Source organism: Acipenser ruthenus, chromosome 29 (assembly GCF_902713425.1).
Source record: "Acipenser ruthenus chromosome 29, fAciRut3.2 maternal haplotype, whole genome shotgun sequence".
NCBI classification, from domain to species: domain Eukaryota; kingdom Metazoa; phylum Chordata; class Actinopteri; order Acipenseriformes; family Acipenseridae; genus Acipenser; species Acipenser ruthenus.
Window position 1 is genome coordinate 13,132,005 of NC_081217.1, and position 144,179 is coordinate 13,276,183.

The 144,179-nt window shown below is 41.4% G+C and overlaps 1 long non-coding RNA gene, 9 other non-coding genes and 4 pseudogenes across 10 annotated transcripts; 4 read left to right on the forward strand and 10 right to left on the reverse strand.

The window, feature by feature from the left end:
* Positions 1–16,125: 16,125 nt before the first annotated feature.
* trnal-uaa (transfer RNA leucine (anticodon UAA)) lies at positions 16,126–16,210 on the forward strand. The gene has a single exon. It is a non-coding gene; the product is annotated as a tRNA-Leu (tRNA).
* Positions 16,211–17,301: 1,091 nt separating this feature from the next.
* On the forward strand, positions 17,302–17,383 carry trnas-uga (transfer RNA serine (anticodon UGA)). The gene has a single exon. It is a non-coding gene; the product is annotated as a tRNA-Ser (tRNA).
* A 10,355-nt stretch (positions 17,384–27,738) lies between these two features.
* trnaf-aaa (transfer RNA phenylalanine (anticodon AAA)) lies at positions 27,739–27,812 on the reverse strand. Its single transcript has one exon. It is a non-coding gene; the product is annotated as a tRNA-Phe (tRNA).
* Positions 27,813–28,802: 990 nt separating this feature from the next.
* On the reverse strand, positions 28,803–31,338 carry LOC117962781 (uncharacterized). Its single transcript, XR_009309304.1, has 4 exons — positions 31,221–31,338; positions 30,327–31,099; positions 30,010–30,220; positions 28,803–29,749 (listed from the first exon to the last, which is right to left on the reverse strand). It is a non-coding gene; the product is annotated as an uncharacterized LOC117962781 (long non-coding RNA).
* Positions 31,339–38,695: 7,357 nt separating this feature from the next.
* On the reverse strand, positions 38,696–38,894 carry LOC117434638 (small nucleolar RNA U3; annotated as a pseudogene).
* A 5,763-nt stretch (positions 38,895–44,657) lies between these two features.
* Positions 44,658–44,730, forward strand: trnar-ccu (transfer RNA arginine (anticodon CCU)). Its single transcript has one exon. It is a non-coding gene; the product is annotated as a tRNA-Arg (tRNA).
* A 517-nt stretch (positions 44,731–45,247) lies between these two features.
* Positions 45,248–45,329, reverse strand: trnal-cag (transfer RNA leucine (anticodon CAG)). The gene has a single exon. It is a non-coding gene; the product is annotated as a tRNA-Leu (tRNA).
* An 830-nt stretch (positions 45,330–46,159) lies between these two features.
* LOC117964537 (small nucleolar RNA U3) lies at positions 46,160–46,353 on the reverse strand (annotated as a pseudogene).
* Positions 46,354–56,799: 10,446 nt separating this feature from the next.
* Positions 56,800–56,880, forward strand: trnas-uga (transfer RNA serine (anticodon UGA)). The gene has a single exon. It is a non-coding gene; the product is annotated as a tRNA-Ser (tRNA).
* A 9,754-nt stretch (positions 56,881–66,634) lies between these two features.
* On the reverse strand, positions 66,635–66,824 carry LOC131702284 (small nucleolar RNA U3; annotated as a pseudogene).
* Positions 66,825–75,522: 8,698 nt separating this feature from the next.
* Positions 75,523–75,735, reverse strand: LOC131702267 (small nucleolar RNA U3). Its single transcript, XR_009309421.1, has one exon. It is a non-coding gene; the product is annotated as a small nucleolar RNA U3 (small nucleolar RNA).
* An 801-nt stretch (positions 75,736–76,536) lies between these two features.
* Positions 76,537–76,751, reverse strand: LOC117434612 (small nucleolar RNA U3). The gene has a single exon (XR_004549082.3). It is a non-coding gene; the product is annotated as a small nucleolar RNA U3 (small nucleolar RNA).
* Positions 76,752–86,576: 9,825 nt separating this feature from the next.
* trnai-aau (transfer RNA isoleucine (anticodon AAU)) lies at positions 86,577–86,650 on the reverse strand. Its single transcript has one exon. It is a non-coding gene; the product is annotated as a tRNA-Ile (tRNA).
* A 5,258-nt stretch (positions 86,651–91,908) lies between these two features.
* LOC131702286 (small nucleolar RNA U3) lies at positions 91,909–92,103 on the reverse strand (annotated as a pseudogene).
* Positions 92,104–144,179: the final 52,076 nt, after the last annotated feature.

Here is a 144,179-nt window from a genome sequence, read left to right on the forward strand (position 1 = left end):
ATTTATGATCCTTTTGACCTTTTTGTGACCTTATGTGTATGAATTTATGAATATATAATGAGGGGGCATGGAGTTATGAATTTATGAATATATAATGAGGGGGCTGGGGATTTTATGGTTGTTACAAGACATATATGCTTATTGAATATAGGCTTATATATGCCTATAAACTTATTGCACATCTTTTATAAGATATGTACAAAAATCTGTTTTTAATATGTTATTTATGTAATCAGGGGATAGTGGGTACCCAAGTTTTTTAAATGCTTATGTTAACTTATGCTTGGTGCAGACAACATAAAAGTCGTAGTATTTTACATAAGACACAATGAAAAAAGGAGAAAGTTTAAAAGAGGTAATTAAAAGCAAAAAAGAAAACAACTTATTTGCCATTTTTAAAAGCATTTAAACATTACACCCCCACACAGAAATCATAGTAAGAGGTGCTGTGATATTACATTTTGATATGTTTTGCATATACATATTTTTTACTTGGCACCGTTAAAAGCAAAGGATATTTACACATACTAAAACCAATAGTTAAAACTGGAGAAAGTAGCGTATCACAAAAGCAAAAGAAAAATGCAGAAAACAATTTATTACACACATAAATCAAAGTACAACTTATCGTTTTAAAAGTGTTTCACTAAACAAAATAAAACAGATATTAAATTAAATATTTATAAAAGAACAAAAACAAAACAAAATCTACCAGAGTACAATTTCTGAAAAAAGCGCTCTCTCTCTTACCGTTTTAAAAAAAACTCCCCTGGACAAACGCTTAAATACAGCCAGAATTCTCTTCCTCTCAGACATCTGCACTCTTCAAACTTCAGCAGAAGAATGACTGCAAAACTCGCTCTGTGACTTAAATAGGGGGCGGTTCCTTTTGCCCCGAACATGCACGCAAAACACACTCACACAGACACAGAACCACACGCTATGAACAGATTGGAGCCTCGGTGTATTAAAAGTACAGATACCGTTTGTTAGAGGAAGGCACCCCACAGAGGCGGCTTGTGAAATGTGTGAACTTTAGTGAGATTTTTTCTTTAACATATCCGAGTTTGGGGCCACCATGTCTGGGCTCAGCAGGGTAGGTAAGCCTAGTGATATTTCAAACTGAATTTAGTTTCAGTCATAAAGATTAGAAAAAAAATGTTAAAAGATATGTGTTGTATTGCAAAAAAATAATAAAAAAAGAGAAAAATATTGTATGTGCTTTTATCACCTCCAGTTTTGAATAGTCGCCGATCAGGCTATACACCGACAGCTTTGAATAGCTCTCAAACACGGTCAAACTATTCTGACGATGTTGCAAAACATTAATACGTTTTACTGTTTTAGATTTTAAAACTATGGGAGCATAGTACAACGTTATGTTTTTAACATCCTGCTGTAATGACCCCCTTTATAAGTTATATTTTATATATATATATATATATATATATATATATATATATATATATATATATATATATATACACATACATATATATCTAATATATATATATATATATATATATATATATATATATATATATACACATACATATATATCTAATATATATATATATATATATATATAGATAGATAGATAGATATAATAGCGGCGTGTACATTAAATAAAACAGAAGATGTAGATATGGGGGTAAAAAACTGAGAATATTTGTATTTGAATTTACACGCTACGAACAATAGGGATCCCTTAAGGTGGTGACGCTCAGATAACATTTGCGGCAGAGGAAGGCATCCCGCAGAGAAGCATGGTTAGGTGATCATCCTGGTGCCATGTAGTCTGGTAGGGTCGACAAGCCTAGTGATATTTCAAACTGAATTTAGTTTCAGTCATAAAGATTAGAAAATAAATGTTTTTAAAAGATATATAAAATTTGAATATGTGTTATATTGCAAATAAAATAAGAGAAACATATTGTAAGTGTTTTATCACCGCCAGTTTTTGAATAGCCTCCGATCAGGATAAGCACCAGTAGCTTTGAATAGTCTCATACACGGTCAAACTATTCTGACGATGTTGCAAATCATTAATACGTTTTAATGTTTTAGATTTTAAAACTATGGGAGCATAGTACAACGTTATGTTTTTTTTTTTAAATCGGCGAATGTTTGCCCCATCCTGAGGTAATGACCCATTTCCATTTATAAGTTATAATTCTAGATATCGTCTAAGTTATCTCACCATAGCTCAAAGAGCCAGCTGACAACGTTTCGATATGTTGTGGGTGTGTGTGTAATATATATATATATATATATATATATATATATATATATATATATATATATATATATATTAAGGAGATTGCTTACTTTTGTCAAGATTAAAACCTGGAAACAATTCTATAAACAAAAACTGTTTAAGCGTGTTTGGTTGTTTGTGTTTGTTTGTTGTCTGTATTTGTTTCTTTACTCTGTAATACCGCGTAAAGAAAATAGATTTAACTAAGCCTACGTTTAACTATAAACTAACAAACAGGTATATGTATTTGCTTCGGCAAAACGTGTTTATTCTTGTCATGCCAATAAAAAATTTATTCAGTTATATTGAATTGAATATAACTGAATAAAAACAAAATGTTATGATTCTGTAAGAAACAAATGAAGGAAAATTAAACACTGATGTACATAATACAAACAGAGTTTAACATGTTTAAACATGTTAAATATAGAGAATATGGGCTACGGTTTTTGTAATGTATTTAGAGTCCCTGAAAAAAACGAAAATCATTTGTGAGGTGAGATTCGTGGCGCCGCTTAGTCTAGCTGCGTTCTGAATGTGCCATGTTTATCTCAAACCGGTATACGTTTTCCTGATCCTGACCCCTGTGGTTACAACCGCCTTAACCACGGATCTTTAGAGGATATAAACACGCATCCTCAAGTTATGTAATCACTTCTGAAAAAAGGACGACCCAGTCAAGAACGAAATCACGTAAAGCCACACTATCGCCATAAATGGATGGTGAATCGAGCAAGAACAATGATCTTTTACAAGGTACGTACCTATGTTTAATGCTTAAATACTGTCTTAACTCTGTGCGAAAAACGATGTTAATTAAAATGTATGTATTATAAATGTAGCGTTTTGAAAATTGTCTGTATAATGTTAATATGTAAAAATGTTTGAAATGCGTTTTAACTCAGAGCGTAAGTCTCTATGTGTTAGAAATGTTTGCATGGTAATATAGAAAACGGTGTTTTTAGCTTGTGAATGAATACTCTAATGTTTTTATCTGTGACGGGTTTATAACTCAGAGATATAAACTCAAATATAAATACATACTTTAACATTGGGAATTTTTGTTATGTATTATTTTATTTTATGTTATTATTATTATTATTATTATTATTATTATTATTATTATTATTATTATTATTTATTTATTTATTTATTTATTTTAAATTATATATTTTTCATATTTTATAGATATCGAGGAGCTTATAGAAGAACTTAATTTCACACAAAGAGGTCGTGATTGATCAATACAACGATCAGCCTCCCACTATTATTCCTCTTTCCCCCACATGGCTTCTCGAGACTTCGGGGTACACTGGTGAGTAGCAAACTTTTTTTTTTACTGTTGCTAGACCAAAATATCGCAAGCTGTTTTTTTTTTTCCTCTAAGTATTCATACCTCCTTTAAATTACAGAACAGGGCTCCGGAGAGTACATACACCAGGAGTTACCACAAGCTCTGATCGTCCCCGAGGACTTCTTAAATAATCTCTCAGTGACTGCAGATACGCCTGAAAGTGAGTAAATCAGTAACTATATTTATGTCTGTTTTTTGTTTATTAATAGCAAATACAGAGATGTAATTATATATATATATATATATATATATATATATATATATATATATATATATATAGATAGATATATATATATATATATATATAGATAGATAGATAGATATTAAGGTATGTATAATTATTACAGTTTATAGACATTATTTAAAGTTATTATTTTAATATATATTTTTTATTTTATTATTATTTCATTTTAAAAACATATCTGTTTCATTCTGTTTTTAGAATCTGACTACGTTGAAGATACCGTGCAACTGGAAGAATACTTCATGACATCTTTTAGTGACCTACAGTCAGACTCAGAAGTGTCTAAAAGTATGAACAGTATTGTTTTATAGATTAATAAAATATGTTTGATCGTTTATAAGTAATATTAATTATTTTAGGTTAATAAAAAATAATTATTCAACCATTTATATTATTTTAGAAAACCCTGAAAAAACCCCAAGGAAAGACGTGGCCAGTACATCGGAGGGCATAGATGTACAGGCGAGGACACCCTTAGGCCCTCCCAATAAACAACAAAAATCTGAAAAAAAGACCTCTCAAAAGTAAGTAACTATTTAAAAATGAAGCATTTAAAAAAAAAAGTATGTTAAATATTTCATTAAACATCTGTTAATGTATTTTGGTTTGATTGTATATTTTGGTATATTTTCATTTACAACGGCCCACTAGACCTGCTCTTATTGTGGACAGCGAATCTTCCGAGGACGAAACATCATTCATCAGGGACCCAAAGTCTAAAAGGCAGCGTAACTGATCAGTTGTGATGGACATCATTGTGAGGGACACTGTAATGTGTGTTTTTCACCAGCCTGTAACAGCGAGTCCTCTGTAAAGGTAAAATGTAACGATTGCAATCGTTATTGTCGATCACAGCTCTGTTATGATGAACATAAGCTTCTCCGAGATAAAGCCAACAGTGAAAAACAGGTTTCAATGTGTGACATTTTAAAACTTTGTACAAGATGCTATTCTCTCTATAAATGTGACCCTACTAAGCCGCAGACTCATAAATGTCTTAGTCCCTACTGTAAGATATGTAAGGCGGTGTTGTTACCTCACACTGATCATAAATGCTTCATTCCAGTGCTTAAACCTTATGAATCCACAGACAAATATGTGTTTTATGATTTTGAATGTCGGCAGGAAGATGGCGTGCACATTCCAAATTATTTGTACTGCATCCACCTGGGTGGTGAATCATGGTTTTGGGAGGGCGAGGATTGTGTGAAAAAGTTTTTTGAAAGGTATCGCAGACCCTGTTACGCAGGCTATACTTTCTTAGCGCACAACGCGAAATCGTATGACAGTCATTTACTAATGAATTATTTAGTGACCAATGGTGTTAACCCTCATATCATAGCTCAGGGTAGCAAGTTAATGTGTTTTACAGACGAGGCTTTTAAGATGCGTTACATTGCTTCCTTTAACTTTATGCCCATGAAGTTAAGTGCCCTGCCTGCAGCTATGGGGTTTGAAGCCAGAAAAGGATATTTTCCTCATTTTTTCAATACTATTGAAAACCAGAATTACGTAGGCCCCTATCCTGAACCACGTTACTATGGTGTTCAGCAAATGATGTCTAAAGAACGTGATGACTTTTACAAATGGTATGATTCGATTAAGAATGGCGTTTTTAATTTCATAGAAGAAATGGCTTTCTACTGCAAAAATGATGTTGAAATTTTGAGAGAGGCCTGTATCAAATTCCGTACCAAGGTTTATGCTATAGGGCAGATAGACCCCTTCCAATGTACTACCATTGCTTCACTGTGCATGGCTATGTATAGAAGTAAATTCATGCCTAAAGACACAATAGCGATCATTCCTCCCGACAATTACAGTGACCAGCAAAAAAGCTTTTCAAATGCCTCGATACAATGGTTAATGTATGTATCGGAAACTGAAAATGTTTTCATTCAACATGCTTTACACTATGGAGAGCTTACAATAGCCCCTTTTTCTTGGACGGGTATGCTGTGATTAATGGTAAGCGTACGGCTTTTGAATTTGCAAGGTGTTTTTTGCATGGTTGTCCCAAATGCTATGACGATGTAAACCCCCTAAGCAGGGATCAGTATTAGGTCCTCTGCTATTCCTAATCTACATTAATGATTTAGATTCTGGTATAGTAAGCAAACTCGTTAAATTTGCAGACGACACAAAAATGGAGTGGCAAACACTGTTGAAGCAGCAAAGGTCATTCAAAATGATCTAGACAGCATTCAGAATTGGGCAGACACATGGCAAATGAAATTTAATAGATAAAAGTGTAAAGTATTGCATGCGGGCAATAAAAATGTGCATTATAAATATCATATGAGAGACAGTGAAATTGAAGAAGGGAACTATGAAAAAGACCTAGGAGTTTATGTTGACTCAGAAATGTCTTCATCTAGACAATGTGGGGAAGCTATAAAAAAGGCTAACAAGATGCTCAGATATATTGTGAGAAGTGTTGAATTTAAATCAAGGGAAGTAATGTTAAAACTCTACAATGCATTAGTAAGACCTCACCTAGAATATTGTGTTCAGTTCTGGTCACCTCGTTACAAAAAGGATATTGCTGCTCTAGAAAGAGTGCAAAGAAGAGCAACCAGAATTATCCCGGGTTTAAAAGGCATGTCGTATGCAGACAGGCTAAAAGAATTGAATCTATTCAGTCTTGAACAAAGAAGACTACGCGGCGATCTGATTCAAACATTCAAAATCCTAAAAGGTATAGACAATGTCAACCCGGGGGACTTCTTTGACTTGAAAAAAGAAAAAAAGAACTAGGGGTCATAAATGGAGATTAGATAAAGGGGCATTCAGAACAGAAAATAGGAGGCATTTTTTTACACAGAGGGATCCTTCAAGAAGCTGCTTGATGAGATTCTGGGATCAATAAGCTACTAACAACCAAAGGAGCAAGATGGGCTGAATGGCCTCCTCTCGTTTGTAAACTTTCTTATGTTCTTATGTTCTAAGCAAAGTATCCTGCGGTACGATGTATCATCACTTTGATGAAAAGATTGAAACATTGCAAAAGGTTTACGGGTTGGAAGTCAGAGTTATTTGGGAACATGAATGGAACGCTCTGAAAAAACAGTGTAAGGTTCACGATTTTCTGGTTCGCTCTGATTTTCCAGAACGTATCAATCCACGTGAGGCTCTGTTTGGGGGTATACAAATGCCATTACATTACATTATGTGTCCCAGGAAAATGGAAGGGTGGAATACTTTGATTTCACTAGCTTGTATTCATTTGTTAACAAAACAAAAGTGTACCCTGTAGACCATCCTACCATAATTTACCATAATTTTCAAGACTTGAGGCAGTACTTTGGCTTGTTCAAATTAACTGTTCTGCCTCCTAGTGGTCTTTATTTCCCTGTACTGCCTGCCCGCATCTGTGGTAAATTAATGTTTACCCTCTGCCGTTCATGCGCAGAAACACTAAACCAGACTGAGGTATGTAATCATACCTCTGGAGAAAGAGCCTTGACAGGGACCTGGTGCAGTGTCGACATAGTCAAAGCTCTTGAGAAAGGTTACAAAGTGTATAAAATACACAAAGTTTGGCATTTTCCTCAGAAATCTGACACTCTCTTTACAGGTTACATTAATAGTCATCTCAAGGGGAAACAGGAAAGTTCAGGTTACCCTGCTCATTGTACCGTTGAGGAGCGTAAAGAGCATTATATTGCTGAATATTTTCAGAAAGAGGGTGTTCAATTAGATCCTCAAAACATTAATGTTAACCCTGCTAAGAGACAAATCTCCAAACCATGTTTAAACTCACTTTGGGGAAAACTAGCCCAGAGAACTAACCAACTCTCTACAAGCTTGGTTAAGGATCCTGACCAGTTTTTCCATGATCTCTTTTCAAAAAGACATCAGGTTTCACATTTTTGTTTTGTAAGTGATACGGTGGCCCAGGTTCAGTGGCGTTACGCTTCTGATACCTATACTCCCCTAGGTAATGTAAACGTATTCATAGTGGCGTTTACAACTGCAAACGCCTGGCTAGAGCTCTATAACCTCATGGATCATCTGCAGGGCGCTGTCTGTATCATGATACGGACTCTGTAATCTTTGTCAGTAGACCCCAGGCTTGGTGTCCAGAACTAGGCGATTATCTTGGTGATTTAACTAGCGAGTTGAAACCAGGGGAATACATTACAGAGTTTGTGTCAGGGGGCCCTAAAACGTATGGATACATCACAAACAGCGGAAAAACATGTCTCAAAGTAAAGGGTATTACCCTAAACAATGAGAATTCCAAATTAATTAACCTCGCTTCATTAAAAGACCTTGTACAAAACTTTTTGAATCATGATAGAAACACCCCCATGGAGCATATCATGATTCGAGGCTCCCAGATTCACTGTAATAAAAATAATTTAAATTGGAAAACAAACCACTCCAGAAAACTTTTCAAATAGTCTACAATAAGCGAGTCTTGCTGTCTGATTACACATCTCTTCCTTATGGCTACTGAAGATGGTTTTGATATTAGACTAACTGTTCCCTTTGCTGCTATAATATATGGGCCCTCCAATTCAGGCAAAAGTTATTTTGTGAAGCAGCTTTTAGAAAACTCTCAACAGATCTTTTCCCAAACCCCTGAGAATATCATATGGTGCTATAGCTGTTGGCAACCATTATACAACGAATTGGCACTTAAATTTAAGAATGTCAAATTTATTGAAGGCATACCGGCTTCATTAACCGATGATAATTTAATGCCTCCTAACAAAGTCAATTTAATCATTATAGATGACTTGATGGAGGCGGCTAGCGAAAATGATGAAATACAGAAAGCTTTTACAAAATACGTTCATCATAGGAATTTATGCGTGCTGTATTTGGTTCAAAATTTGTTTTTTCAAGGAAAAATGAGCCGTACCATAAACTTGAATGCTACATGATTCTGTTTAAAAACCCCAGAGATAAACTTCAAATCAACACGCTAGCCCGACAGATGTACCGCGGTAACTCCAAGTTTTTCTTAGAAGCGTTTGAAGATGCAACAAAAAAACCCTATGGTTATCTTTTAATAGACTTAAAGGCACAAACCTCTGAAGCATACCGTCTAAGAACTGGTTTATTTACTCCTGATTGGCGGGTTGCTTATATCATGAGAAATACCAAGACAAAACACTTATAATCGGTCTGTTATAGCGCTAAAACTTTTATTTATCTAGGCTTATCAACAACGCATCATGTCGGCTAGAATACAACGTAACCTCCATCTCTTAAAGAGCATAGTTCACAGCTCTGCTCATCAGAGAAGAGCAGTTTTACGAGACGCCTCAGACGATTTTATCAAATCTATTGTGGAAATTGCCTTAAACGCCTTAAAGGGTCACATCCCCTTAACTTCGAGTCAGTTAAACACTCTCAAAAAGCAGCGGCGTGTTATAAAGAGCCTATGTAATAAGAACCACTCAATTAAAAAGAAGAAAAAACTGTGAATCAGAGTGGTGGTTTTATTGGCACTTTAATAAGGATTGCTCTGCCTTTTTTATCTGGAATCTTAACACCTCAAAGTTAATTTGTAAAAATGACTCACTCCCAGAAAATGTTTCTGATACCACAACATCAACTCAATAGACTTCGGCAGCCTGAGCCACAGCACCCCGAACCTATTAAAAAAGCAGTTGAAAGCCGACTTGACTCTGAAATGAAAAGCATTCTACTTAGAACTGACATCAGTGGCCATGAGAAAGTTAAGCTATACATCAGCTCCTTACAGAGATATCTAGCCTTGCTTAAACAGAGTGAAAAATAGCTTAATACCCTGACTTTGATTACACCCCCCTCTGAGGAAATGGCACAACCTGCTGCAGAATCTGAATCTAAGGCAGTGACTGCTGTTATGAGTAGCGTACACTCCAGATCTAAGAAAAATGCTAATTTTATTTTAAACGCCATGTCTCAGAATGCTTTGGTTACCTCATGGAATGATCAAGGGGAATTCATTCTTAGGGGCAAGAACATTAGATGGTTGCATATTGTTGATTTAATCAGGGCTGCTACGGGGAATACTAATATCCCTGAACATAGGCTACCTGTAGGATGGGTTGAATTCATCAAAGGTTTCGCTGTGATAAAAGTCCCCTATTCTACAGTACCTAATTCTCAAACACGACAACTCATAGAAGCCTATAAAAAACGCCCCTTAGAGACCCCTATGATTAAGAAGCAGAAAAAATTAAACAGTTATGGGAAACTTATTAAGATGTTACTGTTTTTATTGAGTTTCATACATGTCTTTACATTTTGTTGTATATTCATGCAAGTGTTGTGTAAACATTGTCTGATACATTTGTTGTTTATTCATGCTAATGGTGTATAAATATTGACTGATATATATGTCTGTATAAGTCTTTACAACCATAAAAATATTTATTCAACATCTACATTGTCATAAGTTTTTTTCTGAAGACTAACATTCATAACATTTTTTAAAATCATGATGAGTCTTTACACACTGAACGCATGAAAATATATTTATACAGTTCTGTTTTTTAGGGTTAGACATACAATGTATAAATTGGGACACCATCAGATCATTTTTGTTTAAATCAGAGCTGTAGAGAGCCATAACCTCAGGATAAGTAAGTCCTTTGGCTCGATGATGTAAGAAGAAGACACAGTGATGGCCACAGGTAGTGGTCATAAGACCTTGTAAAGGCTGATTATTGTACACTGTTTGTTTAATGTTGGTGTCTAAAAAGTTTGAGATATTCTTAAATAAATAAAATCTGGAGGGTTACCGTAAAAACTCTCCCTGTCCCTCTTCTTTAAGATAAATCCCCAGCCAGTGTTCTCCAGGATATTTCTGGGGGTCAGTGTTGACAATGAGTATCGCCGGAAGTTTTTTTATTTTTCCTTTAGGCAGTTGATCACTAGCTAGTACCCCATAAAAATACTTTTCAGTCAACGGGTTGCTGGATAGCAGCGCTGTAAGCTGTGTGGTATTCATTTTTAAAAAAAGGATCAGAGCTGTATCAAACTTTTCAGTAATCAAAGAGAACAGCTCTTTGGTGGGAAACCTCAATCACGTTCTCAAAAACAGCATAAACAATCATATTCACAGTCTCTGCCAGAGCATGGGCAAAACGCATTTCAAGATGCATATTACCATTTTTTACTAAGGAAAAATGATCTCCACATTCTTGGTCAGGGGTCAAATCAAAGGCATAAAGCGTATAGCCTCTAATAAAGTCTGACCAATCAATTATCAGCGGTTTGTCTTTGAGATGTCTACCCGTGGCTTGTATTAGACTGTAATATTCACGGACGGGGTTGTGTCTTGCTTTATAGTAGGGTTGAAAAGTTTTTGAGGGGACTTGTTCACCATCAATGTACATAGCTATAAAGTTCCCGGCAAAGTGTTTAAAGTTAAATGGGTTTTTAGCATAGGAACCGCTAAAAGCGTCGTTATCTGTTAATCCAATAACCACAAACTTTGGTAACTGCCCCAGAAACAAATTCTCCTGATTACAGACCCTGCTCCCTCTAGGAACACTAAAAACTTTCATAGCCACTCTATCAATTGGATATTTAGCATTAGAGGTCATCAGTGCCTGTGCGTGTCCTATTCTAACCTGCGGGCTACTTTTACTTTTTTAATATAGAGAGAGGCTTCTAAAATTTTAAGTTTGAACTCTTCTGCGGCATCAGACATTAAACAAAAAGTGTCACTGGCCTTCACCATTTTAATTTTCAGGTCAATACCATTTAGCATGAGTTTCTCTTGGAAAAAATATATCCGAATGCAGTGGTCCTAAAAGTTCAACTGTATGGCTCATTCTGGTAAAAGCATGTCGTTTAACTAAACCGTCATTAGCCCCTGCAGGATCAGTCTCATCCATGTGTCCTGGGGTATCTTTGTAAAACAAGTCGGCTGTGAATTGAGATTCTATGGTGTCCTTACTATAGTTTCGCATTGCTTCTATAATGCTACGGTAAGGATAAGTATTACTGCTTTGACTAATTAAGCGGTTTCCTAAAGTTACATCCACTTGTGAAAACATGGTAGCTACAAGGTAATTGATAATACCAACTATACTGCCCCCAACTAAATCGGCGCCACCTAGTAATTTTGCATGAAAGTCTTAAAAGAGTATTATTCAAATCAAGATAATCTTCCCCATTTCCCGCTATGTAAAATTCGATCGGAGCCGTGTCAGACAAGGCAGACAGGGGGGGAATTTCCACATATAGGTTTTTTTCGATACTTGTGTGGGTGTAGGGTATAGTAAACAGATCCAATTCTGAATTCATACATTCTTGAGACATATGATGTACCAGAGTCATGATTTAAAAGATGTTTCTGTTTTTCTTTGTTCTGTGAGTCTTTGGTTTCTTACTCCTTCTCTGGTTACCGCTACTAACTGACCTGAATGTAGATGGTTTAGCCTTTTTGTGATGATGATAGTGAGATCCCGGGGGTTTGCTACGTTTTCTCTTGTATCCTCTGGACATCACCATCAATCCCTCCCCTGACTGGCTCTTGTTGTGGCTAGGAGGGTTATGACTTGTCAGGACATTTGACACTACGTCACTAACAATATTTTTAGCGGCTGATTTAAAATGAGGTTTAACTATTTCAAAACCCCTTCTAAGTAACGGTAAAGCTTTTCTGAAAAGACTTCTAAAAATACCCCCTATACCCACTCCGTACATTACAGGCACTCCAGAAAATCCAGGCAAACCATTACCAACTTGATTTTTGTAATAATTAATATAAGGATTGACATATCCATGAGGTCCCATTTTTTCAATTAGGTGTTAAAAAGCGGCTTTACAGGTCGGAAATGCAACTTCACTACAACCTTCCCAAAACAGAATGACACTAACTTGTTTTGATCCGTCTTAATTTGTATATTTATCGTATCAAAGTTGGACTTGATGAGGGATACGTAATGAGGTCTATAGATTTATAGACTAATTTCAAATCATTTTTATATTGTTCATCGAGAGCCTTGTCACCTTTCTGATCTAGTCCTTTTCCGAGCATGACATCGTTCATAGTTGTTATTACATCCTGAAAGGTCTCATAATATCCTTTTGGTATAGTATAATCAAGTTTTATCGCCTTTTCTATATCATAAGTAATAAAAGTGCTGTCCTTAAGGTTTATATTATCCCAGGTATGGGGATATTGAATCTCTGCTAAGCAAACTTCCCATGTTCCCGGTAGATTCATTGTTTTAACCAATTTGGTAGTAAAATTGGATATAGTTTTTTTAGGGAAAACATCCTGTGAAGCGTTACTAGGCAGAGTCACATAAAAAGGTTCTTGAGACATCTTGAATAATGTTTTAAGTGTAATTAAATACACCCCAGACTTGTTAACTCTTTAGATCCACCACCTGATGCCCAGCGACACAACTGTTAAATTTTTCAGGCCAACCGGCCCATTTTATGAGTTAAGACTTTTTACCATTTTCCTTTATCTCAGCAACTATCTTCTCTATCCTAAACAACCTATCAGTCTTGACATTTATTTTCTGCAATTCTGGTTCATAAAAGGTGCCCATTATAGACTCTCCATCATAATCACATAGTTTATACACAGGTGGAAATGTTGGTATACATTCTGTTATAGTAAAAATCTCTGCTGTAAACGTCTGTTCATAGCCTTTTATAAAGGGAGCTCTTAACTTTGAAATTCTTACATTGTCACTGACAGCAAACTTAAACTTGATATGTTTAGGGCTTTTCTTCTTAGAATATAAAGTTTTAAACACTTTAAATGAATTATCTTCATTATCTTCTGAAGGTTTCATTTGAATACTATGGTGAAAGGAGTTGTTATAAGCCTGTACCATTTCTTGTAGTTTATCCATAGACTTGTGAGTGTTAAAATCGGTGAAATATTTCCACATTTTTGAGTCCTGTTGTATCTCTCAATAATAGAGGCTTTTAGTTCATTCCCTGTGGTAAAGTGTAGAATATTATGTTTTTTTAGCATGTGCTGAAAGGCTTTGTTTAGAAATTCTGTCCCTTTATCAGTTTGTAGTTTTTTAGGTTTCCTACCTGTGCTGAGGATCCTCATGAAAGCCTCTGTCACCATCTTAGATGACTTATTTTTCAACGGTATTATCCAGGCATATTTGGATAAGATATCTATACATGTTAGCATGTACTTGTAACCTCCATTTTCTTTTGACAAGCTAGACATATCCGCTATATCAGCTTGCCACTGTGTATCGATATTAGATACAAATACAGTGTTTCTGTTAAAGTTTATTTTAGTGGGCTTATGCAACGTATAGGAGTCTTGCTCTGATAAAAAGTCAGTTAAGACCCTCTCAGAGACTTTAGGCCCCTCAGACCCCAGAGCCCTTTGAAGAGTCTGTAAACCCCCTAAACCCCCAGGATTTGAGGGATCGTAGTATATTTTTTTCATACGCTGATGTGTCATCTTTAACCAATATAACACAACTGCGACAAATATGTAGGTCAAAAAGTTTTTATTCAAAGTTTATCATAACACCTCTGACACATGTGTGAAGTTCAAAAGTTTTATTCACAGTTTATCAAGAAGATTAGGACATTTTAGAAGACATATCAAATTTTTACACAAACATTCATGATTAGTCACTAAGTAATCCACGACATTTTGCACAACTTTTGATATATCTCCATCTCTTAAAAACCTTGCCAGGTTATAAAAACATACATCAGTCACATAAGCATACAAAACAATGATATGTGTACATTTGCAGTCTTCTATTTCATCAAACATTTTAGGTAATATATTCATTAAAAATGCATTTAAGGGGTTACAGTGTTTTACATGTGTATCTACCAACTCTAACCATTCTTGAGCATCAACATCTTTATGGATTAAATAAGTTACACTTTTTAAGTTGTTGAACATTTTTACATTTACGGGGATCAGGTTTTGAAAGAGTCTCTTGCAAGCCACTTTCTCCACTATTAACTCAAACAACAGCCCCTCCATGGTTTTCCTCAGTTTTGCTGGAGTCTGGACGTTCCCCATTTTCAAAGTCACAGGCGCCGTAATAAGCTAAAGGAGCTTGGGGATTTGTAAAACTGCAATGGTAGAAAGCTTTGGTTATTTTGTTAACAATGTCTCGGGTCTTGTCATCCAGGGTTTCTTGTAGATGGCTCAGTTTACGTCTAATGCTGTGTTCTGGTCTTAGCTCTGTTAAAATATCTTCCACCAGTTTCTGAAGTTTTGTCAAAGATGGATGGAAATTGAAACAAGCTAGAGCTTTAGCCACCAGAAGCTTCAGCCAAGGGATGTGTATTTTTTCTAGTATTTCTTCAAAATGTTGATCAAAATAATCGGGGCCTGCATCATAAAGGCAACTGTATCTCAGCTGGCTCGGGTGGTCAATTTCGCAACCGCGGCAATTTTTCACCATATCACGGTCAATGATCACTTCCAATAGAGAAGCCAGGAGACCCCTAGAGATCTTTAATACTTTTTCAAAAGAGATGCCTAAAGCCCAGTTGACGTCGTCAGACTCTGCAGGGTTGAGGAGGGGGACATTTTCAAAGTCTTTTATAAGCTGGGTCATTACTTCAGTGGTCCAAACCATCTCAAGATCGCTATGTTCAACAACGGCATTTTCAGAGAAGTATCTAAAGTTTGCAGAAGACATGGTGTCAGACTCCTTCAATCAAAAGGACGCGTGGGAGGCCCCCTTTAGTAGGCTCCCTAAGATCATGTGACAGCCTATGAAGGGTGATGACACCTCTGGCCCCTTGGGGATCCTTTGAGATGGCCTATTAGAGACCCTTGAAATGGGGGTCATTGAGACACACCCCATAGGGGCATTTTCAGAGTCACCCTAAACATCCACCCCCTCTCTCTCTCATTGGGGTCTGTTTTCAGCTCAGTCCACAGAGGATCCTTGGGACGGATGCTTAAAGGCCCCCTTGCTTGGACTCTCTCTTGAACCTTTTTTGCAGTCCGTGGTTTCTTTAGCCTCTGAGGAAGGGTTAAAGTGCATTTTTTAAAGGCTTTTATAAGTTCAGACATTTGCCATACCTCAAGATCCACTTTCTCTGAGCAGCTACTAACACCGGTATGAGACATCTTGTGTAACACTCTAATAAACTGCACAAATATTTTCCTGCGTTTATGAGGTCTGAAAACATGCCCAGACTTGCCCCTTTTTAAAAAACAAAAACAAAAAACAAAAACCCATCTTAGTCTCGATCTTTTCAACCTTTTCCTCAAACACCGTACCGCCTTGATTCTCTGAAACCACCGGTAAGCTTAATACTTATTTTTTATTTAATAATGTTTTAAGAAAAACTGTTGTGGCTGAGTGGTTAAGGCGATGGACTTAAAATCCATTTGACTTAATTGTCTGCGTGGGTTCGAATCCTACCAACAGTAATTATTTTATTTCAAACTCTTTTACATTTATAAATATTTAATGTTTATAAGCACTTGTGAAATATATATATATATACCACACCCGCTCCTATATAAAATCAACGCCCCCTCATTATATATTCATAAATTCATAACTCCACGCCCCCTCATTATATATTCATAAATTCATACACATAAGGTCAAAAAAAGGTCAAAAGGATCATAAATCAGACTTTTGACATAAGCTATAGTAATATTACTACTAAGCACACTAGAATATGGTAATGAAAGGACAGGAAAATAACAGGTTTATTGGCTCTGGTCTTGTATCGTCACCCTGATTACTGTCCGTAAGGAAGTGGCATTAATCAAAACGTAATTATGTAAGGTTACCAATGCGCAAATACGTAGCATATTAAAACTTCTTCACAATCTTAAATCTTCACACATGAATTTCAAATACTTACTGATAAGTACGGCCCTTTCCCAATGTAACACTCTGCTGTGTTTGAACACCAACGATGGCTTGGATATTTAAACCACAATACTATTGTTCCCACTTTCTTTAGTACTACCAAATGTGCACTTCCCATGTCAGCCCTAGTGGCCTAATGGATAAGGCACTGGCCTCCTAAGCCCTGGATTGTGGGTTCGAGTTCCATCTGGGGTATTGTTATAAAAATGAACATAATTATGTTATGTTTTATTGGCATGTGATATTTTGTAGATCTTGTTATCTGCTAAGTCCGCTCACGCTACACAACGTGCTTGAGTGCTGTGGCAGCAGCCATGAAGCAAGTCAGTTTTTCAGTTGAAATAAAGATCTACTTTGTTTTTTGTGTATGGGTGGTGTGAAAAGATCACTTAAATAGCTACGTATTTTGAAATAAAGATGTATTCATTATTATGAACGTTGATAGAAAGGATATTGTATTTACATTTCCCACGTGTGCTTGCCTTGTATAAATCGATGGAGTTTCAACAAAGGCATTTGACTTTGGTTCATTAGTTAGCCTATACTGCCTTCTACAGCATCACCGCGGGTGTTGTTTACTTCTTTTGACAATAATATGGATAATTTCACCGACAAATGTAAGAACATGTAAGAACATGTAGTCGTGGCCGAGTGGTTAAGACGACGGACTTGAAATCCATTGGTGTTTCCCCGCGCAGGTTCGAATACTGCCGACTACGTAAGCTTTCTTTTTAATTGTATGTGTTCATTGCTAATGTTGAGCACTAGAAAATGCTAGGAATAAAAATATGAATGTTGAGCATTAGTTTGTAAGGAGCACTGTACCTTTAAGACGTAGATGGTTTTGAACGTAGAGAGGTTGAAGGTCAAAGCGTGAAAAACAAACAAAAAAAAGAAGTGTGCGCATGTGATAACAGTGAACGGCTACATATGGGAAAAAATAAGAAAATACAACTAAAAATGCCAGATCTGTGAGCAGAAAAAAACTGAGTTGTATGTACAAAAGAAATTGTGAGGAAAGGATAGCGTCGCCTTTAAGAAATGGCAGCGCTAAGGAAGAAACTACACAACCCAGAAATCCGAGTACCAATTAATTGGGTGGGGTTTCTGGGTTTAAAAAGGAGCAGGGCAGAGCCATAGGGGAGAGAAGTGTGGGGAACACGGCCCCGTTGTCCTGCAAGGAAGTAGCGTGCAAAAACCAGTGTGTTGGAAAAACAATCAAAAAGAAAGAGATCGCAAGGTAAAGCTATCCTTTGTGTTAAAATATAGTCAGCGTTTAGTTTTTACAAAGTTGTTGAGGTAGGCTTTTTTATTTTCTGTTGTCGGGGTGCGACTTGAAGATATTGTACTCCTTAGCAATTTAAAAGAGACCCGCGGTATTCTGTGCTGTGCGGTTGTGCGCCGCCACAACCGTAGTGTGTTGTGCTATATGCTTTATAACCCGGAGAGGTATTGGTTATTTACGTGTTGCAGAGACAGTAAATAATAACCAGAAAGAACAGACTTGTGAGACTGGAAGTGCAAGACATTGTTTATTCATAACACAGACACAAGATACTTTGCATATGATTAATACAGGGAAAATGGACACTGGCTTTTAGAAGGAATACAATTTGCTTCTGTGGACGACCGGGAGTTGGCTGCAGGAGTTCTTTCTCCACAGCCCGGATATAACTTGTTTTTATCTTTGTTCACTTCTTTGGACGTCTGAGGTTACCTCTATTGTGTTCCTGGAAGTCTTCTTTAAAAACGGATCCATTCTTGTACTTACCTGTGTTCCAGAACTACTCCAGCAGAGGGAGCCTGTCTTGTACTTACCTGTGTTCCAGGACTACTGCAGCATAGGGAGCCTGTCTTGTACTTACCTGTGTTCCAGAACTACTCCAGCAGAGGGAGCTTGTCTTGTACTTACCTGTGTTCCAGAACTACTCCAGCAGAGGGAGCTTGTCTTGTACTTACCTGTGTTCCAGAACTACTCCAGCAGAGGGAGCCGGTCTAATACTTACCTGTGTTGCAGGACTACTCCAGCAGAGGGAGCCTGTCTTGTTCTTACCTGAGTTACAGGACTACTCCAGCAGAGGGAGTCTGTTGGATAGTTACCTGTGTGGCGGATCTACTCCAGTAGTGGGAGCCGGTCTTATACTTACCTGGGTTACCGGAATACTCCAGCAGAGGGAGCTCAACCTACTTTTATCGGTGACCCAGGACAGCTCTAGGAAAGAGAGCTGACCCTGTTCTTACCCACGGACTGACTCACTTCAGTAAGAGTATCCTTGGACTTCTTTTCTATCTCCACATCCTGGTGTAGCTAGAGAGGGTTGAAGAAGTGAGTTAGTCAGTGGCCCATACAGGGCGAGAACTGTCACAGAAAATGCTTATTTGATGTAAATATTGTAAATAAAAGATACTTGCCTGCAAACGTATTGAGTCTGTGCCAGTTGGTGGAACGGGAAAGCAGTGGTTCAGCAGCACGTATCTACTGGATCTTTTACGGAAGTGATACACCTTGCTTTGTTAAAAACTGCTTATTAAAGTTGCAAAAAGAAGAAGAAAGCGGACTGCTGCGTGTTTCTTTTTAAGGGTGCAACAGAAAAATTTGTGTTTCCACCCAGTTCTAAAAAAACAAAACAAAACGCGTTTTAAAACCAGCCTGATATACTATCAAAGGAGGAGACCACGAGAAGAGACGCCGTTACAGAAAAGAATCCATAAGGCTGTCCTAAAGCAGAGACTGTAGTAAGTGCGATTTGTTTTGCATTTTTCAGTCCTTTCGGCGTATTATAAAGCAAAGCAATAATGTCTGATGAACGGGATGCTCTCCTTACGGAGATAGAAGGAAAGCTATTGCCTTTAGGATTGGACGAGTTAAGAGAGATATGCAAATTGTTAAATATCACAGTAAAAGAAGATGAGGGTGCACCAGCAAAAACTCTGCGTTTTCTGAGAAAATTGATTATTGCATATTTGGAAGGGGACGATGTAATAAACCTAGAAGATGAGGGAATGTCAGTGCTTCTTGAACTTAACGATCAGCTTGATTGTCTGAGAAGGGAAAGTGGTGCTAATACAGAAACTTCTCCACCGCAGGCAGTAAACAATGTAGAGCCAGTGAATGTAGTAAACGATTCTACCGCATTGCAGCAACAAGCGCGACCTCTGCTGACAAAAAGTAGTATTGCAACTAAGTGTTGTTCCTATGGATGCAGTGCCTGTTAATGCTAAAGGACATGCAAATATTCATCATTATACAGAAAATATTTGAGAATTGTAGGGCAAATTGGAGAACCCAGCCAGAAAGACAAGTTGAGCTACAGTAGCTTAGAAAGACAGATTGAAAAAGCTCTGAAAAAAGGCTATGATGAAATGGAAGTTGTAGAAGCCGTCATCCAAGCAATTGTTCCAGAGTTAAAGTTAAGGAGCTACTTAGAAAGCAGAACTGATTTGAGGTTATCCATTTTGAGGCAAATCTTGCGAACTCACTACATAGAGAAGGATGCAACAGAACTGTATCATTCACTGACCTGCGCTGTTCAACAGCCGAAAGAGACACCAAATCAATTTCTTGTGCGTGTTATGGATTTGAGACAAAAAGTGCTTTTTGCTTCAGAAAGAGCCAAATGTGGACTGAGGTACAATTTTGAGCTTGTTCAAAACCAGTTCCTGCAAACAGTGATGACAGGCTTGCATGATGACAACTCAGATCTCAAACCATACTTGCAAGACTCAAACGTAGATGATGAGACCCTACTGGAGAAAATGAATATGGCGTACAGCATGGAGAAAGAGAAAACAGAAACTGACAGCAACTAAGCCAAGAATGGTGAGAGTCAATGCAGTGGATGATGACTGTGGAAGAGGGCAGGAAAGCCCCAACAGAGATAAATATTGTAAAGCACCACGAGAAAACACTTGGATGAACAAACTTGATTCTGGAATCAAAGAAATCTGTGAAGCACTACACAACCTGACTAATCAAGTTGCATCTCTGGCCCAGATTTCAAGAAAACAAGCTGTAAATGACACGGGCCAGCCATTGCAGAACCAGAGAGGGACGGTCCGACCAGCTGGAGGAAGGCGATGCTTTCGATGTGAACAAGTAAATCTTGAAGGCAGGTGTGAGCACTGTTACAAGTGTGGCAGCAGTGACCACTGGGCTGTAGGCTGCCGAAGTAAGAGGGAAGCAGTGACGACAGTGCAACAAGTTACTAGTGCTGAAGTGACAGTTGAAACAGATGAAGGTCTGTACTGTACCAATAGCTCTCTTTCAAGGAAGCAGAAGAAGACAGCAAAGCTGGTGAGGCAAATATGTTTAGTACAATGCTCATTAAGAGGAAATACTACATTGGTGTTGTGGGACACTGGATCACAGGTATCAATAGTGGGGCTTGATTGGAAAAACAAATACTTACCAGAAACTGAAATGAGACCTGTTGATGAGTTACTGGAAGGAGAAACCAAGCTAAAACTGACAGCTGCCAATGGTACAACCGTTCCATATGAAGGCTGGATAGAAGTTGACTTCAGTCTACCCACCAGCAGCAGCAGGAATAATGATAGACTCCTAGTTCCATTCCTCGTAAGTACCAGCTCACTGGAAAGGCAAATTCTGGGATTCAATGTAATTGAACAATTGGTGCTGAGCGGTCTATCAACAGACAAAGGAGCATCACTCACGCAGTGTGTGCAAACCTTGAGCTCAGCTTTAGAAGTGGGGACTAAGAAAGCCAGAACTCTTCTCAGTTTGCTGAAGAAACAAGAGGGCACATCTAATTCCTTACTAGTGAGACTGGGCCGACAAGACATTGTTATTCCTGAACGTAAAATTGTAGATGTGAAATGTGGGAGATTGAACAAGGCCTTCCAATTGAACAATCAAATGGTGCTTGAACCCTATGAAGAAACTCCCTGGCCTCAAGGGTTACAAGTCAAAGAACAACTTATCCAACTCTCAACAGAAAACCACTTGTGTGTGGTAGTGACCATAGAAAATACAACGGATAAGGACATCACTCTCCAAAATAGGATTGTGTTAGGTCAAAATAGGATAGTGTTAGGTCGATTACACGCTATTGCTGTAGCCTATCCAGTAGAAGTCACCCCACCTGTTCAAAAACAAATGCCACCCCAGTCAAAGCCAATCGCATTCACTCAAGCTGAAGAGGAGCACTGCAGTGAAGAGCCAAAAGAGCTGTGGGACCCGCCAGTAGACCTCAGTCATCTTTCAGCAGCACAACAGCAGATTGTCAGAGAAATGTTGAGTAAAGAGTGCAAGGCCTTTGCTAAAGATGATTGGGACACTGGATGCATTCTGGACATGAACATGGAGATTACCCTTAACCCTTTGCGGTCCATTGTCAGACTGGGTCCGACATCATTATAGCAACGCAATAAACAGGTGTTTAGTCGTTTTTTCTCCGGAAAAAGCCGAGAAAACCATTCAATTGCCGAGTGGGAGCGATAGGAGCCAAGACAAGTCGAAAAAAAAAAAAAAAGGCGTCTCTCATGAATAGCCATACATGGTATCAGGTATCAGATAACGGGGGAGGTCGTAAGTAAACAAGTTGGCTGACTGAATCAGCGCACAGAAAACACAGACATTTGCAGAGCTTTTTTGAGATGTTATAGTAATAAAATAATGACTTGGATCGCATTATTGAAGAGTTTGGTGATAAAACGAGTGATCCGGAGATGATTGATCGGTATGTACAACTATTATTATTATTATTTATTTCTTACATAGGTGAACGCTATAGCAAACGAAAGGGTGGGGCGGGGCTGGAGATGCCTAGTGAGTGCTTTGTTGATATGCAGGGCCATTTAAACCTGTTTGACTATGAAAAAAAATACTTTTACCTTTGCAGTCCATTTATTAATCGCGCGTCAGGCACGCCAGGTCTAATTAATTTTCACACGCGCAGTTAATTTTATACGCGCTGTTTAAAAGTATTTTTTTTCACAGTCAAACGGGTTTAAATGGCCCTGCATATCAACAAAGCACTCACTAAGCATCTCCAGCCCCGCCCCACCCTTTCGTTTGCTATAGCGATCAACTATGAAAGAAATAAATAATAATAATAATAATAGTCGTACATACCGATCGATCATCTCCGGATCACTCGTTTTATCACCAAACTCCTCAATAATGCGATCCAAGTCATTATTTTATTACTATAACATCTGAAAAAAGCTCTGCAAATGTCCATGATAGTCTCAGTGCGCTGACGCACTCAGCCAGCTTGTTTACTATGAACGCCCTGTTATCTGATACCTGATACAATGTATGACTATTCATGAGATACGCCTTTTTTTTTTTTTTTTCGATTTGTCTCGGCTCCTGTCGCTCCCACTCGGCAATTGAATGGTTTTCTCGGCTTTTTCCGGAGAAAAAACGACTAAACACCCGTTTATTGCGTTGCTATAATGATGTCGGACCTAGTCCGACAAAGGACCTGTGAGGAATAATTGCAATGTCGGACCCAGTCCGACAATGGACCGCAAAGGGTTAAACAGCGCTTATAAAATTAACTGCACGTGTGAAAATTAATTAGACCTGGTTTGCCTGACGCGTAATTAATAAATGGACCACAAAGGGTTAAAGACAACATCCCTGTAAAAAAAACATACAACGCCATTCCGAGACCTCAGTACCAGGAAGTTAAGAATTACATCCAGGACCTGTTCAATCGAGGGTGGATTCAGAAGTCATGCTCCTCCTGTGTGAGAAAGAAGGATGGTGGACTTCATCTATGCTTAGACTACAGGCAGCTCAACCAGAAAACACTTCCTGATCATCATCCAATTCCTAGAATCCAAAAAATTATTGAAAACTTGGGTGGAAATTCCTGGTTTAATGTGCTTGATCAGGGCAAAGCATATCACCAGGGGTTCATCAAAGAGGAAAGCAGAGTGTGTACAGCCTTCATTACACCATGAGGTCTGTATGAATGGGTCCGCATTCCATTTGGACTGACCAATGCACCGGTGGCTTTTCAACGTTACATGGAAGAATGCCTTGGAGACCTGAGAGACAATGTGTGTGTTCCATATTTAGATGACATCCTAGTTTTCAGCAGTGATTTTGAAAGCAATGTTTGTAAAGTTCTAAGGAGACAACAGCAATGTGGAATAAAATTAAGACCTACAAAATGTGACTTCTTCAGAAGAGAGGTTTGCTACGTGGGACGTGTCGTTTCTGAACATGGATACAGCATGAACCCAAAAGACATTGCCGCAGTCCAAGCACTGAAAACTGAAAAGCCTGCAACAGTAAGAGAAGTAAGAAAACTGATTGGCTTCCTGAGCTATTATAGAGGGTACATACCAGATTTCTCCAGACTTGCCAAGCCGATCTATGAACTTCTTTCAATTCCCAGAGGGGGAGGGGTAAGGAGGAAGAACTCAAAAGGGAGAACAGAGGGCAAGCGGTCATTCCAGCCACCACCATCCCAACCAGTAGAATGGACTGAGAGGCATCAAGACATACTAGAGAGGTTAGTGGAAGCCCTGACAAGTCCACCAGAGATGTCATACCCTGATTGTGAAAAAACGTTTTTGTTGCATGTTGATGCTTCAGAAGAAGGTCTGGGAGCAATCCTGTATCAGAGGCAGGAGGGTGTACTGAGAGTTATTGCCTATGGATCCCGAACTTTGACTCCTGCAGAAAAAAATTATAGACTTCACTCAGGAAAGCTGGAATTCCTAGCTTTAAAATGGGCCATCACAGAGTGTTTCCGTGACTATCTCTTCTATGCTCCTCACTTTACAGTATATAGTGACAACAATCCGTTGACCTATATAATGAAGACAGCCAAGCTAAACGCTACAGGCCATCGCTGGGTGGCAGAACTTGCAGATTATCGATTTACTTTGAAGTGCTGTCTGGGATCTGCCAATAGAGATGCTGACTTCTTATCAAGGAGGCCCACAAAGATCGAAGACCTGATGACTGAATGTACACTGGAGTGCCAGCCTGATACTCTAGCTGCAATGGAAGAAGCACTTGATGCTCAGGAAAGAGGTGATGTTGACTGGATCTCCGCTGTGTCGTGTGATGTGGCCACTTTGGCAGAAACTGTATGGGAATGTGAGACTACAGCCCAACTACAGACGACTGAGGACATCAGAGATGCGCAGAAAGAGGACCCAGTTATCAGTAGAGTGATAGCTCTAAAGCTGCAGAACAATGTCCTGAAAAATAAAGAAAGGCAAAAAGAACCTGCGACAGTAAGACATCTACTGAGAGAGTGGCCTCGCTTACAAGTGGACAAGATTGGAATACTTTGCCGCAAAACAGTAACAAAACTTCAAATGGTCATGCCAGAGAAGTATAAGATGGTAGTCTTCAAGCAACTTCATGAGGAGATGGGGCACTTGGGAGCTGACAGGATGCTTGCTTTAGCCAGAGATCATTACTATTGGCCGAAAATGAGAGAAGAAATCGAGCACTACATAACTAAATTGTGTAGATGTCTAAAACAAAAGAAACCAAATCGAACAACAAGAACTCCGCTACAAAGTATTGTAACCACTGCACCGTTCGAGATGATCTCCATTGATTACCTGCACTTAGAAAGAAGCAAAGGTGGATATGAATATATTCTAGTCATTGTAGATCATTTTACAAAGTTTGCTCAGGCCTATGCAACATCAAACAAGTCTGGAAAGACTGCAGCACAGAAAATATTCAATGATTTCATCCTGAGATTTGGATTCCCATCGAAGATCCATCATGACCAGGGAAGGGAGTTTGAAAATGAGCTCTTCAGGAAACTGCAAGAATACAGTGGGATACTTAACTCAAGGACAAGTCCCTATCATCCTCAAACGATCCCTGCAGAACGTTTTAACCGGACATTACTGAGCATGTTGCGGACACTGGAAGAAGTCCAGAAGTCGAACTGGAAGGATTACCTCAATAAAGTGGTCCATGCCTATAATTCTACTGTCCACGAGGCAACTGGATTTTCCCCGTTCTTTCTGCTCTTTGGCCGAGAACCAAAGCTACCAATTGACCTGATTTTTCTGAGAGAACAAGAAATGGAAAAGCAGTCCCATGAAAGTTATGCAGAAAAGTGGAAAACAGCTATGCAGGAAGCCTATGAGATTGCGTCTAAAAACTTTAAAAAATCTGCAGCACGTGGAAACAAGTATTACAATCAGCGAGCTTGGAGTTCAGTTCTGAAACCAGGAGATCACGTGCTGGTAAGAAATTTGTCCGAGAGAGGAGGACCTGGAAAGTTACGTGCACACTGGGAAGATAAGATACATGCAGTGAAAAAAAAGAAGAGGGACAGACAGCCCAGTGTATGAGGTTGAGCCATTAGAAGGAAGTGGGCGAATAAGAGTTCTGCACAGAAACTTGCTAATGCCCTGTCCATATCTTGTAGATGGTCAAATCAGTACTAACGCACAGCCAAAACAAAAACCCCACAGTCAAAAGATAAAAACACCCTGGCGCAGAGACCACACTGTTTCAGTGAATCAGGAAAATTCTGAAAGCTCTGATGAAGAACCATATGGTTTCTTTATAACAGCACCTAGAACTGTTACAAGAGAAGAAACAAACTTGAATCCAGAAGCAGAGGAATTTGAGCCTGGAATAGAGGAAAGTACTTCTTACCCAACTAGACCACAGATGGAGGAAAAACCTGAAAATGCCCAGCCTGAGGATGAGGAACAGGATATAAGCAATCACCATCTGTCAGGAGAATCCGACGGTAAGAGGAAGAGGAAGAAGTTGACCCCAGATGCAACAGACAATCCGTGCGAGTGAGACAGCCACGAAAGCTGTATACTTATGATAGTTTAGGGGAACCTACCTATCGACCTGCTGACCAGAGAGTACATAGTGTGATGGAGGGACATGCAATGCTTAGATGGAAACCTGTACCGACTGTCTGGGCTCCACCGAGATGCCACCGAAGTCTGGTCACTTCTGCATGGTAGGCCAAGGATGCTGAACGAAGGACTGAGAGACTGTTAAATGTTTCATGTTCTTGTAAAAAAAAAAAAGTTAGTTAAATAACGAAAGTTATGTATGGACCATTAAGGTATTTTAAAGAGTACATGTTTATTTACAATGCCTGACTGACAGTTAGTGTAGTTTTGAAGTAAATGTCTATTTACAGTCCCTAGTAACTACTGGGTTAGACTACCAGAGTATAACTGAACACAAAGGTGACACCTGTTCTTTAGTGAGTTGAAGATACAGAGTACCAGTACAGTTAACGGAATTTTGATTGGTACTGTACAAGTATTTGTTATCTAAGTGAAAAGTGGCATGTACGTGTTTAAAGCACAGAAAAAAGGTGAGTAAAGTGGTAGATGCCATGCCTGTCCCATCGTTTTGTTGGGTGGCCAACCAACATAACTGTAGGCTAATTTAAACTCCTGAAAAACAAGAAAAATAGGACCATTTTTATTGTTTCTTGTATTTATGCCTGAAGTATTGAGATGAAAGGTGTAAAATGTAATCTTTGTAAAAGAAAACTTGCCACACCCCACTTTAAGGTTAAATTGTTTATTATTGTTAATTTAAAAAAAAAAATGTTTTGACAACATTTTTATTTTCTTAGTAGGGGAGGGTGTTGAGCCCTAGAAAATGCTAGGAATAAAAATATGAATGTTGATCATTAGTTTGTAAGGAGCACTGTACCTTTAAGACATAGACGGTTTTGAACGTAGAGAGGTTGAAGGTCACAGCGTGAAAAACGAACGAAAAAAAGAAGTATGCGCATGTGATAACAGTGAATGGCTACATATGGGAAAAATAAGAAAATACAACTAAAAATGCCAGATCTGTGAGCAGAAAAAAACTGAGTTGTATGTACAAAAGAATTGATACGCCTTATTTTGTTAAAAACTGATTCGGACCGTGGCTTATTAAAGTTGCAAAAAGAAGATGAAAGCGGACTGCTGCGTGTTTCTTTTTAAGGGTGCAACACTAATACATGTTTAAAGATCAGGAATCTGAAATATTACTGGTTGTACTTCATATCGTACCGGTTCATTTTCTAAAGAATGTTCATTTTGGCACCATTACAAATGCTGTGGTTTCTTTAAAGAAGAAAAGTCATGACCCATACGGGGATCGAACCAGCGACCTTAGCATTTTTAGCACCACGCGCTAACCAACTGCGCTAACCGGCCACACACACAAAGCTGCTTACTAAAACCTGAGTAAAACAAGTCCTGCAGACATTATGATTACCAAGCTGTTATAAACTCAACAATAACACATTCAAAGTATTGGAAAGGCATAATTAGAGGCCTTATCTTTATAAGGCAGCTTAACAGTGTGAAGAAAGTGGTGAGGTGCGGGCTTGTGGTGACTTTCTCTCATTTAAAAACCTGTGATTTGAATACTAACAAGAAAAACAACTAAAATCACCAAGCATTCGGTGGTCATTTTAGAAATAAATTAACAAGAAGATTTGTCAGAAGTTGGATTCGAACCCACACCTCCATAAAGACTGCGATCTGAACGCAGTGCCTTAGACCGCTGGGCCATCCTGACTTAGACCGACGACTTTGCACAACACTGCAGCACACTGCTGAACCTCCAATGTCTGACGCTGCAGTAAATCACCTGGCGTGTGCGTGTACTTCCCACATGGAAAAAACTATATGCTGCATATAAGTTTAATATAGTAGTTTTATATATGTATCAATATATGATGTTTATATGCCTCAAAATACAATTATGGCCACTTTTATATATGTTAACATATATGAAATTAGATAGTTTGATATATGTTTCTTATATTAAATATATATATGCTTTTATATGAGCCATATAAAGAACGTATATCATATTATGTAAAATTGGATATGTTACATACATGTCATATATGCAACACATACTAAACAATGGTTGTTTGTATATACACTTTATATTGTTCATATATGAATTTAATATTACACATATGAAACATGAAATTTAAGTTTGTATATGAATCTCTATATTGGTTGTCTATAAAAATATCAGTATATAATTAAATAGCATATATATACATTTTTGCAACAACACTATATGTGCACTGTATATTACAAAATAGTTGCTGTACTGACTGTTAAAAAGGGATAGAAGGCAATATTTTACTGGAAATTGCTTTTATTTCAAAGTTTTACAACTGCAAATTAAAAAACACAATTAAAATAACATTTATACTGAAGTGTTTTTAAGTAATCACATATTATTCCCCATTATACAGTTGTGGACAATAACTGGCACACCCTTATTGCAAATAATGTGGGGATAGCAATCTGACTAACAAAATGAGAATCAACAAAAGGATAAGCATATTAAACAAAGTGACATTATGACAAAAGTATATTTTTTGAAAACTTGTCATATACACATTTGTTTCATTCATAATAAGAAAACAATATATTAGTCAATTTGCACAATTTGCTCTTAAGTCTGTAAATATATCTACATCATTTCGAGATATCTTAAAATGCAATGTGATATATCTCTAAATGATAATTTGGCTTGCAATACTCAGAGATGTGATCCTGCATGTTATAAAAGTCTAATGGTGCGTTTACACTGGCTGTTTTTAGGACAACTTAGGGCCATCTCTAAATGGCTTCTCTTCCAATAGTGGTAGACTCAAAATAGTAAGGTTTGATAAAAATAAAAAAAGTAATATTCCAAGAACAACAACAAGCAACCTAACATGACAAAAACATATAATCATGTTGGAAAAGCTTATACAAAATAGCCAAGTTAAACAATGGTGTACATTATACCACATATTATTTTTTGTGTGTGTGCAAATAACAGATTGAAATTATTTATCAAACATGTTATACACAAACTCCTTATACCTTACATGCCATTTGCAAAACACAAATAGGAACTGTAACATGTAATGAGAAATGGAAGAACTGGAATTATTTGGATTCCTATTAAATCAAGGCTACATTATGACATACTCATTCAGTGCTCACATCTCCCTCACTTTGAGTCCATGTATGCTGTAGTTTTTGTTTACTTTTATTGCGAAGTTCAGCCAACTTGCCATTGATTGCTGAGCCAATAACAGCCTGTGGGGTATTATGCCACTTCTGCAAAGTTGCTCCTTAAAAAGAAAACATATCACAATTAAAACCCACAATTAATACATCAAATGTTACGTTTTTGTAGAAATCAATGTTTTAATAGGTTTTTTAAAAGACAATTATGAAATAGCTAACATTGTAAAGAACATATTGTCCATAAATATCAATGCCACTAGTACAATATAGCAACCCATATTAGAGAGAAAGAAGCATTTTAATGTAGCAGACTCTAAAATGCCATTTATAAATATCAAAAAAAGATTAATGAACAAAATCTTACTGTAGATGGCATCAATCTTTGTTGCATCTAATGCAGGTCTGTGCTCTGTGGTGTCTTTGCTCCTCCCTCTCAAGTTACTTTTCAGCAAAACATCTAAAGGGAATAGATTCACAAGAAGAGTGCGCACAAATGATGTTGCTGTGTGTGAATTGTTGGCTAAAGCCCACACAAGTTTGTCACAGAACACCCCAGTACCTGGATATATTTCTACCTGTAAAAAATAAAATAGAGGTGATTTAGACCAAACTCAAAACTTTAAAGTTAGGAGTATATTATTCCTATTCAAAAATCAAAGAAATATCAGCATTGTTTTATACCTTGTCAAGAACCTGGGTTGGGTTTCCGGTCTTCATTGAATTTCCTGATTTTGGTGTAGTTGGAGGATCCACTTCTGGAGTTGATGAACGTCTGATATTGTTCATGGATCTATGCAAAATCTCTTTTATTTCGGTCAAAAACATAGGCATTTCTTTAAAAAAAACACACACACACACAAATATTATACAGAAGCTTTAGCAGAATGGACATACAACTGTACAGTTTAAAGTAGGAAATATAAAGGACATAAATACTCTTAATATAAAAATTAGATAATGTTTTAATCTGATTTTTTTTTGCGACAGTGCCTATACCTCAATTGTTTGAGTAATCTTACCTTAAGACATTTCAGTGTTTTATTTCGAGAAAAAAATGTTTTACCTTTTCAAGATAATAAGAATTTGTAAACTTTAAAAACTGAAAATATCACACAATCCAAAACAGCATAGTTGATAACGAACTCTGCAAACTTCCTTTCTAAAATCCTACATCAAACTACAGAAAAAGAAAATTGAGAAAGGTATTTTTGAACACAGAACCAAAACACACAGCAGACACCCAATCGCTGCTATAATACAAAATGTTTTAACATGCCTTTGAAGAGCATTTCCTTAAGATTTTGATTCTCTTCCTTAAGATCCTGATTTTCTTTCTGGAGCTGTACACTCTTCAAATGGTCTTCTTCAACATCTCGTGTTTCAGCAGTGGAACCTGACTTGTGTTTCTGTAAGCACTGTTTTGCCATGCTGGTCTCTGAAGATGTTTTCTTAACCTACATAAATAAATAACTTTTAAAATGTTTTGATATTAAATCCACCCAGAAAACTTGTGTTTAAACAAATCTCGATACGATTACACACTTAAATTACATAGGGGCAGGGGCTACTGCTTACCGGTTCTGTATCAGAACCATCTGAAGAAGACTCATATCTCTTAGGCATTTTAAGCGGCCTCTTCAGGCGTTTCCCCAGATCCTTCTTTTCAACGCACTCCTGCATCTTCTTTGCAATGGCGAATCTATTATCTAATAAAACAAATTAATAAATGTACCCTTTCTTTTCAACAACACCACAAAAAAACGTAAACTTGGTATTTTTCTGCTATTGCAATATTTTGTAAATGATTCGGCATTAAAAGAATAATAATAATAATATTTTTTTAAAAATGGAACGGCATCTAATGAAAAGGAAAAGGTACCTTTTACCACAAGAAGATGAGGATATTTCAGAAAACAAGCGTGTCCCTTCTCGAACAAAAACCTGTTGGAAAAAGTAAGTATGTTTCATAATGAAATATTGAGATAGTAAAGTAAATATACAATTAATATAATATTAACTGTTTATGCAGTCTGATTTTACAGTAAAACAATGGAATATTTTCAAACAATGTGCGAGGAACAGACTAATCAATAAATCGAAGACGAAAAGTTTTGTAAAATTTATTTCGGTAATCTGTTGCTTTGCAGAACACAGTATGGAATTCATTAAATACATTTGAAAGTAATCAGTGATATAATTCTGACGTATTTTCAAATTTTGCTAAACATATCTTTTTCACAAATGTTAAATTGCAAACGAGGGTTACCATTAGTTTTATAAAATACGTTTACAGTTATTTTTCCAAAGTGTTTATTTTTTTCATTATTAGACTACAGATGGTTGTGTGTTAGAAAGTGCAAACTCTTATCTTTAGCAGGTATGTACAGTATTTCAAATAATACAGACTAATATCCTGGACTTTTTGTTTTGTTTTAAGCTTTGGGATCTGGTCTTGATACATTTATTTTGATCGTTTTTATTTTATTTTTATGTAACAGTGTAAATACGCACACATCCTTGCCATAAATATGTCTTACATTATGTAATATGGTTAAACACAATAATGTATGTTAATTCAACAGAACGAAATGCAATCGGATCAGTCTCTGTTCAGTGATTCAACAGCATTTCAGACGGAACATGTAAATGAGGTATGCAGAAGTGCATGTGTTTTCTCAACACTATATATGTGTGAGTTAGGTAAATATGTATGTGTATATATCTATACCTATGTATGTTTTTCAGTGTGGACTTAAGCCTAGAGATAGAGAGATATACTTACATGTAACGTTTGTTTGTGTCTGTATGTGTTTTAAATAATAATAGTACATTTCATTTATTGCCACAGGTTGAAAATGAAAACACAGAACATGTAGGTGACTCTTCCTTGCAAATGACAGAAGAAAAGAGTCGTCTTGCGATACTATCTTTTGTTCTGAGACATGGATTAACACACGTTGCTGTAAATGATTTGCTAAAGCTTATTCAAATGCATTGTGAAGATAAATCGTCAGTGCCATCAACCAAATACTTTTTTGAGAAGCCTTTGCTTGAATTTGTTGATGTGCTTCAGTTTCATCATTATTGTATTCACTGTGATCAATATCTAGGTGTGCTTGATTCATCACGGAAAACAACTACCTGTAGTTTTTGTTCAGCACCTGTTAATATGTGTGAAAATATGAAAAATGGATATTTTTTTATATATGTACCTTTGGAAAGTCAACTAAGAGATATTTTAGAAAACCACGGAGTTCATAGTGTGTGTTTTGAACCTAAAATACCGAATAACACAATAACGGATTTTGATGATGGTGACTTGTATAAAGCATTTAGAGGTACATCCCCTAATGACGACATGCTTACACTTACATTTAACTGTGATGGTGTCCTGGTATTCAAATCGTCTAAATTCAACATGTGGCCAATACTGTGTTCTGTCAATGAACTGCCACCTAATATAAGAAGCAAACATGTGCTTCTATGTGGCTTGTGGTTTGGTATGGAAAAACCTAAAATGTATTCATTTCTAGAACCCTTTGTCAATGAATGCATACAGCTTTCAAAGACAGGGTTAAACTGGCAAGATCCAAAGGATGATTCTTTGAAAAACATAAAGGTTTATACATTATGTGGTGTGTGTGATTCTGTGGCAAAACCGCTGGTTCAGAATTTTAAGCAGTTTAATGGAAAATATGGATGTAGTTTATGTAGTTAAAAAGGGTGTGGAACTGTGAGAGTTTATCCTCATACATCTGAAATTCCTGAAGAAAGAGAGCACACTACAACTGTGGCATTGAGTGAAATAGCAGTTAGAGAAGGTACAGACATCCTCGGAGTAAAAGGGCCCTCTCCCCTTATATATATGCCCAAATTTGGTTTAATTCATGGCATGGTACCAGATTATATGCTCTGTGTACTTTTAGGTGTATGCTGTCAGTTAGCAACGTTATGGTTTGAATCCAAATACCACAGTCAACCATGGTATATTGGTAATTGCATGAGGGAAGTTGACAAATTTTTACTATCTATTCAGCCTCCAAGTTCAATATCAAGAACACCATGCTCCATCACATTACGTAAATATTGGAAAGCACACGAGTGGCAAACATGGCTGTTATACTACAGCTTACCTTTACTGAAAGATACGTTACCCACTGCCTATTACTCTCATTGGGCACTGCTAGTGGGGGGAATAAGTGTTTTGTTATCATCCAATTTAAGTAGAGAGGAAATAACACATGCAAATGAAGCACTTGTTTACTTTGTTGCTTGTGTAGAAGACCTTTATGGTAAAGAGCACATGAGCTTTAATATACATATGCTTCTGCATCTGGCGAAATCTGTGACAAATTGGGGCCCTCTTTGGTGCCATTCAGCCTTTGTATTTGAAAATTGTAATGGTAAATTGTTAGATTTGGTAAAAAAAACAAAAACAGTAAAGCCGTGCCTTTGCAAGTGTGCAAAAACGTTTTTAATGTTGAGAGCTTTGCCGCAGATTGCAAAGCCACACTTGTGGACTGCTTCAGCTGAATTCCAGCTGTTCTTTTTAAGAATGACATCCACAGATCACCATATCCATAGTGTTGACAAATACAATGGTGTCACAGCACTTGGTGCACCTAAAATTAGAATAATTTCTGAAAAACTCTATATTTGTCTGCACACTGCTTTAAGCACTGTTGACAGCATTACAATGGTTAAGTATTAAGAAAGAATTGTTGTAAATGAGGAAGTGATTCACTCCCAGAAATATACTCGATCTGTAAAAATAAATAATTGCATTGTAATGCTAAAGGATAAAAGTGCGTTCAAGATTTCAATTTTTATAGCATTGATGACTGACAAGGGACAAGAACAATGTTATGCAATTGGTAGACATGGACCTTGTACAAATCAAACACTCGTCAAAAGAACCACAGTCAAGACTACTCTGAGTTACATGAAAATGCATGGTAATCACATGTAGAAAATCAAATGACATTTTGTGTCAAATGATTAAAATATATGATTCCAAGTAAGAAAAAGATACAAATGCAAATACTGTACCAATTACAGATGTAATAATTGGTGATACATGTGTGGACTATGCTGGACAGATCATGTTATATAGAACATTGATCTTCAATTTCTGTCTGTGTTTTGTCCCAATAACCCATTTTCTTGACAATTTATCTTTCAGTCAAGAATTTACATCTCAAAGTATAAGTAGCAGCATGTGTTTTAAGGCTGATTTGCTTACCGTTGACCATTCTGACCATAAAGACTACAATCAGCACCCTCTTTCAGGTGTGACTCTTGTGAGAATCAGAAGGAACTGCTGCAGCTGCTTATACACCGCTCTGTAATATGTGGCATAATATGATTGTGTATTTTTTATTGAACAGGTGCATTATGGATAGTTCCAGGTTTGTTTTACAAGGTTGCTTACCATAACTATTTTGATGAAAGCAAAATGTAAAAACATGTTTTTACATTTAGGTAATAAATGTAATATAACTTTCAACTTGTTCTAATTCTCCCATCATCTGTCTTAGTGTCTGTGTAAAGGAATGTTTGTTGTGTAAAAAAAGACATTTTAAACTGGGTTAAATTCAAAGTTCTCAAGGTTGTCAAGGTTTTCCAACACCCCCCCCCCCCCCCCCTCCCCCCCAAACATACTGTGGAATTATTTTAGTCAGGATTCTAAACATTGAGTTCAGATAAAATTGCTATACTGTATGTGCAGTTTTACAGAGTCCATACCATATTTTTAATTGTTATAGCATGTTAAAATTCTTAAATATTTTGGGTGGTATAATAATGTATTGTACAAAACATAAAAAAGTGTATGTGTATTGTAAATTTCCACAACATTACTTTTAATTCAAGGTGTTTATTTTATAATAAACTGGCTTTTGTCTCATTTGTCTGAAAGTAAACAAAGATGTTGTTCCATAAATGAAATCTATCTATATCAATGTATCTGTCTATCTGACTATCATTACATCTATTGTTTCAGGTGACAAACATACTAGTTACATCTAAGTAGTTTTGTATTTCCTTTAAAATATAATTCTTACCATTTAAAGAAGCAATTTCATTTTAGTATTGGTTATAATTTAAAAGACTTTCACATATGATCATGTCATATTTTATGTATCAATATTTGTAGTGCCAAATTGAATCCCTATACTATGCATGCAATGTGAATTTTGTCCATGCTAACTTGTAGCACTAGCTACATGAATGCAGCAGAAGTAATTTTCTGCCTGCTGCTCTTAATTGAGTATCAGAATACCAGGCCAGGTTAAGTTAATTGTCTATTAAATTGCTAAATAAGTAATTTTGTCCTTGTTTCTAAAGTGGGCTTTTCAGATTCATAAGGTAACTTAGGTGAAGCTATATCAATTTACTGTCAGTTTTTGGTAAGGGGTTTATCTCTGCACTGGTCTCTCTTGTTTTAACTGAATGATCTTTTCCTAAATTTCCACATGGAAGTTCTAATTAGAGTCAGGTGTTGCTAATTGCCTTGGCAAAGGGCTTATTGAGCTTGATTTATCATTGTCTAAGTATCTTAATTGGGAACCCTTTAAATATGGCTATTACTTCCTGGGCAGGGGGTGGTTCCTTTTCTGGGTGATTCTTTTTTGGGTGTGGTGTGGTGTGGTGTGGTGTGGTGTGGTGTGGTGTGGTGTGGTTGCAGAGGCAGAGGCAGAGGCAGAGGCAGAGGCAGAGGCAGAGGCAGAGGCAGAGGCAGAGGCAGAGTGTTTGGAGGAAAGAGCAGAGTTTTTTGAAGAAGGTTACTGTCTATAAAAGAGAGATCGGAAAGCAATGATCGGTTGGTTGTTAGAAACAGTGTATTTTTTTCTAATCTGCCATTTTTCAGTTGGAAAGTAACCAGTTATCAAATCTCCTGCCCAATGGAAACTATCTACATCATTCAAATTGTTTATTTTTTGTCCTAAGAGTAACAACAGTGACTAATCAATTTATTATCCAAATCATCACTTTTTGTCTCACTACCTGGTTGGAAACTCCAAGCTCGACAGGACCAAGGAAGAACTGGGTGAGATCCCCTGATGGGGAGGAATCTTATTTTCTGCTGCTGGATTATCTGTTTGGTTCTAACTGTTTGGGATTATTATCATTTTGTTTATTTATCAGGGTTTAACGAGCGCCTTGCATAGAAGTCTCATTTTGTTTATTTATCGGGGTTTAACGAGCACCTCGCATAGAAGTCTCATTTTGTTTATTTATCGGGGTTTAACGAGCACCTCGCATAGAAGTCTCATTTTGTTTATTTATCGGGGTTTAACGAGCACCTCGCATAGAAGTCTCTTTTTGTTTTTTTTTCTTTTTTGTTTTGTTTAAACTTTACTGGCTCAACCTGCATTCCCAATATGGACTTGATATAACAGCTTGGGACTTTTAAAGTATTGCTTGTGGTTGTTTCTTGGACATTATGTTTTTTTTTATAAGGACTGCCTGATGGACTCTGTGAAACGCTTTAATCAACATGGGCATGTTAGGCTGTACATTTACTAAATGTTTGATCTGTCCTATGATTAGTATTAATGTGGTCTCTGCTGAACATTTGTGAATGGTCCAAATGCTGTCTGATTAAAACTCATGTACATCAAATGTTTTAAACCTCTGTTAACAAATAATATTCCACACATATTCAATAACATCTGCTATGTGAATTCTGGTGCTGTCTTATGATTTAATTTTCTTAATATTTTCTATGTCTGTCGCATAATCCTACTACTTTGGAGAGTTTATATTGTTCAGGGTAGTTTACTTGTAATTCCGTCACAAAATACTAGTTTATTGGACGTTGCTTAAGGATTGGGTTTGTTACAAACTTAACACACCAAATATATCAATTAAACAATAAGAAATGTTGTACCTGAATCAGAGTTCAGTTAAATGCGCAGACATACAAAATTTTATAGGTATCTTATATGTAGACATTTACCATATATGTGTCCTTTATATATCCCTGGCAATACACAAGTACAATATAAGCCTTATATGATACACATATGTTTTATAATAGCCATTCGGAAACTTGTATGAAATATATTTTTTCCATATGGGTTATTCTTTTTCTGGTTATATTAAGGAGGGCGACCTGTTTCGTCGCATTCTATATGGGATCGCAAGGACACTCCTCTTACAAAAAGAAAATATACGGCAAACAGAGCGATCGCTTCACGGTTAGAAACAAAATCAGAACAGTCTGTTAGCAAATGAGCTTCATTAAAAAACCACAAAGGCATTACATAAATATTACAGATATGTTTCGTAGACAAAACAGTTGTAACATAATTGAGTACATTTCTAAACAATCTGCAAATAACAAACATAATCTCAAAGAACTATAATTTATTTTCAGCTCTTATGAAAGACAAGTATGGTTGCGCATTATATCACATAAAACATGATAATCCTAGCTCTTCATTTAATCCCTCGGGTTGTACTGTATGGAGATAGAAGATCCATTTTGATTCACATTGTAATAGTTTTTGATCGAGATTATCACCTCCGAGTCTGAAATATTTTTTCGTATGCTGCGGTATTTCAGATCTGAAACGGAATGTTTGGCATCTACAAACTGTCTAGCTAGTGGTGAATGGATATCTTTTCTCCCAATTGAACTTTTATGCTCGCTCATTAATGCACAATCGTAAGTGTTTAGTAGTTTTTCCAAAATCTTGCAAATGGCAAGGACAAAAAATCAAATAAATGACGTGTTGAAGCACAAGTCATCACTTGTAAGACACTGTACTCTTTTTTTCGTTGTATGGCTTGTAAAACGCAAACGCATTCACAGGCGGCACAATTACGACATGGAAAAAAATCCAGTAGATTTGTCCAGTACACCTAGATCTATCTAACATGTAAATGAGTCAGCCTTTAATAAACACTAATTGTTCATTTCTGTGTATATGACATTGTCTATACACAATACCTGTTATGTAAGCCTATTGGTATCAAACCAATTGCAATTAATGCGATCCATGTTTTCAGACAAGTTCGTCTTTTGTACCTTTTTTTATAAGATACCCACTCGGAACGTGTCCGCCAGCCCCCTAAGGAACACTGGAGCGGTCATCAATAACAGTGAGCAGTTAGCCAAAAACAACACTCGCTGTTTCCTTCACGCTCAAAAATGAACACTCGCTCTTCCTCGTGGATAGCGAGTCCAAACACTTTAGAAATGCATTTCGCTTGCTTTATATAAAAGTTTATTAGAAAAATCCATTACATAATCACATCACCAAAACATACATTTTACAAAAATAAATCTGTCATTGAATTAATTTTCCATTTTTTCATTGCATTGTTCCTTCCCAAGTTCTTAATATCCATCCATATATAATCTTTCACTCTACCAAAAACAATTTTACAAAAATCAATTTCTGTTGCTTGATTTTTTGTTTTATTATACAGATGCATGTTTCTCAACAACCACAAAGCTTCTTTGGCACTGTTGATGATCAGCCATGCCTTCTTCCAATTATCTGTTTTTAAACCCCCTCTTGGCCCATACATAATCACATTACATGTCAATTAATTTGTTTTGATAAATTTTTTCAGAAGCACTTTTAACCTCCCCCAACATCCTTTAGCAAACTTACAGTTACAAAAGACATGTTCCACCGATTCAGTTTCGTTACAATCAACTCTTACACATGTATCTGTCATTGCCATTTGTCTTTTGTACATAAGCTGCCGACAAGGTAAGCGTGCATGTACAGATAGCCAAGCTATATCCTTCTGAGTATTAGATAAGCCAGGATATCCTACATTTCTCCACACAACTGTTGACACGTCTGCACACTGAAAATTAACTTTGATTAATTTATCATTTGCCAGTTTCTTTTTCTGCAAATCTCTAGGTTTCCACTTTGCTTTTGGCCAATCCATCAGATCATATTCTAAAATAAACCGTGAAGCCTTCTTGTATACAAAAGGCATCGTCTAACTATAGGGCACTGTCAAATTGATATGAATTAAACCCATCCTACTTAAAAAAAAAAAAAAAAATGTCAAAAAAAAACCTGGCAAAGAAACTACATTTCTTATTCATCAGAAGAATTGTGTTAATTAGAAAACAGACAATTTGCATACAAATAAATGACATTAGGAAAACCTTTCCCTCCATTCTTCTCCAACATTAGTTTCCCTTTTTACCTTTTCCATTCTCCCTCCCCAAAAGAAAATAAACAGCTCCCTATTAATCGATTTGCAACATGCTCTATCCGGAGGAAAAACCTTTGCTACATACAAGAGCATTGACATAAACACCACTTTAATTATTCATTATTAATTTTACCTTCCATTGACAACTTTCTGGATTTCCAGAAAGTGATTGTCTTTCTCACTTTACCATCACCGTCACCCAATTCCTTACCCCACTCACATTTTTATCAAATCATGCTTAATTTTAATGTAATCATTCTTCAATTTTAACATTTTCTTGATTTCATCTCTCTCCTCCCACTCCCCCATACAAAAAGCCTCACTTTTCTCCATATTGATTTTCGAACCAGAAGCTTTCCCATACAAAACCATAATTTTCAAAGCTTCCTGAATAGAGTAGAAGACTTTACACATCAACGTCACATAATCCATGTATGCTAAGGCTTTAACCTCCTGATGATCAGAGCCAGGAGTTACCACCCCCTCAATCTGTGTATTCTTTCTAATTCGCAAAAGTGCAGGTTCTAAACAATAAATATATAACAGGGGTGACAAAGGGCACCCTTGTCTCACCCCTGACTTCACCTCAAAACCAGCAGACATAAATCCATTAACAATAACTTTACTACTGATGCCTCTGTACAGCATCTTCACCCATCTAATAAATCTTTGATCCAAACCCATGTACTCCTAAACTTTAAACATAAAACTATGATCAACACAATCATAGGCCTTTTCTTGGTCAAGATTAATTAAACATAAAGGTGAATCTCTCTCCTTTGAATAGATACATGCATCTCTAATCAATACTAAATTCTCAGCAATAGCTCTTCCTGGAACACCACATACTTGGTCAGGATCAATTTGCCGTTATATTTTGAAACCTAAACATTATCATGGACAAGATCTTAGTCACAATTGAGGAGACTAATAGGCCTCCAGTTATTCAGCTCCTCTTTTTCCCCTTTATTTTTAAATAGGAGAGTTATCAGCCCTTCACTCATAGAATTGCTCATTAGTCCACTGCTCAAACATTCATTGAAAACTTCTAATAAATCTTCTTTAATCAATTCCCAAAAGGTGCAATAAAATTCTATGGGCAACCCATCTGATCCAGGAGTCTTACCTGTTTTAAAAGAAAAGCATGCTTCTTTAATCTCATCCAAATTTATATCCCTCAACAAATCATTATTCTCTTCTAATGTTACCTTGGTTTCCAGACTTAAGAAACAAATCTTGTATTACAGGATCTGTTTCTCTCTTTTCATAAAGAGATTCATAAAACTCCTCTGCAATTTAACATTTCATCTTTTTTCCTTTCAGAACTCCCCCATTCTCAGTTTTCAAGCCCTGTAGACAACTCTTCTTCCTAAACATTACTTTAAAGAAACTACTACAAGTCTCGTTTCCTTCCATGTACTTGACTCTAGCCCTAAACATAACCTTTTTTCCATTTCTAAAAACATCTTATACAGTTTCTCCTTAATATCTCGTATTTCCTCCTTAAATTAAACCCCTGACTCTGCAACCCATACAAGTTTTGTAATCTTTTTTGTAATTTAAAATATTTATTTTTCCTTTCCTCTGCCCTCCTCCTTCCTAGTGATATAAAATAGCCTTTTGTCCTACTCTTGATCATTTCCCACCATTCACACACCGAATCAAAACACACTTTCAACGCTGTATACCTTTTTTTAAAAGCCTTAAACAAATCCTGATTCTGTAACAATGCACAATTAAATTTCCAAGAACCTCTTCCATATTCAAAATTGTTAACCAGTTCAACACATACCACCAAACTCTTGTGGTCTGGAAAAAAAACAGTTTCCAATTCAAAATTTTTCACATTTAAAAACTGTGATACGAAACAAAAATCCTTTCTAGGAAAGGAGGACTGTGCTTTATTGAACCATGTAAAACCAGGGTCTAATGGGCAAAAGCATTTTGCTGCATCCTTCAAGTGAGCATCTTTCACTATTTAACAATTTGCCTGATTCATCTAAATTCCGCTTCCTTTTATCAGCAGGTAACAATCCACAATTAAAATCTCCCGCCACTATTGAAGTTTTGTTGCTCACTAAAAGCAATCTTAAGTGTTCAAAAATGTTCCCTCTCTGCACACGTTTGAGCCCCATAAAGATTCACTAAACAAATTTCTGTTTCATGATACTTTTTATATCAACTGCTAACAGACGCCCTGGAATTATATCAGAAACAGATTTAACTTCAATATGAGGGTTTTTAAACAGAATCCCCAACCCTGCAGCCTTTTCTACATTTGATCCCACCCAATAGATTTAAGGTAACCAAAAACACTCTCTTATCAGCACCTTTAATACCTCTAACATTTACAGAACATAATTTCAATATCATCATTGTATAAACAAGAAAGATAGAAAAAAATGCAAACTTAATCATTTGTTTGTCCCTTTTTCCCCTTTCTTTCTCTCCCACGTTATGCCACTGATAGTCTCCTCTTGTGTTCTCAATATTGTCCTTGTCTTTGATTATATTGTTATCAGCTCCTTTATCTTTGTCGTTGCCCGTGGCAGCCACCTTTCCATTGTTATCTGACTGTACAGCCTGTTCAGGCTTCCGTTTACCGGTCTGCTGTATAATCTCCATTTCATTATCGGCGTTATCCTCCTCTGCAGAGATATCGGGCTCATTTTAAGAAAACTCTGAGCTATACAGGTCCTCTTTAAGACTCCCGTTTTCATCCTGCTGTTCCTCTGTTCTCTCTTTGCTGGCTTCCTCCTCCCTTTCAACATCCTGCTGTTTTACTCTCTGTCCTATAACTATATTGGTATACAAATCTGGGCAAGTTTTGAAAACATGGCCCTCTTCCGCACACAGATTGCAGTGTTTCTCCTCATGGCAGAGAGCAGTTACATGCGGCCCTCCACAGTTCTTGCATTTAGTTACAGAACAACTCACAGCCAGGTGTCCCAGTTGTCCACAGTTACGACACAGCTTCGGCATCCCATTGTATACAACAAACCCACGAGCTGCCCCCAAAGTCACATTACTGGGAAGGTGACGCACCCCACCAATCCCCTCTGGATCCTTAAACCGTTGAATGAGCCACTGACGTGCTCCATTCCACACTTTGCGGCTAGATGAAGTAACTTTGCAGTATCTCTTAAGCCATGTTTCCACGTCATATTCATGAACAGACTCATTATAAAACTGTTTAGTCACAACTTTAATCTCCCGGTCAGACAGAGGTTCAACCAAAAAATGTTTCGGAGGAAGTTCATTCTTTCTCATTCTATATCGTTGTAAAAACTTTTCCATTTTTTCAGAATTGACAAAACTTACATCAAAGCTTGCTTCAGTTCCAGGTCTCTTGATCAAACAATGCAGGTCTTTTGGTGAAGTCTCCAACATTTTCTGGATAATCTTTCTACTGAAGTAGATTCTAGTTAGGTAATTCTCTTCAATTTTGCCGCACAATGTAAGACGAATTACATTGTGCCTCCGCACACCTGGTTGCATCGGCATAACCACAGCTCCTGAAGAAAGCCCCTCCAAATCCCGGCAGAAGACTTCCTCCGAAGCAGGAATGCTTTACACAATCTCTAGATATTTTATCAATTCTGTTGGGGGGGGGGGGGAAATACTGAAATGATCCCTGAAAGTATTGTTCTATGGGCAACTGGCCGACCGTCTCCCTCCAACTCTGAGTGACACCGGTAGCTGTGCCGGTGACAAACAGGAGCACTTTCATATAATGCAATTGCTGTAGCCCAGTGAGGTGTTACAATAACATTTCAAACTCATTCCAGTCTGCAGGCGGTTAAAAGCTTAATTGGGTTCAAGTTTCTCGTATGATTTAAAAGTACGAGCCAGTTGCCTCATTTGCATTGCCTGCCTTCCTCCTTTAAAGTGTAAAGTCCATCAAATGTGTGCGTAAAATCTGATGAATACGATTGCCATTTGACCATAAATATTTTAGTTATATGCATAGTGTTCTGTTGGGCTCCGAGGGTGTTATCTAATAAAACAACGTAATCGGTGAGCGCGTTTGGCTTCACCAAAACGTTGCGGTTTCAAGCCCACGCAGGGACGAGGCATTCTTTTCGTCAATTGCCTTTCTGTCAAGCCAGTAAACCTGTATATAATGAGAAACGTTCAACCACTCTGAAACCCCATAATAGAATCCAATGCCTTTGCAAATGTGTTTTGAAACTGTTCATTTTTCACCCAAATGCGGTTCTCAAATTGTTTTGCCTACTTTTTTATATTGCTGTTATTATTTTTTTCCAGAGTAAGACGAAAAGGCAAACATCCATGAAAAAGTTCAACACTGCTACAGCGCTTGAACTGTCTCAAACGTTTAGCTTTAAAACGTGTACATTGAAAGTCTAACATCTTTAACACAATCATCTGTGTTCCAGTAGCGGGTAATCCACATGGTGATCAATAAAGTGAATGCTGGCTTTGTTCACATATTAGCAAGACGTTTTCAGGATTCACACATATTCTGAACAAGCACTCTAGAATATGGTAATGAAAGGACAGGAAAATAACAGGTTTATTGGCTCTGGTCTTGTATCGTCACCCTGACTACTGTCCGTAAGGAAGTGGCATTAATCCAAACGTAATTATGTAAGGTTACCAATGCGCAAATACGCAGCATATTAAAACTTCTTCACAATCTTAAATCTTCACACATGAATTTCAAATGCTTACCGATAAGTACGGCCCTTTCCCAATGTAACACACGGCTGTGTTTGAACACCGATGGCTTGGATATTTATTAAACCATGATACTATTGTTCCCACTTTAGTACTTCCAAATGGATGCTTCCCATGTCAGCCCTAGTGGCCTAATGGATAAGGCACTGGCCTCCTAAGCCAGGGATTGTGGGTTTGAGTCCCATCTGGGGTGGAGTGTTATAAAAATGAACATAATTATGTTATGTTTTATTGGCATGTGATATTTTGTAGGTCTTGTTATCTGCTAGGTCCGCTCACGCTAGCCACAACGTGTTTGAGTGCTGTGGCAGGAGCAATGAAGCAAGTCAGTTTTTCAGTTAAAATAACTATCTACTTTGTGTTTTGTGGATCGAGCCCGCGACCTTGGCAGTATTAGCACCACGCTCTAACCAACTGAGCTAACCGGCCACACATGAAGTTTGTTATTAAAACCAGAGAAAAACAAGTCCTGCGGACATTATGATTCTACCAAGATGTTAAACTCAACAATAACACATTCAAAGTATTGGAAAGGCATAATTAGAGGCCTCATCTTTATGAGGCAGTTTAACAGTGTGAAGAAAGTGGCGAGGTGCGGGCTTGCGGTGACTTTCTCTCATTTAAAAACCCGTGATTTGAATACTAACAAGAAAAAACAAGTAAAATTACCAAGCATTCGGTGGACGTTTTGGAAATAAATTAAGAAGAGTTGTCAAAAGTGGGATTCGAACCCACGCCTCCATGGAGACTGCGACCTGAACGCAGCGCCTTAGACCGCTCGGCCATCCTGACTTACCTCATTGACTTTGCACAACACTGCAGTACCCTGCTGAACCTCCAATGTCTGACGCTGCAGTAAATCACCTGGTGTTTCTATTAAGGAGGGCGACCTGTTTCGTCGCATTCTATATGGGATCACAAGGACACTCCTCTTACAGAAAGAAAATATACGGCAAACACAGCGATCGCTTCACGGTTAGAAACAAATCAGAACAGTGTTAGCAAATTAACTTCATGAAAAAAAAAACACAGGCATTACATAAATGTTACAGATATGTTTCGTAGACAAAGTTGGAACATAACTGAGTAGATTTCTAAACAATCCGCTAGTAAAAGACATTATCTCAAAGCGCTATCATTTCTTTCCAGCTCTTATGAAAGACAAATATGGTTGCGCATTATATCACAGAAAAAAGGATAATCCTAGCGCTTCATTTAATCCCTCGGGTTGTACCGTATGGAGATAGAAGATCCATTTTGATTCACATTGTAATAGTTTTTGATCGAGATTATCACCTCCTTGAGCTTTAAATATTTTTTGTATGCCACGGAATTTCAGATCTGAAATGGAATGTTTGGCATCTACAAATTGTCTAGCTAGTGGTGAATGGATATCTTTTCTCCTAATTGAACTTTTATGCTTGCTCAATGCGCAATTGTAACTGTCTAGTACTTTTATCATTGTCTATGCACAATACCTGTCATGTAAGCCTATTGGTATCAGACCGATCACAATTAATGTGATCCATGTTTTCGGTCAGATTTATAGTTTTAATCAATCATCGAAAAAGCAGCAGTGCTTTGCAACTGTAGGTCGTCTTTCTTACCTTTTTGGTAAGATACCCACTCAGAACGTGTCCGCATCCTCCAGCCCCCTAAGGAACACTGGAGCGGTCATCAATAACAGCGAGCAGTTGGCCAAAAACGACAATCGCTGTCTCCTTCACGCTCAAAAACAAACACTCTCACTCTTCCTCGTGGATAGCGAGTCCAAACACTTTAAATACGCATTTCGCTAGCAAATTTTTTTTTTCTTACCACTTTCCCTCATTACAATTTTACCATGCAAAAAAACCTCAATTTTATAACACATACCAATACTCATCTACCCATACATACACAGAAATAAAACTCAGCCATCCAACACATCCATCAAACCTTTCCATTTTTCCCTACATTTTCCCTCCCCCATATATACTTTCATTCTCATTACTTTCACCTTCCATTCGAAACAAATAGGCCTCTAATACAGTGGTTTTGTCTTTTTCTTTTTTCAGTGCTATGTTGCTTTTTTCCCATAAAGCCATCTTCCCCAAACTTATGAGTCCAAACAGGTATGTAATGTTCCTTAGGGAGTTTGAACACCCCCTCCCCAAACATAACACAATCCACATCTAAAACCCAATTCCCCTCAAATATTTTCAGCAAACCTGCACATTTCGTCCAGAATTGCTTTGCAAAATAGTACTCCCAGAATACATGTTTAGTTTAATAATCATTACATTTACCTCTTGGACACTGTCGTGGATGCACATCCGTGTCTATGTAATATCTCCCTTACAGGAAGCCTATTTAATGCTCCCAACCAAACCAAATCCTTCACTTCATTTTCCAAATACTTTTGTTGCATTTTCCCCCATTCAATTGATCTTAAATCCACATCCAACTTAACCCCCCACTCATCCCTTATCAGCCCATACATCTTTTTGTGATTTAATAAAATTTCCCTATTTACCAAATTTTTATGCACTTTCAAAAAGGACACTATGATCATAAAACGTCAGCCTGGTTTCTGAATGGGGCACCCTATTATCCCAATAAACAAACTCTCTCAATGAAATCCCTAACCATAATCTCAAAAAATAATGATTTGTGACACTTTCATCAATAAATTCTTAACACATTAGATTTACAAATAAACAATCCAATTTTAAGGGAAAACACGGCACGTCCCTTCCCCCTCCTCCATTTTCCCGTACATAACTTCCCTCTTCACACACTCGTATCTCCCTCCCCAAATAAAAGAAAACACCCCCCTTAACTTTTGTTTGCATCTTACCGGAACCGGAAACACATTGGCAAGATACAGCAACGTAGGTAGGATCTGTGCTTTCAACACCAAAACCTTCCCTGATATGGTCAGTGTCCTGCTTCTCCATATATTCATTCTTTTCTTTACCTTCTCAATTTTTTCTTCACAATTTTTCCTTGTCCCATCCTTCCTGTAGAACCGTACCCCCAAGATCTTTAGCCCGTGCTGACGCTCCTCAACCCCGCCTTTACCCTCAGTTCTCTTATCCCACTTCCCACAATACATCAGATGACTTTTTGTAGGTTCACCTTTGAACCTGTTGCTTGGCCATATAAATCTATCACCTGGAATGCTCTATCCATGTCCCTTCAAAACCTCATTCCTTACAAACTCTGCAAACGATTCAATAAAAATAACATACAACAGCGGCGACCATAGGACATTCCTGCCTCACTCCTTCCTGTTCTATTTTTCCCCACTTAAAAACCCGTTAATTTTCACCCTACTGAAAGCCGCCTTATACATAGTTTTTATCCACCCCATAAAGGTTTGGCCAAAATTCATTCTTTCCATTACCTCAAACAAAAAATCATGACTAACCCTATCAAAGGCTTTCTCCTGATCAATATTCATCAAACATAATGGTACTTCCCTTCCATTTACCCATTCAATTACATCCCTAATTAATTGTAAATTCAAACCACTGTGTCTGCCCACCACTCCACATGTTTGATCCTCATTTATCAATCTAGGCATTACTTTTTTAATCTGTTTGCCATTACTTTACCTAGAATTATTTTCCACACATAACAAAGTAACCGGCCTCCAATTTAATAAATCTTTATCCCCTTTTTTAAAAATTAAACTTATTTCCCCCATCCTCAGTGATTTGGCCATCACCCCATCCTTAAGCATCTCACTATACACTTTAGTAAAATCTCCCCCCCAAAATTTCCCAAAAGCACAAATACAATTCTTTTGGAAGCCCATCACACCCCGGTGTCTTCCCATTCTTTAATGATTTTAAAGGTGCCTCCACCTCTTCCTTGTTTATCCCCTGTCCAAATCTTCTTTTCCCTCCTGACTTAACTTTTTTGTAATGTTACTTAAAAAAAACATCACCCTTCTCCTTATTTCCTCTTTTTCCAAACAATTCCTGATAAAACCTTTGCACATACTTCAACATCTCTCCAGTCTGTTTAATTGACCCATTTTCACTGGTCAGTTCACTAATGACAATTTCTCTTTCTCCCTCACTGTTTGAAAAAAAAAAAAAACCTAGAGCACTTCTCATCCTTTTCATTTTCCTCTACCCTTGCCAGAAAAGTAAATTCCTTAACCTTTTTTTCTAATTTACATCTAATCTCCTTTTTCACCTGTTCATATATTTTAACATTCACCTCCCTCCCCTCATTAAGTTCAGAATTCATATTCCAGTTTATTTTGCAACTGCTTCATCTCATATCTCTCCTATTTCCTCAACTGCTTGCAAAATTGTTGACAGAATTTATCTATTCTCTTTTTTACTTCCTCCCACCATTTTACCAATTTATCAAAACTATCTTGCATCCTCCTCCAATTACCATATAAGGCTCAACTCTCTCTTAAAATCCTCATTTTCCAAAACAGAAATTTTCATTTTCCAATACCCCAGGCCAATGTCTGGGCTTTTCACTTCAATAGAACTGAAGTAACAATTTTTTTTTTTTTTTGTTCCTGGGTAGTAAGTGTTATTTCCTAATTGCTTATGCCTCAAGTATAGAAAATTGCTATTATTCTCCACAAACTTTGCTTTTGTGACCAGGACAGTGATATTTTGAAATTTACCTATTTCCAATGAGAACGGGCAAATTTGTGTCTTCGTTCACAAAGTCAGAAAAAAACAACATATGAATCCAAATTAACATGTATTTATACAAAAGTAATTCAAAAATGACTACAAAAGATTTTAGAAGTGAGTAGTTTTTCGAGATTTACGATTATACTGTAAATCACTTTCACGAATCAGCCCCCGAATGTAGTCTCCCATCATGTTCTCGTTATACTGTCCTTCACTGACAGCTCATCCAGGAGCCTCAAAGCCGTGCTGCTCCATAATGGTAACAAGTACCCGTCTCTTCCCCTGGCTCACTCGGTGCACCTCAAAGAGGATTACAACAGCATCAAGATCTTGCTGGACGCCTTGAAGTATGATGAGTACGGCTGGGACCCCCGGAAGGTGCTGATGCCACCACTGCACATCAAATTGGGCCTTATGAAACAATTTGTCAGAGCTCTAGATAAGGAGTCGGCAGCCTTCAAGTACCTTCAAGACTTCTTCTCTAAGCTGTCTGAGGCAAAGGTCAAAGCCGGTGTCTTCGTCGGACCACAGATAAAGAAGATCCTGGAGTGCAATGAATTCCCCAAGAAGCTCACTAGTAAGGAGAACGTGGCTTGGAACAGCTTTCTCGCAGTGGTTCGGGGCTTCCTGGGCAATCACATGGCCGAAAAACTATGTGGAGCTGGTTGAGACTCTGGTGAAGAACTACGGCACAATGGGCTGTAGGATGTCCCTCAAAGTCCATATCCTTGATGCTCATCTTGATAAATTCAAGGAGAACATGGGCGCGTACTCGGAGGAGCAAGGCGAGCGCTTCCACCAGGATATACTGGACTTTGAACGCCGCTACCAAGGACAGTATAACGAGAACATGATGGGAGACTACATTTGGGGGCTGATTCGTGAAAGTGATTTACAGTATAATCATAAATCTCAAACTACTGACTTTTCTAAATCTCTTGTAATCATTTTTGTATTACTTTTGTATAAATACATGTTAATTTGGATTCATATGTTTTTTTTTCCGACTATGTGAACGAAAAGACACATTCGCCCATTTTCTCATTGGAAATAGGTAAATTTCAAAATATCACTGTCCTGGTCACAAAAGCAAAGTTTGTGGGGAATAATAGCAATTTTCTATACTTGAGGCATAAGCAATTAGGAAATAACACTTACTTCCCAGGAACAAAAATTGTGTTACATAGTGTAATATCATGATCTGAACACCACATGGGGATAATCTTACAATCACTAATTACACACTCTTTATTTACAAAAATGTAGTCTAATCTCCTACTCACACCTCTTGAATTTCTCTAAATATTCTAGAACTGTCCACCAAGGCATAGTCTCCCACCTCCTTTTTCAGATACTTGGCTGAAAAATATTTAATTTACATTTACAACAATCAAATCATCCAGGGAGGTGTTAAAATCCCCCCCCCCCCCCCCCCAAAATAACTTTCCTATTCGTGCTCAGCAACTCGGGTAATTAAGATTTCCAACCTAGCACTCCTACTGGTTGGTGCATACATATTAATCCCCCCTAAATGCTTCCCCATGTTGTGTGTGTGTGTGTGTGTGTGGTTTTTTTTTTTTTTTTTTTTTTTTTTATATATATCTACATACATTAATCTACCTGGTATTATTATTTGTGACTCTTCCAAGAACCAATCAAATCCCCTAAAAACCATCCCCACCCCATCTGCATGCACATTACCAATGCTCCATAGAGAGGGCCCTGCTTTCCATTCTTTTGAAAACCGTTTACAGTCCTCAAAGTTCTTCAAATGGCACTCCTGTAAAACACAAATCTCAAAATCCAGATTCATTAAAGACAAAAACAAAGACGCTCTTTTACTAGAGTACTTCTTTCCTCTGGTGTTCATCGAAATTACTTTAAGGTGCATCATGTTCACAAAGATTAATATTTGTTTATTTGCTTTTACCCTATTCATATTCCTTTTTCTTCCTCGGTCTCTTTTCCTTTCTTTTCCTCTGTAAACCCAATTAATCCTTTAAACCCAATTAATCCTTTGAACCCCTCCACTCCATTTTTTTCCCAGATAACCTTCCGCCTCAGAACTTTCTACCTCCGAATCTTCCATCTCAAACTCACCGACTCCTCGATCACCTGGGATCCACCAATGACCGACACCACTGAACCATCCGAATCCCCAAAGGTCACATCCGATATTTCCTATAAAACTTTCAAACCTATTATACGTTGACACTATCTCCTCGTCAATGTCTATCAATTTCTTTTCCTGGTACTATGTTCTCCTTCCACGCTCTCCCCCCCAGGAAATGTTATTTATGTTGGTATCCAGAATCACCGTACCTTTTGATCCTCCACTATTCTCTTCTTCCATACCCTCAGGCTCCTCGCCCTCCTCTTCGTTTTCATAGGGAGTTAACACCCCAGCCAGCTCAGAATCTGTAAATGAGACTCCTTCCTTGATTTCTCCCTGTTCTTCCGCCTCTCTTTTATCTCTCTCCAATACGACTGCTTTAGTGGGGGCAAACATCTTACTTGTCTCCTTGCTATTACTGACGAGGGCCTTCTGGGTCTTTACCTCCTCCATGGCCTCATCTTTTGCCCTTAGACTTCCACGCTCCTCTTGTCCTCTAGCAACACTTGCGTATGATCTGTTTGGGCATGCTCTGAATAGATGATTTGTCGACCCACATTCGTTGCACGCTCTCGGCTTTGGGCAAGCTTGATCAAAATGCCCTAGTTCTTTACAGTTCAGACATTTCCTCTTCTCACATCTAAACTCCTAATGCCCTACCTCATCACATACCCTGCAAATCTGAGGTTGTCTTGAGTAAACCATATATCCCTTCACTCTCCCAATTCTGAAGGTAGCAGGTGGATGGAAAAATCCTTCAAAACCATTTTCATCCTCCTTCAGCAACACCTCGTACTGCCTCTGACCGTTCCACATACCAAACCTGTCTCTTCTATACATGGGTCCAGATACTATTTCCACATAATCCACCAAAAATAAGTCTACTGCAACATCTGGTACGTTCATATCAAACATGTTCAAGGTTATCAGTCTGTAATTATCCCTCTCCATTGATCTTACCTTGAACTTGTTTACTGGGTGGACTTCTTCATTCTCCATATACTTCACCATGAGCTTCTTTAAATAGGTCTGACACTTCATTGTCACGTCCAAATACTTTTCTCTGCCGTTCCTCTGTATACCCAGGATCTCTTCAAAGTTTACTTCCAGCTGACCAATGATGATTTTTTCAATGAATTCCTCCCTCAGCATCTCCTCCTCTTCCACTATTCCTCGCCAACAAAATCTCGCCGTATTCTTTGCACCAACTCTTCTCTCAAATTTCTTTCGCCATCCTCCCATCGATTTTTCTCTGACATTATAGCAATGATTCCTGAAAGTATTGTTTTATGGGCAAGTTTTGTTTGTATTTAACTAGTTTGGGATTCTTTCTGTTTGTCCTGGTTTTATGACGACTTCATTGAAACTAACGACCGCAATATGTTCTGTCCGGAGTCCATTGGATAAAGCAGCTGTCTTAATTGACGTGCTGCTTTAAAAGCCAGCTGCTGGATGGTGACGGGAGTGTGCCCTTGACAGAGACAGGTTGTGTTTGTGAATGCCAGGAAAAGACAGAGCGCCTTTTGTTTGTTAATTTTAGTTTAAGTTTTTTGTTTTTAGTGTTTATTCCAGTTTGATTGGAAAATGAAATGTTCTACCCACGAATGAGTTGATCCATGGAAGTCGTGATCCGTTAATGCTTGCTGTATGTGGTGAGAACAAAGTAGGTTTGTGTAACTGAGAAAGTATATGGTTAAATCGACTTTTGTAATATATTGGCTCTGTTTTTCTCTCGCGTTGGGCCACTGTTCATTGTTTATGGGCTAATTGATTTTATGATGTATCTATTTTTAGAATTGAAACCGGTAATTCTATTTTAATTGTATTAATTGTGTTGGTGGATTTTAAAACATATGTCTTGTCTGGGGGGTTAATGGAGTGTGAGCTTTGTCTATAGGATTTATCTTAGTTATTCTTTATGGCACTGTCACTCTGTATATAGTCCATTTGTAAATTGTGAACCTTTTCATTTTCAACCATTTTGCTTTGCAGTGTTAATGTTTTTTTGTTTTTCTTTTTGCAAATTGTTGATTTATATATTGTGTTCATGGTGTTATATGGGATTTCTTTATTTTGATTGTTTTGATTTGTGAAATGGTTATTTTTATTGTTTACACTGAGATATTATTGGGGAAAGTGTGTAATTGAGTTGCTTGGGTTTACTTTTTATTTTTTTCCTATATCGTATTGATGTGTTTAGTGAAGTGTCGTTTTAGAATTTGTTTTTGACATTGTATCCTCTCTTTCTCCATTCCTTCTGTTTTTTTAAATTGTATATTTCTTATTAAAGATATAATTGATTGAACTATCCTTGTTTGTACATTTGTCCTATCTGAGATTGGCTGTCCAATTAAAAGGAGCCTGGCCCTGGGTATTACAACTTGACACAGCCGGCAGGATTGGACTCTTTTTTTTTTTTTGTGCTGATCTCGTTTTAGGATAGGTGTAATATGTCTAATGAGGAAGCGGGGCTTATTATAGCTTCTGTGTCAATGATGATCCCGTTTTTGATGGGGGGGGGGGGGACAATTGTAGTGTGGGGGATGTGAGTTTAGTAGAATGGAAGTCTAGTCTTGAAGCTATGTTCAGAATCTATGCATTACTGGAGACTAAGCAGTTGGATATTGTGCTCTCTAGTTTAGATGTGGAAGCAAAAAGGGAAATGCAGATTTTGCCAGATGAAAGCAAATGTATAGTAAAACAAGTATTTGAGAAATTAGAATTGTATGGCGATAAGACAACTACCTCGACCTTACGCTCCCTGTTTTTCAGCTGCAGACAGAAATCAACAGAAAATATTAGGGAATTCTCACTAAGTTTGCAAGAATTATTCTCCAGAATGAAGAAACGGGACTCCAGAGGGATTGGTGATGAAGACATTTTAATCCGGGACCAGTTCTTGAGTGGCTTGCAGGACATGATGTTGCGACAAGAACTACGAGCAAAGATCTTGTTAAATGATGGTTTGTCTTTTACGGATATCCGTAGAGATGCAGTATTGCATGTTGAGGCATTTGAGGGAGAAGAATCTACCGTATTCCAGTGTCAGAGCTCAGTTCAGCAAAAGTCTCAGACTGTGGCTGAAGAAATGCAATTGTTGAGAAGAGAATTGCATGCTGAACTGCAGAGTGACATACAAGGTAAAATGAATGAACTGTCCCAGAGTTTGTTGGGAGAATTGCGTGCGGAGTTGCAGAGCTGGAGATTGACATCTATCCCTACAGAATCAAGAGCAGATGGAGTGAGGCCCTCTCATAATAGGGCGGAAAGTCAGTATTCCACTAATCGTCGACAGTTTAATAGTTATGATCCCCAAGGAAGGTCAATCTGTAGACGTTGTCATCTGCCAGGACATATAGAACGCTATTGTGGGAGGCCAGTAAGTTCATCGATGGAGACTTTAAACTAGCCCGTCCCACCTTGTTGGACCGAACGGTGGGCCATTCTAGTCAAGGTCCAGAAATACCATTGATGGAGGGAGTGATTGGGGATAGTCCTATGGTGGAAGTTTTAATGGAAGGACCTTGTTTGCTGGACACAGGTTCTCAAGTTACCATGTTACGACTGAGCTTTTTTGAACAACACTTTGGGAAGCATGGAAAATATCTGCAAGACCCTACCGCTTGGCTCTCTACATGCTGCTAATGGGTTAGCAATTCCCTATGAAGGTTGGGCTGTGATGGATATTGAGATTGGAAGTGCAAGAATTCCTCAACAAGGCATTTTGGAGGTACAAGATCACCGTTTGCCATCTACACCTGCATTGTTAGGTTTGAATATTATTCAGGAGTATTGGGAGGAATTGTTCCAAAAGAAACAGACCAGTAAGCTTCAAGGACTGTTGTCTGAATGCTTCTGGAAGAAAAGCTTGGGGACAGGTCTTGAAGATATGTGCTAAGAAAATTGGACGAGTTGGTTTTGTCCGTACGACTAACCGTTTTCCCCTCAAGATTCCAGGATTTAACGACATGCTCATCCGAGGCAGAGCTAGAGCTGGTCCCGGAGGGCAGGATTACAGCTGTCTAGTGGAACCCTTGGTGAGCAGCAGTCTTTACTGGTAGGCTGCAGTTTGAATACTGTGGAGAATGGACGACTATTTGTGCGAGTTAGGAATACAGGCAGCGAACCAGTTCTGTTACACAGCCATCAGAAATTAGAGGAATTGTTTTTAATTCAATCTGAGGAGGTGACTGAAGAACATGATTGTTTTTATGGCGCAAATAGAACCAGGAATAGTAGTACGCCTACTACAGACTGAAAAGTTTGCGTTAGGAGAAAATGCTTGTAATCATGATGCTTTTGATCTTTCAGATGTAGAATTAAGTGAGGAGCAGCGGATCCAATTGAAGCAGCTCCTGGATAAATATCGAGGTATTTTTTCCGCCCATGAAGATTGTACTGATTAGAGGAGAAACCTCGAAATGGAGTGAGGTAACCAGTGGTGTACCACAGGGATCAGTATTAGGTCCTCTGCTATTCCTAATCTACATTAATGATTTAGATTCTGATATAGTAAGCAAACTCGTTAAATTTGCAGACACAAAAATAGGAGGAGTGGCAGACACTGTTGAAGCAGCAAAGGTCATTCAAAATGATCTAGACAGCATTCAAAATTGGGCAGACACATGGCAAATGAAATTTAATAGAGAAAAGTGTAAAGTGTTGCATGTGGGCAATAAAAATGTGCATTATAAATATCATATGGGAGTGAAATTGAAGGGAACTATGAAAAAGACCTAGGAGTTTATGTTGACAATGTGGGGAAGCTATAAAAAAGGCTAACAAGATGCTTGGATATATTGTGAGAAGTGTTGAATTTAAATAGAGGGAAGTAATGTTAAAACTCTACAATGCATTAGTAAGACCTCACCTAGAATATTGTGTTCAGTTCTGGTCACCGCGTTACAAAAAGGATATTGCTGCTCTAGAAAGAGTGCAAAGAAGAGCAACCAGAATTATCCCATGTTTAAAAGGCATGTCGTATGCAGACAGGCTAAAAATTGAATCTATTCAGTCTTGAACAAAGAAGACTACGCGGCGATCTGATTCAAACATTCAAAATCCTAAAAGTATAGACAATGTCAACCCGGGGGACTTCTTTGACTTGAAAAAATAAACCAGGACCAGGGGTCATAAATGGAGATTAGATAAAGGGGCATTCAGAACAGAAAATAGGAGGCACTTTTTTACACAGAGAATTGAGGGTCTGGAACCAACTCCCCAGTAATGTTGTTGAAGCTGACACCCTGGGATCCTTCAAGAAGCTGCTTGATGAGATTCTGGGATCAATAAGCTACTAACAACCAAACGAGCAAGATGGGCTGAATGGCCTCCTCTCATTTGTAAACTTTCTTATGTTAAATCGATGGAGTTTCAACAAAGGCATTTGACTTCGGTTCATTTGTTAGCCTATACTGACATCTACAGCATTACAGCGGATGTCGTTTACTTCATTTGACAATAATATGCATAATTTCACCTAAAAATGTAAGAACATGTAGTCGTGGCCGAGTGGTTAAGGCGATGGACTTGAAATCCATTGGGGTTTCCCGCGCAGGTTCAAATCCTGCTGACTACGTTAGCTTTGTTTTTAATTGTATGTGTTCATTGCTAATGTTGAGCCTTAGAAAATGCTAGGAATAAAAATATGAATGCTGAGCATTAGTTTGTAAGGAGCACTGTAGCTTTAAGACGTAGACGGTTTTGAATGTAGAGAGGTTGAAGGTCACAGCGTGAAAAACAAATGAAAAAAAGAAGTGTGCGCATGTGATAACAGTGAAAGGCTACATATGGAAAAAATAAGAAAATACAACTAAAAATGCCAGATCTGTGAGCAGAAAAAAAACTGAGTTGTATGTACAAAAGAAGTGATACGCCTTGCTTTGTTAAAAACTGATTCGGACCGTGGCTTAAAGTTGCAAAAAGAAGAAAGCGGACTGCTGCGTGTTTCTTTTTAAGGGTGCAACAGAAAAATTTGTGTTTCCACCCAGTTCTAAAAAAACAAAACAAAACGCGTTTTAAAACCAGCCTGATATACTATCAAAGGAGGAGACCACGAGAAGACGCCATTACAGAAAAAAATCCATAAGGCTGACCTGAAGCAGAGACGGTGTTAAGCGCGATTTGTTTTGCATTTTTCAGTCCTTTCGGCATATTATAAAGCAAAGCAATAATGTCTGATGAACGGGATGCTCTCCTTACGGAGATAGAAGGAAAGCTATTGCCTTTAGGATTGGACGAGTTAAGAGAGAGATGCAAATTAGTTAAATATCACAGTAAAAGAAGACGAGGGTGCACCAGCAAAAACTCTGTTTTCTGAGAATTGATTATTGCATATTTGGAAGGGGATGATGTAATAAACCTAGAAGATGAGGGAATGTCAGTGCTTCTTGAACTTAACGATCAGCTTGATTGTCTGAGAAGGGAAAGTGGTGCTAATACAGAAACTTCTCCACCGCAGGCAGTAAACAATGTAGAGCCAGTGAATGTAGTAAACGATTCTACCGCATTGCAGCAACAAGTCCGACCTCTGCTGACAAAAGGTGGTATTGCATCTAAAAGCGTTGTTCCTATGGATGCAGTGCCTGTTAATGCTAAAGGACATGCAAATATTCATCCATTATACAGAAAAGATTTGAGAATTGTAGGGCAAATTGGAGAACCCAGCCAGAAAGACAAGTTGAGCTACAGTAGCTTAGAAAGACAGATTGAAAAAGCTCTGTAAAAAGGCTATGATGAAATGGAAGTTGTAGAAGCCGTCATTCAAGCAATTGTTCCAGAGTTAAAATTAAGGAGCTACTTAGAAAGCAGAACTGATTTGAGGTTATCCACTTTGAGGCAAATCTTGCGAACTCACTACATAGAGAAGGATGCAACAGAACTGTATCATTCACTGACCTGCGCTGTTCAAGAGCTGAAAGAGACACCAAATCAATTTCTTGTGCGTGTTATGGATTTGAGACAAAGTGCTTTTTGCTTCAGAAAAAGCCAAATGTGGACTGAGATACAATTGAGCTTGTTCAAAACCAGTTCCTGCAAACAGTGATGACAGGCTTGCATGATGACAACATCAGAGCAGATCTCAAACCATACTTGCAAGACTCAAACGTAGATGATGAGACCCTACTGGAGAAAATGAATATGGTGTACAGCATGGAGAAAGAGAGAAAACAGAAACTGACAAATATTGTAAAGCACCACGAGAAAACACTTGGATGAACAAACTTGATTCTGGAATCAAAGAAATCTGTGAAGCACTACACAACCTGACTAATCAAGTTGCATCTCTCGCCCAGATTTCAAGAAAACAAGCTGTAAATGACACAGGCCAGCCATTGCAGAACCAGAGAGGGACGGTCCAACCAACTGGAGGAAGGTGCTGCTTTTGATGTGAACAAGTAAATCTTGAAGGCAGGTGTGAGCACTGTTACAAGTGTGGCAGCAGCGACCACTGGGCTGTAGGCTGCCGAAGTAAGAGGGAAGCAGTGACGACAGTGCAACAAGTTACTAGTGCTGAAGTGACAGTTGAAACAGATGAAGGTCTGTACTGTACCAATAGCTCTCTTTCAAGGAAGTAGAAGAAGACAGCAAAGCTGGTGAGGCAAATATGTTTAGTACAATGCTCATTAGGAGGAAATACTACATTGGTGTTTGTGGGTCGGTGGATCACAGGTATCAATAGTGGGGCTTGATTAGAAAAACAAATACTTACCAGAAACTGAAATGAGACCTGTTGATGAGTTGCTGGAAGGAGAAACCAAGCTAAAACTGACAGCTGCCAATGGTACAACTGTTCCATATGAAGGCTGGATAGAAGTTGACTTCAGTCTACCCACCAGCAGATGATAGACTCCTAGTTCCATTCCTCGTAAGTACCAGCTCACTGGAAAGGCAAATTCTGGGATTCAATGTAATTGAACAATTGGTGCTGAGCGGTCTATCAACAGACAAAGGAGCATCACTCACGCAGTGTGTGCAAAGCTTGAGCTCAGCTTTAGAAGTGGGGACTAAGAAAGCCAGAACTCTTCTCGGTTAGCTGAAGAAACAAGAGGGCACATCAAATTCCTTACTAGTGAGACTGGGCCGACAAGACATTGTTATTCCTAAATGTAAAATTGTAGATGTGAAATGTGGGAGATTGAACAAGGCCTTCCAATTGAACAATCAAATGGTGCTTGAACCCAATGAAGAAACTCCCTGGCCTCAAGGTTTACAAGTCAAAGAACAACTTATCCAACTCTCAACAGAAAACCACTTGTGTGTGGTAGTGACCATAGAAAATACAACGGATGAGGACATCACTCTCCAAAATAGGATTGTGTTAGGTCAAAATAGGATAGTGTTAGGTCGATTACACGCTATTGCTTTAGCCTATCCAGTAGAAGTCACCCCACCTGTTCAAAAACAAATGCCACCCCAGTCAAAGCCAATCGCATTCACTCAAGCTGAAGAGGAGCACTGCAGTGAAGAGCCAAAAGAGCTGTGGGACCCGCCAGTAGACCTCAGTCATCTTTCAGCAGCACAACAGCAGACTGTCGGAGAAATGTTGAGTAAAGAGTGCAAGGCCTTTGCTAAAGATGATTGGGACACTGGATGCATTCCGGACCTGAACATGGAGATTACACTTAAAGACAACATCCCTGTAAAAAAAAAAAATACAACGCCATTCCGAGACCTCTGTACCAGGAAGTTAAGAATTACATCTAAGGACCTGTTCAATCGAGGGTGGATTCAGAAGTCATGCTCCTCCTGTGTGAGAAAGAAGGATGGTGGACTTCGTCTATGCGTAGACTACAGGCAGCTCAACCAGAAAACACTTCCTGATCGTCATCCAATTCCTAGAATCCAAGAAATTCTTAAACTTGGGTGGAAATTCATGGTTTACTGTGCTTGATCAGGGCAAAGCATATCACCAGGGTTTCATCAAAGAGGAAAGCAGAGTGTGTACAGCTTTCATTACGCCATGGGGTCTGTATGAATGGGTCCGCATTCCATTTGGACTGACCAATGCACCGGTGGCTTTTCAACGTTGCATGGAAGAATGCCTTGGAGACCTGAGAGACAATGTGTGTGTATCATATTTAGATGACATCCTAGCTTTCAGCAGTGATTTTGAAAGCCACATAGAAAATGTTTGTAAAGTTCTAAGGAGACAACAGCAATGTGGAATAAAATTAAGACCTACAAAATGTGACTTCTTCAAGAGAGGTTTGCTACGTGGGACATGTCGTTTCTGAACATGGATACAGCATGAACCCAAAAGATATTGCCGCAGTCCAAGCACTGAAAACTGAAAAGCCTGCAACACTAAGAGAAGTAAGAAAACTGATTGGCTTCCTGAGCTATTATAGAGGGTACATACCAGATTTCTCCAGACTTGCCAAGCCGATCTATGAACTTTCAATTCCCAGAAGGGGAGGGGTAAGGAGGAAGAATTCAAAAGGGAGAACAGAGGGCAAGTGGTCATTCCAGCCACCACCATCCCAAACAGTAGAATGGACTGAGAGGCATCAGGACATACTAGAGAGGTTAGTGGAAGCCCTGACAAGTCCACCAGTGATGGCATACCCGGATTGTGAAAAAAACGTTTGTGAATGCATGTTGATGCTTCAGGAGGTCTGGGAGTAGTCCTGTATCAGAGGCAGGAGGGTGTACTGAGAGTTATTGCCTATGGATCCCGAACCTTGACTCCTGCAGAAAAAAATTATAGACTTCACTCAGGAAAGCTGGAATTCCTAGCTTTAAAATGGGCCATCACAAAGCGTTTCCGTGACTACCTCTTATATGCTCCTCACTTTACATTATATAGTGACAACAATCCGTTGACCTATATAATGAAGACAGCCAAGCTAAACGCTACAGGCCATCGGTGGGTGGCAGGACTTGCAGATTATCGATTTTTACTTTGAAGTACCGTCCGGGATCTGCCAATAGAGATGCCGACTTCTTATCAAGGAGGCCCACAAAGATCGAAGATCTGATGACTGAATGTACACTGGAGTGCCAGCCTGATACTCGAGCTGCAATAGAAGAAGCACTTGATGCTCAGGAAAGAGGTGGTATTGACTGGATCTCCATTGTGTCGTGTGATGTGGCCACTTTGGCAGAAACTGTATGGGAATGTGAGACTACAGCCCAACTACAGACGACTGAGGACATCAGAGATGCGCAGAAAGAGGACCCAGTTATCAGTAGAGTGGTAGCTCTAAAGCTGCAGAACAATGTCCTGAAAAATAAAGAAAGGCAAAAAGAACCTGCATCAGTAAGACATCTACTGAGAGAGTGGCCTCGCTTACAAGTGGACAAGAATGGAATACTTTGCCGCAAAACAGTAACAAAACTTCAAATGGTCATGCCAGAGAAGTATAAGATGGTAGTCTTCAAGCAACTTCATGAGGAGATGGGGCACTTGGGAGCTGACAGGATGCTTGCTTTAGCCAGAGATCGTTACTATTGGCCGAAAATGAGAGAAGAAATCGAGCACTACATAACTAAATTGTGTAGATGTCTAAAACAAAAGAAACCAAATCGAACAACAAGAACTCCGCTACAAAGTATTGTAACCACTGCACCGTTCGAGATGATCTCCATTGATTACCTGCACTTAGAAAGAAGCAAAGGTGGATATGAATATATTCTAGTCATTGTAGATCATTTTACAAAGTTTGCTCAGGCCTATGCAACATCAAACAAGTCTGGAAAGACTGCAGCACAGAAAATATTCAATGATTTCATCCTGAGATTTGGATTCCCATCGAAGATCCATCACGACCAGGGAAGGGAGTTTGAAAATGAGCTCTTCAGGAAACTGCAAGAATACAGTGGGATACTTAACTCAAGGACAAGTCCCTACCATCCTCAAACGATCCCTGCAGAACATTTTTACCGGACATTACTGAGCATGTTGCGGACACTGGAAGAAGTCCAGAAGTCGAACTGGAAGGATTACCTCAAAGTGGTCCATGCCTATAATTCTGCTGTCCATGAGGCAACTGGATTGTCCCCGTTCTTTCTGCTCTTTGGCCGAGAACCAAAGCTACCAATTGACCTGATTTTTCTGAGAGAACAAGAAATGGAAAAGCAGTCCCATGAAAGTTATGCAGAAAAGTGGAAAACAGCTATGCAGGAAGCCTATGAGATTGCGTCTAAAAACTTTAAAAAATCTGCAGCACGTGGAAACAAGTATTACAATTAGCGAGCTTGGAGTTCAGTTCTGGAACCAGGAGATCACGCGCTGGTAAGAAATTTGTCCGAGAGAGGAGGACCTGGGAAGTTACATGCTCACTGGGAAGATAAGATACATGCAGTGAAAAAAAGAGGGACAGACAGCCCAGTGTATGAGGTTGAGCCATTAGAAGGAAGTGGGCGAATAAGAGTTCTGCACAGAAACTTGCTAATGCCCTGTCCATATCTTGTAGATGGTCAAATCAGTACTAACGCACAGCCAAAACAACAACCCCACAGTCAAAAGATAAAAACACCCTGGTGCAGAGACCACACTGTTTCAGTGAATCAGGAAAATTCTGAAAGCTCTGATGAAGAACCATATGGTTTCTTTATAACAGCACCTAGAACTGTTACAAGAGAAGAAACCAACTTGAATCCAGAAGCAGAGGAATTTGAGCCTGGAATAGAGGAAAGTACTTCTTACCCAACTAGACCACAGATGGAGGAAAAACCTGAAAATGCCCAGCCTGAGGATGAGGAACAGGGTATAAGCAATCACCATCTGTCAGGAGAATCTGACGGTAATGAAGAGGAAGAAGTTGACCCCAGATGCAACACACAATCTGAGAGTGAGACACGAAAGCTGTATACTTATGATAGTTTAGGGGAACCTACCTATCGACCTGCTGACCAGAGAGTACATAGTGTGATGGAGGGACCTGCAATGCTTAGATGGAAACCTGTACTGACTGTCTGGGCTCCACCGAGATGCCACCGAAGTCTGGTCACTTCTGCATGGTAGGCCGAGGATGCTGAACGAAGGACTCGGAGACCTGTTAAATGTTTCATGTTCTTGTAAAAAAAAAAAAAAAAAAAAAAAAGTTAGTTAAATAACGAAAGTTGTGTGGACCATTAAGGTATTTTAAAGTACATGTTTATTTACAATGCCTGACTGACAGTGTAGTTTTGAAGTAAATGTCTAGTTACAGTCCCTAGTAACTACTGGGTTAGACTACCAGAGTATAACTGAACACAAAGGTGACACCTGTTCTTTAGTGAGTTGAAGATAGAGTACCAGTACAGTTAACGGAATTTTGATTGGTACTGTACAAGTATTTGTTATCTAAGTGAAAAGTGGCATGTACATGTTGAAAGCACAGAAAAAAGGGGAGTAAAGTGGTAGATGCCATGCCTGTCCCATCGTTTTGTTGGGTGGCCAACCAACATAACTGTAGGCCAATTTAAACTCCTGAAAAACAAGAAAAATAGGACAATTTTTACCGTTTCTTGTATTTATGCCTGAAGTATTGAGATGAAAGAAAACTTGCCACACACCACTTTAAGGTTAAATAGTTTATTATTGTTAATTTAAAAAAAAAAATCTTTTGACAACATTTTTATTTTCTTAGTAGGGGAGGGTGTTCAGCCGTAGAAAATGCTAGGAATAAAAATATGAATGTTGAGCATTAGTTTGTAAGGAGCACTGTACCTTTTAAGATGTAGACGGTTTTGAACGTAGAGAGGTTGAAGGTCACAGCGTGAAAAACGAACGAAAAAAAGAAGTGTGTGCATGTGATAACAGTGAATGGCTACATATGGGGAAAAAAATAAGAAAATACAACTAAAAATGCCAGATCTGTGAGCAGAAGAAAAACTGAGTTGTATGTACAAAAGAAGTGATACGCCTTGCTTTGTTAAAAACTGTTTCGGACCGTGGCTTAAAGTTGCAAAAAGAAGAAGAAAGTGGACTGCTGCGTGTTTCTTTTTAAGGGTGCAACACTAATACATGTTTAAATGTCAGGAATCTGAAACATTACTGGTTGTACTTCATATCGCACCGGTTCATTTTGTCAAAGAATGTTCATTTTGGCACCATTCCAAATGCTGTGGTTTCTTTAAAGAAGAAAAGTCAGGGCGTGTACGAGGATCAAACCCGCGACCTTGGCGTTATTAGCACCACCAACCACACACATGAAGCTTGTTACTAAAACCCGAGAAAAGTCCTGCGGACATTATGATTACCAAGATGTTATAAACTGAACAATAACACATTCAAAGTATTGGAAAGGCATAATTAGAGGCCTCATCTTTTGAGGCAGTTTAACACTGTGAAGAAAGTGGCGAGGTGCGGGCTTGCGGTGACTTTCTCTCATTTAAAAACCCATGATTTGAATACTAACAAGAAAAACAAGTAAAATTACCAAGCATTCGGTGGACGTTTTAGAAATAAATTTACAAGAAGATTTGTCAGAGTGGGATTCGAACCCACACCTCCATGGAGACTGCGACCTGAATGCAGCGCCTTAGACCGCTTGGCCATCCTTATTTACCCCGACGACTTTGCACAACACTGCAGTACACTGCTGAACCTCCAATATCTGACGCTGCGGTAAATCACCTGGCGTGTGCGTGTACGTAATCTTTTTCTGTTTCTATTAAGGAGGGAGACCTGTTTCGTCGCATTCTATATGGGATCACAATGACACTCCTCTTACAGAAAGAAAATATACGGCAAACAGAGCGATCGCTTCACGGTTAGAAACAAAATCAGAACAGTGTTAGCAAATGAACTTCATTAAAAAAAACCACAAAGGCATTATATAAATGTTACAGAAATATTTCGTAGACAGAACATTTGTAACATCTTTTGAGTACATTTCTAAACAATCTGCTAATAACAGACATAATCTCAAAGCGCTATCATTTATTTTCAGCTCTTATGAAAGACAAGTATGCTTGCGCATTATATCATAGAAAACAGGATAATCCTAGCGCTTCATTTAATCCCTCGGGTTGTACCGTATGGAGATAGAAGATCCATTTGGATTCAGATTGTAATAGTTTTTGATCGAGATTATCACCTCCTCGAGCTTGAAATATTTGTTGTATGCCGCGGTATTTAAGATCTGAAACGGAATGTTTGGCTTCTACGAAATGTCTAGCTAGTGGTGAATGGATATCTTTTCTCCCAATTGAACTTTTATGCTCGCTCATTAATGCACAATCCTAACTGTCTAGTACTTTTACCAACATTCTGTAAATGGCAAGGACAAGAAATCAAATAAATGACATGAGTTGAAGCACAGATCATCACTTGTGAGATACTGTATGTAACAGATGTGCAATGGATGTATTGTTTATTTTTTTGAATGTAATAAGATTGAGTTTTATTGTGTGATTTTTATCATTTTTACTGTTGCACTGTCCCTTTAAACCCCAGGGACACTACTGGTCTCCATTAGTAATTGCAGTGCTAATTCGTAATTCGGCCAGCTGTATAAAAAACAGGTGGGGTTAATCAGCAGGGAGCGACCGGGTTTGAGAGACTTGTGAGCTGAGAGCTGAGAGCACGGGTCGGGGAACTACTGTTTGGTAAGGATTGTAACTTTTCAAGTGTAATACTGAGGCGCTAGAAGTTAATGGTAAACTACTACTATTCATATTGAATAGTTTGGTCCGCTCCATATTGGAGTGGTTTCAGTGAAGTATCCCCCGTGCTCTTAGACGTCGGTCGCAATTGTATGGGGTTGATTACAAAAGAGAATGTGCATTGTCTGTATTCTGAGTTGGTAATTACGATCATGTGAGTTTCTATGTAATATTTGAGCGCTGCATACGAACTTCTTTTAATTGTGTTATTTTAGATTTTTAGTTAGCGTCTTTATCCTAACTGTAATTGTGTATGTGTTTACAATGTATAGTTGAGAGGCCTGTTAACTGTTGATGGCACACCTGCACTTTATCCACCTGTGTATTATCTAAAATAGCCGCTATTGGAGGGTTTAAGCATTAGGCATTTTTTTGGTTGCATGAAGTTTTCTGTTTTTTTGTGAAAATCACTGATTTATTAGGTTTTTTTTTTTTTTAAAGCTGTATGGCTTGTAAAATTCTTAGTTTCAAACGCATTCACAGGCGGCACAATTACGACATGGAAAAAATCCAGTATTTGTCCAGTACACCTAGGTCTCTCGAACTTTTAAATGAGTCAGCCCTTAATAAACACTGTCCGTGTTCATTTCTGTGTATGACATTGTCTATACACAATACCTGTCATGTAAGCCTATTGGTATCAAACCGATCACAATTAATGTGATCCGTAATCAATCATCAAAAAAGCAGCAGTGCTTTGCAACTGTAGTTCGTCTTTCGTACCTTTTGGTAAGATACCCACTCAGAACGTGTCCGCTTCCTCCAGCCCCCTAAGGAACACTGGAGAAGTCATCAATAACAGCGAGCAGTTGGCCAAAAACACTCGCTGTCTCCTTCACTCTCAAAAACGAACACTCTCACTCTTCCTCGTGGATAGCGAGTCCAGACACTTTAAAAACGCATTTTGCTAACATTATATAAAGTTTATTAAATTCAAAACACATTATAATCAATCACAAGACAAAAGGAAACTAAATACAAGTCATAGTCCTTTACATGCTTGGTTACAAAACAAATCCTGACATTTCTAAATCAGTTTAGAAAAACAAATCACCAAGTGAATTAATTTTCCATTTTTTTAAAGCCACAGCTTTACCCAAAGCCAACATGTCTAGCCATACATAATCTCTTATTTTTACAATTACAATTTTACAAAAAATCATTAACAGCAGTCTCAACTTTTAAGTTGTACACATTCCGATTTCTCACTATCCACAATGCCTCTTTTACACAGTTAATAATAATCCACCCTTTTTCACTGGCATTTGTTTTAATCCCCTTCTTTGGCCCATACAGTATCAAGTTCACACACATATCTTGATCTCTAATAAATTTCTTTGACAATCTCGTCACTCTTTTCCAGCATTCTTTTGCATACACACATTCAAAAAACACATGTTGGATTGTTTCTGCAGCTGTACACCCTTTTTTTTTTTTTTACACATTTGTCTGACTTTACCATATGCTTTTTATACAAATGTTCCTTACATGGCAACCTCCCATGCACTGATAACCATGCCAAATCTTTTTGTCTATTTTGCCTTGAATAATTTACATTTTTCCATATGGTTTCCGAGGCACTGTCATTCAAGAGCCCGACTCTGCACAGTTTTCCACTTTTTTTTTTATTAATTCTGTTGCTGACCAATTCCTTTGCATCTTCTCGCAGGTTATTTTGCATTATAAATCTCATTGTTTGTTTTCCTGTATAAAAAAGGCATTTTATCACTATAAGGCACTGTCAGTTTCAGTAAACCCGTTTTCCTCAAAGACTGACCAAAATAAAACCTAGCAAAGAAGCTATATTTTTTTTATTCATTTCAAATGCTGCATTAATTGTGTAACATACAAAATGCACCCATAGAACATAAATAACATTTGGAAAACCTTTTCTACCCTGGTTTCTCTGCACCATTACAGTTTCCCTTTTCACCTTTTCAAATCTCCCTCCCCAGAAAAATTGGAACAAGTGCCTAATTATTGTTCTACTCGTCACCAAGTTGGGTGGGAACACCCTTGCCACATACAATAAAATTGGCATCAATATCATTAACAATCAGTAGTTTCCCTTCTAGTGTCAATTCTCAATTTCCAATATTCAATTTTTAGTTTTCTTAAAACTTCCACCCAATTCTTTATACCGTTAATTTCTCTATCAAACACCACCCCTAAAATCTTTACCCCCTCCTCCTCCACTATTAACACCCTCTCAATTTTCTCTTTTTCTTCCCACTCCCCCATACACATGGCATGGCTCTTTTCAATATTAATTTTAGAACCAGAAGCTCTCCCAAATAGCCTCATAATATCTAAAGCTTTGTGAACAGACTAGTTATCTCTACAAATCAGAGTTACATCGTCCATGTAGGCTACTAATTTCACATCTTGTTGTCCTGAACCCGGAATTATCACCCCTGTTATCTGTTTTGATTTCTTTATTTTTGCTAATACAGGTTCTAATGCAAATATGTACAACAGCGGAGGCAAAGGGCACCCCTGTCTTACTCCAGAATTTACTTGAAATGTCGGTGACAATAACCCATTAACCACCACCCTAACCCTGACCTCTTGGAAAAGCATTTTAATCCATTTAATAAATACTGAATTAAATCCCATATATTCAAAGACTTTAAACAGATATTCTTGGTCCACCCTGTCAAATGCTTTCTCGTGATCTATATTAATAAGGCATAAAGGGAGCCCCCTCTCCTCTGCATTCCTTAAGCATTTCCATTAAATCATTTAATCTCTTCCCAGAAAACCTGATAAAATTCAATGGGAAGACCATCTAGACCTGGGGTCTTCCCCTTTCCAAATGAAAAAACCACCTGTTTCACTTCTTCCATCCTTAATTTATGAATTAGATTAATATTATCTTCCTTGCTAATTTGACACTCCAGCTTTCTCAAAAACAAATCTTGCACATCACTTTGTTTCCCTCTTTCTATACAGATCTTCATAAAACTTTTTTTGTAACATTTAAGATGTCATTAATTTCTGTTACCACTTCCCCCCCCCCCTCCCCATCTCAAACTTTGCACAACTTTTTTTCTTCCCTAATTCACGAAAGAAACTACACGTCTCACCCTTCTCTAAATGATTCACCCTAGCTCTAAAGCACACTTTCTTTTCCATCTCTCTAAATAAATCAGTGTTTGTGATTAATTTCTTTAATTCCGTCGCCAAAATCAAAGCCTTCCCCTTGTAATTTTATTAGATTTTGCACTCTTTTTTGAAGTTTCAAATATCTATTTTTATTCCTTTGTGCTTGTTTCCTCCCCAATGTTATAAAATAACCCTTAGTACGAGACTTTACCATCTCCCACCATTCACTTATAGAATCAAAACGCACCTTCAACTCTCTCCATTCCAAATACCTTTTCTTATACGATTTAATACATTTTTCATCATTTAATAAATTACAGTTTTAACTTCCACACCCCTCTTCCATACTTAGTTCCCCCAGTTAATTCTAGTGAAATCTTTAACATTCTATGGTCTGAAAAAAAAAACAGATTCTAAACTAAAATTCTTCATGTTTACAAAGCTTGGAACAAAACAAAAATCTATCCTTGAACTAGTGGAACTATTAGACCACGTGTACCCTGGGTCAGAGGGATCAACATCTATTAAACCTGCATCCTTTATCAGAATTTTCAAAAGATTACCAGGTACATCTATTTTCTTTTTTCTGGTCTTCAATTAATATGCCACAATTAAAATCCCCCGCTACAAGCAATATTTTAGTAGTAATTAAAAATAACCTTAACTGTTTGTGACAGGAATGGCTGAGTGGGTGGCATCAGACCAGATGCAGGAAATACACAGACAGAGATTTGGGTTTTGGTTAAACTGAGCGCGTGATTGCGCTCAGCATTTAATACAGAAAATAAAAAGGTTTGCAACAAAACACAGGACACGGCACTTGAGCCAAAATAAACAGACAAACAAAACGGACTACACAGACAAACACGGTGAGCTTCTTTTACTACTTATTTTACTTTTACAATACCCTCCGTCTCCTAACCCGTTCTCCACTCACCGAACACCAACCCCCAGTGAGTGAAAACATGCAGCTTTTATGCAGTTGTACCGAGATTCGATTGCTAGTCAATCATTCAATTGGAATCTCGGTACAACTGCACGTGAATTAATTAAAGTGCAATTCCCCGTGCTCACATTTTACTTTTTACTTGCACGTGATGTGATGTGCCATCCCCGTGCCTAAATACAAATATACAATTTACACACAGGTGAAACACAGACCGCTTATATGCCGTGTACCAATGCATATACACCAACATTTACACACAACACGTAACATATAACATACACAGGGGGGGCACTTTGCCACATATACCCCCCCTTGTGCAACGCACACATGGCCTCAATGGCCACCTCCCCCCTCAGTCCCAAAGTCCCGGAAGAGGGGGAAGCAAGTTGTTTCTGGGGGGTGGCCATGGTGGAATGTCTGGCACCCCCCAATTCTTCGTGGCTGGCAGCTCCCTCTTCCGGGGCTTCAGCCACACTATCTGCTGCCGCGAAAGTGCAGCTGGGGGAGCTGGTCTCCTGACCTCCCCCTCTTTCTTTATGGCCGGCAGCTCCCCTTCATGGAGCTCCGGCCACAGTGTAGCGACCCGAGGCAAAGCAGAGGCCCCGGCGACCCCAGGCGAAGCAGGACCCTCGACGACCTCAGACGAAGCAGGATCCCTGGCGACCCCAGGCGAAGCAGGATCCCTGGCGACCCCAGGCGACGGCAGCAGCAGCGGACCCTCGGGAGGTGGAGGCAGAGGCAGCTCCTGCTCCTGCTCCTCTCCCTCAGGTGGTGGTGGTGGAGGCAGAGGCAGCTCCTGCTCCTCTCCCTCGGGTGGTGGTGGTGGTGGTGGAGGCAGAGGCAGCTCCTGCTCCTCTCCCTCAGGTGGTGGAGGCAGAGGCAGCTCCTGCTCCTCTCCCTCGGGTGGTGGTGGTGGAGGCAGAGGCAGCTCCTGCTCCTCTCCCTCGGGGGGTGGTGGTGGTGGAGGCAGAGGCAGCTCCTGCTCCTCTCCCTCGGGTGGTGGTGGAGGCAGAGGCAGAGGCAGCTCCTGCTCCTCTCCCTCGGGTGGTGGTGGTGGTGGAGGCAGAGGCAGCTCCTGCTCCTCTCCCTCAGGTGGTGGAGGCAGAGGCAGCTCCTGCTCCTCTCCCTCAGGTGGTGGAGGCAGAGGCAGCTCCTGCTCCTCTCCCTCGGGGGGTGGTGGTGGTGGAGGCAGAGGCAGCTCCTGCTCCTCTCCCTCGGGTGGTGGTGGAGGCAGAGGCAGAGGCAGCTCCTGCTCCTCTCCCTCGGGTGGTGGTGGTGGAGGCAGAGGCAGCTCCTGCTCCTCTCCCTCGGGTGGTGGTGGTGGAGGCAGAGGCAGCTCCTGCTCCTCTCCCTCGGGTGGTGGTGGTGGCGCTGCCGGCTCCTCCGACAGCGGGGGTAGGGCTGGTGGCGGGCGTCTCCGCTGGGCTCCCTTCAGCAGCAAAAACAGCGGCTGCTGTGGAGCCTGAGCTTCACGCCCTCGTCACTCCCAAAAAAAAATAGGGGTTTGGGCCTTCAGCTCCTCCCCTCCGGACACAGGACGCACTGGCTCCTCCCCTCCGGACCTAGGACGCACCGACTCCTCCCACTCGGGCCGTGGACGCTCGGGCCCCTCCCGCTCGGGCCGTGGACGCTCGGGCCCCTCCCGCTCGGGCCGTGGACGCTCGGGCCCCTCCCGCTCGGGCCGTGGACGCTCGGGCTCCTCCCGCTCGGGCCGTGGACACTCAGGCTCCTCCCGCTCAGGCATAGGACGTGGCAGCAAGGGCTCCTCTTCTTCATCCTGCATGGGGCATAGGGCCAACGTGTGCCCATATGCCCCACAGCCAGGGCACCACTCCCCCCATCCCAGTCTTTGGGCCATTGCCTGTAGGGTCCTGTGGACGGAGCAGGGTATGGTGGTGTGGCTAGTTTGGCCACAGTCGAAACACCACAGCCCTGCTTCCGCCTTTCTCCCTTTGCCCTCCTGTGCTCTTCTCCAGCCTCTTCTCCCCATTTCTTCTCCTTTTGTTTTTTTTTTGTTTTTGTTTTTTTTTCCAAAAAAAAACTGCGGTTCCCGCTCTGGCCTGAGCCCTGGAGGCGCTGTCGTCCCGGTTCTGAAACCACGTGTGACAGGAATGGCTGAGTGGGTGGCGTCAGACCAGATGCAGGAAATACACAGACAGAGATTTGGGTTTTGGTTAAACTGAGCGCGTGATTGCGCTCAGCATTTAATACAGAAAATAAAAAGGTTTGCAACAAAACACAGGACACGGCACTTGAGCCAAAATAAACAGACAAACAAAACGGACTACACAGACAAGCACGGTGAGCTTCTTTTACTACTTATTTTACTTTTACAATACCCTCCGTCTCCTAACCCGTTCTCCACTCACCGAACACCAACCCCCAGTGAGTGAAAACATGCAGCCTTTATGCAGTTGTACCGAGATTCGATTCCTAGTCAATCATTCAATTGGAATCTCGGTACAACTGCACGTGAATTAATTAAAGTGCAATTCCCCGTGCTCACATATTACTTTTTACTTGCACGTGATGTGATGTGCCATCCCCGTGCCTAAATACAAATATACAATTTACACACACGTGAAACACAGACCGCTTATATCCGGTGTACCAATGCCTATACACCAACATTTACACACAACACGTAACATATAACATACACAGGGGGGGCACTTTGCCACACTGTTCAAACAATTTAACTCTCAACCCTCGACTGAGACCCGTATACATTTATTAGCCACAATTCTGTGTCTCTATTTAATATCTACAACTAATAAACGTCCCGGGAATACTTTGTATTTCCACTACCATAATATTTGGGTTTTTAAATAAAAAACCAAGCCCTGCAGCTCTCTCTGTATTTGACCCAGACCACACAGATTCTCCCACGTTCCATTCCTGTTTTAAGCTTATAATAACAATCAGAGTACGGGATCCCACACTTGCAAACAAATCTGTCTCAATTGATTTTAAACAACCAAATACACTTTTGCGTTTGTTCGAACCCTGAAACCCTCTAACATTTACTGAAACAATATTGAGCAACGTGACTAATGTCAACAAAAAGGGAAAAAAAACTATAAACCCTTCTTTCCCCTCATTTTTATACTTCAGACTTATCCTTTCTATTTCCTTTTTTCTTTAGCCTCCCCTCCTCCCATTTACCTTCTGTGACACCCTCCGCCTCCACCTTATCAGTGTCCACACCAGCAATGCTCTCCCCAGTGTTTCCGTCATCTGATTGTTGCTCCTCTTCTGCCGGTGTTTTGTCCTCTGCCGGCGTTAGAACAGCCGAAGCAGCAACAAAAGACGCAACGTCATTTTCCTGCAAAAAGGCTACCCCTTCGAAGTCATATCTGACTACGTCGTGCCCCCTACTGGAAGAAGCAGGGCTATCAACGTAATCTCCACTCTCCTCCATTGTCTCTGACTCAGGTGTACAGCCTGAGCTTAATTCTGCTGTCTGAGAAGCAGATACCCCCCCCCCCCCCCCCCCCCCCGACTTTTTTTTTTTTTATATCAAACCCCTCGTCTTCTTCAGGCTTACGTTTCACGGGTCGCTTCCTTTAATCTGCAACCCCCTCCTCCTCAAACTCACTAGAGCTCGACGACGAAGAACCTTCCTCCAAGCTCTCCTCTTCGTTACCAAACTGCGCCTCTTTGTTACCCTGGCTCTCCGCTTCTGCCTCTTTCTCCACCACCGCAAGTCCCGTCGCTTACTGACCCTCTGCTCCTGCCTCCTCCTCCGCCACCGTTGGCCTCGGCGCTCGCTGCATTTTCACAACATTAGTGAACAAGTCCGGGCACATTTTAAAAACATTACCACCTTTGTCGCACAAGTTGCATTTCTTTTCTTCAGTGCACAAAGAGCTGATATGAGCCCCACCGCAGTTCTTGCATTTCACAACCTTGCACACAACTGCTAAGTGTCCCCACCCCCCACATTTGCTGCACAGCTTTGGCATTCCACAGTACATAACAAAACCCTGAGTAGTCCCCAGAGAAAAGTTACTTGGCAAATGTCTCGCACCATTAATCCCATTCGGGTGTTCGTGGAGTTGAATGAGCCATTGTCTAGCTCCGTTCCACACACCGTCAGCGTCCTTTACTTTTCTGCTAGACTTAACTTTACAATGTCTACGTAGCCAGGTTTCAATATCATAGTCGTTTTACAACCTCACTATAAAACTGATTTGTAACGACTTTTATTTCTCTGTCCGACCAAAGGTTCAACTGAAAACTGACTTGGTGGTGCGTCTTTTTTCTTCATATTATACACTTCCAAACATTTTTCCATTGCTCCATTACTCACAGAGCTTACGTCGAAGCTCACAGCAATTCCTGGACGCTTGATCAGACAGTTCAAATTCTCCGGTTTCACTTCCAACAGCCGCTGCAGGATCTGTCTACTGAAATCCAATCTTGACAAAGACACTTCTTTCTTGTCGCTCCAGTTGAAACTAAGCACGTTAAATCTGCGCACACTTGCTGTCGCCGCCCTCCTTCCAGCTCCCGATGTTAGTCTCTCCAAAACCCACTCGGAAGCCAAATGTTTCCCTCGAACACACACTTCAAGAACCACTACAGAAATGATCCCTGAAAGTATTGTTTTATGGGCAAGTGGCCGACCGTCTCCCTCCAACTCCTGAGTGGCACCGGTAGCTGTGCCGGTGACAAATAAACAGGAGCACTTTCATATAATGCATTTGCTGTAGACCAGTGAGGTGTTGCAATAACATTTCAAACTCATTCCAGACTGCAGGCCGTTAAAAGCTTAATTGGGTTCAGGTTTCTCGTATGATTTAGAAAGTACGAGCCAGTTGCCTCACTTGCATTGCCTGCCTTCCTCCTTTGCACTGTGACGTCTATCAAATGTGTGCTTAAAATCTGAATACGATTCCCATTTGAATCGTAAATATTTGGTTTCCATTTTAGCTATATGCATACACACTGTTCTGTTGAGCTCCCAGGGTGTTATCTAATTAAACACCATAATCGGTTAGCACGTTCGGCAGTTAACCGAAATGTTGTTTCAGATCTGAAACGGAATGTTTGGCATCTACAAAATGTCTAGCTAGTGTTGAATGGATATCTTTTCTCCTAATTGAACTTTTATGCTTGCTCATCAATGCGCAATCGTTACTGTCTAGTAGTTTTACCAACATATTGCAAATGGCAAGGACAACAAACCAAATAAATGACATGCGTTGAAGCACAGGTCATCACTTGTAAGACACTGTACTCTTTTTTTTTTTTTTCGTTGTATGGCTTGTAAAACGCAATCACAGGCGGCACAATTATGACATGGAAAAAGATCCAGTAGATTTGTCCAGTACACCTAGATCTCTCGAACATGTAAATGAGTCAGCCCTTAATAAACACTGTCAGTGTTCATTTCTGTGTATATGACATTGTCTATACACAATACCTGTTATGTAAGCCTATTGGTATCAAAGCGATCACAATTAATGCGATCCGTGTTTTCAGTCAGATTGATAGTTTTAATCAATCATTGAAAAAGCAGCAGTGCTTTGCAACTGTAGTTCGTCTTTCTTACCTTTTGGTAAGATACCCACTCAGAACGTGTCCGCTTCCTCCAGCCCCCTAAAGAACACTGGAGCGGTCATCAATAACAGCGAGCAGTTGGCCAAAAACAACACTCGCTGTCTCCTTCACGCTCAAACGAACACTCTCACTCTTCCTCGTGGATAGCGAGTCCAAACACTTTAGAAATGCATTTCGCTAGCAAATCACTATAGAAATGATCCCTGAAAGTATTGTTTTATGGGCAAGTGGAACATAATTGAGTACATTTCTAAACAATCCGCCAGTAACAGACATTATCTCAAAGCGCTATCATGTATTTTCAGCTCTTATGAAAAACAAGTATGCTTTTGCATTATATCACAGAAAACATGACAATCCTAGCTCTTCATTTAATCTCTCGGGTTCTTCCGTATGGAGATAGAAGATCCATTTGGATTCACATTGTAATAGTTTTTGATCGAGATTATCACCTCCTGGAGCTTGAAATATTTTTTGTATGCCATGGTATTTCACATCTGAAACTATGTTTGGCATCTACAAAATGTCTAGCTAGTGTTGAATGGATATCTTTTCTCCTAATTGAACTTTTATGCTCGCTCATTAATGCGCAATCGTAACTGTCTAGTACTTTTACCAACATGCTGTAAATAGCAAGGACAAGAAATCAAATAAATGACATGAGTTGAAGCACAGGTCATCACTTGTGAGATACGGTATTTTTTTTTTTTCTTCGTTCTACGGCTTGTAAAATTCTTAGTTTCAGACGCATTATCACAGGCGGCACAATTACGACATGGAAAAAAAAATCCAGTAGATTTGTCCAGTACACCTAGATCTCTCGAACATTTAAATGAGTTTTCCCTTCATAAACACTGTCTGTGTTCATTTCTGTGTATATGACATTGTCGATACACAATACCTGCCATGTAAGCCTATTGGTGTCAAACCGATCACAATTAATGTGATCCGTAATCAGTCATCAAAAAAGCAGCAGTGCTTTGCAACTGTAGTTTGTCTTTCTTACCTTTTGGTAAGATACCCACTCAGAACGTGTCCGCTTCCTCCAGCCCCCTAAGGAACACTGGAGCGGTCATCAATAACAGCGAGCAGTTGGCCAAAAACAACAATCGCTGTCTCCTTCACTCTCAAAAACAAACACTCTCACTCTTCCTCGTGGATAGCGAGTCCAAACACTTTAAAAACGCATTTCACTAGCTTTTTATATAAATGTTTATTATAAAAATTCAAAACAAATCAAAATACATTCATAACATCAAAAACAAAAAGAAAGAAACATTACAAAAACAACTCACGCAGTGTTCTCATTTTCCATTTTTGCCCAAAGCCTTTGTCTATCCACACATAATCTCTAATCCTAGAAATCACAATTTTACAGAAATCATTTACGTTTTGTTTTATTTTTAAACACTCAGATTTCTAATACTCCAAAGTGCCTCTTTTACACTCTTAATTATCAGCCATCCTTTTTCCCTGTCATTTGATTTAATCCCTTTTCTCGGCCCATACAATTTTAAATTGACACATAAATCTTGGTTTTTAATAAATTTCCATGTCCAATTATTTACCCTTTCCCAACATTTCCTCGCATACTCACATTCATAAAACACATGTTGTATTGTTTCTTCTGCCCCACTCTCTCCTCTAACACATGCATTCGACCTCGACACCTGTCTTCTATAGAGCAGCTCTTTACAAGGCAGCCTTGCATGTCCTGTTAACCATGCTATGTCCTTTTGTTTATTACTTAATCTAAAATAATTTACATTGTTCCATACCATTTCTGAGTCTTTGTCACTCAGTAAGCCTATTCTACTTAATTTTCCACTTGCCTCCTTCTTTTTAATCAATTTCTTTGCTGACCACTCGGCTTCCATCGCTTTACACACATTATTTTGTATAATAAAATTCATGGCCTTCCTGTACACAAGGCATATCCTGACTGTGACACAGTATTCGTTAATTTCACTATACCCATTCTCCTCAAACTGTCCAAAATAAAACCTAGCAAAAACTTTTTTTATTCATTTAAATAATTGACTTCAACATATGACACACAATGGACCCTTAGAAAATAAATGACTTTTGGAAAGCCCTTACCACCCTGACTCCCTTGTAAGATTACTGTTTCTCTCTTGACTTTCTCAAATTCCCTTCCCCAAAAAAACCGAAACAATTGTCTATTTATTGTTCTACCTGATGCAACATCAGGTGGGAACACCCTTGCTACATACAGCAGCATTGGCATCAGTACCATTTTTATAATTAATAGTTTTCCCTCTAGCGATAGCCTTCTTAACTTCCAATAATCCATTTCTCTTTACCCTCCCTAAGACTTCCACCCAGTTCCTACTCCCATTAATATGTTTATCAAATACAACACCCAAAATTGTTATACTCTCCTCTTCCACTATTAACTCCTTCTTGATCCTCTCCTTTTCTTTCCATTCTCCCATACACAGAGCATGACTTTACTACGTTGATTTTTTAACCAGAAGCTGTTTCAAATAATTTCATTTTATCCAAGGCTTTGTGAACCTGAAAGTCATCTCTGCAGATAAACAAACAATATATCATCCATGTAAGCCAATAACTTCACTTCTTGTTGTCCTGACCCTGGAATAATCACCTACGTTATCTGCTTTGTTTTCCTTATTTTTGCTAGCACGGGTTCTAAAGAAAAAATGTATAACAAGGGTGATAGAGGGCACCCTTGCCTTATACCTGAATTAATTTTAAACGACGGTGACAATAACCCATTTACCACCACCCTGGCATTTACGTCCCGAAACAGCATTTTAGTCCAATCAATGAAAATTGGATCAAACCCCATATGCACAAAGACTTTATAGAGATATTCATGATCTACCCTATCATAAGCTTTCTCCTGATCAATATTAATTAGACACAAAGTGTGTCCTCTCTCTTTTGCATATAGACATGCATCTCTTATTAGAACCAAATTATCCACCACAGTTCTCCTTGGCACACCACAAACCTGATCCGGACAGATTAATCTTCCGGTTACTTCTTGTAGTCTAATCATTAATATTTTGGATACAATTTTATAATCACAATTAAGCAATGTAATTGGCCTCCAGTTCTTCAGATCATTGATATCCCCTTTATTTTTAAACAAAATGGTTATCAAACCTTCCCTCATAGATCTCCCCAAACCTTTAACTTTAAAACATTCATTAAGCACTTTGTCACGGGTGACCCTGAACCAGTTATTATGTGTAGTAAGAAAGTGGATTCCTTTGCATGGAGAATTTCAGTGGCTAGAGTTCACGGCTCCTTGATTGATTCAGATTCAGTTGTATTAAGTCTGCCCACTAATAATGTAGAGCAAAATAGGTATTGTGGTGTTTGCAGAGCCGACCCGAGCTGAACCCAAGACAGAAGTGGAGTCCTGCTGGGAACGAGCTGAAACATTGGACATGGACTGGATGACTTAAAAATGAAATGTATTAATGAGATGATATGTGTTGTAACCATTTGTAATGTTTGAATAATCTTTAGTCTGTAACGAATACTGTAAAGTGCTCTCTCTCTGTAAGACCGTACAACAGAATCTGGTACAACTTGATACACTGGCCGGCCTTGAGCAATCTCTTATCAAAATTGGCACGATTCCCAGAATTTAGTGCTAAAATCTCTGTTAACACTTTTCAGCTTGAATACAGAATAATGCTGTACTAATAGATGTATGTTAAAATGTTTGTTTTAAATGGTATAGATTGTTGTGGTAACATATAATCATAGGTAGTGATAATTATTGTTAGTATGAAATACTATGAACAATTTTTATGTATAAGATCATATGATTCACTTTGCTTAATATGATAGCATACCTGAAGCTGTTTTCTATGAAGATGAGCATAGTTAAAAACTGAGTCCTAATTCAATGAAAAGAATTATTGTGTGCTTACATTCAAGAATTATAACTTCCGAATATAAAGGGAAAAGGAGTTAGGAGTATTCTTAAGGGAAAGAGAAACAGAAAAGGAGTAAAAGACCTCGCTTTGAGTAGGTTTCTGCTTGTAATTCAGTTTTAAAATAAGTGGGTGAGTAAGAACAACCTAGAGTAAAAAGCAGCCTCTAATTCAAGAAAAATAAGCATTGTCAGAAGATACACCACAAATAGAGAGCAGAAAAATTGAATAAAATCCTATTGTAATATTGCGGATATACTGCTGCTAGCAGAAAGTAATAAGGTTAGCAGCCATACGCTATAAGAAGTAATGTACTAGTTTGACTCTGAAGTTAAAAGACGCAGCATAAAAAGAAGTTGTGGTAAACATACAAAATAAAAGGATTGAATAAATAATGAAGAATAAAAGCAGGTTTTAGGAGAGTAAACTCTATGTGATCTGTCTTCTTGAACTCTCTATCAGCCTGCCCTTGGAGAAGATTTGTATTAGCCGATGGAAGGCCTCTTTGGTGGGAAGAGGCCGGAATTTTTTTATCAGAAGGCTTATAGTATCGGGCCGGACTGCAAAAATAGGGAGTTAGAACGGATGGTCTTAGCACCTAAGATAGTTAGTTGCCGGGCGGAACAAGCACGTAAGATACAGGTGTAAGGAAAGTTCTAGGGAACATTAATCACTATGAAACTTGGCAAGAAAAGAGGTGTCTCCAGCAAGCTGGTTTTAGCCAGTATGAATATAGCTGAAACATACAGGGTCATCTGAGTGTCAATTGAGTTCAGGCAATTGGGGCCCATAGGAGAGAAAGGCATTACAACTTCATAGCTCAATAAAATAGTTGGGTTTTTCATAAGGAGAAAACTCTATACTAGAAGAGATATAGAATAAAGGTTCCCTATAATACCGGCTAAACATACACCAGTAAGGAAAGAAGGAAACTAATTTGAGTGAGATGACATGAAGGAATATATTTTTGAAAGCCAAGTTCATGTAATCAATTATAATCATTATAACTATAACTGCTATATTATGATGTAACTATTGGTGTTGCATATATTCAAACACCACTCTTTTTATAATACACACAATTATTGGTGCTTAATCCCCCGCTATAAGCAATACCCTGCTCGTTACCAAAAATCTTAATTTTTCAAATAAATGAACTCTCTCCGTAGCTGACTGGGGCCCTGTAACAGGGCGAGCAACCCTGTACATTGTTTATTTATTTTTAGATCGGGGTCTCCCCCTCCGCCCCTGTGCAGTGTATTTATTTTGTATTATTTTTATTGTATTGTATTTATGACGGCGTAGCGCTGTGTTATTGTTTCGTTTATTTTTAAAAGTGTCCTGGCAGAGGCGACATCGGTGCTCGTCCTCTGCCAGGAGTAACAATTAAAACTCGTGCAGAAGGTGGCCATCTCCCGAATTAATTAGGTGATTTAATTTGTTGCTAATCGGGAGATGGTCACCTGTTATAAAAAGCCTGCAGATCTCCAACTCGTGGTGGGTGTTGTAGGTGCGGAGAGAGCGAGACGGAGATTAAAAGCAAAACTAAAAGAAAATAACATAGGAACAGTGAAGGCAATCTGCCCAGCCTGACCTGTGTTTGATTTATTTTGTGTTCGTGATTTGTTTTTGTTTACCCTTTTACTTTGCTCGGTGAGCACAGTGATTTTTTGTTTAAATATTTATTTTATTTTTTGTTTGCTTTAAATAAAACGGCGCCCGTGCCACTGCACCATACCTTTTGTTTTGTTGTGCCGCCTTTTGCCGTGACGTCAGACCCTCAGCCATTCCTGTCACACGTGGTGTCCTGCGTGGGATCGCAGCACCTCCAGGACGCAGTCAGAAGAGGGAGCATTCCTGCTGGTTCCACCTCCACCGCCCTGGGAGGACTGGGTGTTGCTCCCACCTCTGCCAGCAGAGGGAGCATACCTGCTGGTGCCATCTCCACTGCCCTGGGAGGACTGTGAGTCGCTCCTACCTCCGCCAGCAGAGGGAGCATACCTGCTGGTTCCACCTCCACCGCCGTGGGAGAACGACGTGTCGCTCCCACCGCCAGCAGAGGGAGAATACCTGCTGGTGCCACCTCCTTCTCCGTGGGAGGACGACATGTCGCTCCCACCAGCAGAGAGAGCATGCCTGCTGGTTCCGCTTCCACCACCGCCAGCAGAGGGAACATGCCTGCTGGTTTCCCTGTTGCAGCCAGAAGGGGAGGCGCCCCTGCCGCCTTCGCTGCCAGAAGGGGAGGAGCCGCCTTCGCAGCCTAGTGGGGAGGAAGCCCTTCCGCCTTCGCAGCCTGAAGGGGAGGAAGCCCTGCCGCCTTCGCAGCCTGAATGGGAGGAGCCCCTGTCGCCTTGGCCACCAGAAGGGGAGGAGCCCCTGCCGCCTTGGCCGCCAGAAGGGGAGGAAGCCCCTGCCGCCTTGGCAGCCTGAAGGGGAGGAAGCCCTGCCGCCTTGGCCGCCTGAAGGGGAGGAAGCCCTGCCGCCTTGGCCGCCTGAAGGGGAGGAAGCCCTGCCGCCTTGGCAGCCTGAAGGGGAGGAAGCCCTGCCGCCTTGGCAGCCTGAAGGGGAGGAAGCCCTGCCGCCTTGGCAGCCTGAAGGGGAGGAAGCCCTGCCGCCTGAAGGGGAGAAGCCCCTGCCGCCTTGGCCGCCAGAAGAGGAGGAGCCCCTGCCGCCTTGGCCGCCAGAAGAGGAGGAGCCCCTGCCGCCTTGGCCGCCAGAAGAGGAGGAGCCCCTGCCGCCTTGGCCGCCAGAAGAGGAGGAGCCCCTGCCGCCTTGGCCGCCTGAAGAGGAGGAGCCCCTGCCCATGAAGGCGACAGCAGGAGCCGCCGTCGGCATCGCCTGGGGTTGCCTGTGTCTCCCTTGCGTCTCCTAGGGTTGCTGCCGGTCCTGTGTCGCCTCCCGAGGGTCCGCTGCCGCTGCCGTCGCCTCCCGAGGGTCCGCTGCCGCTGCCGTCGCCTCCCGAGGGTCCGCTGCCGCTGCCGTCGCCTGGGGTCGCCAGGGATCCTGCTTCACCTGGGGTCACTACACTGTGGTCGGAGCCCCACGGAGGGGAGCTGCCGGCCATCAAGAAAGGGGGGGGAGGTCAGGAGACAAGCTCCCCCAGCCGCACTTTCGCGGCAGGAGTTTGGGTGGTCAGAGCCCCACGGAGGGGAACTGCTGGCCATGAAGAGGAGGGGGAAGGTCAGGAGACCAGCTCCCCCAGCCGCACTTTCGCGGCAGGAGAGAGTGTGGAGGGAGCCCCGGAAGAGGGAGCTGCCGGCCACGAAGAATTGGGGGGTGCTGGAGATTCCACCATGGCCACCCCCCGGAAACAACTTGCTTCCCCCTCTTCCGGGACATTGAGACTGAGGGGGGAGGTGGCCGTTGGGGCCATGTGTGCGTTGCACAAGGGGGGGGATATGTAACAGGGTGAGCAGCCCTGTACATTGTTTATTTATTTTTAGATCGGGGTCTCCCCCTCCGCCCCTGTGCAGTGTATTTATTTTGTATTATTTTTATTGTATTGTATTTATGACGGCGTAGCGCAGTGTTATTGTTTCGTTTATTTTTAAATGTGTCCTGGCAGAGGCGACATCGGTGCTCGTCCTCTGCCAGGAGTAACAATTAAAACTTGTGCAGAAGGTGGCCATCTCCCGAATTAATTAGGTGATTTAATTTGTTGCTAATGGTCACCTGTTATAAAAAGCCTGCAGATCTCCAACTCGTGGTGGGTGTTGTAGGTGCGGAGAGAGCGAGACGGAGATTAAAAGCAAAACTAAAAGAAAATAACATAGGAACAGTGAAGGCAATCTGCCCAGCCTGACCTGTGTTTGATTTATTTTGTGTTCGTGATTTGTTTTTGTTTACCCTTTTATTTTGCTCGGTGAGCACAGTGTTTTTTTGTTTAAATATTTATTTTATTTTTTGTTTGCTTTAAATAAAACGGCGCCCGTGCCACTGCACCATACCTTTTGTTTTGTTGTGCCTTCTTCTGCCGTGACGTCAGACCCTCAGCCATTCCTGTCACAGGCCCATATACATTTATTACTCACAATTCTGTCTCTCCATATTTAACATCAATAATCAATAAACGCCCAGGGACTACTTCATGTATTTCACTTATGACATTTGCATTTTTAAACACAACGCCCAGCCCTGCAGCTCTTTCTGTATTTGACCCCGACCATATTGATTCCCCCACATTCCATTCCTGCTTTAAATTAAAGTAACTCTTAGAGTATGGAATAACACACTCTTGCAAGCAAAACATATCTGCATCAATAGTTTTTAAATAACCCAGCACGCTTCTAAGTTTACTCGAACTCCAAATCCCTCTAACATTTATTGACACAATATTAAATAACATGACTAATAATCAAAAAAAAGAGCAACACAAATATACACCCTTCGTCCCCATTATTTTCCTACATCAGACCCATCTTTCTCTTTTTTCCCTTTTTTTCCTTTTTTTCTTCCCCTCCTCCCATTCTTGCTCCTTGTCCATCCCAGCACCCTTCCCCCCAAGTTTATCATTGTCCACAGCAGCGCTGTTTTGTTCAGCACTTACGTCCTCCACAGTTTCAACGTCCCGTACCTGCCCTTCTGCAGTTGCTTCGCCCTTTCCAGGCTTCAGCATGGCCGATACTGAAGAAAAAGACGTAACGTCCCCTTCTTCCAAAAAGGCTGCCCCATCAAAGCCCAATCTGACCACGTCCTCTCTCCCGCTAGAATAGGCAGGGCTGTCCACATAAAGCCCAGCCTCCTCCATTACCTCCACCTCAGATGTTACCTGAATTTATTTCAGATTTTGCTTCATACGAAACCAATACCTTGCCGACTTTCTTTTTAGTTGTGTCACTCCCCGCATCCTGTTGGTCAGGCTTGCGCTTTGTCGTTCTCCGTACTTCCCGGTCAGCAATGGCGCTCTCATACTCAGGCTCCTCAGCACTCGAGTCTGACTCTGAAAAATACTCCTCCAAACTCTCCTCTGTGTTCCCAATCTGTGCCATGCTGTTCCTCTAACTCTCCGAATCAGCCTCCTTCTCCTACATCGTTTGTTCTAGCACTCTTAGCCCTTTAATCATGTTGGAGTACAGGTCCAGGCATGCTTTAAAGACGTGCCCCTCTTTCCCACACAGGTTGCATTTCTTCTCTGTGCACATGGAACTAATGTGCAGCCCACCACAGTTCTTACACTTTACAGTCTTGCAAGCCACCGCTATGTGTCCCAGTTCCCCACAGTTACGGCACAGCTTCGGCATGCCGTAGTAGATCACAAACCCAAGAGCACTTCCCAGTGTAATATTATTTAGCAAATGCCGCACGCCATTAATCCCGCTCGGGTCCTCATGGAGTTGAATGAGCCATTGTCTAGCCCCATTCCACACCCCATCTGCATCTCTCACTTTGCGACTGGCAGATTTAACCTGACAGTGTCTGCTCAACCAGGTCTCAATATCATTATCATTTACAGTCTCGTCATAAAACTGAATCGTGAAAACTTTGATTTCTCTGTCGGACAGAGGCTCAACTAAAAACTGATTTAAAGGTGCATCTTTTTTCTTGTTAAACACTTCCAAGCACTTCCCCATTGCCCCTGTACTCACGAAGCTGACATCAAAGCTTGCAGTTATTCCTGGTCTTCTGATTTAAACAATTCAGCTCCATCGGTTTGACTTCTAGCAGCCTCTGAAGAATCTGTCGACCTGAAGACCAATCTGGTTAAGGTCACGTCTTCCTTTTCTTTCCAGGTCAAACGGAGCACGTTGAATCTCCGCCATCGTCTCAACTCCTGCTGTAGATCTTTCCAATTCCCGGCAGAAGATCCTTTTGGAAGCTGAAGAAGTGCTTAAATAATGCTAACCTCACAGAAAAACTCTAGAAACGCATTTCGCTAGCAAATCACTATAGAAATGATCCCTGGAAGTACTGTTTTATGTGCAACTGGCCGACCGTCTCCAACCAACTCTGAGTGGCACCGGTAGCTGTGCCGGTGACAAATAAACAGGAGCACTTTCATATAATGCAATTGCTGAATCCCAGTGAGGTGTTACAATAACATTTCAAACTCATTCCAGACTGCAGGCGGTTAAAAGCTTAATTGGGTTCAAGTTTCTCGTATGATTTAAAAGTACGAGCCAGTTGCCTCATTTGCATTGCCTGCCTTCCTCCTTTGCAGTGTGAAGTCCATCAAATGTGTGCTTAAAATCTGATGAATACGATTGCCATTTGAACCGTAAATATTTTAGTTATATGCATACAGTGTTCTGTTGGGCTCCGAGGGTGTTATCTAATAAAACAACGTAATCGGTGAGCGCGTTCGGCTTAACCAAAACGTTGCTGTTTCAAGCCCACGCAGGGACGAGGCATTCTTTTTGTCAATCGCCTTTGTCAAGCCAGTAAACCTGTATATAATGAGAAACGTTCAACAGCTCGGAAACACCATAATAGAATCCAATGCCTTTACAAATGTGTTTTGAAACTGTTCATTTTTCACCCAAATGCGGTTCTCAAATTCTTTTGCCTACTTTTTATTATTAGTATTACTTTTTCCAGAGTAAGATCAAAAGGCAAACATCCAGGAAATAGGTAAACACTGCTACAGCGCTTGAATTGTCTCAACAAACGTTTAGCTCAAACTTGTACATTGAGAGTCTATTCACATCTTTAACACAATCATCTGTGTTCCAGTAGCGGTTAATCCACATGGTGATCAATAAAGTGAATGCTGGCTTTGCTCACATATTAGCAAGACGTTTTCAGGATTCACGCATATTCTGAACAAGCACACTAGCATATGGTAATGAAAGGACAGGAAAATAACAGGTTTATTGGCTCTGGTCTTGTATCGTCACCCTGATTACTGTCTGTAAGGAAGTGGCATTAATCAAAACCTAATTATGTAAGGTTACCAATGCGCAAATACGAAGCATATTAAAACTTCTTCACAATCTTAAATCTTCCCACATGAATTACGAATACTTACTGATTAGTACGGCCCTTTCCCAATGTAACACTCTGCTTTGTTTGAACACCAACGATTGCTTGGATATTTATTAAACCACGATAATATTGTTCCCACTTTCTTTAGTACTACCAAATGTGTGCTTCCCTTGTCAGCCCTAGTGGCATAATGGAGAAAAGTAATGGCCCGTACGGGGATCGAACCTGCGACCTTGGCGTTATTAGCACCACGCTCTAACCAACTGAGCTAACCGGCCACACACGAACCTTGTTATTAAAACCCGAGAAAAACAAGTCCTGCCGACATTATGATTACCAAGATATGTTAAACTGAACAATAACACATTCAAAGTATTGGAAAGGCATAATTAGAGGCCTCATCTTTGAGGCAGTTTAACAGTGTGAAGAAAGTGGCGAGGTGCGGGCTTGCGGTGACTTTCTCTCATTTAAAAACCTGTGATTTGATTACTAACAAGAAAAACAAGTAAAATTACCAAACATTCGGTGGACGTTTTAGAAATAAATTAACAAGAAGATTTGTCAGCAGTGGGATTTGAACCCACGCCTCCATGGAGACTGCGACCTGAACGCAGCGCCTTAGTCGGCCATCCTGACTTGGACCGACTTTCCACAACACTGCAGCACACTGCTGAACCTCCAATGTCTGACGCTGCAGTAAATCACCTGGCGTGTGTGTGTACTTATTCTTTTTCTGGTTATATTAAGGAGGGCGACTTGTTTTGTCGCATTCTGTATGGAATCACAAGGACACTCCTCTTACAGAAAGAAAATATACGGCAAAAAGAGTGATCGCTTCACGGTTAGAAACAAAATCAGAACAGTCTATTAGCAAATGAGCTTCATTAAAAAACCACAAAGGCATTTGTAACAGGGCGAGCAGCCCTGTACATTGTTTATTTATTTTTAGATCGGGGTCTCCCCCTCCGCCCCTGTGCAGTGTGTTTTTCTTTTGTATTTAGTTTTATTGTATTATATTTATGACGGCGTAGCGCCGTGTTTTGTTTATTTTTTAAAACGTGTCCTGGCAGAGGCGAGATCAGTGCTCGTCCTCTGCCAGGAGTAATTAATTAAAACTCGTGCAGAAGGTGGCCATCTCCCGAATGAATTAAGTGGTCTAATTTGTTGCTAATCGGGAGATGGTCACCTGTTATAAAAAGCCTGCAGCTCTTTAGATCGGGGTGGGTGTTGGAAGGAGAGTGAGCGAGAGGATTAAAACGAAACTAAAAGTAAACTCCAGGAACAGTGAAGGCAAATGCTCAGCCTGACCTGGGTTTTGTTTATTATTTTTGTGTTCGTGATTTTGTTTTGTTTAACTATTTATTTTGCTCTGTGAGCGAGTGTTTTCTGTTTGGATATTTTATTTATTTATTTTTGGTTGCTTTAAATAAAACAGCGCCCGCGCCACTGCACAATACCTTTTTGTTGTTGTGGTCCCTTCTTCTGCCGTGACGTCAGACCAGTCAGCCATTCCTGCCACATGTGGTGTCCTGCGTGGGATCGCAGCGCCTCCAGGACGCAGGCAGAAGAGGGTACTGCAGGTTTTTTCGTTTTTTTTCGTTTTTGTGTGTGGAGAAAAGGAGAGTGAAGAGGAGGATGGGAGGAAGGAAGATGGGAGGAAGAAGAAGGATGAGGAGACAGCAGCCGCTGCAGCAACAACAGCAGGCACAGGAGGAGATGAGCTGGGAAGCCCTCCTCCATAGCATAAGCCAGCTGAGTTGTTGCTGCATCTGTGGGGAGCGGGGGCATTTCCCAGTTAATTGCCCCCTCCCTGAAGACTGGGATTACAGCTGCTGGAGGGGAGACAAGAGGGAGGAGTTGGTGCGTCCTGCGCCTGAGTGGGAGGAGCCCGAACGTCCTGCGCCTGAGTGGGAGGAGCCCGAACGTCCTGCGCCTAAAAGGGAGGAGCCCGAACGTCCTGCGCCTAAAAGGGAGGAGCCCGAACGTCCTGCGCCTAAAAGGGAGGAGCCCGAACGTCCTGCGCCTAAAAGGGAGGAGTCGGTGCATCCACGGCCCGAGAGGGGGGAGTCGGTGCGTCCACGGCCCGAGAGGGGGGAGTCGGTGCGTCCACGGCCCGAGAGGGGGGAGTCGGTGCGTCCACGGCCCAAGAAGGGGAAGGCCGAAGGTCCACAGCCCAGGTACCTGCCAGCAGAGGGGGAATACCTGCTGGTGCCGCCTCCATCTCCATGGGAGGACTGTGAGTCGCTCCCACCTCCGCCAGCAGAGGGAGCATTCCTGCTGGTTCCACCTCCACCGCCCTGGGAGGACTGTGAGTCGCTCCCACCTCCGCCAGCAGAGGGAGCATTCCTGCTGGTTCCACCTCCACCGCCCTGGGAGGACTGTGAGTCGCTTCCACCTCCGCCAGCAGAGGGAGCATTCCTGCTGGTTCCGGTTCCACCGCCCTGGGAGGACTGTGAGTCGCTCCCACCTCCGCCAGCAGAGGGAGCATTCCTGCTGGTTCCACCTCCACCGCCCTGGGAGGACTGTGAGTCGCTTCCACCTCCGCCAGCAGAGGGAGCATTCCTGCTGGTTCCGGTTCCACCGCCCTGGGAGGACTGTGAGTCGCTCCCACCTCCGCCAGCAGAGGGAGCATTCCTGCTGGTTCCACCTCCGTCTCCGTGGGAGGACTGTGTGTCGCTCCCACCTCCGCCAGCAGAGGGAGCATACCTGCTGGTTCCACCGCCGTGGGAGAACGACGTGTCGCTCCCACCACCAGCAGAGGGAGAATACCTGCTGGTGCCACCTCCGTCTCCATGGGAGGACGACATGTCGCTCCCACCACCACCGCCAGCAGAGGGAACATGCCTGCTGGTTTCCCTGTGGCAGCCTGAAGGGGAGGAAGCCCTGCCGCCTTGGCAGCCTGAAGGGGAGGAAGCCCTGCCGCCTTGGCAGCCTGAAGGGGAGGAAGCCCTGCCGCCTTGGCAGCCTGAAGGGGAGGAAGCCCTGCCGCCTTGGCCGCCTGAAGGGGAGGAAGCCCTGCCGCCTTGGCCGCCTGAAGGGGAGGAAGCCCTGCCGCCTTGGCCGCCTGAAGGGGAGGAAGCCCTGCCGCCTTGGCCGCCTGAAGGGGAGGAAGCCCTGCCGCCTTGGCCGCCTGAAGGGGAGGAAGCCCTGCCGCCTTGGCAGCCTGAAGGGGAGGAAGCCCTGCCGCCTTCGCCGCCTGAAGGGGAGGAAGCCCTGCCGCCTGAAGGGGAGGAAGCCCTGCCGCCTGAAGGGGAGGAAGCCCTGCCGCCTTGGCCGCCTGAAGGGGAGGAAGCCCTGCCGCCTTGGCCGCCTGAAGGGGAGGAGCCCCTACCACCTCGGCCAGAAGGGGAGAAGCCCCTGCCGCCTTGGCCGCCAGAAGAGGAGGAGCCCCTGCCGCCTTGGCCGCCAGAAGGGGAGAAGCCCCTGCCGCCTTGGCCGCCAGAAGAGGAGGAGCCCCTGCCGCCTTTACTGTCAAGAGGAGAGGAGCAGGAGCTACCTCTACCTCCACCACCACCACCACCATTGGGAGAAGTGGAGCTCCTGCTGCCGCCTTCATGGCCAGGGGCTCCCCTCCCGCCGTCAGCATCGCCTTGGGTCGCCTGTGTCTCCCTTGCGTCTCCTAGGGTTGCTGCCGGTCCTGCGTCGCCTCCCGAGGGTCCGCTGCCGTCACCTCCCGAGGGTCCGCTGCCGTCGCCTCCCGAGGGTCCGCTGCCGTCGCCTCCCGAGGGTCCGCTGCCGTCGCCTCCCGAGGGTCCGCTGCCGTCGCCTCCCGAGGGTCCGCTGCCGTCGCCTCCCGAGGGTCCGCTGCCGTCGCCTGGGGTCGCCAGGGATCCTGCTTCACCTGGGGTCCCTACACTGTGGTCGGAGCCCCACGGAGGGGAGCTGCCGGCCATCAAGAAAGGGGGGGAGGTCAGGAGACCAGCTCCCCCAGCCGCACTTTCGCGGCAGGAGTTTGGGTGGTCAGAGCCCCACGGAGGGGAACTGCTGGCCATGAAGAGGAGGGGGAAGGTCAGGAGACCAGCTCCCCCAGCCGCACTTTCGCGGCAGGAGTTTGGGTGGTCAGAGCCCCACGGAGGGGAACTGCTGGCCATGAAGTGGAGGGGGAAGGTCAGGAGACCAGCTCCCCCAGCCGCAATTTCGCGGCAGGACAGAGTGTGGAGGGAGCCCCAGAAGAGGGAGCTGCCGGCCACAAAGAATTGGGGGGTGCTGGAGATTCCACCATGGCCACCCCCCAGAAGCAACTTGCTTCCCCCTCTCTGAGGACATTGAGACTGAGGGGGGAGGTGGCCGTTGGGGCCATGTGTGCTTCGCACAAGGAGGGGGATATGTAACAGGGCGAGCAGCCCTGTACATTGTTTATTTATTTTTAGATCGGGGTCTTCCCCTCCGCCCCTGTGCAGTGTGTTTTTCTTTTGTATTTAGTTTTATTGTATTATATTTATGACGGCGTAGCGCCGTGTTTTGTTTATTTTTTAAAACGTGTCCTGGCAGAGGCGAGATCAGTGCTCGTCCTCTGCCAGGAGTAATTAATTAAAACTCGTGCAGAAGGTGGCCATCTCCCGAATGAATTAAGTGGTTTAATTTGTTGCTAATCGGGAGATGGTCACCTGTTATAAAAAGCCTGCAGCTCTTTAGATCAGGGTGGGTGTTGGAAGGAGAGTGAGCGAGAGGATTAAAACGAAACTAAAAGTAAACTCCAGGAACAGTGAAGGCAAATGCTCAGCCTGACCTGGGTTTTGTTTATTATTTTTGTGTTCGTGATTTTGTTTTGTTTAACTATTTATTTTGCTCTGTGAGCGAGTGTTTTCTGTTTGGATATTTTATTTATTTATTTTTGGTTGCTTTAAATAAAACGGCGCCCGCGCCACTGCACAATACCTTTTTGTTGTTGTGGTCCCTTCTTCTGCCGTGACGTCAGACCAGTCAGCCATTCCTGCCACAGCATTACATAAATGTTACAGAAATATTTCGTAGACAGAACAGTTGGAACATATTTGAGTACATTTCTAAACAATCTGCAAATAACAGACAATCTCAAAGCACTATAATTTATTTTCAGCTCTTATGAAAGACAAATATGGTTGCGCATTATATCACAGAAAACATGACAATCCTAGCTTTTCATTTAATCCCTCGGGTTGTACTGTATGGAGATAGAAGATCCATTTTGATTCACATTGTAATAGTTTTTGTTAGAGATTACCACCTCCTCAAGCTTGAAATATTTTTTTTGTATGCCACGGTATTTAAGATCTGAAACGGAATGTTTGGCATCTACAAAATGTCTAGCTAGTGGTGAATGGATATCTTTTCTCCTAATTGAACTTTTATGCTCGCTCATTAATGCGCCATCGTAACTGTCTAGTACTTTTACCATTGTCTATACACAATACCTGTCATGTAAGCCTATTGGTATCAAACCGATCACAATTAATGTGATCTGTGTTTTTTCTCAGATTGATAGTTTTAATCAATCATCGAAAAAGCAGCAGTGCTTTGCAACTGTAGTTAGTCTTTCTTACCTTTTGGTAAGATACCCACTCAGAACGTGTCCGCTTCCTCCAGCCCCCTAAAGAACACTGGAGCGGTCATCAATAACAGCAAGCAGTTGGCCAAAAACAACAATCGCTGTCTCCTTCACTCTCAAAAACAAACACTCACTCTTCCTCGTGGATAGCGAGTCCAAACACTTTAAAAACGCATTTCGCTAGCAATTTTTTTTTATCCACTTTCCCTCATTACAATTTTACCATACAAAAAAAACTCATTTTTATAACACATACCAATACTCATCTACCCATGCATACACATAAATAAAACTCAGCCATCCAACACATCCATCAAACCTTTCCATTTTTCCCTACATTTTCCCTCCCCATATATACTTTTCCATTCTCATTACTACTTTCACCTTCCATTCGAAACAAATAGACCCCTAATACAGTGGATTTGTTATTTTCTTTTTTCAGTGCTGTTTCTTTTTTCCCATAAAGCCATCTTCCCCAAACTTATAAGAGTCCAAACAGGTATGTAATGTTCCTTAGGGAGTTTGAACACCCCCTCCCCAAACATAACACAATCCACATCTAAAACCCAATTCCCCTCAAATATTTTCAGCAAACCTGCACATTTCGTCCAGAATTGCTTTGCAAAATAGCACTCCCAGAATACATGTTTAATAGTTTCATAATCATTACATTTACCTCTTGGACACTGTCGTGGATGCACATCCATGTCTATGTAATATCTCCCTTACAGGAAGCCTATTCAATGCTCCCAACCAAACCAAATCCTTCACTTCATTTTCCAAATACTTTTATTGCATTTTCCCCCATTCAATTGATCTTAAATCCACATTCAACTTAACCCCCGACTCATCCCTTATCAGCCCATACATCTTTTTGTGATTTAATAAAATTTCCCCATTTACCAAATTTTTATGCACTTTCAAAAAGGACACTGTATGATCATAAAACGTCGGCCTGGTTTCTGAATTGGGGCACCCTATTATCCCAATAAACAAACTCTCTCAATGAAATCCCTAACCATAATCTCAAAAAATAATATGATTTGTGACACACTTTCATCAATAAATTCTTACACATCTGATTTACAAATAAACAATCCAATTTTAAGGGAAAACACAGCACGTCCCTTCCCCCTCCTCCATTTTCCCGTACATAACTTCCCTCTTCACACACTCGTATCTCCCTCCCCAAATAAAAGAAAACACCTCCCTTGTTAACTTTTGTTTGCATCTTGCCGGAACCAGAAACCCATTGGCAAGATACTCCAACGTAGGTAGGATCTGTGCTTTCAACACCAAAACCTTCCCTGATATGGTCAGTTTCCTGCTTCTCCATATATTCATTCTTTTCTTTACCTTTTCAATTTTTTCCTCCCAATTTTTCCTTGCCCCATCTTTCCTATAGAACCGTACCCCCAAGATCTTTAGCCCGTCCTGACACTCCTCAACCCCACCTTTACCCTCAGTTCTCTTATCCCACTTCCCACAATACATAACAGATGACTTTTGTAGGTTCACCTTTGAACCTGTTGCTTGGCCATATAAATCTATCACCTGGAATGCTCTATCCATGTCCCTGTCTGAAGTTAAAAACAATGTTGTATCATCTGCATATTGAGCAATTTTTAACCTTATCCCCTTGCTCCATGGAATGTGCATCCCCTCAAAACCTCTGTCATTCCTTATAAACTCTGCAAACGATTCAATGAAAATAACATACAACATCGGCGACATAGGACATCCCTGCCTCACTCCTCCTTCCTGTTCTATTTTTCCCCACTTAAAAACCTGTTAATTTTCACCCTACTGAAAGCCTCCTTATACATAGTTTTTATCCACCCCATAAAGGTTTGGCCAAAATTCATTCTTTCCATTACCTCAAACAAAAAATCATGACTAACCCTATCAAAGGCTTTCTCCTGATCAATATTCATCAAACATAATGGTACTTCCCTTCCATTTACCCATTAAATTACATCCCTAATTAATTGTAAATTCAAACCACTGTGTCTGCCCACCACTCCACATGTTTGATCCTCATTTATCAATCTAGGCATTACCTTTTTTAATCTGTTTGCCATTACTTTACCTAGAATTTTATTTTCCACACATAACAAAGTAACCGGCCTCCAATTTTTTAATAAATCTTTATCCCCTTTTTTAAAAATTAAACTTATTACCCCCATCCTCGGTGATTTGGCCATCACCCCATCCTTAAGCATCTCACTATACACTTTAGTCAAATCTCCCCCCAAAATTTCCCAAAAGCACAAATACAATTCTTTTGGAAGCCCATCACACCCCGGTGTCTTCCCATTCTTTAATGATTTTAAAGGTGCCTCCACCTCTTCCTTGTTTATCCCCCTGTCCAAATCTTCTTTTTCCTCCTGACTTAACTTTTTTGTAATGTTACTTAAAAAAACATCACCCTTCTCCTTATCAATTCCTCTTTTTCCAAACAATTCCTGATAAAACCTTTGCACATACTTCAACATCTCTCTATTCTGTTTAATTGACCCATTTTCACTGGTCAGTTCACTAATGACAATTTCTCTGTTTTTCCCTCACTGTGTGAAAAAAAACCTAGAGCACTTCTCATCCTTTTCATTTTCCTCTACCTTTGCCAGAAAAGTAAATTCCTTATCCTTTTTTTCTAATTTACACCTAATCTCCTTTTTCACCTGTTCATAAACTTTTACATTCACCTCCCTCCCCTCATTTAAGTTCAGAATTCATTTTTTCCAGTTTATTTTGCAACTGCTTCATCTCATATCTCTCCTGTTTCCTCAACTGCTTGCAAAATTGTTCAGAATTTATCTCTTTTTTTTACTTCCCACAATTTTACCAATTTATCAGAACTATCTTGCATCCTCCTCGAATTACCATATAAGACTCTAAACTCTCTCTTAAAATCCTCATTCTCCAAAACAGAAATGTTCATTTTCCAATACCCTGGGCCAATGTCTTGGCTTTTCACTTCAATAGAACTGAAGATAATATAATGATCTGAACACCACATGGGGATAATCTTACAATCACTATTTACACACTCTTTATTTACAAAAATATAGTCTAATCTCCTACTCACACCTCTTGAATTTCTCCAAGTAAACCCCTTGCTCTCAAAAATAAGTCTACTGCAACATCTGGTACGTTCATTTCAAACATGTTCAAGGTTATCAGTCTGTAATTATCCCTCTCCATTGATCTTACCTTGAACTTGTTTACTGGGTGGACTTCTTCATTCTCCATATACTTCACCATGAGCTTCTTGAAATAGGTCTGACACTTCATTGTCATGTCCAAATATTTCTCTCTGACGTTCCTCTGTATACCCAGTATCTCTTCAAAGTTTACTTCCAGCTGACCAATGATGATTTTTTCGATGAATTCCTCCCTCATCGGCATCTCCTCCTCTTCCACTATTCCTCGCCAACAAAATCTCGCCGTATTCTTTGCACCAACTCTTCTCTCAATTTTCTTTCGCCATGCTCCCGTCGATTTTCTCTGACACTATAGCAATGATTCCTGAAAGTATTGTTTTATGGGCAAGTTTTGTTTTGTATTTAACTAGTTTGGGATTCTTTCTGTTGGTCCTGGTATTATGACGACTTCATTGAAACCAATGACCCCAATATGTTCTGTCCGGAGTCCATTGGATAAAGGAGCTGTCTTAATTGACGTGCTGCTTTAAAAGCCAGCTGCTGGATGGTGACGGGAGTGTGCCCTTGACCGAGACAGGTTGTGTTTGTGAACGCCAGGAAAAGACAGAGCGCATTTTGTTTGTTAATTTTAGTTAAGTTTTGTTTTTAGCGTTTTATTCCAGTTTGATTGGAAAATGAAATTTTCTATCCACGAATGAGTTGATCCATGGAAGAGTCGTGATCCGTTAATGCTTGCTGTATGTGGTGAGAACAAAGTAGGTTTGTGTAGCTGAGAAAGTATATGGTTAAATCGACTTTTGTAATATGTTGGCTCTCTGTTTTTCTCTTGTGTTGGGCCACTATTTATTGTTTATGGGCTAATTGATTTTATGATGTATCTATTTTTAGAATTGAAACCGGTAATTCTATTTTAATTATTGTATCAATTGTGTTGGTGGACTTTAAAACATATGTCTTGTCTGGGGGTTAATGGAGTGTGAGCTTTGTCTATATGATTTATCTTATAGTTATTCTTTATGGCACTGTCACTTTGTATATAGTCCATTTGTAAATTGTGAACCTTTTCATTTCTCAACCATTTTGCTTTGCGGTGTTAATGTGTTGTGTGTTTTTTTTTTTCTTTTTGCAAATTGTTGATTTATATATTGTGTTCATGGTGTTATATGGGATTTCTTTATTTTGATTGTTTGATCTGTAAAATGGTTATTTTTATTTTGTTTACACTGTGTTGAGATATTATTGGGAAAGTGTGTAATTTAGTTGCTTGGGTTGTTTACTTTTTATTTTTTTCCTATATCGTATTGATGTGTTTAGTGAAGTGTTTTAGAATTTGTTTTTGACATTGTATCCTCTCTTTCTCCATTCCTTCCGTTCTTTTTTTAAATTGTATATTTTTCTTATTAAAGATATAATTGATTTGAACTATCCTTGTTTGTACATTTGTCCTATCTGAGATTGGCTGTCCAATTAAAAGGAGCATGTCCCTGGGTATTACAAATACATACTGTTCTGTTGAGCTCCCAGGGTGTTATCTAATAAAACACCATAATCGCTTAGCACGTTCGGCTGTTAACCAAAATGTTGGTGTTTTAAGCCCACGCAGGGATGATGCTTTTTAGATTTCTTAATCTCATTAGAAACTGGCACTATAATACGTTTTTATTTCCTCCAATTACACTGAAGAAAAAATGTGCTGCTTTTTTAATTAAAAAAATTAAGAAAAAAAAAAACCTAGTCGTGCTGTTTGCAAAAACCCAGTATAGAAGCAGGGACCCTTTACAGTCTAACGCTCTCCCAACTAAGCTATTTCAGGTTGACACGATTTTGATATAGAGACAGCATTCTTTTCGTCAATCGCCTTTTTGTCAAGCCAGTAAACCTGCATCTAATGATAAACGTTCAACAGTTCGGAAACATCACAATATAATCAAATGCTTTTACAAATGTGTTTCCAAACTGTTAGTTTTTCTCCCAAATGCGGTTCTCAAAAAATGGTTTGGCCTACTTTTTATTAGTAGTATTACTTTTTCCAGAGTAAGAGCAAAAGGCAAACATCCAGGAAATAGTTCAACACTGCTACAGCGCATGAATTGTCTCAAAAAACGTTTAGCTCTAAAACGTGTACATTAAAAGTCTATTAACATCTTTAACACAATCATCTGTGTTCCAATAGCGGTTAATCCACATGGTGATCAATAAAGTGAATGCTGGCTTTGTTCACATATTAGCAAGACGTTTTCAGGATTCACGCATATTCTGAACAAGCACACTAGAATATGGTAATGAAAGGACAGGAAAATAACAGGTTTATTGGCTCTGGTCTTGTATCGTCACCTTGATTACTGTCCGTAAGAAAGTGTCATTAATCAAAAACCTATTTATGTAAGGTTACCAAAGCGCAAATACGCAACCTATTTAAACTTCTTCACGATCTCAAATCTTCCCACATGAATTTCAAATACTTACTGACAAGTACGGCCCTTTCCCAATGTAACACTCTGCTGTGTTTGAACACCAACGATGGCTTGGATATGATGTATTAAACCACGATACTATTGTTCCCACTTTCTTTAGTACTACCAAATGTGCTTTTCGTGTCAGTCCTTGTGGCCTAATGGATAAGGCACTTGCCTCTTAAGCCAGGGATTGTGGGTTCGAGTCCCATCTGGGGTGTGTTGTTATAGGAGGCTGTGTGGTCCAGTGGTTAAAGGAAAAAGGGCTTGTAAACAGGAGGTCCCCCGGTTCAAATCCCACCTCAGCTACTGACTCATTGTGTGACCCTGAGCAAGTCACTTAACCTCCTTGTGCTCCGTCTTTCGGGTTAGACATAACTGTAAGTGACTCTACAGCTGATGCATAGTTCACACACCCTAGTCTCTGTAACGGCACCACCGGACTGAGAAGATAACTCAGACTGGTTCCTCTTCCATTTTGTTGGGGGGGGGGGGCCAGTGGGTGGATTGCTGTCGCCCCCGGCACCATCTCTAAAGGGACCAAGACACGACGACAGGAGACCCGACTTGCGTGGACAGGGCGACCGGAGTGCAGGCTGGTGACCGGGCGGCTGCAGCTGCCGGCAGAGGTGAGAGCATTGGCGACAGTGTAGCGATGTCTGGTTCACCAGGGGGAGCGAAACAGGAGTCTGGGCAAACAACCGTGCCTGCTGATGCTGGGACCAAGGCCCAACGATGGGAGCACAGGTCAAGGGCTCTTACCCACAGGCGCCGGACTGTTGCCCAGGGGTGGTAGTTGGGTTGTGGTGGAGGCAGTCTCCTCCTCACTAGCAATTAGGGCAGTAGCTCCTCGTTTAGCCCTCTGGAAGGCAGTTGCTCCTTTATGGAACGGTAGCTGCTACTCTATCGGACGTCAGCTCCTTCACTTGGACAGCAACTCCTCCATCGGCTCTCCGAACGGCAGCCACTCCTTTGGCCGAGGAAGGCAGCCCTTGCCTCTCAACATGCCTCGTCCACGTCTCCAGTTGCTCCCTCAGCAACGCCTCAGGTGACTGCTGATCGTCAACTGGTTCTGCTTGTGCATCCTGGTAGGCAACTGCTCTGTACCTATCCTGCCTTGACTCAGCAGGACCAGTGACGCCCACTCTGACACCATGTGTAACAAGATGGCCGAGGATACTGGCGTTCTCAAGACTCAGAGGCATTTTAGCAAATGTTTTTTTTTTTTTTTTTTTTTTTTTTTAATAAACCCAAAACATAAATAAAACAAAGAAAACGCCACACGGCAAAATAAAGGGCACAATGGCCAAAACAAAGATTTAAACAAAACAGAAATATCTTAAACTAAACATACAAAACTCAGTCATGAAACAGCAAACACACAGCCCCCAGCACTTCAGTGTTTCTCCTTTGTTCTCCCTCCCTCCCTCTCCTGTGCTGCAGCATGGCCCGCTTTATATTGGCCAGCTGGGCCAGTTAAACAATTGGTGATATAATCCCCCATTTGGTGATTGGGATCATGTGTGTTTAATTGGCGGCCATTCCAGCTCTGGTCTGTAGCTCCACTCCAGAGCCAGAATGGTCGCCAATCATATGGCCTCTTCCATTAAAGGGGCAGGACAACTTTGCCCTGCCACAGGCAATTAAAACTTTATACTGGGCAAAGACAAGGAGCGACAAACAAGAGATAAAAGTATAACACTTTATTTATGAAACATGGCTTCTGTTAAAAGATCACATGGATGATTAAAATAGAGAACTCACAATAGCAGACAAGTAACAAGAGTATATTACATTTAACATCAATGAAATAATCCACAATCGGGTTTCAAAACAGGTAGGCTACAATTGACAGCAATGGGATAATTAGAAATTTAATTCAGTGCGAATACAATTAGCATCAATGAAGTAGTTACAGATTGAATTTCATACAGAGAACTGTACAGTTAAAACAGGCAGCTCATAGAATCAGGACAATTGTGGTAAAACAAGTAATTAGTAAACTAAGCAATTAAACATAATACTACAACCAAATAACTGGTACACTCCAAACCAAATAAATATAACAAAAAAATAATAATCCACCAAAACAAAAATAAACCACAATACAGCAAATCACTCGTCAATAACATTATTACCAGTGTTGCTCTCTTTCAATGAGAATACAGATTAACATGGGGTACTATAGTAAGCACTGGATTACTCGAGTTCACTCTAACTCAATATAACACCCATCAATCCCCTTTAAGTAACCCAAGCTAAGAGTGTGCTTCCTAACGGGCAGCGTGCAAGGCTCCGGGAATACAGACGCACACAACTCAATTTAAAACGTTTATAAGCTTAACTCCTATGAGGACTGTCAAATGCCACATCAGCCCAAACTTTTCACACAGCAGGTACAAGTTGATTACAACCACAGACTGCTTAACAGCCATATACACTGCTTTAACTGCACAAAACAGTTTAGACCAAAAGAAAGCTCAAAACGATTATACTACCTCCATTCACAGGGCATACTTGCAAACAAACACGTGGAGCCGACATTCCCGCAGCCTTGCATCTCCTGTGTCTCAGTTTACACAGCCCCTCTAAATGGTAACGAGGTGAAACGATTTATTCAATTGAATGCAGTTAATCAATTACACCTGCCACATCCTCACTTAACAGGTAGCGCCCGCTACATAAGGATGCCCCATTTGGTGTTTTTAGTGTACGTGCGTAAAGGGGATGTTCTCTAAATATTAGGGCCAGCAGTAGCATGAGCTATTGGACGGAATAGACCTATAATAGCTCTGGCAATGCATAATTAAATAAGAGGTATGAGCAGGTAAACCATGTTCGCAGTCAACCTCGTAGGTAGCAGGTGAGCAAGAGAGGAACGACAATGGGAAACCAGAACAGAAGAACAAGAGAGTAATGACAATGGAAAACCAGCACACAGATTAACCAGAGGAACAACAATGGAAAACCGGCACACAGAAGAACGAGAGGAACGACAATGGAAAACCGGCACACAGAAGAACGAGAGGAACGACAATGGAAAGCCGGCACACAGAAGAACGAGAGGAACGACAATGGAAAACCGGCACACAGAAGAACGAGAGGAACGACAATGGAAAGCCGGCACACAGAAGAACGAGAGGAACGACAATGGAAAGCCGGCACACAGAAGAACGAGAGGAACGACAATGGAAAGCCGGCACACAGAAGAACGAGAGGAACGACAATGGAAAGCCGGCACACAGAAGAACGAGAGGAACGACAATGGAAAACCGGCACACAGAAGAACCAGAGGAACGACAATGGAAAACCGGCACACAGAAGAACCAGAGGAACGACAATGGAAAGCCGGCACACAGAAGAACGAGAGCAACGACAATGGAAAACCGGCACACAGAAGAACCAGAGGAACGACAATGGAAAACCGGCACACAGAAGAACCAGAGGAACGACAATGGAAAACCGGCACACAGAAGAACCAGAGGAACGACAATGGAAAACCGGCACACAGAAGAACCAGAGGAACGACAATGGAAAACCGGCACACAGAAGAACCAGAGGAACGACAATGGAAAACCGGCACACAGAAGAACCAGAGGAACGACAATGGAAAACCGGCACACAGAAGAACCAGAGGAACGAAAATGGAAAACCAGCAAACAGAAGAACGATAGGCACGACAGTGGAAAACCAGCACACAGAAGAACAAAATTCTGAAAATGAAACAGATTTGAAGGAAAGCAAGAAGACAAAAAGAAGGAGTCCCAGGCAGAGAAACGAGAAGATGAAATGTTCCCCAATTACACAGCTCTTGTCAATGTTGACAAACAAGCCATTTCACAGGATATAACTTTCTTTGGCCCTGTTTTGTATCATACCTCAAGGTATCTATCTATCTAGGTGATACTGTATATGTAACTGTATCTGTGCAAAAAGTGTATTGAAGAGTGCTTTTTTGAACATAAAATTAACAAATAAATGTGTTTTATTATTATAATGTTTGTGATTGCTACAGTGTAATGAGCGACAATTACAAGATTTGAGTACAAAGGAGCTCTCAAGACAAACAAATGTTGTAGCTGACTGGTAAATCTCAAATGTGGTACCCATATTTAAGATTGATAACCAGGATATTACAGACCCATCGGCCTTACTTCCATAACAAGTACAATGCTTATGTTCAAAAAAGCGCTCTTCAATACACTTTTTGCATAGATACAGTTACATATAATTTTGAACAGATAAAGGGGCATTCAGAACAGAAAATAGGAGGCACTTTTTTACACAGAGAATTGTGAGGGTCTGGAACCAACTCCCCAGTAATGTTGTTGAAGTTGACACCTTGGGATCATTCAAGAAGCTGCTTGATGAGATTCTGGGATCAATAAGCTACTAGTAACCAAACAAGCAAGATGGGCTGAATGGCCTCCTTTCGTTTGTAACCTTTCTTATGTTCTTCTTATGTCCTTATGGACAACATTATTGCCAGTATAATAACTGCATGTTGATTGGCTGAACTTTATTCAATCAGATTTCGTTTTAACCTGAGTCACAAATTTCCACCCATTTTGCTTTTTGTCATTGCTCATTGGTTGGTCAACTAGAGAAGACTTTAGCAGTGTGCCGTGGAGTAATATTATTTTGTTTAGGGGAAATATCTGAATAGTTCACGACCATTGCTGCACGTGAATTTGAAGGCAAAAATCCACGTCAGTGTCAACCATAAATGACATAGTTGATAATATTATAAATAATGATCACAGCGTGTTTTGCCTTGCACCTGTTTAGCCCTTTTCTAAAGGCATGTGATGCGTGGGACAGCAGGGATTCACATAAAAAGCAGTATCAATAAAGTAAAGTGCTGCTCAGTGTTTTTTTTAGTTAGTTTCTTTTTAGTTATAGTTATGAATTTTTTATTTTAGTTATAGTTAGTTATAGTTATTAGTTATAATTTTAGTTATAGTTATTATTACAGTTAACTAAATATACTTTTTGTTATTATTTAGTTATTATGACAGTTGACAGAGTGGCGATGACCTGGAAATCTGTCGAGGTAAAAATAACTTGGGTAATACCAGGCTCTAACCTCTTCACAGTACACTCCTTAGGATAGCCAACCACAAACATGTATTGATCAGACAATACCATTTACTAGCCAAGTCTTGCTGTACAGCCCTCCACACACTTTAATACAAGTCACATAGATTATGTGCTGGAAACAAGTAGTAAAAAACAGGCTGTTTATTTCAACAATTTGCAAAAGCTATATTTAGTTTACTACATTAAACTAACTTGAGGAAAAATAATTAAAGCATTTAATTTGCAGTTGTAAATGTTATGAAGAACCTCAATGACTGACAAAAACAAGGCATATAGAAGGGTTGAATATATATGAATCTTTCAATGGTACCCATGAAAAAAAACAGTGAATAAAAAGTAAAAATAAAACACATGCCTTTTCTGTACAATACAAAATGTTCCCTGACTCACAGGCTTTCCAAGAGATCTGGAGAATACATACTGAGGGCCGTATTTATAAAGCATTTACCTTTTTTGTCCTTATTAGAAAACAACACAAAGAAGTTGCAATGTCAGATACATCTTTCATGTGCTAATTTAACAGTCCCTACAGGCAGGTCAGATGCTTTATGAATATGGACCTGTGGAAGAGTTGTTAATTCACTGACACGAGACAGAAAATTTGTGCTTAACACCACTTCGGTGCATGATTTATTGTTGTCCACAAGGTGGGACTGTTGCACTATTGTTACCAGCAGTGGTAGAAGCGACTTCACCTTCAGTGCACACGCAGATGCCCAAAATAATAATCAAAACAGAAGGCACAAAGAAAAAGAGAAAATAAAACACTGTTAACAAAATTACAAAATAAGGTGCTACACTCTGCAGTGTTTCTCCGACCGTTGCTACCCGCATGGCCCGAGACCTACACTCTACCGTTCCCTCAACTGCGTAGGTTAAAAATATACTTTCAGATGTCTGCCCAAAGTTTCCCCACTACTGCTCTATTTCTTTTCTTATTCTGCTTTACTTTATTTTGTTTGTGGGTGGTCTCCTTTCGTTTCTCCGTCTGGCCGTAAAGCTTTCGCTGTCTTGTTTATGTCCTATAGGGGCAGGCTGAGGGAACAACAGCAATCCCCCAAGGCCCGCCTCTCAGCCACTCAGAGAGAGGGAAAGCAAACACACCCTCTTCCCCACCTCTCCTTGTCACTGCCATGACTGACAGGCGGATCTACAATGCTGCTGCCCCCTTCCTGCAGTACCACGCGTGCGCCCAGAGGCGGGTTTGTCAATTTTGTGGCCCCAATCAAAGCTCAGTTTAGGGACCCCTCCTTCTCTACCTGTCATGACCATTTTAGCGTTACCACACACATCAGTGTCTGCCACAGTCCTATGTCATTATAAGGGTGGGCTACAGAACCGACAGTGCACTTGAACTAAGGTGTTCTCATGTAAGTTAAATAGGAGAGTGAAAGACATTTTCTTACCTTCTAGTAGCTCTTGCTGCAATCAGAATCTAACCATCCTGGCTTTGACTTCAGCAAAAGCTTTGATTATGTCCTCCATATTCAATGATCTCCGGACTCTCTGCTCAATAGAGATCATTGCTAAACCATTCAGTCTTTCCTGGGACATGGTTGACCGCAAGTACGTTTTAATCAGCTTCAAGGAGGAGAAACTCCTCTCACCTGAGGCGACAGTGACGGGCAAAGTCAAGAGTAAACGCAGGGCAATGCTCAAATTGCCATACAGCTCCAACAGATTCTCCTTGTAGATGTAATCCAGCATTTCTGCTGGAGAAGAAATGTGACCTGGAAAAGCAATGACAACTGCCCTCACTTCAAGGACCAAGTCCTGGCTGTCAATATCCCCTAGTGTCTGCTCCAGGTTCCTGCATGACTCCTCCAGTGTGTCTTCTTGAATGGCTTTCTTCATGTTATCTGCTGAATACAAAAATCCAAACAAAGAAAAAAATGGGTCCACCTGTGTGAACCTCTCACTGACACTATTCAGTGCCATATCAACCAGGGGAAGGAACAAATCTTTCTTAAAGCGCTGTTCTGGTGTGAATTGAGTTTCCTCTGTGTCCTCATAGAGGAATTGGCGAGTTGTTCTTCTCTGTCTCTCCACTGGGAATGTCATGTCTATCTGCATTTTCTAAGCTATTTCTCTTGCATCTATCTGGGTTGAGGCAAGTCCACCATCCCTGTATTCCTGTAGAAACTGTTTAACACCATCAGCCTCCCTCTTCACTGTCTCAATTGACACACTGGGGCTTTGCAGGAGTTTGCTGACGTGGTTTACCTGATACAACACATTGTACCAGATCACAACACAGAGAATGAAGCGCCATGTTGTCAGCTCCTTACACAGGCTCTGTGATGAAGACAATGTCTCCCCATCCTTCTTCTCTGTTGCTTGTTCACTGAGTGCAGTTAAAGCCTCCACCACTTCAGGCATTTGGTAGCGAAGTGCTTTCACACTGTCAATGCGGCACTCCCATCTTGTTGTTGACAGACTTTTCACTGTGAGCTTCACATGATTTTGTAGTATTGACCAGCGCTTTACTGAGGAGCTGAAGAGGTTGTAAAGACGCTGAAGATTGCCGAAAAAACTCAAGGAGAGTACAGATGACTTGGCTGCATCAGCCACAACAAGGTTTAGTGTGTGACTGCTGCAGGGAACACACATTGCCTTATTGTTCAGTTCCAGCACTCTTTTCTGGACCCCCTGCTTGTGTCCCATCATATTACTTCCATTATCATAGGATTGCCCACGACAGTCTGCAGTGTTCAATTTCAAGTGGTTCAGCTGCTCAAGGAGGGTATTGCACAAGCCTTTTCCTGTGGTGTCATCAACACTGATACACCCAACAAAGTGCTCTGAGATGAAGGCCTCCACAGCTGACTCACAGTTCACAATGCGTGGCACCAGGGAAAACTGTTCTGTGTGGCTGATGTCTGGGGTGCAGTCCATTATGACTGAAAAGTATTTGGCATCTTTCACTTTCTGCACAATTGCATCACATTACTGTCCAACTAAAGCAATTAACTCATTTTGGATGGTGTTACTCAAGTAATAATCCTTGATTTCCTTTTTGTCAATCCTTCTAAGATGTTCGCTCATTATGGGATCAAACTGTGCCATCAGCTCTATCTGTCCAAGGAAGTTGCCATTATGGGGCTCAAAAAGTTTCTCTGAGTGTCCTCTTAATGCCTGGTTGCGTTCTGCTATATGGCAAACAATGGCAATTATTCTGCTTAACACAGCCCTCCAGTGCTGTACTTCCAGGGCCAGTAATTCCTGATTGGCACTATCAATGGTTTTGCCAGATTTCAGCCGTTCATCTAATTCCCGCCAGCTCTGCATATTGGCACGGTGCGATTTGCCCTTTGCTGCTAAGAGCATATCTGGTCCCTCTTTCAAACAGCTTGCAGCAGAAACAAAATACAGAATCACTGCTCACTGAGTAAACTAACCACTTACGATGTATTTTCTCTCAGTTTTTCATTTTCTTTTGGTAATTCTCTTCAGTAAAACGACGTGGGATGTTGTCATCGTTTTGTGGGAAGTCAAAATCCTTAATTTGAACTGGCCCCCTTGTGATCAACTGACATTTATTTTGGTCGGTAAGCTTGTCTGGCCAAAGCGCTGGGTCATCCAAGAGAATGACAGTTTCACTCACCACCGGGTCATGTTGTTGCGAGGATTCGGGCGAGGCCTCGGCAAGTTCTGCGGCAGATGGAGCTGCTTCCTCTGAGCTAGTCGCTGTAACGTTATCCGGTAGGTCTGTGATAACGGTGCTGCTGCAACAAGCTGAGGTGGTGGCATCACGAGGAGGACAAACATTTCCCACCTCCTCCTCGTTGGATGATTCCTTTGCAGTGTTACTCTTAAAGAAACTAGTGAGCTTCTGCAAACTTTCCTGTTGAGCTTTTGATTCGTTTATCTTTTTTTGTTTTTGAGCTCCGCTAGGATACGTGCGCTTCATTTTGCTTGATTTCACTGACTGAAGCTGGCCTAGTTACGGTAGCTCTAATGTGTCATGACGTGCGCTGAATGAAATTACCTTTTGTGAATATATAGAAGTGCAGACAGGGTTGTGTGTGGTCTATGAAATGAAATGTGTATATTATTTTACTTCATCTGAGAAAATAAGGATTTTGTTGCAATTCAGGCAGTAATGTAACACTGCTACTAGGCAGCAGGGGGCCCCCTAGCCCAGCAGGGCCCCACGCCATTGCATGGTTTGTGTGTTGGGAAACCACGCCCCTGCGTGCACCAGACAGTCAGCACAGATCTCCCCTGTTACAGGACCATATTGAAACAAAAACTCATATTAAAATGTACATTTTCTATAGGCTTACATTACCATTCCATATTCAGATAACAGCTTTGTCGCAAGATACGTTTTCATTCCATACATGTAATATAGCACTAATTTGTTTGATTAACTTTGATTAAAAATGTTCCCATGTTTTTTCTATCTTTATTTTTCCATTCAAGCAGAGACTGGGTGAAATCGACCTTTATGCTTTAAAAAAAGACTTTCTTGCCATTGAGAAACATCTCACTTAGCGAACCCCCTTTATGATATTCAACATTATTATTATTATGTGTTTATTTAGCAGACACCTTTATCCAAGGCAATTTACAGAGACTAGGGTGTGTGAACTATGCATCAGCAGCAGAGCCACTTACAACTACGTCTCACCCGAAAGACGGAGCACAAGGAGGTTAAGTGACTTGCTCAAGATCACACAATGAATCAGTGGCTGAGGTGGGATTTGAACCGGGGACCTCCTGGTTACAAGCCCTTTTCTTTAACCATGGTTACCAAGATACTAATTGAAATAATGTTTGGTCACAGTGGAGCTAAACGTATAGACAAAGATCCTACACACATTTAAAAATGGTCTCAAATAAACAGCAGAAACCGTAGCATATAAAAGTGTATTACACAGACTTTTATAACATAGATTTAGAGATAAAAATAATATGCACAGAACAAAACTAGAGATAGTTGAACAGAACTAACTTGCACTTATTATTCGGAGTCTGAGGTCCGCCCCTCTCCTGCTTCAGCACAGCTGGTCTCAGAGTCACTGGAAGGCAAGGCAGAAGGGCCTGCTTCGTCCTGCCACGGAGACTTCAGCCGGATATTGTGCACAATATTCATTAAGCAGGGGCATAGCTAGGAATAGATTTTTACTGAGGCAAAAATCGAATTTTAATGTAAAAAAACCCCCTGCATATCCTGTTCATGAAGCCTGTGGTGCACAGGTTTAGAGGTGTGCTCAGTAATAACAAACACAACACAGTTCACGGTGAAAAACAGCTCTTTATTTGTGCTGGGTTGGTTGTCTGGCAACCTTAAATAATAATACCTGGCTCTACACAATGATGTGTATAGCGCAGGTAAACAACAGGGTTCAGTTCCGAAATAATAATACTAATAATGACACACACTTTATAAACACACGATCACAAGTCCAATAGTGAGTGCTCCGAGTGCAAGTGGTGATTTAATGCATTAATCAGTGACAACAGTAGTGTAGTGTAGTCTGGGTTTGATGCTGTCTTAGCGCGACAGCTCCTGGATATTTAGCTGTCTAGAATAACAAAAAACAACAGTTAAACAGACAGGTAAGACAACACAAAACACTCACGGTACTTTTTTGTTTGTATGTTCTTTACAGGTCTTTCCGTAACAAATAACAAAGGAACAGATCATTCCTCCCCTGATATACCTTCAGTCACGACCCCTTGGTAGCGAGTGCAATCACGTCTCCTCCAATCCATGACTGACACAGCGCTTGACTTCTAGTATTGTGGCATCGCCCCCTTTTTGGATGGCCGACTTCTGACTGACCCTGGAATGAACTGTCAAACCATCCAGTCCGGGGCACGCTGTTCTTGTTATACCGTGCCCTCACAGGTTGGGAGGGAGATTGTCGACTCAGAGGAGCAGCAACTGGCTGTGGTTGAGACGGAAAGATTCTGGTTGGGGATCTCAATCACAATAAAAGAAAGAAACGCTGATGTACGGGTAAGTAAGCTGGGCTGAGTTGAGTGGGAGACGGAGGAGGATGCCAGAATCACACCGAGGATGGAAGGTGCCCACTTGAAGACCCCAGAGATGTACCCTACTTAGCTCAATCCAGACGGTTGTCATGCTGATGCGCTGGGGAGGCCGCACTGTGGTTGATCCCTGGAGCCAGCATCGCAGCCGTTGTGTGTGTTGATGTGCTAGGGAGGCAAAATAAGCTGATCCCTGGAGCCGGCATTACACTTCAGCCATCAACCAGGCAGAAGGATATCTACATCATCATATGGAAGGAAACGCAAATGGATAGAGACACAGATGGATCACATTAGTTTACTGTAAAGCTACATCTTAGTTGGTGCTTATCTTGTCGAGAGCCGAGTTCAAATCAGCATGAAGTTTTAACATCTACCTCTCGTGTAATGGAAATCACTGACCTGGGAATCTCTGGCACTGCTCTGGCCTGGTATGCTGATGATGCTCAGATCTTCCTCTCCTCCCCCCCCCCCCCCCCAACCCCCCCCCCTCTCTGACCCTACAATCCCCTCATATCTCTACCTGTTTGCATTCTCCTCCTGGATGCACTCGCATCACCTCAAACTCAACCTCTCTAAATATGACCTCCTTTTCTTCCCCTCATCTTCCCCCTCCTCAACACCTCCACACCTCGCCCGCTCTCAATAGGAGTCCCCCAAGGGTCAGTCTTGGGTCCCTTCCTGTTCTTTCTACACCCGCTCCCTGGGCCCCCTCATAGTATCCTATGGTTTCTCATACCATTTCTATGCTGATGATGCTCAGAATTTCCACTCCTTCCCCCCCTCTGACTCCACCATCCCCTCCCGTATCTCTACCTGTCTGTCTGCTATCTCCTCCTGGATGCACTCACATCACATCAAACTCAACCTCTCTAAATCTGACCTCCTTTTCTTTCCCTCCTCCTCCTCCACCTCCTCTACCTCCTCTGATCTCTCTATCTCCATTCCTCTGGAATCTACCACATTCGCTCCCTTCCCCTCAGCCTAGAACCTCAGAGTAACCCTGGGCCCCTGCCTCTCCTACTCCCAGCACATCTCCACTCTAGCACGCACCTACCGATTCTCCCCAAGAAGCATACGAAGAATCCAACCCTTCCTCATCAACTACTCCATGCAACTCCTGGTCCAGGCCCTGGTACTCTCCCACCTAGACTTCTGCAACTCCCTCCTGGCCGGCCTCCCTGCGTCCACCACCCGTCTGCTCCAGCTCATCCAGAACTCCGCTGCCCGCCTGGTGTTCTCTCTGCCTCGCTTCTCCCACACTACACTGCTCCACTCACTCCACTGGCTCCCGATCACCGCTTGCATCCAGTTCATCCAGACTCTTGTACTTGCCTAACATTGCCTTGACCAGACTGCACCCAGCTACCTCCAGACCCTCATCTTTCCCTACACCCCCACCGACCTCTCCGCTCCGACTGCACTAGAAGACTAGCTGTACCTCCTCTATGCTACCCTGCTTCCAGAGCCCGCTCCTTCTCCGCCCTTGCCCCTCAGTGGTGGAACGACCTTCCTATGTATGTCAGGACTGTCCCTGACCACATTCCGGCACCTCCTTAAGACACACTTCTTCAGACAACGCCTGTAAAACTCAGCTCTTCCCTTCTGAACAATATAGCACTCTGCCCTTAATGCACTTTAACTTGCACTTATCTGCTTCCTATTTTACTGTATTTAATTTTGCACTTAACCTAATCTGTAGTATTTTGTATTTCACCTACACTCGTATCTAACCAAGATGTAATTATCAACACTGTTACCTGCTCTTGAACTGCCCCTATATCAAATTGTACTATGTTTTGTATTTGCTCATATTAGGACTGAAGTCATTGTATTTTGTATCTTAATTGTACTGTAACTCTTGATATGTATTGTTTGTATACAACTGTAAGTCACCCTGGGTAAGGGTGCCTGCTAAGAAATCAATAATAATAATAATAATAATAATAATAATAATAATAATAATAATAATAACTAGATGGTAACTTTACAAGTAAAGTTGTGGGGCTTGCTTTATTGGGAAAGAGGTCAAAGTAGTTGATTTGTGTCAAAAGTCACATTGTTTACTAATTGTCTCATGCTTAGAATGTGCTAGAATTTGAAATTTCTCAAAGTTCTATGACAGTTAATTCAACAGTTGGAAGTAGCCGACTGAAAGAACTTGATGCGGTCACGAGAACAGCTGTACCTCTTCATTGGTAGATGCCATTCCTGTTTTGATTTCAGATTTGAATAGCAGAGAAGTAGAGGAAGATTCCATATGCTCTAACTTTTTGTCTTACTTGTTGGGAAAGTGGTCAAAGTAGCTGATTTGTGTCAAAAGTTACATCGTTTACAGTAAATAGAATGTTGGAAGTCTGGCAGTTTTTAAACAGTGGGGAGCTTTAGAATGTTGAAAAAAGTCCCATTAAAGTGAATGAAGATGGACAAAAAAAGGACAAAAAACTTAATAGTTTAAAAAGTATAAAAGATATCAAAAAAGTTGGTCTACACGTTTTAAAGTTTGAACGGCGTTTGTAGCTTAAACAGTGTAAGAGGAGTAGTGTGCCAAAGAATAATAAGAAGAAGAAGAAGTACGTTGAAGATTTAAAGTGGGGACTCTTGCTTCGCAAGCCCCACTAATAACTGATCACAACATTACAAATAGAAAGCACTCTGCTGCTCCTGTTGGTTAGGGAGGCAAAACTGCCAGAGACTGTTTCTCCTCATCACTGTACAGTGGACCCTACCTGCTAGGTTCTCCTCATCGCTGTGCAGTGGACCCAACCTGCCAGGTTCTGCCAGCCTGCTGTTCTGTATAATGCATTTGCTGCTTTCTTTTGCAAGAAAAAAACAGGATTGCCAAGCTGTGACATTTTTACGTTATCGCTCTGCGACAGTCTCATGACAGGTGAATAGCTGGCCGTGGCTACCTCTGTACATTCTCCCTGTTACATACCCTTTCCTTACAATGGCACCACCAGTCCATTCAAACACCCTAAAGCCCTGCACCTTCCCGAGAGAAAAATAATCTGTGTTGTGCTGCAGTTTCCCTGCACAGTGGAGAACCCTGAAGGTGTTGAAGCCAGGTACCCCCTCGTGATGTCAGCATCTGTGTCTTTCATCCACTTCACAGGGGCGTAATCTGTAACTGTATTGAAACTGAGTGGAGAGATATAATATATGTTTTCACAAAGAACTGTGCGTTTATGGCATGATTGACGTCTTCACAATCTTGAAAGGAGATGACATAGTTAGTCCTAACCAATACTTTAAGTGCAGTACAGATAGATGTAAGTCCTCAGTATCTGCTGATTACTGATGGGAAATACCCCAGATTCAGTGGTGAACTTCTGTAAATAGTTGTTGTCATGTGTTCTGTTATGGAAATACCCAGATTCAGTGGTGAATTTCTGTACTTCGCTTTTGTAATGTGTTTTGTTATGGAAATACCCAGCTTCAGTTGTGAACTTCTATACATCGCTTTTGTCATGTGTTCTGTTTTTGTTTGTACTGCTATTCAAAGTTCTGTTTCAATGCATATTTTGGGATTGAAACCCTATTTCTGCTTCAAGACTGTTCCCTGACATCACACCAGCCACTCATCAACCTTTACAGACCCAGCTTGACAAAGTTTTGAGATGAATCCACTACTAGCAACCAGATGAGCTTAGATGGGCTGACTGGCCTCCTCTCGTTGGTAGAATTTCTTAGACTGTACACGGTGGACACTTTGAACACTTGACATAATGGTACTGAAGGTGGTGTGCCCGTTGAAAATCATTCGGTATGTTATTTTGAAAAATGTACATCCAATGAATAGTTCTACTCCTAAATGTGTGTTCTGTGTGCTCCTGACAGTAGGTGACAATGGGTGTGTGACAAGGATGACAGAGGTTTGAGACTCGGAGACAGTTTTAAAGTTCAAAATAAAGCTTTTTAATAAACAAAAATACAAAATAAATAGGCACAAGGGCCAAACAAAAAGGTTTCAAACACAAACAATCAACACAAAACAAAACTTACAACAAAAATACGGCTTCCAGGATGGGCGTTGCCTTCACTGGATTCAATAACACAGCACAAACAAAACCACTCTTCTTCTCCTTCCAGAACTCTCCCTCAAATGGGCGGCTGAGGCCTCCTTTTATGCCAGGTGGCTGAGTCCTTAATTGAATGATTAATGGGTTGATTGCTCCCACCTGACGCAATCAATCTGGGCAGGGAGGAGAATTTAACTCCTTCCCTGCCAGTATTTCTAAGGGCAGAGCCCTGCTCTGCCACAGGGTGCCACTGAGGCTTACAACCAGAACCTTCTCGACAGGGAGTGGTGTACAGGTGGGATGGGCAGCACCTGAACAGGATGGGATCCAGTGTACTGGGGGAGACAGTTAACAGAGTAATGAGGCAGAGTTTAAACTAGGGACTTGGGGACAGGGAGGCTAGAGCCAGGGGGAGCTACACTACAAATTACACAGCAACCAACAAATAAAATATTCAAAAACAGGATTGGAAACGATGTAGAGGGGAACAAGAATAAAACAAATAAAGTGCCACCAAATTGTTGCCAGAGATGCCAAGAAGCATTAAAAATACATTTCTAGAATGAGAAGCCATATTTAATGTGGGTAGCTATGACGTTATAGGAATAACGGAATCCTGGTTAACTCCAAACGATGGAGACGAGTTCAACATGGAAAGATAGGAAAGATAGACATGATAAAAGGGGGGAGAGGTTGCAATATACATTAAAAATGACTTAGAATGGGAAATACTGGAAAGTAATGGCAAATACAATGAATCAATATGGATTCAATTAAATGAAATCAAATCTAAAGGTTTAGTAATGGGGATCTGTTATAAATGAAAACTTATATGCAAGCATAAAAAAATAGGAGAGTGAAGATGGAATTAGAGAGACAAGTAGCGGTAGATAGTAAACTTAATCCAAAAGAGGAAGTCAGTAGTCTACGTAACACCAGTGGTGATTTAACAACTAAAGACAACCAAATCGCAGATGTACTTAATTAATATTTCATACAAGTATTTGCAAAGGAGCATGTATGCAATATACCAGAATGTACACAAACATCATTATCAGAGTTTATTATAGAAGAGAATGAATTACTAAAGGGAGCTGGCAGCACTTCAAATAAACAAATTCCCAGGGCCTGATGGAATCTGTCCAGGGGTCCTCAGGGAAACTGGAGAACAGATTTTTAAATATGTTATATATTCAACAAATCTATAAATAAAGGAGTCATACCCCTGGACTGGAGAGTTGGCAATGTTGTTGTTACATTTAAAAAGTGAGGTATATTTGACTTTGGGAACTACAGACATATAAGTTTAAGATAAATCATATGTAAAATCATGGAAACTGAATTTAAAAGGCCAGTGCCATCTTGTTTACAGTTACAGATGTACCTGTTTCTGCTGCGTCAACCCTCCGGTTTGAACGATCGCCCATCCCAACTTTAAGCTAAAGTCACATTTTTACCAATAATGTCTGGTTTTTAATAACCAATGCACAAATACTGCCCGAGGGAAAATATCGCAGCTCATGTGAACAGATAAAAATGCCAGGACATAATGAAGGTTCAGACGTGTAGTTCGGGGGTTTCAGATCAGATGAGACGCACTCCACAGTCTGATTGATTATGCTTTCCTGTTGTTACAATTTCACGTGTTTATAGATTTTTTAAATGTAGCAACTTTTATTCCAGCATTTGTCACCAACACATGTGTTTTTTGGATTTACAAAATGGGCTTGAAAATTGAGAGGCATTGGAACTGTGGATAAAAGTACCTCATTTACATGTATATACAATTCTAAAAAAAATAAGGGGATATTCCATACTCCTTTGACACAAAACATACCACAAAATGAAGTGCTATTTGGCATTTGTATTACCAAACAGGCAACACAAATGATGTCTTCTGGAACACTAATCTTGAGCTTCAGTTAGCATATCTCAATCATATTCAAACTTTGGAAGTCTGAACAGAGTGAATGTTGCATTTCCATGCTCTACTACCATCCCTTTACTGGAAAGTGGTGGAATTGGGATGGAACGTGCCTGAACACCGTGGTAGGAGTGAAAATCAGACCCGGACGGTGTTCCGGAAATAATTGTAGACATGCATTGTGCACAATTATAGTTTTATCCCGTGTTTTTACTGTCATTCTTAATTTAAAAATCAAATTTGTTGCAAATGTGTACATATATTGTGAGGTAAAACATGTTCTCACAGGATCTATTATTCTGTACATTAATTTTAGATCTTCTCTGCTTGCTCTCATTCTCTCCGCGGAACACCCACCCAGAACAACAAAAGCTGCAGGCTTATATACTTGTGACCATCTCTGAATTAACACTCAATTAATCAATTTAGGAGATCACGTTCTACACGAGGTTTGTGGGATGGGGCTTCCCCATCCATGCTGACAAACAATTTTAAATAAATACAAAATACATTCAAATCATATCAAAACATACTTGTTTTAAATAAACACAACACCATTCATTTCTTAAATACACACACAAATTCACCCGTTCCCAAACAATCCATTCTTTTAAATAATAACACAGTCTCCCGTCACTTATAAACACTTTTCTACCCTACCACAAGGTAGGTAAACTCTAATAGTAATTAATTTGTGTTAAAGTAAAATCTGAAATAAAGATGTATCTCAGACAGCTGTAGAACATTCATGAAAATAAGGAAGTTATTTAGTAGTACTAAACTCATGACTGATGAATCTTAAGAATGTCTGCTGCTGCCTTCCCCCGCTCTACGAAGCCTTGATGTACTTCTGGAAAGCAACCTCTCCTTTGATGCCCGCATCTCCTCTGTGGTCAAATCCTCCTTCTAACACCTTTGAAACATCTTCAAAAGTCCGCCCCTACCTTTCCATCCTGCATGCGAAGATACTCTGCCATGCATTTGTCTCCTCTCAACTCGACTACTACAACTCTCTCTATGGTGGTCTCCCGGCATGCACCATCAACCAACTGCAGCTAGTTCGGAATTCCGCCACCAGGATCCTTATCAGATGTAAAAAATGTGAACACATCACCCCCGTCTTGCCCAGCTGCACTGGCTACCTATAAGTTCAGGATTATTTTCAAAACTCTCCTGCTCACCTACAATGCCCTTCATCACACAGGTCCTGAGTACCTCTTCAACCTGCTGACCTGCTATGTCCCTGCCAGCAAGCTGAGGTCCTCTGACTCTGGCCTGCTTGTCATCCATGTAATTGAGATGGATTTATCAGTGAGCAAGAGGATGATGGGAAATGTAGTTCTGAGAGGTCCATGCAGGTACATGTGAAGCCATCTTGAGGCAGTGAATGCAATTTAAAAGTTTAAAAAAGTGGTCAAAATATATAAAAAAAAAATAATAATTAAAACTAGACACACACCTTACGTAAGCAGTTGTAGCGGCACATGGGAACATGTTACACAATAAAATAAAAGGTCTGTATGTACCTGTAACAGGGAGAGATCTGGACTGGCCGTCTGATGCAGGCACGATGCTGCAGGGAGGGGGCGGCAGTCCCGTGGGGTCGGCCTGTCAGTCATGGCGGTGACACGGAGAGGTGGGGAGGAGGGTGTGTGCGCTTTCCCCCTCTCTGAGTGGCTGGTAGGCGGGCTCTAATGGGATTGTGTGCCCTATAAAAATAATACTCTGCTGTTTCCTCAGGTCTGCCCTTTTAAAAAAAAAAAAAAAAAGACGTACTGGGAAGTACGGGAGCCAGGACCGAGAGAGAACCGGGACCAAAAAGAAAACGAGGAAAACAAAGAAAAGAAAGATAAAGAACGGAAAAACCTAACTGTAGTGGGGAACCCGTGGGCAGACCCCTTGTGTAGTGTGAGGGTAGACTGAGGAGACGGCCAGAGTAGGACGGAGACCCGGGCCGTGCGGCTAGCGACGGCTGGGGTAACGCTGCCGAGGTGCAGCACCTTTTCTTTTGTAGTTTTGTTACTGTGTTTTATTTTCCTGTTTTCTTTCACCTTTGGTTTTGGAAATATTGTTTGAGCACTTGTAAGTGCGCCCGCACTTGATCCGTACCATACTGGTATGTCCCGTGGTTCTGTGTTACCATAGTTGGTACGCAGACCACGGTGAACAGCGCCCTCTGCGGGCTGAACATCGAAAGTACACCCAGCACAATAAAACTGGGCACCTGTGCGGTGCTTCAAATACACCTGCTGTTTCGTGTGTGTCAGTGAATCACCCACCCCCTCCCACAGTACCCTTTAATGTATTATGCATTGATTTTTACTGTATCTTGTAAAGCGTTTTGTGATGGTGGTCCACTATGAAAGGCGCTATATAAAATAAAGATTGATTGATTGATTGATGACAATAATCATTTGGCCTTAACTGAAATATATATATATATATATATATATATATATATATATATATATATATATATTGTGATATAGCGGGTTGTGAGAGACGGCAGGGAGGGGGTTAAAACCTCCCTGCAAAAGAAAACATGTAAGAATGCACCTTTTGGTTTGATGGATTGCTTTATTGTTTCATTTAATTTGCTTATTGTTTAGTTTAATTGTTTGTTTAATTGTTTAATTGTTTTTATTATTAATGATCATCCGCACCTGGGCGTTATTGGAGAATTAGGCCCAGGTGCGGGGTTTAAAAGGAGAGCAGGCAGTCTGCTCGGGGCTGCTGAAGGGAAGGAGGCAGAGAGGTGCGCTGTCTCCGAGTAGCCAGAGGAAGAGAGACGAAAAGTAAGTGCTGTTTGAAACCGGCGTGTTTTGTGAAGACGGGAAAACAGCTTAGCTGTCTCGTGTTAGGAAGGGGGTTCCTGAAAGTTGAGTTAGTGCTCCAAGAGGAGCTAGGTGTTTATTTTGTGTGTTTTGTTTTGTTTTGTGTTTATTAAAAAATTAGCACAAACGCGCAAGAAAATCCACTTCTGTGTGCTGGGTCGTGTTTTTAAAGGGGCAACGAACCCGTGTGAGGTGCAATCCTTTTACATTTGGTGTCAGAGAGTGTGGGCGTCCCTAAGACCCAGAAATGGATTTACTGCAGATGATTGAGCAGATTACGAAGAAGGCTGTTGCTCAGAGGGAGCAACTTGGGAGATGGGAGAGAGAGATGGGGTTGGCCCCAGTGAAGAGAAGGGAGCCAACCGAATTGGAGCTGTTACTCCAAAAGTGGGAGCAGGCTAGTGCAGCTCCGCAGTCTCCCGAGCTAGAAAGGGAGGAGCCGCCGCTGCCAGAGCCCAGAGGGGAGGAGCTGCCGCTGCCAGAGCCCAGAGGGGAGGAGCTGCCGCTGCCAGAGCCCAGAGGGGAGGAGCTGCCGCTGCCAGAGCCCAGAGGGGAGGAGCTGCCGCTGCCAGAGCCTAGAGGGGAGGAGCTGCCGCTGCCAGAGCCCAGAGGGGAGGAGCTGCCGCTGCCAGAGCCCAGAGGGGAGGAGCTGCCGCTGCCAAAACCCAGAGGGGAGGAGCTGCCGCTGCCAGAGCCCAGAGGGGAGGAGCTGCCGCTTCCGGAGCCTAGGGAGGAGGTGACAAGCGTAACTCCACCACAGCCCCGACCACCACCCCTACGGTCGTCCGGCGTTGCTGCGTCCAGTCCCTCACCCCTTGTTCCTGGACACCCTGTGGGTTAGCCTGGACCTCCCTTCACTTGACCTGGAGCCCAGGAGTCGGCAGGATCGGGCACAGTTCTGCACCTGGTCCCCTGCTCCGCTCCTCCCGGACACTAAGACGTCGCTACGCTGCTCCCAGACGTCACGTACGCTCCCCCTGGTCACTACTTCGCTCCCCCTTGCTGACCGGACGTCGCTGCACTGGGTCCCAGCTGCAGACCTCTGCCCGCTACTGCAGCCTCCAGTGCCCCGGTTGTCGTGCCGGTCGCCCCTGACAAACCGGTGGGGTCCCTCGTCGCCGGTGCGCGGTCCCTACCTGGCTGACCCAGGACGTGGACCGATCCACCCTCGAGTTCGCCCGTGGAAGAGGGCGAAAATTTATGGACTCGAGGGTGGGTGGTTGTGTTTTAGGGCCGGTGTCTTGTAAAGACAAGAGGGGAGGTGTGTGATATAGCGGGTTGTGAGAGACGGCAGGGAGGGGGTTAAAACCTCCCTGCAAAAGAAAACATGTAAGAATGCACCTTTTGGTTTGATGGATTGCTTTATTGTTTCATTTAATTTGCTTATTGTTTAGTTTAATTGTTTGTTTAATTGTTTAATTGTTTTTATTATTAATGATCATCCGCACCTGGGTGTTATTGGAGAATTAGGCCCAGGTGCGGGGTTTAAAAGGAGAGTAGGCAGTCTGCTTGGGGCTGCTGAAGGGAAGGAGGCAGAGAGGTGCGCTGTCTCCGAGTAACCAGAGGAAGAGAGACGAAAAGTAAGTGCTGTTTGAAACCGGCGTGTTTTGTGAAGACGGGAAAACAGCTTAGCTGTCTTGTGTTAGGAAGGGGGTTCCTGAAAGTTGAGTTAGTGCTCCAAGAGGAGCTAGGTGTTTATTTTGTGTGTTTTGTTTTGTTTTGTGTTTATTAAAAAATTAGCGCAAACGCGCAAGAAAATCCACTTCTGTGTGCTGGGTCGTGTTTTTAAAGGGGCAACGAACCCGAGCGAGGTTGAACCTTTTTACATTATTGTGGCAAAGTGCCCCGCCCCTGTGTGCATTTGTGTGTTCTGTGTTGTATGTTGCGTGTGTGTGTTAATGTTGGTGTATAGTCATTGGTACACGGGATATAAACGGGTCTGTGTTTCACGTGTATTTAAAAAGTGTAGATTTGTATTTAGGCACGAGGAGAGCACAAATCACTTCACGTGCTGGTTAAATATAATATGTGAACACGGGGTTTCACGTAATGAATTCACGTGCTGGGATTCAAGTGAGTAATTAATTAGTAATTGAATCCCAGCACAACAGTATATATAGAGACACGTAGCATGCAGTCGGGGTTGGGTGTTCGGAAGAGGAGAACGGGTGAGAGAGAAAGGAGTAATTAGAAGTAAAGATTGTAAATATAAGTGTTTGTTCTCACCGTGTTTGTTTGTCTGTCCGTGCACCGTTTGTTTAGTGTTAGTCCGTTTTGTATGTCTGTTTATTTTGGCGCAAGTGCCGTGTCCTGTTTTGTATTCCGTTGTTTAAACCTTTTATTTTGTTATTAAACGCTGAGTGCAGCCATTGCACTCAGCTCATCATCACCACCGTCTCTGTCTGTGTTTGAATTCCTTTCTGGTCTGACGCAACCCACTCTGGCCGTCTTTGTGACACGTGGTGTCATCGTGGGATAGCCGCGCCTCCAAGCGTCAGACCAGGAGGGGTCTGGATTTAAAAAAAAAAAAAAAAAAAAAAAGTCAATGGCAGAAGACGCCATCAGACTGCGGGGCTGGTTCCTAGAGAATGCTGGGCTGGAGGCCCAGTCTCTGCCCATAGTCGTCCGGGCCCTGTGGATGATGGACAGTGAGAGATGGGAGGCATATCAGGAGGAACACACCCCAAACACCTTGGAGGAAGGTGTGGAGTTTGTCCTCAGCTACCTGGAGGCAACCATAAACAGAACAGCAGCCCAGGTAGCAGGACCACCAGCAGAGGAGTACCTGCTGTCCCCATCTCCACCAGCAGAGGGTGAGTACCTGCTGTCCCCATCTCCACCAGCAGAGGGTGAATGCCTGCTGGTTTTGCCTTCACAGCCCAAGCGGGAGGCAGAGACGGATAAAGAGGTGAAAGACAGGGAGGAGGAGTGCCGCCTAAGGGCCAGGCATCCACGGCGATGTAACAAGCCATCGCCGGGGTGCCTCCTCTGCGACCAGGATCACCTGTTCGCCCACTGTCCCTTCCGCAGTTATGGGGAGGAGCCTGAGCGTCCACAGCCCAAATGGGAGGAGCCAGAGCGTCCACAGCCCAAATGGGAGGAGCCTGAGCATCCACAGCCCAAATGGGAGGAGCCTGAGCCTCCACAGCCCAAGCGGAAGGAGCCCGAATGTCCTACACCTGAGTGGGAGGAGCCCGAATGTCCTACGCCTGAGTGGGAGGAGACCGAACGTCCTACGCCTAAGTGGGAGGAGCCCGAACGTCCTACGCCTGAGTGGGAGGAGCCCGAACGTCCTACGCCTGAGTGGGGGGAGCCCGAACGGCCACAGCCCAAAAGGGAGGAGTCGGGGCGTCCACAGCCCAACAGGGAGGAGTCGGGGCGTCCACAGCCCAACAGGGAGGAGTCGGGGCGTCCACAGCCCAACAGGGAGGAGTCGGGGCGTCCACAGCCCAACAGGGAGGAGTCGGTGCATCCACAGCCCAAAAGGGAGGAGTCGGTGCGTCCACAGCCCAAAGGGAGGCAAGTCGGGGCTTCCACAGCCCTGGGACCCAAGCCACCAGCAGAGGGAAAATGCCTGCTGGTTCAGCCCCAAGAGCCGGAAGGGGAGGAGTTACAGGCTCAACCCCCTGAAAATTTTTTGGGGGGAGAGGGGCAGGAGGCTGGTGTTCCCCAGCAGCCTCTATTCATGCTGATGAAGGCAGCATGGCGCGCACCAGCCCAGCCGCCACAGCGGAGGGAGCCAGCACTGCCAGGAGCAGAGGAGCTGCCTCTGCCTCCGCCACCTCCACCGCTTCCTCCACTAGGAGCAGAGGAGCTGGAGCTGCCTCTGCCTCCACCACCGCCAGGAGCAGAGGAGCTGGAGCTGCCTCTGCCTCCACCACCGCCAGGAGCAGAGGAGCTGGAGCTGCCTCTGCCTCCGCCACCGCCCGGAGCAGAGGAGCAGGAGCTGCCTCTGCCTCCACCACCGCCAGGAGCAGAGGAGCTGGAGCTGCCTCTGCCTCCGCCACCGCCCGGAGCAGAGGAGCAGGAGCTGCCTCTGCTGCCCGTACCTCCGCAGGGAGTACGGTGGCCGGAGCCCCAGAAAGGGGAGCTGCCGGCCACGAAGAACGGGGAGGAGGTCTGGAGACCACTTTCCCCAGCAGCAGTTTCGCTGCAGGAGTTCTTGTGGCCGGAGCCCCACAGGAGGGAGCTGCCGGCTACGAAGAAGGGGGAGGTCGGGGGACCTCCTGCCCCCGCAGCTTTTTCGCTGCAGGACGGGACCAGCATGCTGTCAGCCGTGCCACTACCGGCAGGGGAGCTGACAGCATTTCCAGCCATGGGCCCACTGAAGCCTCCCTTCCCAGCCCGAGACTTTGGCCTGGACTGCTGGGTATTTAAGGGGGGAGGTGGCCGTTGAGGCCATGTGTGCTGCGCACAAGGGGGGGTATATGTGGCAAAGTGCCCCGTCCCTGTGTGCATTTGTGTGTTCTGTGTTGTATGTTGCGTGCGTGTGTTAATGTTGGTGTATAATCATTGGTACACGGGATATAAACGGGTCTGTGTTTCACGTGTATTTAAAAAGTGTAGATTTGTATTTAGGCACGAGGAGAACACAAATCACTTCACGTGCTGGTTAAATATAATATGTGAACACAGGGTTTCACGTAATGAATTCACGTGCTGGGATTCAAGTGAGTAATTAATTAGTAATTGAATCCCAGCACAACAGTATATATAGAGACACGTAGCATGCAGTCGGGGTTGGGTGTTCGGAAGAGGAGAACGGGTGAGAGAGAAAGGAGTAATTAGAAGTAAAGATCGTAAATATAAGTGTTTGTTCTCACCGTGTTTGTTTGTCTGTCCGTGCACCGTTTGTTTAGTGTTAGTCCGTTTTGTATGTCTGTTTATTTTGGCGCAAGTGCCGTGTCCTGTTTTGTATTCCGTTGTTTAAACCTTTTATTTTGTTATTAAACGCTGAGTGCAGCCATTGCACTCAGCTCATCATCACCACCATCTCTGTCTGTGTTTGAATTCCTTTCTGGTCTGACGCAACCCACTCTGGCCGTCTTTGTGACAATTATATATATATATATCATGTAACAGAGCTTCTCTCTTATCGGCTTGTTTGCCCTTTAAAAACACAGACCCAGACACAGAACTGCACAGTGAAGCACTTTCGTGCACTTTTATTACAAAACAAAAATAAACAAACAAAACAAAAACCTAGCTCTCATTGAGCACTAACTAAACACACAGGAACCTCAACTATAACGCAGGGCGGCTAAGCCGTTTACCTGCTACACAAAACACTCCGTTCTTCCAACTTACACTTTTCCTGTAAACTTTCTTGACTGCTTGGAAGCAGAGTACCCCTTCTGCCTCCTTCTCCTCAGCAGCCTAGAGCAGACTGACTGCTTCTTTTTTATACTCTGCACCTGGCTCTACTTTCCAATCATTGCCAGGTGCCGGTGATAATTAAACAAACAATAAAACAATTACCTTGGCAGGGAGGCTTTACTTCTGTCCCTGCCATAAAACAAAACATTTTTCATATCGCAGGCCCCCTGTCCTGCTACATCCTTTACATATCCTCCCCCTTGTGTAACACACACCGGCCATTCCAAGGCCACCTCCACCCCTAAAACACAAGCACCCACTCTCAAGTCCACAAATGTCAATTTTCGCCCTCTTCCACGGGCGGGCTTGAGGGTGGGTCGGTCCCTCCAGCACTTCCAAGAAGGGACCGTGAACCAACGAGGGGGAATCCGGATGGCTTGACAAGGGCGACTGGAGTGCAGGCCGGCAACCGGGAGCAAGCAGTGACAGGCAGAGTTGTGCGACTGTGGACCCACGCAGCGACGTCTGGAGCTTCAGGGGGAGCAAAGTGAGGGAAAGGGGGAGCGCACGCGACGTCTGACCTTCACGTCGTGACGTCTGTATGTCCAGGAGGAGTAGAGTAGGGGACCAGACAAGCAACTGTGTCTGGCAATGCTGCGACCCGGGAGTCAGAACCAGCGGAGGGAGGTCTGGGCATTCCGGTAGGGGAACCACGACGTCGGGGCAAGGGACCGCACCAGTCAGTGCCGGAGTAGTTTGTGGGGCTGGTGGTTGGGGCTGTGGAGGAAGCAGTTTCCTCACCTCCTCCCCCTTGATTGTTGCTTCTCCCTCGGGCGCTGGAGACAGCAGGGCTTCTCCCTCGGGCGCTGGAGACAGCGGGGCTTCTCCCTCGGGCGCTGGAGAAGCGGGGCTTCTCCCTCGGGCGCTGGAGACAGCGGGGCTTCTCCCTCGGGCGCTGGAGACAGCGGGGCTTCTCCCTCGGGCGCTGGAGACAGCGGGGCTTCTCCCTCGGACGCTGGAGACAGCGGGGCTTCTCCCTCGGGCGCTGGAGACAGCAGGGCTTCTCTTGACCTCACCCATCTCTGGAACATTAGCTCCAGCTCCGTTGGTTCTGGGTCCGGAAGTCCCCGCTCCTGTCTCCGTTTTCTGTTCAGTTTCTCCTGAACAGCGGTGGCCGCTTTCATTGCCCGGATCATCTCGTGCAGCGCTTCCATTTTTTATTTATTTATTTATTTATTTATTTTACTGTGCTGGGTCAGTAGGGCGCGTTTCTGCCCGCATTCTCCACCACATGTAACAGAGCTTCTCTCTTATCGGCTTGTTTGCCCTTTAAAAACACAGACCCAGACACAGAACTGCACAGTGAAGCACTTTCGTGCACTTTTATTACAAAACAAAAATAAACAAACAAAACAAAAACCTAGCTCTCATTGAGCACTAACTAAACACACAGGAACCTCAACTATAACGCAGGGCGGCTAAGCCGTTTACCTGCTACACAAAACACTCCGTTCTTCCAACTTACACTTTTCCTGTAAACTTTCTTGACTGCTTGGAAGCAGAGTACCCCTTCTGCCTCCTTCTCCTCAGCAGCCTAGAGCAGACTGACTGCTTCTTTTTTATACTCTGCACCTGGCTCTACTTTCCAATCATTGCCAGGTGCCGGTGATAATTAAACAAACAATAAAACAATTACCTTGGCAGGGAGGCTTTACTTCTGTCCCTGCCATAAAACAAAACATTTTTCATATCGCAGGCCCCCTGTCCTGCTACATCCGTTACAATATATATATATATATATATATATATATATATATATTATATACTACTCATAGCAAATAGTCTAAAGCCGGTATAAATAAATAAATAAATAAATAAATAAATAAATAAATAAATAAAGTTGTATTATTACTGTTATTACTACTGTTACAATAATTGAATCGGGGCAGTATGGAAACAATACTTTCTGATGTAATATGTTTAACTGAGTTTATTGTTTAATACCGATGTCTAGGTTATATGAGTATTAAGTATAAGGTTAATTTATGGCTTCACTAGTCTTTCTCTGGCTATTCGACAAATCTGGTACAAAGTTAATGAAGCACAAATTACTGTATACCTTGTTCTCTTGGAATAAGGAGTGCAGAACACAAAGCTTGCAAGGAGAGGAATCATAAAGAGGAAATTGACACCAAGGGTATCTGGTCTCTCCGTTAATGCGACAGACAGGACAATTCGAACTGACTGGCAAGTGTACAGTTCTATAACACACACTGCCTGGCACTTTGTTACATTTGTTTTAATTATTAATTTGTATGTTTTAAATATTAAAAAGAAAAACTTTGGTGGGCTCCCGAGTGGCACATCCGGTAAAGACGCTCCGCATGGAGTGCAGGATACGCCCTATAGCCTGGAGGTCGCCGGTTCCAGTCCAGGCTATTCCACTGCCGACCGTGGATGGGAGCTGCCTGGGGGCAGTGCACAATTGGCCGAGTGCCGCCAGGGGGAGGGGGGCTGAGGTCGGCCAGGGTGTCATCGGTTCAACGCGCACCAGCGACCGCTGTGGTCTGGCCAGGCACCTGCGGGTTTGCCTGTAAGCTGCCCAAAGCTGCATTGTCCTCGTATGCTGTAGCTCTGGGGTGGCTGCATGGTGGGCCTGCAGTGTGTAAATGAAGCGGTTGGCTGATGGCACACACTTCATTATCATTGTGTTCATTATCGCTGCTCCCGAGTCAGCACAGGGGTGGAAGCGGTGAGCTGAGCCTAAAAATAATTGTGTATTCCAAATTGGGGAGAAAATGATAAAAAAAAACAGTTGGCGACTACTAAATAAAAAAAATAAAAAAGAACAACTTGGGATTCAAGTCACGCCTTCAAACGAGACTGCAATCTGAAAAGGGTATTTTAGACTGCCTTGTTTAACAAGTGAAAATGCTAAGCATTTTGATCAGCTGTATTTGTATAACGGAAACTATGATGTTTTTTTTCTATAATTTTTCTATATTAAAGTAAAAATTTCAAACAAAATTATTATTTTACATTTTTCTTAATTGCTACATTAGCTTTAAACTTTTCATTGCTTCGTATTGTATAAAGAAGTACCTCTGAATCTTCTCTCATAAGCACTTCACAAACCTTAAATTGGGGTGTCTCGACCCCTAGCATTTTCACTTCACTCGGCAATAAACATCGACCTATGGTTCCCCCAGTGATTTTTTTCCAATTTCACCACTGCCGGTAATTGATTCAATTCTGTGGACAATATATCTTCCTGACTTTTTTTACTTTTTGAAATGCTGTCATCAAATTCCTCCCAATAAAATAATCAGGCATGCTTTGAGGACGACATGTAATTTAAGAAATAATATATGCCTTTCTATACATTGGCAATCAATTGAACAATAGAAACATTTCAAACATTTTATCTTATTGATAACACCTGCCTTGCCATTGTGAAGAACCCCCCCTGAATTTTCTATTTGAAATCTGGATGAATACTCCTCTGTTGTGTAAATCTTTCCTTTAAAATGGACTTTGTTGTAAAATGTTCCTCGTCTAGTTGCAATTGCATCACCCAATACATTTTCGACTGCAATTTTCGATTACGAACAACCGGACAGCCAAAGAAAATGCAACAGTCAGAAAACCGGCTAGCTGTTTGTGCAGGTAAACAAGATTCAGTCAATTTACCAAAAGTTTGTTGTACAGTAAGATTATCATTCTGCAAGTGCTTTGCAGCAAAATGCGACAACATTTGTCGGGCAAAAAATAAGTGAAAAATCTGCTCTGGTACTGATCTTGTTCCATGAACAGATCGAGTTTACCACATGCATCTTCATACACAAATGCAGAAGTAGCCCACAGTGGGCCACAGCCTTGAGCAGATTCAGATAAAGGTGTAAGGAGGTGTACATTGTATGAGCAGCTCTCTATTCCATACCATTTTGGTATTAATGTGCAGAATTTCAGAAAGCACAATTTAGCTTTGTGGAAGTCACCCTGAGTGATTGCGTCAGAAAGAAGCAAATTCATTCCATTGACTAATATGAACCAGTGCTTGAAATTTGGATTGGGTAGAACACCCTAAAGTGCTTCTAGAGAATACAGCAGCAAGAAGGCACGCCGCTCTGAGGCTTTCCGTACTCCCTTGTTTCCAAGGAACATCTTCTATTGCAGGGTTTAGTTCAGAATTACATTATCCAGTTTTTCTACATCTGATATGTGGAACTCTTTAGAGTGGTTGCACGAGTTTAGCCATGAATTAGTAAACTGCCCAACCACACCTAGCAGTAGTGCAGTATAGTTTAGCACAAACCCCCTGATGATATCCGATGATGGCAACAACATGCTTTTGCTAGCTCATTTAACACCATGCTCAGCACTTCCTTTTTCAAAAGCAACTTCAGCATTTCTAACCGTTTTCTCATAAGTTCTCCTATTTGGCAAGTTTTCATTGGATATGTACACGCCCACTGCCCTTGGCTATTACAGTTCATTCATGCTCACAGGAACCACACCCAAACAATCCATTACATTGTTTGACATTCTGCAACACTGCTCATGCAACTGCATCACAAACAAAATGTTTTAATGCTGCTCTTGTTCTGTGTTCAACACCATTCCTATCAATACAGGACAATCCATACTATATAAACTAAATATAAACTCAGAATGCCCCCAACCAATGGTTCTAGATATGTATCTGACTTAGGTTTACATCTTCCGAACCACAGAGCTTGCAACATCATATACCTTGATCTTTCTTCGTGTGTCAGTTCATTTATTGTACAAAGCACCGGCCATATGCAGTAGTCTGATGAAGTAAACACAGGAACACCATCACAATTCACAGACAATGGCAAATTCTCATTGGCTGCTATGAATTTCTGGAAATCCCTGTATATTTCTCCATCAGACATATATCACAATACAGATCCTCTTGACTTTTACTCTTATTAATTAAACTAGATATGTTTTGATTTTCTATGAGACTTTTCAATTGTGTTTGCAATGGCATAACCAAGAAGTAACTGCCGTGTCTATCTTTTTGTAGCACTCCTTCACCTCAGTCAGGGCACATTAAAGGTCTCTGTAAGCCCAGGGATTTCCTACATGTACAACAGTAGCAATGAGCTTCTGCCTGTGGTAGTAATGAAAATAAGGTCTTATCTAGAAAATGTTTGGTCAATGAACAGTCAGGCACAATAGTATTTAGCATTCTCAGCAAATCTTGCATCCCAACTCTTGTGTCTTAAAATAAATGCCATGCCCAAGGGAAGGACTTATGCTTTCTTCAAGGATGAACCCACATCAATGGTCTTGTTGCCATCAAGTATTTCAATTACAGTATTGTAAGGAAGCATTTTATATATGCATGGAAGCGTGTGAAGATGTACAATGGGATTCCACTGAAAATGTCCAGTAATGAATGTTCTTAGCTTTGCCATGTTCACTGCTCCCCTTATCATTGCATGCTGCTCTGGCCATCACATCTCAGTATCTCTGCTAAAAGCTTCACCTGGATGCAGCTCGGTTATAGGTTGTATGGCATTTCCTAACTTTTGTGGCTTCAAGCTTAAACTTTAACTATTTTATTTAACTAAGTTTATTTGTAATGAAATAACACATAACCTTGATGCATAGGGTCTTGTAGCTATAGGCACAGAGAAAGCGCCACTGCCACAGTTGTCAGTACAGTTTACTGCACAGAACCCCAGGCAATATTCACAAAGCCTTCCACCTGTGCTAAGATAACACCAGCTGATATTACTGTAGCAGGCAGTCCCGGGGATGCAGGTTTGACAGATCCATTAGGACTGGATAAGAGAACACCAGCTGATATTACTGTAGCAGGCAGTCCCGGGGATGCAGGTTTGACAGATCCATTAGGACTGGATAAGAGAACACCAGCTAATATTACTGTAGCAGGCAGTCCCGGGGATGCAGGTTTGACAGATCCATTGGACTGGCAGGGACGTGCCCCTGGTTGGGTGTAAGGCAGCAATGCCATCATGGGCTGTGTTTAGGGCACCTCGGGTTCAGTGGGTATTAGTTGAGATTAGCATGCTGCGAGGGCTATAAATGTGGGTCAGCCTTGGGTGTCAAGGGGTTACTTTGGGAAACAGTGTTTAAGCTAAACCCAGTGGGTACGGCTGAGTGTAGTGTCAGGGCTGAGCACCCATAATAATGAATGGAACAGAACAGAAATGAGCAGCTGTAACCTTAATGACACCTCAAGATTTATGGGCAGGATATTTCAAAAGGTTGTAAATGATAACTCCAGTGTTTATCAACAAATCGGTATGTAGCACTGATTTTGACATTATCAAGCGGTCGTTATGCCTATCTCGTTATTAAATAATCATGCTGACGTGATTTCCAAAATTATGTGGATTTACAAAATAATGTTAATATCTTAACGAGCAGTGCTTCTTACGACCATTTCTTTTGTTTGCGTGGGAATTTAAAAGCAAATCCATGTTGTCATAATTTATCAGGAGTTTATTTGCAGTTGGAAAGGAGGGTTTTAATTAATGAAAGAGTGTGGAGTAGTGATTTGGGCTCTGGACTCTTGACCGGAGGATTGTGGGTTCAATCCCCAGTGGGAGACACTGCTGTTGTACCTTTGAGCAAGGTACTTTATCTAGATTGCTCCAGTAAAAACCCAACTGTATAAATGGTTAATTGTATGTAAAATAATGTGATATCTCTATAATGTGAAATAATGTATTATGTGATCTCTTGTAACAATTGTAAGTTGCCCTGGATAAGGGCGTCTGCTAAGAAATAAATAATAATAATAATAACTCACCTTGAAACAGAAATTTAACAGATCGTGTCTGTGATGCAGACGATACAGAGACTACCTAGAAAATTCAATATTTGTAGTTATGGAAATATTAGACTTTTATATACTTGTGGTTATGAATGAGATTTGTTCACTTGTTTTAACAATTTGTAAACTTAAGCCCGGAACACACTGTCCGATGAAATTGCAGGAAAGGATGCATGGATGCAATGGGGTGAATCAATAGGCGAAAAGGTTATCTTCACGAGCTTTCCAGGACCTGACGTAGAGAAGCATCCCCATAGCATGATGCTGCCACCACCATGCTTCACAGTAGGGATGGTGTTCTCAGGATGATGTGCGGTGTTAGGCTTGCGCCAAACATAGCGCTTAGCGTTGAGGCCAAAAAGCTCTATTTTGGTCTCATCAGACAATAGAATCTTCTTCCACTTGGTCTCAGAGTCTCCCACATGCCTTCTGGCAAACTCTAGCCGAGATCTGATGTGAGTTTTTTTCAACAATGGCTTTCTTTTTGCCACTCTCCCATAAAGGCCAGTTTTGTGAAGCACCTGGGCTATTGTTGCCATATGCACAGTGTCTCCCAGCTCAGCCGTGGAAGACTGTAACTCCTTTAGAGTTGCCATAGGCCTCTGTCTTGGCCTCCCTGACTAGTGGCCTTCTCGCCCGGATACTTTGAAAATAAGTTTTTGAGGATGGACTGTTCTAGACAGATTCACAGTTGTGCCATATTCTCTCCATTTCTTAATAATGAAATTTACTGTGCTCCGGGGGATATTCAATGCCTTGGAAATGTTCTTATATCCTACCCCTGATTGGTGCTTTTGAAAAACCTTATTCCGGGAATAGTTTTTGTTAGGAAATGTACTAACCAACTGTGGGACCTCCCAGAGACAGATGTATTTAACCTGAAATCATGTGAAACACCTTAATTGCACACAGGTGGACTCCATTCAACTAATTATGTGACTTCTAAAGAGAATTGGTTGCACCAGAGCTTATTTAGGTGTGTCATAGCAAAGGGGGTGAATACTTATGCAATCAATTATTTTCTGTTTTATATTTCTAATTAATTTAGAACAATTTGTAGATTTTATTTTTCAATTTGACATTATGGACTTTTTTGTGTTGATCAGTGGCAAAAACTCCTAATTAAATCCATTTTGATTCCATGTTGTAACACAATAAAATGTGGAAAGGTCCAAGGGGGGTGAATACTTTTGAGAGCCACTGTACATACTGTAAGACAGCAGGGAGGGGGTTAAAGCCTCCCTGAAGAAAAAACATGTGCGGAATGCACATTTGTGTAATTTAATTGTTTTGCTTTATTTTATTTCATTTATTAATTGTTTTATTATTAATTATCCCCTGCACCTGGTAATTATTGTTAAATTGGAACCAGGTGCAGGGTATTTAAAGAGGGCAGTCAGTTTGCTCAGGGCTGCTAAGGAGAAGGAGGCAGAAAGGAGTGCTCTGCTTCCTGGCAGTCGTGAGGTAAAAAAGTATGCTGCATTAAACCTGTGTGGTTTTTGTTTAAGGTGTTTGGCAGGTAAACGGTTTAGCCATCCTGCGAGTGAGTCAGGGACCTGCCTGTCTAGTTAGTGCTCGTAAAGAGCTAGGTGTTTATTTTGTGTGTTTTGTTTTCTTTGGTGTTCATTAAAAAAAATAGCGCCAACGCGCTTGAAAAATCAATTTCTGGTGTCTGGGTCAAGTTTTTAAAGGGGCAACAAACCCGTGTGAGGTGGAATCTTATTACAATGCATATATACATACATACATACTTACATACATACATACTGTGAGAAAGTGTAGTCATGGGGAGAAAAGGTGTAGCAATTCCCATGCTACATAATGTGGGTGTAAGTCTCACCCACCTGTCCCTTTAATTAGGGTCAGTAGCCTGGCCAGGTTAAAACTTCATTTCCCATAGTTCCTTTCAACCACCCTCTGTTCATCCTCTCTCCCCATTGGCTCATTCAGATTTCCACCCCTCCAACCTCAGAGCTCCTTAGTAGCCAGCACTTGTATTAAAGCTGGCTAATCAGGCCTGAGGGAGACTCCCTTTCTCAGAGGAATCCATTAACCCTTTGCGGTCCATTTATTAATCGCGCGTCAGGCACGCCAGGTCTAATTAATTTTCACACGCGCAGTTAATTTTATACGCGCTGTTTAAAAGTATTTTTTTTCACAGTCAAACGGGTTTAAATGGCCCTGCATATCAACAAAGCACACACTAGGCATCTCCAGCCCCTCCCCAGCCTTTTGTTTGCTATAGCGTTCAGCTGTGTAAGAAATAAATAATAATAATAATAATAGTCGTACATACCGATCGATCATCTCCAGATCACTCGTTTTATCACCAAACTCCTCAATAATGCGATCCAAGTCATTATTTTATTACTATAACATCTGAAAAAAGCTCTGCAAATGTCCATGATAGTCTCAGTGCGCTGACGCACTTAGCCAGCTTGTTTATTATGGACGCCCATTATCTGATACCTGATACCATGTATGACTATTCATGAAATACGCCTTTTTTTTTTTTTTTTTTTTTCCGACTTGTCTCGGCTCCTGTCGCTACCACTCGGCAATTGAATGGTTTTCTCGGCTTTTTCCGGAGAAAAAACGACTAAACACCCGTTTATTGCATTGCTATAATGATGTCGGACCCAGTCCGACAAAGGACCTGTGAGGAATAATTGCAATGTCGGACCCAGTCCGACAATGGACCACAAAGGGTTAAACTACAGCATTTTCTTTACTTAAATTTCAGTGAATCCATTAACATCCTTAGATAATTCCAGTGCATCCGTTCATTTTCTTTTGTTGCTGCGCTTTGTCTAAACTGCTCTTTTTGTTTTCACTGTTACTTGTTTAAGTTTAGCTGTTTTTCTAGGTCTGTTTAGTGTTTGTTGTTTTATGTGTGACAGCCTTCATTTTTTCCTGATCCTCCTGATTTTTTCCAAACAACTGTTCACCATTCAACTCAACACTACTGGACAGTCTCAACAATTTCAACGTACTCAATGTTTTCAACCTTCTACAATCACCATCATTTCGGGACACTTTGCTGGACTGCCTTATTTGTGGGTGAGATCATTTCTTTTTTGTTTGGATTTTTCTACTTTAATTTGATACTTTGTTTCCTGTATTTTTTGTCATTTTGTTACTTTGTATGGATTTCAATTACCCTGCTATTACTGGACTTGTTGGGCCTACCTGTCATTTTCCCACCATTGCCATAGAGACTGTTAAATGTAATTGTTTCCACAAGTCACTGTTTTTCATCTGTATCTATTTATTTATCCTTGATCTTTATCTGTGTGTGTTGTGTTTGTGAGTGTGGGTTTATTGGAGACCCTCTGGACACTACATTCATTTCTATTTGGTGATACTGTTTAGCCTTCTGTTTGTCCCTACATACTTATCTGTACCAGCTTTATTCTTACCTGTTACCTGCAATTATTTGAATTCCTTTCTTATCATTATTCATTTCATTCATTTGTTCATTTATTTCATTTGTTGACATTATTGTTCACAATAATAAACCGATTGTTCTTGAAATTGACACCTCTGACGTCCCTGCTTTTGCTGTCTGTCACTCTTGCTGACTTATTTAGCTATAGGAATAGGGCCAGTAGTATCTCCTTAGGGAGGACAGTACAACTGCTACTCAGTTGTGCAGAGTGATCGTTACAGAATTGGTGGCCCGTACGGGGACCCTTTGTGTCATTAAATTCAAATCTAAATTCATCAGTTTAAATTGTTGGGAACTTAATGTCAGAAATGGAAGATCAGACCTTGACTTCGCTAAACTTCTCTGAGATTGGAGATAGACCCCATGTGACTATCAGAGAGCCTATCATAGAGATAACCACCCGCATTAGTGACCTGTACATTACCCAGGAAGGGGCAGATCTTTCTGGAGGCGATGATGATGAAGGGAACCTTACTGACAGTGTTGCGATAGGGCAATTGACTGAGCACTGTTCCCATCTCACCGTCCGTGTTGAGCAACTGGAAACACAGCTGTCTGAGCTACAGGAGAGCAGCATTAATCGTGAACAGGTCCTGCGAGGTTACATTGAAGGACGCTTTGCAGATATGGAGAATCAAAGGCAAGAGGCCCTTGACGAAATGGATCTGGAAGTGGTGAAGTGCCTGAAACGCCGCAATGTGCTGTGGGGAGAAGAGCTGAAGAAACTCTTCAAAAAGACCTGCACCCCTCGTCTACCACTTTCTTTGCCGTCTCTCTCCTCTAGAAAGCAATCTGCACCACAACAGTTCTCCTTTGACGGTGGGTCTGCTGATTACCATGGCTCCAGGACTGAAGGACGTCTTCCCCAAGCAAAGCTGGCCATTAAAATCAACTTCCCAGAGTTTGGCGGGGAGGCCAGCAGCGATGCCATTGACTTCCTGGACAAATGCGATTAATTCCTAGCGCTACGACCCATGACACCAAATCAGATCCTGGCAACCATGTCCAGTGTGCTGAAAGGCTCAGCAAAGAGCTGGTGGGTCGCGGAGCGCAAGGGAATCCAGTCCTGGGAACAGTTCAAGACTGTCTTCCGTCAAGCCTTTCTGCCGTCTGACTTCCAGACCGAAGTGGAAGACCGACTTCGCTCCAGATTCCAACTTCCTGACGAGCGAATCCTTGACTTCGCCTATGACTACCGTGCCCTATGTCTGCGCTGGAAGCCACACTTGGAGGAGACTGAGTTGGTTTGTCGCATTCTCAACAGCTGTAATCCCAAACTGGCAAGCTCCCTTAGGGGAACAGTGAAGACAGTGGCAGAACTGGTGCGCATCGGGACCCAGGTGGAGAGAGACAACGCTGCTCAGTGGGAATACTGGGTCAAGTCAAACTCCAGCAAAGCCGTTCAGGACAAGAGGAGCCAGAAAGGAGCTACGAAGAAGCCGGCAGAGGTCAGCATGGTGAGAAGCCAGGAGAAGAAAAATATAGTTCCTGCTGCAAGCCTGACTCTGCTGATCGTGGATGTAGGCGTTCGAGGGCTCCAAGGGCCTGCAGTCCTGGACACTGGGAGCACCTTCACTCTGATGAGAGAGAGTCTCTGGAGGAAGATCGCTCATCCAGGGGAAGAGCTGGAGTCTGCACAGGACCAGTATTTCATGCTGGCGGATGGACAGTCACACCAGGCCAAAGGTCAAGTTCGCCTCACTTACCTTCTCCACGGAGAGATCTGGTTTCTAGGCACATATATCCTACAGGATCATCACCTGACGTTTCCCCTTGTTCTAGGCTTGGATTTCCTGGAGAAAACTCATACCCAGATTGCCATTGTCAATAGGCAGTATGGTGTCAAACACCAGAAGGATTTCTCCTACCATCCTTTTTTGCCACGGTATGAGGGGGAAGCTTCATGGGACAGGTCCTTATTGAGTGTCAGCCTCTACTTCCATACATCTTGCCAGCCACCTACACCTCTGATCCAAAGCCATGCCAACCGGCGAAGGTGACCATGACCATCACTTCAGCTGAACCATCTCCTGTCGAGCAACAACTCCAGAACCTCCAGCAAAAGTGGTCATCAGTCTGCACTGATAAGCTGGGAATGACCACCGTCACCCGTCACTCCATCTCCACTGAAGACGAAGTCCCTGTTTGGGGTCGACTGTATAGAGCGTCTCCACTGAAGAAGGCTTTAATCAAGGAACACGTCCAAGACATGCTTCTGGACGGAGTTACAGAACCATCTAACTCCCCATGGTCCTCTCCAGTGGTGCTCACAGAGAAGAAAGATGGTGGTTACAGGTTCTGTGTGGACTACATTAAACTGAATGCCAAGACCATCTTTGATGCATACCCCATGCCCCTCATTCATGACATCCTGGAGTCCCTGAGTGGTGCTGCAGTATTCAGTTCCCTTGATCTACGCTCGGGTTACTGGCAAGTGGCGAAGGACTCAGCAAGTAGAGCGAAGACTGCGTTTACTACACCCTTTGGTTTTTATCAATTTAATGTAATGCCATTTGGGTTAAAAAATGCTGCAGCCACTTTTCAACGGCTGATGGAGAGAGTGTTAGGAGACCTCCGAGGGAAGATCTGTTTCGTCTACATAGATGACATCATTGTCTATTCACCAAACTCCGCGCAGAATCTTCAAGACCTCGAAGCTGTCTTCCACAAACTTCATCTGGCCCGTCTTACTCTCAATCTCAAAAAATGCCACTTCTTTAAACACACTCTCCATTTCCTTGGTCATGTGGTTTCAGGTGAGGGTGTAGCTGCTGATCCCCACAAGCTCCAAGCCATCCAGGAATATCCCATTCCTACCAACTTGAAGGAGGTTCAACGGTTCCTAGGTTTGGCAGGGTGGTACCACAAGTACATCCCCAGGTTTGCGGAAATTGCTGCCCCACTTAACAACTTGAAAAAGAAAGATGTCCCCTGGACATGGACAGGAGAGTGCCAGAAGAGTTTCAAACTCCTCTAAGAAGCTTTGTTCAGTCCTCCAGTCCTCGCTCACCCAGACATCAACAAGACGTTCCGAGTCTTTACTGATGCCAGCGATGTAGGACTAGGAGCGGTTCTGACTCAGCTAGAAAGAGATGATGAGAAGATAATAGCCTACGCCTCCAAATTACTGAACTCTGCCGAAAAAAACTACTCCACATCTGAAAAGGAGTGTCTCGCTGTCGTGTGGGCAGTAGAAAAATGGCGGCATTATCTGGAGGGGATGGAGTTTGAGGTTGTCACTGACCACGCTGCACTCTCCTGGGCATTCAATAACCCAAAAACCTCTTCCAGACTGACCTGCTGGACTCTTCACCTACAACAATTCACTTTTACCGTTATTTACAGGAAAGGTAGTCTGAATCTTGTACCTGATGCACTCTCCAGAGCTCCACTTGTACCACCTTCAACTCCTTCTGCATCAGTGTGTGCTAGCAATGCCCCTGCGAGTAGCATGGATCTTCCCACCACCATGGACCAGATTGCGGCCGCTCAGTCCAAAGACCCAGCTATCTCTGACATCATCAATGACATTGCTTCCAATACTGCCAATGATAACCGCATCTCCTTCATCCAACAGCAGGGACTTGTGTATCGTCGGGTGCCCATTCCTAAACAAGGATTCCGATACCAGCTGGTTATTCCGGAACAGCTGACGGATTCCTTCCTCCACCACTACCATGACAACCCTTTGGGAGGTCACCTGGGCAGGATGAAGACCCTGTTGTGCATGCTGGAGGTTGCATGGTGGCCCTCCATCCGTAAAGATACATGGCGCCACATAAAGGAGTGTCAAACCTGCCAGAAGTACAAACCATCCAACACCAAACCTGCAGGTCAACTCCAGTCCACTACTGTGAAGGAGCCCGGAGAGATGCTGGGTCTGGACCTAATGGGACCTTTCCCAAGAAGTAAAAAAGGTAACATTTACATCCTGGTCATTGTTGATTACTTCACAAAATGGGTTGAGCTGTTTCCATTGCGGGACAGTAAGACCACCAAGATTGTGAACATTTTGACGCAGGAAATATTCACTCGATGGGGAACACCGCAACACATTCTTTCAGACCGTGGACCTCAGTTCACGAGCCAGGTAATCACAGAGGTGTGCAAGACCTGGGGAGTCGTACAAAAACTCACCACCAGCTACCACCCACAGACTAACCTGACAGAACGTGTGAACCACACCTTAAAGACCATGGTTGCATCTTTCGTCGGGAAAAACCATCAGCTGTGGGATCAGTGGCTACCCGAGTTTCGTTTCGCCCTCAACACCGCCAAACATGAAACCACTGGCTTCTCTCCTGCAGTACTAGCGCTCGGAAGGACCATCAGAGGCCCATTGGACCGATTAATCGATGTTGCTCCTGCTCCATCCACCGATCCCTACCAACTGCTAGATCGCCAGCAGCAGATTGCCAAAGAGGTGAGGGATCACGTTGCCAAAGCTCAGAAATGGCAAGCTCGGAATTTCAATGCCCGGAGAGCACACTGTCAGTATGAAGAAGGTTAGTTAGTCTGGATAAGATCTCACCCCTTATCTGATGCCTCCGGAAAGTTTTCCGCAAAACTTGCCCCTAAATGGTTTGGGCCAGCTCTTGTAATCAAGAGACTTGGACCCAACAACTACAAAGTCAAGTGGGGGGAGCCAGATTATTTCAAAGAGGATACCATCAATATTGTTAATTTAAAACGCTACTATGGCGTTCGTCCCTTGCACCTCCAGTGTGTGTGTGGGGGGGGGGGGGGGGGGGGGGAATATGTAGCAATTCCCATGCTACATAATGTGGGTGTAAGTCTCACCCACCTGTCCCTTTAATTAGGGTCAGTAGCCTGGCCAGGTTAAAACTTCATTTCCCATAGTTCCTTTCAACCACCCTCTGTTCATCCTCTCTCCCCATTGGCTCATTCAGATTTCCACCCCTCCAATCTCAGAGCTCCTTAGTAGCCAACACTTGTGTTAATGCTGGCTAATCAGGCCTGAGGGAGACTCCCTTTCTCAGAGGAATCCATTAAACTACAGCATTTTCTTTACTTAAATTTCAGTGAATCCATTAACATCCTTAGATAATTCCAGTGCATCCGTTCATTTTCTTTTGTTGCTGCGCTTTGTCTAAACTGCTCTTTTTGTTTTCACTGTTACTTGTTTAAGTTTAGCTGTTTTTCTAGGTCTGTTTAGTGTTTGTTGTTTTATGTGTGACAGCCTCCATTTTTTCCTGATCCTCCTGATTTTTTCCAAACAACTGTTCACCATTCAACTCAACACTACTGGACAGTCTCAACAATTTCAACGTACTCAATGTTTTCAACCTTCTACAATCACCATCATTTCGGGACACTTTGCTGGACTGCCTTATTTGTGGGTGAGATCATTTCTTTTTTGTTTGGATTTTTTCTACTTTAATTTGATACTTTGTTTCCTGTATTTTTTGTTATTTTGTTACTTTGTATGGATTTCAATTACCCTGCTATTACTGGACTTGTTGGACACCATTGCCATAGAGACTGTTAAATGTAATTGTTTCCACAAGTCACTGTTTTTCATCTGTATCTATTTATTTATCCTTGATCTTTATCTGTGTGTGTTGTGATTGTGAGTGTGGGTTTATTGGAGACCCTCTGGACACTACATTCATTTCTATTTGGTGATACTGTTTAGCCTTCTGTTTGTCCCTACATACTTATCTGTACCAGCTTTATTCTTACCTGTTACCTGCAATTATTTGAATTCCTTTCTTATCATTATTCATTTCATTCATTTGTTCATTTTTTCATTTGTTGACATTATTGTTCACAATAATAAACCGATTGTTCTTGAAATTGACACCTCTGACGTCCCTGCTTTTGCTGTCTGTCACTCTTGCTGACTTATTTAGCTATAGGAATAGGGCCAGTAGTATCTCCTTAGGGAGGACAGTACAACTGCTTCTCAGTTGTGCAGAGTGATCGTTACAAGGACTACATCTCCCAGAAAGTCTCAGGCTGAAAAGCCTTCATTTGTTTAATTGTTTAATTATTTTGTTAATTGTGTTATTAGTAATTATCCCCTGCACCTGGCTATCTTTGTAAATTAGAGCCAGGTGCAGGGTATTTAAAGGAAGCAGCCAGTCTGTTTGGGGCTGCTGTGTGGAGATCCTGCTTGTTAGTGTGCACAAGTGTATGAGAAGGTTGTGTTAACCTGTATGGTTTTGTTTGAATATTTTGTTTTTGTGTTACAGGTAAACAGCTTAGCTGTCCTGTTTTATAGTTAAGTTCCCGTGTTGTGTTTAGTTAGTGCTCAAGAAAGAGCTAGATATTTGTTTTGTTTTTGGTGATTATTAAAAAAAAAAGTGCAAAAGCGCTTTAAAAAACTCAATTTTTGTGTCCTAGGTCTATTTTTAAAGGGGCAAAGAACCAAAAGTGGTGAAGTTTTATTACAATACATACACAGTATTCCATTGGTTTGTGTATAATGTCTGTGCCGATATTTCCTGAAAACAAAATCTGACAGCCCCACATTGTACTTTTGAACTATTAGATTAAATATTTTCAGAATAAAAACTGCTGCTATAATCATGTTTCATTTATTATTAATAGCATTATCATTAAATTATACCAAATCACATTTTTTATTTACAATAAAGGGAACCTTTCTCAGCAAAAACATGTATTATGTTTTCCTTTTCATTGTAAATAAAAACATGATTTGATATAATTTAATTATAATGCTACTAAAAGTTAACCTATTAAGTGTGGTTGGGGGTTGGGAGCTGGGCTCCTCCCTACCCTTTGATCTCCTCTCATCAATCAAATCTGCTTCCTATTGAAACCATTAGTCACACCCTATACTTCTGTCTTGTTGTGGCAGGATGGCTTGCAGTGGTGAGGTGTGGTGACGTCACGGACCAGGAAGTACCAGAACCAAAACAATGGATGGGCGGGTGAAGCTGAACGCAACGGCGGTCAGCGTATTTAATAAATAATAATTCAAAACAAAAGATTCAAACAAACAACAAAATGCTACAAAACAAAAGGGCACGTTGGCAAAACAAATAAACAGAAACAAGTATATATACATATAGCAATTGTTCTTAACTGTTTGCTCTCTCCTCACTCTCTCTGCTCCCAGTACTCTCCTCTGTACACTCAACCCCACAGCACGGACAGCTGCCGGTTCTTGTACTCTGGCCGAGGGGTTAACTAGCTGTTAATTATCTTATTACCCCTCGGCCACAGTCTGCACAAGTTTAGTAAGGCGTGACTGTCAGCTAGTTAAATAATCAGTAACTGATCAGCCACGCATCCTCACGGGGTTTTTAAATATAAAAACAATAACAAATACGTGGCTCTGTTATCCGCGCTGCAAACAATAATATAAATAATAATAAATAAATATATAGGGGTGGGACACTCCGCCACACTTGTTTTTTTTTTCATTTTGATTCTGAACCTAAGTGGATTGCAAGACCCCTAGCTAATTTCTTTCAGCATAAAGATATTAATGCAACTAATGAACTTTCTCGTTTACAGATTTCCAGATTTCACAGTCTGGTCCCTACAGCTCTGCTAACTCCAGCAGTGACACCTCAGTTCAACCAGCTAATTTTCAACTGAACCCAACTATCAGCGGACTACTCAATACAGCGCAAGAGTACAAAGCTGCAGCACTCACTCTTTCCACCAGATCTTCTTATTCCACCAGCTGGACATCTATTTGACTTTCTGCTCTCAAAGCAGGATTAATCCGACCCCATTCAACCAGGACTGGATTATGGCTTTTATAGTACATGCAAAGGACCCCGCTACAAACAAATCCTATCTTTCAGGAATACAATACCAATTTCGCTTGATGTCCATTGCCTCCCCAACTCTCCTTTCATTTCCAGCTGTCCATCCCCTCCTGCGCGGAATCTCTAAGACCTCTCTGACTGCTTCTCCTTCTTGCCTGCCTAGCTCTATAGATATTCTGAACAATTTGATTTAAATTCTCCATCAAGGATGCTTCTCTGCATTTGATGACTTAACAATGGAAACTATATGCCTAATTGCTTTTTTGGTTTTTTTCTAAGATGCTCAGAATATGCAGTTCCTTCTATTGACAGTTTTCCTATGATAGGTATTCACTGCAGCGATCTCACGCTCATCCTAGAGTCACACTTTATCCTCTTAGTGCACATTTCCAAAACAGATCAGCTTTGGCAAGGTCAGTTTATTCAGCTATCAAAAATTGACTCTCCTCTATGCCCATATGCTTCCATGTAAAAATATATCGCACAACGCAAACCTATTTCAAATTCAGACCCCCTGTCCATCAATACAAGCTGGACTGTTATATCCAGACATTGGTTGACATCTCATCTGTCTGCGTTAGTTTACAGAGCAGGACTTCCCACTCAATTCGATACTCCTCATTCATTCAGAATCAAGGCAGCCACATCAGCAGCAAAATCAAAGATTAAGCAGCATCTAATTAAAAATATGGGATGCTAGACCTCATCAGCAGTTTCTTCCCCATCTGATATATCTTCTGCTAGTCTATTGCTAGCATGTCTGGAGTGGGGACAACTCTGCCTGGGCAACCAAAGGTTTTCCCCTAAAAAGGTTTTTTTTTTTCCTTTCCACTGAGCAGAGGGTCTTCACATAGTCAGTAGGGAGCCAGTTACTAACCACCTTTGTTGTGTTAAAATGTTTTCTTTCTTTCTTTCTTTCTTTCTTTCTTTGTATATGCATTGGCGGTTCTCTTGTTTGTCTGCACATATAGGAGTCTTTAGTGGGGAGCCAGGGGTCCATTCTTTGGCGGGTTAGTGATCTCACTTTCTCCAACCTCTGTAAGCTCTGTTTCCTTTACCTCTACAGGAGGGTTCTCTACGAGTCAGAGGGGACCCCCGGCCAAACCCAACCTTTTAGCATCTCATGATCTATCACTACCCTCGCAATCTGAAGAGCTAAAGTTATTCTTGCTAAACCTCGCTGTAGGATCTCTCCCTTCATAACATGGGATCTCTTCTCGTTTCAGGTTCTCTGGGGGTGCATCTCCATCCCAGCTTTGGAAGTCTATAATTCACCTCATTGAGGGCAGCTCTCCAAGCCAGAGTTCCCCTTTTCTTCCTTCCTTTCAAGTTTTCAAGCCTCTATTTATGTGCAGGGGATCTCCCCTGTGTGTCTGGTCCCCCAAATGGTGGGGACCCCTCTTCTATATGATTGGGCCTTAGCAAACAGTGGGGCCTCTCTGATATTTTTTCAATCTTTGCTAAACTCTAACAGGTAGCCTGTGAATAATAAACAAATCATGCAGCATGGTTCTAATAGCAGTTGTTAAGTATTCTGTAATACTGTAAACAAGAAAATTTCGCGAGCAAGAAATGTTTGCCAATTTCACATTTATTAAAAATCTGCAAAATTAATGTGCCGTGAAATATATTATTCATACATGTGCGGTACATTAAAAGAAAAGGAAGCGTAAACATTTATTGCAGCAAAAATTGATCTTGAAGGCCATTAGCGAAATGAAGTTTGACGCAAAAAAATCCTGTTTTACAGTAGTTAAAAAGTGCAATATGGGACTGGCTTGTTTTCAAAAGATATCACCACAGACATGATTGTATACAAACCAATGGAATACCTAATGTGATCAAGATCATTGACATGGATTTTGCCTAAATCTATTTCTAACAAATTGTGTATTGATTTAGGGAGTTCTATCGTAATTTTAAAAGCTTAATAAATATAAAATTAAGTAAACCATACATGGTATACATGTATAATAACTAACAACTACAAGCACAAATGACACTTCAAACGTATTTATTTACAGCCAACAATCATACATACGAAAATACATACATAAGTAGATGTCAACATAAGAAAAAAATTCCAACCAATAGACATAGATGGCTTACCCCCTGCCCCATCCAAAATATAAATAATAAAAGCTATTTTTTAATGTGCCGTCCGATTTCTACCCACAAGCCAAATATCGTAAATCAGCGTTTTATATGTGAAGTTATCTAAATAAATGTACATTCTGCATGACAAAATACACAATTTTAAATGACGTTTACAAATTATTTTTCTTCATCTCGTTAACATGCATTTTGCTAAACGAGTTCCCCTTATTTAGTCGCTGAGACAGGAAGTGATGTACGTGACCTGCAACAATTAAGCTCTTTAACGAGAAATGTGTTCATTAACAACATCATCCACTCAATTCCAAAGCTTTAATGGATTGATTAATAAACACATTTCATTTAAAAATTTTACTAAAGCTCTTGTTACTATACCACAAGTTTGATACAATAGCACTGATTTTTGAAATTCTTGCCCTATGTAACTTATTTTTTAGGATTTACATTTTTTATTTTGTTTTAAATTGACATTCCAAAATGGTGAATATGTTATGTTCACAAATAAGATCTATGTAAAGCACCATCCCTATTAAGAAATGTTGAAATAATTTATTCAATGATATTCTTTTGGTTCATCTGTGTAGGCTGTACTGTAAATGACAAGATCATGTTGTCATAACAACTTGCAATTAACATGACAGGAACCAGCATAACATAGACGACAAACACACCTGTTGTGTTATTTTCCTCCACAACCTGACAATTTATTTGAAAGAAATACCTGACAGTGGTTCATGCCTACCTAGTCTCACCATCCTCTGGAGCAGAACAAACTGCACACAGAACCAAGGGGAGAAGGAGCTTTTTCACAGAAAGGGTGGTGAACCATTGGAACAGGCTGTCGGACAAGTTGTTGAAGCAGAGACTATCAGATCCTTCAAGAAAAGACTGGATGCTGTCATGAACAATATGTATAACTCTCAATAAGACTTTTAGCTAGCCGCCTGGAGGAAGGGCGGTCAGTCTAGCCACGAATTCCCAGAGGTTTCAATTCCCCTACTCTCTTGAGTGTTAATGGACCACGATTGCACCAAAGCAAGCACGCATAGGTGGACCGAATGTCCTTTTCTCATGCTTGATTTATTATGTTCTTATGTGTGATTAGCAATAGTGGGATAAGGTGTGACACTGTTAAAGTGTAAATGAAATAAAAGTAGCCACACAGTATTTAAATAAACACACATATCATTGAATTACATTACAGTTTTACATAATACATTGTATTTCTGTCTAGATTGAATATAATCATAATTTATTTACTGTTTGTGCACATATGGCTTAGGAACTGATCAAGACAGTTAAT